At 41.4% G+C, this 144,179-nt stretch overlaps 1 protein-coding gene across 4 annotated transcripts; it reads right to left on the reverse strand.

Annotated features, from left to right (window-relative positions):
- Positions 1-2,130: 2,130 nt before the first annotated feature.
- On the reverse strand, positions 2,131-91,036 carry PIK3C3 (phosphatidylinositol 3-kinase catalytic subunit type 3). 4 transcript variants are annotated; one of them, XM_086628714.1, is made up of 26 exons: positions 90,956-91,036; positions 88,939-89,127; positions 88,286-88,429; positions 85,527-85,656; positions 75,843-75,929; positions 74,301-74,396; positions 66,910-66,981; positions 66,382-66,471; positions 65,696-65,800; positions 65,162-65,254; positions 64,299-64,484; positions 62,827-62,981; positions 61,194-61,281; positions 59,114-59,181; positions 55,996-56,101; positions 55,069-55,185; positions 53,218-53,349; positions 50,734-50,862; positions 50,360-50,429; positions 47,406-47,470; positions 43,197-43,281; positions 42,029-42,103; positions 30,855-31,023; positions 24,121-24,211; positions 9,205-9,330; positions 2,131-2,931 (listed from the first exon to the last, which is right to left on the reverse strand). In XM_086628714.1, the coding sequence occupies exons 1-26, from the start codon at positions 91,021-91,023 to the stop codon at positions 2,917-2,919; spliced, it is 2,751 nt and encodes a 916-aa protein (XP_086484840.1). In that variant the 5' UTR covers positions 91,024-91,036; the 3' UTR covers positions 2,131-2,916. The 4 variants fall into 4 exon arrangements, with proteins under 4 accessions (XP_086484840.1, XP_086484839.1, XP_086484841.1 ...); XM_086628713.1 differs by lacking the exon at positions 2,131-2,931 and adding an exon at positions 8,463-8,597; XM_086628715.1 differs by lacking the exons at positions 2,131-2,931; positions 66,382-66,471 and adding an exon at positions 8,463-8,597.
- Positions 91,037-144,179: the final 53,143 nt, after the last annotated feature.

A 144,179-nucleotide genomic window follows, 5' to 3' on the forward strand; every position in this document is an offset into this window, starting at 1 on the left:
CAGCAGGTCGAGGGAAGTGATTCTCCCCCTCAGCTCTCGTGGGACCCCACCTAGAATACCGTGTTCAGCTCTGGAGTCCCCAACATAAGAAGGACATGGAGCTGCTGGAGCGAGTCCAGAGGAGGGCCACGAAGATGATCTGAGGGCTGGAGCACCTCTGCTATGAAGACAGGCTGAGAGAGTTGGGGCTGTTCAGCCTGGAGAAGAAAAGGCTCCGGCGTGATCTTATAGCAGCTTTCCAGTACCTAAAGGGGGCCTACAGGAAAGCTGGAGAAGGACTTTTTACAAGGGCATGTAGTGACAGGACAAGGGGCAATGGCTTTAAACTGAAAGAGGAGAGATTTAGATTAGATCTAAGGATGAAATTCTTCACTCTCAGGGTGGTGAGGCACTGGAACAGGTTGCCCAGAGAAGTTGTTGTGGCTGCCCCATCCCTGGAAGTGTTCAAGGCCAGGTTGGATGAGGCTTTGGGCAATCTGGTGTAGTGGAGGATTTCTCTGCCCATGGTAGGAGGGTTGGAACTAGATGATCTTTGAGGTCCCTTCCAACCCTAACCATTCTATGATTCCATGATTCTAAATCAAAAGAGAAATCCCTTCATTCCAAACTAAATAGCTTATAACCTCAGGTTATTTTTTTGCTGTTTTTACTTCAAATAGATGATGCTGTACCAAGTGCTAGGAACTATTAGATTTTACAAAATGAAGTCAGAACTTACTCTGTTTTTCAGGATTTAAAAAAAAAATAAATGTGTGGACCTCTAGGAACCATTTTCAACAATATTTAGAAGAGAAGACTTAAAGTAATTAATTTACTTACATCTAGTATGTTGTAGCAGTTCCAGTGCCATCCTGTTCTTCATGCTGAAAGAGCTGATTGGAGATGGGAACAGAAAATGCATATCAGCCTGAAAAAACTCACTGGCTGGATCAGAGACGTATCCAGACAGTTTATCAGCACTCAACTGGTACGTATTCTACAAAATTATTTGGAAAAAAAAATAAAATATGCAAGATTACTGATCAAGCAGAAACACAGATGAACACAGTGGTGCCCTTTGGGTTTGTAACAAGGAGTTATCCTTGGTCTGTCTTGTCAAATGGTGCAGAACAGCTCATGCCTATATTCTTCATAATTAGTCTTAGGCAGGAGGAAGAGGAAGTTTTCTTCAGAAGAAATAAATGAAAAATCCTAGAATGTATACAGTAGAAGGGGCTGGGGATCAGGAGTCAAGAACTCAGTAATTTAGAGTATGGGTATATCATGCAAATCAAGTGTGACTGTATAGGATGCCCCTTTGAAGCAAATTAAAAGACAATATTTTTGCAGAATTGTCTCTGAATGTCTGAAAAGTGCATACTCTCAGAAGCATCCTTAGAAGACACCACAAAGTACTGCATGTAGAATGAGTTCATGGGAAATGGAGGCAGTACAGAAGTATGTATTTCTACCAGATGAAGCAAGACCCCCAAAACCCCACGATAAAATGAAAATTACTGGTTGACACTTCTTTGGAGAAGTAAAGACAAGAGATGCTACTGGGGTTCCTCTGTGGCACTGAGTTTTGCCAGTTACACAAGCACTAAGTAACTAGGGTAATACAGTTCCTCTAAGCTGCACATACAGGGGAAAAGGGGGGCTGAACAAACGTCATGTTTAACTAGCAAATTTGGGTAATATGCTGAAATAACTAAGGGCCCATCACAGTCCTAGTGGATTTTCCTTCATCAAAGCTCTTCCGGTGTTTTCAAGGAAAAACAGCACAAAGCAAAACGGACTCACAAATACCAGTCAGATTCAGATTCAAATCAGTCCCTCTTATAATTGGGAGGGATTTCTTCCCGACTTAAACTGTTATTAAAAAAATACAGGAGTATAACAGCACTCTTTGAAGAGACCCACACATTTATGAAGAGCTAATTACATTGCTGCTTATTCAAAACAGATTCATTATGAACTCAACATGTGGCAGAAGACTCATTTTATGAGTGGCCTTATTCCTGCATCAAGCAAACTGAGGAGTGAAAATCCTCACAAAAAGCCAAGAGCTATGAACATAATCCTCTAGTATGCCATGTCTCAGCAGGTAAGATTAAAAAGACAAAACAGAGCACTCTAAGACTGCAACAACAAAGAGTTTATTAGAGTCAAGAATATATTATCACTGTACAGAAAACATTCAGAGTTAAAGTGTGAAACACTCAGCTGCTCACCGTGCGTTCTGGTCGCTGAGCCCGTTAGCGATGGTTTAATTGGCTGCCTACAGCTGGTTAACTTATCAGCACTTAAAAACATTTCTGTAAGCAGGAAAGAAATGATTGTCCTTTCTGAATGATAACATTGCCCAAGGTGGGAAATCAGGAATCATACAGATTATATTTAAAACTTACTCAAGGAACAAAGTTGGTGAGAAGGAAGGAGAGACTGCCACAGTTTTGTGTTTTTTTTCTGCACCGAGGGACTGTAGCCTCACTGCCACAACTTTGTCCACACTTATGTTCAGTATAGCAATGATTTATATTTTTATATAAGAAAATATATTAACAGGTACAAGACTTTGCCATCAAATCCAGCCTCTTCCAGTTATCTTTGGCTTGGGAGGAGGTTGCTTATTTCAACCTTTGAGGCCCAAATGTTTTCACTAAAAAGAAGCGTCATAGTATTTGAACCCGAAGGACAGTATAAACAATCATTTTTCTTTAAAAAGAAACAAAAAAACCCCCACAACAAAAGACTGGTTTTAAACCTTCGAAGAACAGAGACTCAAAAACCGTCTCTATCTCCTCAGCTCTCATTTCTCCGTGCTACCAAACCTGCAGCTTTTGCCTTTCAAAACAGTTTGGGGAAGTCCACAAGGGCCTGAGAAAGTCTCTTTCTTGAGCATTTGCTTGTTTCCACCACAGGCAGGCAAAAGGCTTATTTCCTCCAATACTAAAAGAAAACAAAACAAAAAAAAAAACACATAGCACAGCATTTATCCAACCTGGTTTACTCTCAAAGAACAAAAGTTATGCATAAATTGAACTCTGGGTTTAAAAACATGGTAAAATGCCTAAAGGCAAGCAATTTTCACAACATTTCAGGAAAACAAACAGCTTGGAAACCAACTTTGTCTGCCCCTTGACAAATGGTTTCATCCAATCTACACAATCCTGCTGGTAGATTTTTCCCTATTTCACTTTGGCATCCAATAGGAGAAAAACACAAGCCCTGTCCTGAGGGAAAGGAACTACAGCTGCATTCTGGGATGCAGCAACATAGGGATCACAGCTTGGAGATATCCTAAAGTCACTTAACACTTACAGCTTAATTTGAGCTTGTTCCTGATTATTTTTAGTCACTGCTTACCATGAGCCCAGAATGCAACTGACTTGACTTGTAAATTTACAAGGGAAATAAAATGTCAAATTAGTCACTTCAACTGGAGATTGTTTCCTTGCTCTGCAGAAATAAATAATGCTGCTAAAATGAAAACGACTCTCCAGGGAGAAATGGCTATCCAGTCTTCATTAGTATCAACTAAAATTAGTATGCACATTTTCTCCTCTTGAGTACTATTGTACACCACCATTAACTTATTCTAAATGTTAAATTTATTTACTTCTGAGCCAACAGTTTTTTGATAACCATTAAGAAGGAGACAAGTACTATATAAAAAGGTCTGTAAAATATCTGGTAATAGATTAGAGACACATTAGATACTAAACTAAAGGCTTCATAACACAGCTTTGAACTGAATTCATTTTACAATATTGTTACAAAAGAACAATACCAAGCTGATGGCAAAATATCTAGATTGCTTTATCCAAGAGTTTTACTTACTACAGTGACATATAGAATGCTGATACACAACAGTTACTATAATAACCAACCTTATTAAAAAGCTCTTAACTGCTGCAGTAGACAGCACAGAGTCCTTGCAGGCTTGTTTTTATTTCTTGATAAACAAAAAAACATGTTGAACAGCACTTCAAATGAAAAATTGTGTGGCATCAGGCCAAAATCTGCTGTTTAAGCATGTGTCATAATACCTGTGTAGTGGTTTTGGTTGTTTTTTTAAGACAACTTACATTACTATTAAAAGCTAAGCCTTTGGCAATCCAATGTAGCATTATAGTTGAACAAAGTGAAAGCTCCAACTGGCCATTATGTAGGATGACCCCTTTACAACAAATTTAATGATGCATTAATTGTTCATTTGTTCAACGATTTACAGACTCTGCTCCAGCAGCAAATTCTTAAGACACCTCAGACAAAAAGGAAAGATAATGATTTTGACTAATGAAGTACTAAATATCACTAAAAAGTGTCCTACTTCACTTGTAATACAAAGAGAATAAATAATAACTACATTTAATTTTGATGGGGTTTTTTGTAAGTTTTATTTTTTTTTTTTTTAAAAAAAGACCTCAGTATCTTAAGACTTGGTGAATAATTTGTGACTATTTTTCTTGTACCCTCCTCGCATTTATAAGCGGCCAGTACTCTTGCAGGGGGAAGCCTGCAAGAGTAATTACTTACAGAACATGAACGGAGGCAAAAATCTGAACTCCAAAACCAGCAGAAGAATCCTGCATCACATGGAACCAAGAGATGCCTTAAGCACTTACAAAGCAATGCAATGTTGTTTTCGTTTTGGACACCAGATTCTCCAAACAGAAAGGAAAGCTAAAAGCACATAGGTAGTGAACTCTGCAGCAGTGCACAAAGACTGTTCAGGGCCTCAGGAAAAAGGGCACAAAAGTCTCCATGCTGGAAACTTGCATCAGCCAGCTGGAGAGGTAAAAAACCCCGAATGAGACAACTGGACCAGGTCTGCATTAGCGGCTGTCACACCTGCTTACTCAAAGTGTAATACACACTGTGGGCTTGATTTCTAAGTCCCCAAACATGAATGGAAGATGCAATCGTTGCCTGCTGCTGTATCAGACTGCTGCTTGGAACACCATTCTTGGGAGCTAGAAGCCTAGGGTTCAAACTCTTGGACACTTTTAAATATTCTGAACAAATCTGTCCTGTGATTTTAAAAGTAGTTGTAAGTGCTAAAGAAAGGTCAAGCAAGAACGAGCCTGAATGGAAAAAGAAAAGGTCACCTAAATCAAAACTGTAAACTCTGACTTACTAATACAGCTTCACAAATGTAATAACAATTATCTGGGAGAGTCTGGCAGTCACCTAAAACCAATGAAGTAAAAAGGCATGGCTTAAAAAAAGTGACTGTCAGTATGTGATTCACAGAAAGGTCTACACACGTATTGGAGACAGTTAAAAAAACAACAAAAAAAGCGATTACAAGGATTCAAAATTAGGTAGATGGTAGACATTTTTCACTTTTTCTTGTTAGATTACTGTCCTCCATCCTATGATCAAACTAATCCATAATGAACAACAACAAATTTGGCAATATTTTTATATAATTACACTCATTTTTTTTTCACATCACGTAAAAGATCACCTTTATTAAATATATATGCAGATGGAAATGACATTTTTGCTTCTAACCCTGCACTATAGTGCAATTCTTCAAAATAAAAATTAAGTTTGCAAGAAAAAACAGATTAGTTGGAAGACCTTTAGCAAAACAGATAGCCATAAAAATCGTTCTCCTCATTTTCTATCAGAATGTGATCAGTCTTCTGAAGAAAGAATCAATAAAAAAAAACTAGGATAATGACTGGCTTTTCAGATCAGTTTCATTTTTCCTCTCAACTCTATTTCTTGTCATGAGTCTAATACTTAAGGCGAACACTGTAATATCTTAAGTCTCTGATAAACACAAACTAAATATGTCAGATGGCTTAAAGGAAAAAAACACTGTAATCTGAAAGAAGAAATGCTTTTGTGAACACAGTTTTATTCAATGTGAGAATGAAACATTTTATTGTCTTACTGTGGCTTGTATTAAGACAGCACACATAGGCGTGGTTAAACACTTTGTTCTCCATACTAAAGCAAGGGTAAATTTTAATAATAAAAATAGTGGAGACAATAATCAATTGCCACCCAGACCAATCGCAAGAATCGGATAAAGCAAGAGGGTGGATGGGACCTCTGGAGATTATTTAGTTCAACCCCCTTTCTTAAGCAGGAACAAACACAACAGGTTGCTCCGGACATTGTGCTGTTGGATTTTAAGTATCTCCACAGATAGAGACTCCATCACCTGTCCAGGAAACCTGTCTCAGTGCTTGACTACCCTCACAGTAAAAAATCTCAACATTCTTTATGTTTAGATGAGTTTCCTTGTCTTCCAGTCTTGTGCCCGTTCTCTTGTCCTGTCACCAGACTCCACTGAAAAGAGCCATCTCCTTTAACTCCTTTCCATTAGGTATGCATACGCATTGATAAGATCCCTCTGAGTCTTCTCCAGGCTGAACAGTCCCAGCTCTCAGTCTCTCCTCATATGACAGATGATCCCAGCACTTACCATCTCCATGGCCCTTTGCTGGACTTGTTCTAGCATGCCCATGACTCTCCTGTACTGAGGAACACAAAAGAGGCATGGCACTCCAGATGCACCTCACGTAGCACTAGGCAGAGGGGAAGGATCATCTCCCTCCACCTGCCAGAAATGCTCTGGCTAATGTCGTCGAAGAAGCTGGTGGCCCTTCTTTGCCACAAGACCATCATGCTGCATAGAATCATAGAATAGTTTGGGTTGGATGGGACTTTCAAAGGTCAACTAGTTTCAACCCCTCTGCAATGAGCAGGGACATCTTCAACTAGATCAGGTTGCTCAGAGCCCCATCCACCCTGACCTTGAACACTTCCAGAGGTGGAGCATCTACCACCTCTGGGCAATCTGTTCCAGCATTTCACCACCCTCATCATAGAACATTCCTTTTAATATCCGGTCTGAACCTACCCTCCTTTAGTTTAAAACCATTACCCCTTGTCCAATCACAACAGGCCCTACTAAAAAGTGTGTCTCCGTCTTTCTCTTAAGCCCCCTTTAAGTATTGAAGGGCCACAACAAGGTCTCCCTGGTGCCTGCTCTTCTCCAGGCTGAACAACTCCAACTCTCACAGCCCTTCCTCACAGAAGAAGGCTGATAATTTTTGTGGCCCTACTGTGGACCCGCTCCAACAGGTCCTCATCTTTCCTGTACTGAGGACTCCAGAGCTGGATGCAGTACTGTAGGTGGGGTCCCACCACAGTGGAGTAGAGGGGCAGAATCTCCTCCCTCCACTTGCTGGTCACACGTCTTCTGATGTAGTCCAGGATATGGTTGGCTTTCTAGGCTGCAAGTGCACATTGGTGGCTCGTGTCCAGCTTTTCATGCACCAGTACCCCCAAATCTTTCTCCTCAGTGCTGCTCTCAATGCGTTCATCCCCCAGCCTGTATTGATACCTCAGGTTGCCACGACCCAGGTGCAGGACCTTGCACTTGGCCTTGTTGAACCTCACGAGGTTCACACGAGCCCACTTCTCGAGCTTGTCCACATCCCTCTGTATGGCATCTCGTTCCTTAAACATGTCAATCACACCACTCAGCTTGGTGTCATCCACGGAATTGCTGAGGGTGCACTCAATCCCACTGTCTATGTCACTGATAAAGGTATTAAACAGTACTGGTCACAATATGGACTTCTGAGGGACACCATTCGTCACTGACCTCCATCCAAACGTTAAGCCATTGACCACCACTAGTGGTCAGCATCAGGTGCAACTTGTCCACCAAAACCTTCAGGGCTTTATCTGAAAATCTGCTTGTCACCTCATCATTCACCTGCCTTGCCCACGCTTGTGCAAGAGGTTACTCTGCACCAGATGCAGTACTTGGCACTTCCCTTTGGTGAACTTCAGGAGATTCCTGTGCGGTTATTTCTACAGCCTGTCAAGGTCCCTGGGACTGGCAGCACACACTTCTGGTGTATCAGCTAGTCCTCCCGGTTTTGCATTGCTGGCAAACTTGCAGAGGATGCACTGCATCTCATTACCAGAGTTATTAATGAGACGTTAAAACAATTCTGGTCTCAGTATCAACCCTTGGAGTATACCACTAGTGACTGCCCTCCAGAGGGAGTCTGTGCTACCGAACAAAACCTTCAAATCCCAGCACACCAGTCAGTTTCCAATCCATGTCAGTGTCCAGTTCTCTAGTCTATTCTAGTCTATATTGTTCTGGTTTGTTTATCAGGATATTACGGAAGGCAGTGTCAAAGCCTTGCAAAAGTCAACATGAATAGCTATAGCTCTCACCCAGTTCACTGAGCTAGCCGTTTTATCTTAAGCAGTCATCAGGCTGGTCAGGCGTGATTTGCCTTTTGTAAATCTGTGCTGACTACTCCCAACCACCTTGAATCTATTCTGATTCAAGAATAAACCTGAAAGTAGAGTAGAAGACATCCCTCCTGACACCAGAAATCTCGAGGTTCCAGCTGTCACCATCCTGGGAGTCTCCATTTTGTAACTCGATGAGCACAACATGTTCTTGCTCCTCATTCAGTACAGCTGGAGGTTCAGGCTCTTCTATCTCCAAGGTCTTGGCAAAGGTCTGGTTAATCTCTTTCTTGTCAGCCCTGATACCATGCAGTTTGCTGACCTCCCACAGCTCCTTTGCTTGGTGATGTAGACAATCCACCACTGCACAACTCCTGCAATCAAGAATCCCAACTCCCACTGCCTTATCAAGAGGTCTCAGTCACCCTCTATAGCCCCAAATCTGAAAAGCTCCATTATCCCTCAGGATCTCCATTTGTGTTGAGGCCTCTGACACAGGATAGCTGCTGGGGACCGTGTTCTGGGTACAGTCTTAATACTGCCAAAGATGCGGATGCTGTTATGAGCAGAGTTCCTGGCCCCTTCTCTGCAAGCTGCTGTGTCTGTTAATTATCATAATAACTTGCTGGAATACACAGTTAAGGAAGTCTAGCAAAGGTAGGAAAGAAAGGAAGTTTATCTTCACTCATTTACTTTGGGAATGAAAGCTAAGAAGTTCTGGATCCTCCAGCTTTCCAATTTGGAGTTCTTACCCTTGGTAATACAATCATCCCACTTAGCATGTTTGCTAAAGTGCTTTAAAGATTCTTCTAGGACCATTAAGAGCTTGCTTTTCAGTCTTGGCAGCAAGAGCACACTTCTAACTTGTTGGAAAATGAACTAAAACAGCATAAGCAATGAAGTAAAGTCTTGAACTTACAAGTCACAACTTCTCACCTTACTCAGCTTTCACTGAGAGCACCAACTGAGAAGATATCTCACCTGAGCAAACTTGTGTATCTGTTCCACTACTGCTGCAAAGAGGGCATGGACACTTTCATCGATCAGGCTCTGCATATAATGGACAGCCTCTTCATCAGATAAGTCCAAACGAAACTTGTCCTGCACCTGGAATCAGGGCGGAGATGACAAAAGCTAATTAAATTCAAGTTATAACACACATTATTTTATCTGAACAACACAGCAGCAGATGTAATGCTTTCTGTTATGGAAGTTTAGTAGAGAATCTCTCTTTTAAGCTACAGCGGGTAATTGGAAATTTATAATTTTATGTAAAATGTCTCCTTTTAACTGTTTCATAAAAATGAGTATTTAAATAAGCTACAAATAGCCCCCCGTCTACACCTCATCACCCCAACCAGTAATTTCAAAACTCGAGGACAGAAAGCCAAGAGAAGTACCTGGACGTAAGAGTTTACACAGAACTATATTGCTATGAGAAAAACAGAATACACTCAAAGTTCACTAAACAAGAATGAAATGCCACTTGAGAAAAAACACACAACTTTGCAGAGGAAATACAAAGTTGGAAGAGTGTGAATGATCCTAACCATTTCTGAAAGTATTTAAACACTTCCTTATTCTAAGCTTACTTTCAGGTAAAATTGTCTTCCAGAAACTGTAGCGCAATTAAGTAAAGAATACAGAACCAAAGAAAGGGACAAACAACTCAACTCTGTCAAAATTGACCTTTATATGGCAGAATTTCATTGGATTATATCCACCATCTACATATAGTTGGTTGGGGACACTGCTACCCCTTACATGGTTTTTTCTTTTGACAGCAACATGCTGTAACTGCTGTACCAACAATGCATTTTGCTCAGTACTTGCAATTTGTCTATGAATTAAAAGGTGAATGCACTGTAATTAAAGAACACAGCAACAACATCTATATTTTCCTATTTCAGCCTTGGCAAAGCCTTGGCCCATGAATATTTACAAAGATGTAGAGGATGTCTTTCTGTGAATTCCAACTAATTCCACAGCAATTGTTCAGGACCGCTCCAGATGGCAACATCTCACACGCACCTTTGGTAATACTCAAAAACCTCTGTACATAGAACTGGCAAGAGCTTAAACAGCACTTTAGAGGGGAAAAAAAAAAAAACACCAACCAAAAAGCACAACAACATTTTGCTTTACAGGAGCCAAGTTTTGCAGACCTGCCTTAAGCCTCACACGTTTATGAGAGGCAGATGCATAAATAAGTATTTTGGATAAGTTCAGATAACCTGATGGATGGACCTGAGGAAGTGCTTCAGATATCAACGCATCATTTGCTAAGTTTTCTGAAGTGCTGGCTGTGCAGCTAGGTCTGTGTGAAGGAATGGTTAAGTGTTCAGATTTTTTCTGGGAAAAAAAAAAATCAAATTTTTTTGATAACGATGCTAACTTTGGGTGCTCAATCTGGAAAACCATTTGTGCTGTTAAGACCTCCTATGGAGTCGATGATCTCTCGAATTAAGAAGTCTGTGATCCCAGCATTCTCTAATCAATCCTACCACCAAAGTTTAAAACTACCAGTCACTGTGCAAAGTAGTGCTGATCACAATATGAAAACTGCCCAGCAAATTCACATTACTTGCAGAAAATTAATTATTGCCATGTAATCATGCGCTTTATTCTCATAAAGATAAACTCCAAATGATGCGAGCGCTTGCTGAGATCTGCGTATCCATCTACTTTAGTCTCTGGCATAATGAGCTAGGTGAAACTGTATCAAATGATTTTTGCATCAAGTATGTAACTTCTGGTTTATCTGCGAGAATCTCTTTTATGGAGTCTTTATACTGAGACAGCATGCTTTACATCCTAGGTAAATTGTTTCAATCATTAATTGCCCTACTTCACAATTGTGACTTACTTCCTATCTGAATTTGTCCAATTTCCATCTCCAACAGTGGAGCTCATTAAAACTGCTTACATTAAAGAACTGCCCATCAGAAATCTCTCTCGTGTAGGCAAATATCAGATTATTTAAGCTGCTGCTTAACCTTCTCCTGGCTATGACTAAGGAGACTGACTGTAAGAAAGAGTCAAGTCTTTCCTGAACTTCTTCCATGCATTTACCTTTTTTAAGCATTGACAAAAATGCGAGCCAAATTATTTCAACAACGTTCTTAACAAGGTCATATGCAAGATGATTCTACTGCCTCTTCCCATTTTGTATTCTTTCTATGCACCAAGGATGCCACATATGCAACCACCCTGTTTATGACAGCAAATTACTCTGAGATTTCAGTTTAGTGCTACTCCACGTTCTTATCAAAGGCCATGTATTCCACAATACCACCCTTCAGCACTACAACAAAAAGCATATGTTATCCTGCCAAGTATGGAAAGATAATGCTGCTTCACTCAAAATACTGTCACATAACTCTGTTGCTGATATGTTCGAAGTAAGCATAAATTGAGTTTTTCCTCAATTTCACCACAAAAAGAAATTTGATCAAAATGAAAGAATAGATTGAGTCTAAAAAGTTAAAACTCTGAAGGAAGCAAGTACCAGGGAGAAATTAGAAGATATGTCAGGTTAATATTATAGAACTTTTATCTTTATAACAAACATGAGAAGGAAGTTTATTATCTTCCACAGACATATTAGAAGTCTGACAGCTAATGAAGCACACAATAGAATCCAACTGAATTTAATGGACTATTCACATACTTGCAATTATGCACAAGCTCAAATACCTCCCCAAATCAGAGCATGGGTTTCTCTTAGATTTATTTTCAGGCTCATAGAATAGGCGATGTAAAGAGAATTTGGCAAAACTGCTAACTGCAGTTTCAAAAAAAAACACCCCACTGTAATGCTCTTTTGCACAACTCTACTAATCAAACACTTCAACGATCTTCTAAATTGTTCACAGAAAAAATCCTCAGAAACTCTTGCAGATAGTGGCGTTAAGATGCACCTTCATTCTACAGTTAATGACTACTTAAACCCACTTTCCACTTGCCCCAGGAACAGACTGGCACACTGATATTTGTGGACAGAAATTTACTCGCAGTTAGACCCCAAAATCAGTTTGCAATTAACAGCAGGATCAAATGCTGCCAAGTACTAGATGTTTGCAGTGACGCTTTTCGGTGCTGCAATTAAAACTGACTGCTGCAACCTGGCCGAGAAGAAACACGGCAAGAGGACAAATTACCTTTTGAGCTGCAACAGTAGCGACAAATTACTATACCTTGATTTATGGTTCTTGTAACAAAACACATGGTAATTCTTAATTCAAAATCTCTGAGTTTCAAACTGCACCATGTATTCTTAAATGGTTTCTCACAGAGGAGGTGCAATAAGAAAAGAGGTGTCTGCATGGTGTGAAAAAAAAAAAAAAATGGGAGGGGCCACATTCTGATGAACACGCTCGAGAAGAATGGCCACCATGAAGGCATCAAAAACGTCCCACTTGAATTATGTACTTAGAGCTCTCACTTTGGCATTTAAATTAGGTGCATCTTGTTAATTTAGTTCTTAGTATTTGGTAAAAGAGAAGTGATTAATCTGGTTAAACTTCTTTGTTTCCAGAAAGAAAAGTTTTAAACCCCACACTGTATACACACATCGATTTTTAAACATCAGGTCTCAACACCAGAATTTGAATGTTCAAGGATGAAGAGGTTAAATGGAGAACTATGGTCCATGAAGATAATGACATTCAGCTTCAAGGTCTCAAGTTGTCCACTTCCTATCCCCCTGCACAGCAGATGTTTTAGTAATAAACCATAAAAGAACAGGCGTGCATAGTTACATGAATCTGCATGACTAGAAATTTTATTTTACTTAGTTAAATTTGAAGTGTCCTGTAAGAAAGCTACTGTCAGAGCTGACAGAGGTAAATTTTCAAAGAAAAATCAAAATCAAAAGCGGAAGAGGCCATAAAAATAAACTACAAGGGACAGTTCAGAAGAAAATATGAGGAGGTGGGGGTGAAGGGAGAAGCATTTAAGTAGAAATTAGTTGGAGCTGAACTAATGATCAGAACAGAAAAAAAAAGCTCATCATCACTTGCTGCACAATCACGTAGAGGAAGGGAACTTAGCAAGGTAACAAGCCAAGAATGGGGAAAAAAAAATACAGTAAAACCATCAAGAAATACTACTTTGCATCATGATTATCCCATATAACATTACAGGTTTATCAACTACAGTCGAAACAAACGCAAGAAAAACGCATACAAGAGGAGGAACTGGATGCTTAGTAGCTCCCTCATCTTCCAGCAGTGTGCAATACCAATACAATAACAGATACAGTGGGGTTTTGGTGTGGGGAGTGTGTGTTTTCTTGTAACTGATTATCCTTGTCCTGGGTTTGGCTGGGACAGAGTTGACTTTTTCAGGGGAAGCTGAGAGCCAACACAGCCCAGGCAGCTGTCCCAGACTGGCCTGGGGCGATTCGATGCTCAGAGCACACACTGGGGGAACCAGCCGGGGAGAAGGTTCACTTTGGGAACCAGGAGCGGGCTGAGCTCCAGTCCCACGTGGTGAGCAGTTGTAGCACTCGTTTTGTGTTGTTCTTGTGCTGGAGTTGTTGTAGTTATTATCCCTTCTCCTTTTCCTGGTACTGTCCTATTAAATTGTGCTTATCCCAACCCACCAGCTTTGCCCTTTTCTCCCGATTTCCTCCTCCCCGCCCCACCAAGGAGGAGCAGTGAGCTGCAGCGCAGTAGCTGAGCTGCCAGCTGGGCTAAGCCACGACACTGCTATCCATCACAGCTCTTCACACGTTCCATTACTGCTGCCCCATGCAATGAATTTCTCACTCTCTGGAGAAATTGCAGGTTCATAGAATCATGGAATGGTTTGGGTTGGAAGGGACCTCAAAGATCATCCAGTTCCAACCCCCTTGCCATGGGCAGAGACACCCTCCACTACACCAGGTTGCCCAAAGCCTCATCCAGCCTGGCCTTGAACACCTCCAGGGATGGGGCAGTCACAACTTCTCTGGGCAACCTGTTCCAGTGCCTCACCACGCTCTGAGTGAAAAATTTCTTCCTTATATCCAATCGAAATCTGCCCTCTTTCAGTTTAAAGCCATTGCCCCTGGTCCTATCACTACACGCCCTTGTAAAAAGTCCCTCTCCAGCTTTCCTGTAGGCCCCCTTTAAGAACTGGAAGGCTGCTGTAAGATCATCCCGGAGCCTTTTCTTCTCCAGGCCGAACAGCCCCAAGATTAAAGCATTAACTAAAAGATCCTCCTTTTTTCATGCAAAGATGCATTTATACAGCACTTATCTTTTTTAACCTGGCCTAAAGCTGCATTTACACATTTTATTTATAATCACATCACAGTTTGCAGATACATTGCTATGCTTTCTAGAATAAACATAAAGATTAATGTGCTAAGATATAGGGAGGCAAAGGGTGAAATAACAAAACCAGTCATCATCTTTTGACTGCACTTCTGCTGAAAAAACAAGCAAACAAAACCACCAAAACAAAGAAAACCCCCACAAACCCAACACACAAATGCCCTGATCAAAATTAGAATTAACCTCCTTTCTTCCTCTACCTTCCAAAACCAAATAAAACACCCTAATGCAAAATCAAGTGGTCACTTCATCCATCTGTTGCAAAAAAATCTCAGGATCCTATGATGACACAGCCTGATCAGAGCAAATACTAACTAGAATACCATACACTAAATTCTGGGGTAGGCAAAGAAAGTCCCACACCACAAATGTTATGGGGAAGTAGAACGTCATGAGACGAATCACTGCAGTAAAAATTAAACTATTTCATGGAAAACACTGACATTTCTCATTAAAAAACCACAAACCACCACCAAAAAAATCTGTTTTAAAGACAGAAAATTTCAAAACCTGTATATTTTATGTATATTTACATTTGATGTGACACTTCACTAGAAAAAAGGGAAGCTGTAAAGTTAGCCAAGAGGGAAGGAGCATAACAGCTACAAGAATAACGAGCAGTGTTAGTTGCTGGCAGACTCACACTTCATTTTTGCTTGAAGTGTCTTCAAGGAGAACTAAAAAGACTATTGTTTTGAAAATGCTACCAAAGAGGTTGTATGAAGCTGATTTCACAGAAAAGTTCCAGTCAGGCCCACAGAGCTGCAAACAGTATAAAAATCAAGATGGCAACAAAGAGAATATGAAATACTTAAGGAAACCCTAATAATCGTATTAAAAATCGCGGTTAAAGGTCTGAGGTAATGGCAGGCCTGTGTCTTCACCAAGTTGAACGAATCTCCAGGTTTACCCATCTCCTTTTTGGTATTTTGTATTTTGGGAAGCGTGACCATTTTAGGATTGAGAGATCATACAGAAACCCAGCAGGGAATTGTGCTAGTGCAGGTAAGTGCATTTCATTGCAAAGTTGCAAGATTTTCACTTGTGCTTCTTGCTCCTTAACCACAAGACTGCCCTTTCCCTCTAACCGAAGAGCAGATTTGTATGGATTTTTTTTTTTTTCCATTTTTTTTGTCCTCGAGTTTGATCTACTGAATAGTATAGCCATTAGCTATCCCTGTATTAAACTCAGGATTTTTTTCTTTTTTTACTAGCAAGCATCTTCTTACTGCAAAAATATTACCTAAAATAGATTAGATACTTGATGCTCAAGGTTAAGACTGACATTTTAGAAATTCTTAAGAAGCTTTTATAAACTTCAAGGAAGTGTCCAAATCCATACTTCATGAATATTTGTTGCCGTGTTTTTCATAGTTACTGAAGAAGGCAGTAATACATTTCGAGGTAACACATCACACGTACACGTGTGCATCCTCTCTTAATTCCATTTACTTTTCAGACTATTTGCAAGTCAGTCATTCTGAAGACTGCTGGTTGCTCTTCAAATACTGGAAGAAGTATTTATTCTTCCAGCAACATCAAGCAGCACTGCTGGTGTTTACTTTGACTGCTAGCTACATAATTTTAACACTCCAACGTAGGATTGCTCATTGAAAAATCAGCTACTTAAAAAGAGAAACAGCAGTGTCCTTTTGCATTGGGTCATAACATGCATTTGATGTAAGCACTCTGACTATTACTAAAACCCTGGATAAAAATCAATCGACAGCCAAAAAAGAAAACAACATTATTTCGTGGTTTTTTTATTATCTTTACTATTTTGCCTTATAATTGTTACCAACAGTCAGCATTCAGTGTTCATGTAGCAGAAACTGGCATCAAATTCTTGGCTTAACCCTTATCATATTACATCTTTTTCAGCAAAAGACTTGCTTTCCCTGTTGCTTGCAGTCCAAACAACTGACTGTACAAACTATACAGATGCTCTATGTGCATGAACAATTTCACTAGAATGTTCCAACAACAGCTTTTGTTTTCAAGGCTTTCATTTGAAAAAACTGCAGTTTCTAAACAAGCCTTCTGTAATTTTTTTTATTTTTTTTTAAATAGGAGTCATTAAAGACATTAATGAACATCTCTAAACTGAACTTCCATGAAAATAAGGGTTTCAGCTGCTGCAGCATGCAAAGATGACACTGTTCCAGCTCAGAATTTCATCGTATCAGCCAAAACCTTACAATCAAACAGGCAACATGATATAAAGCAACAGGAGCTCAGAAGTGTTCTCACACTTGTTTCACGTTGCAATGTTTATTCTATCTTTATCTTTTTTTTTATTTTGAAATGAATTAATATACATGCAAAATAAACAGGCTAGAAACAGAAAAGCTGGGTGTGCAGCTGCAGCATCATTACCCAAATGGACAGAAAGATGAATGTCTGCAAAATAAGCTGCATGCCAATGTGACACTTTTACAAAGAATAAACCTCCCTAGAGCAGCAAGCAAATATAAATACTGAAACAAACAGACTGACCAAGGAAAACTGAGTTTATATCTCTTATAAAAGTAAATTTCCTCCTGGCATTAATAAATCTCAGATATGTTTCCTAGCTCCACCTTCTAAGAAATACTTGCACTTTCAGTCAAGTGAGAAGGGACAGATATGCCCTGCGTAAAAAGGCATGTCAAGCACCAAATTAGAAATCCTTTCCCTTTCACTAACTTGTGAACTTGACTCTCAGTTATACATTGACTGACTCCTGGGGAGGACACAGGAGGGGAAAGAGCATAGGGAGTTTTACTATAAACCAGATGAAGAAAATGTCAAAATTAGCTCAGGCATGGAAACAAGCTACCTCAGAGATTCCTTCTGTACCTTAAGTCACGGTGTACCTCTGCTTCAGCTTTTATGCCTGTAGAACAAGAATCATTTTACTCTGATATGTTTAATGTAAAAGGAACAAAACACGTCTGTTCTCTCTTCTTGCTAGTTTCCAAACATTTATACTATTCTCTTTCTTGTCAAGGGGGATGAAACCTAGTCCATGTTTGCACAGACATGGAAACACAGAGGGTGTTCTCAGTGCTACACTCCACGGGAAGAAAACTTCCCACTCTCCTGAACGGTCTGATTTTAGCCATTTCTGTGTAGAGCCAAAGGCGCTATCGAAACGGAATGGGGCTACTTCCACAAGCAGCAGTTACCCACTGCTCGCTGGACACCAGGTATTCGTGCCACCCACGCTCACAATAACCTCGCCTGCAAACGAAACAGTTGTAGCACCTTTGCAGCACCTTCTTTAATCAACGGGCATCTGAAACACAGCTCAGCCAATTAGGACACTGTCCTTTCATGCCTGCCGAGTTCTTTGTGCACCAGTGAATCACTGGTCCCTGATGTTTTCTAATTTAAAGGTCAAATGTGCTATGAAGGACAGATAGAAGCCATCTGGCTTTCCTGTAGAAAAATCAAAAGCTTTTCTTTAAGAGGTGACAATACCGAATACATTAGCTACATCTGGAGAGTGATGGTCTACCTCTTCCTTACGCAAAAGTGGCTATATAATTGACTCTGGATTTTAGTCATTACTATTTAAATTTATAGCACTGGCTAATTTTGAAAAGCCCAACAATTACTAATTAGTGTTGCAGCTGTACTGGAAAGAAAAAGAAAACCCAACAAGTAGCACTGGCAGAAAAACAGGTATGTATGGAGAAATCTTCATTTTATCATCAGTTATGCATTGATAAATCTTTATAAAGATATTTCAGCCCAGTCCTTTTCCTGAAAATTGACAAGTGGAAAAGAGCAAGTGAAGAATGGAAAATCTAAAGGTAATTACCTGAGAGGCCACAGAACGGGAGAGGCAAACTGGGGAGAATCTTCTGGTACTTTTCAATTTTATTTCATTTTGTGACATTTCTGAGCGAAACTGGCTTTTCAGAAAAGCCAAAATCAGAGGGTGGCAGTGGAGATGGTGGCATGACCACGAGGTGAAGCACATTAGACTGACAGTTTTCTTCAGAAATAGTATGGAGAGGACAAGAGATGAAAAGATCGAAAAGACAACTAATTTCAAGCTCTGCAGCTACTTTTTCTTGGTCAAAAATTGACAAAAGTTTTACTGTTAAACAGAACACCGAGAATTTGAAGAGGGTTCCTACGGTTTTGAGGATGGGGACAATTTTGTGTAGTTGGTAATCACCATTTTCTGGGTCTTTCTATGGAGAAAAGTAACAACTGAAACTGGAGTGAGGGAAGTGAGTCACTAAAACAAACTTCTCTTGTAATCGAAAGGTACTAGCTAATCTATGTAGTGATATTGGATATATACACCGAAAGTGGATAGCTGGTAGAAAAATGTTTTTTCCATACATTCTCAAAGAATAATTGTGAAACTTGAAAAAGAGCTTTTTTTTCTTCCTCCAGGCAAATGCTGACTAACTCATTTTCAGTCCAATTTTAAGTGTGAGAATGCATCATTAAGGCCAGCACTAATTTACGTTCTGAACACAAATGTTATGCAAAGCAAGTAAGAAGGTACTGTCAAATCTTGGTATGATCTAAATCTGCATCTCCAGTTGAAGTAACTGAGAATTTCTGGTTCTTTCAAGGCTAACAGGAAGAAAATATCCACATTGTCATCTTTCCTTGATAAGTAAGATCAGTAAAATTGTGTAGAGCTTGTTCCTTTTTGAACAAGAACAATGTGGAAGTACTTTCAGAGATGACAGAAACAGAGTGCCCGGCTCCGGTTACACCATCCTGTGCCATAAACCATGTCAAACAGGTGTCATCTATACTTATTTTACAGAAAGTTGTACACGAGACAAGCTGCAGTTTCAATTTTGCTTTCACTCGATACATATTTGTCCTGAGATGTTTCACAACTATTGGACAGAAATGACACCTTGACAATATGCTTTCAGTTAGATTTTAAGCTTGATTATACAATTACACTCTGTTAGCAACTTGGGATGTAACACTGTTACTGGAAGGTAGATGATATTCAGGCAAAAACAGTCTCCAACTATAAAGATCCTGCCTTCCCTTTTGTTTCTCAGGTTAGCAAGAATATTCCTTAAGAGTGCTTTCTGCACTCAGATTTTTCTAAGAAGTCTCATTTAACACATCAGTCTGAAAATCACATTCTTAAAAAAACCAACCAAACAAAAAACCCTAAACACAATTCAAATCATCCAGTGCCTCACTGAAGAAGACATGTTCCACATAATACTTTCTTTCATGAGAAAGTCCAAGAATTGCTGACTTCCAACCGCCTTTTCAGTCTAACTAGTGAGCATCCTGCTACAACACACATATGTATCATGGGAAGAGACAAAAGAGCACAAGAAATCAAGTCATACAAAGTGACAGTAATGTTCCTTAATCTAGTTCAATATTACTCTAGTCATCACTATATATAATACGTGCAAAATTTATTTTTATTTGAGTATGTGTACGATTACAAAAATTAAAGCCTCATTGTGGCTCTAGAAACTCAGTAGACCACTTTTTGAATGTTTAGAAAAAGGGAACACCAAAAATGTTTCCAAAGACGGCTTTACTGGGTAGCATGTTTCCACATCTTACCGTGTTCTTCACCAGTAGGCAGACATTTCCTGTAACACAAAGCACCTCCTTCACTATCAGAAGTGAGGAGAACGCATTCTTTGTGAAGCTATACAGATTCGACTGGAACCTGAGCTACCATCTAACGTCACAATGCTTTCACTTTGAGGAATCAAAACTGTGACCATTCAGGAAAAATCTTTCTTTAGAAGTAATCTTTAGAATAACTCACACCTCCATGTTACCTCCATGGTAACACCAGTATAGCTGCACCTACTGAAAAATTCCAGTATCAAGGATCAATAAGCCAACAATTGTTCACCAAAATAATTGAGGCCTAATACTCCCTTCAGTAAGCATCCCTTTCTTTAATAACATGAAAAAAAACTTTCACTATACAAATTTCCTTGCAGTCTAATCACAAACTAGTATTCTGATTTATCACCAAATATAGATAAGGTTACCTTTATCTTGTTACCTCAGTGACTCGACTTCAGTTGCCTGTGACATGAGTCTCACTGGCTCACCAGCCCCCTAAAGCAAAAGCAAAGGCTCTACAAAACAGAACATGTATTACTACAGCAATGATAAGCGAAATGCTGAACTTCCACCTACACTATTAAGCAGGATACCTTCTTAGATACAGAAACATTTGTAAATCTCCACTTTTGTCTTCCATGAAAGCGATATCACGGTTGAAATGGCTATTGACTTGACTCACACATCAAAGGTAATTTAATTTTACAGGTCAGTCCAAAATGGATCTTTAGCTAATTTGAGTCTGTTGAAATATATATAGATTCTTCTGTTTAAAGCTTGAAGAAAAAAAATAATAAAAAAATAAACTGAGATGCTGAAAGCATTTATTCAATTTTCCTACAACAAGGTACAGTATTATCTTGTTAAATGTCTGAACAAACTTGCCACTTAGCCCAAAAGATGCAAGACACCTTGTTCCTTTCTTTATTAGTATTAACAAAGCTCGTAACTGATCCGAGACAGGCTAATGGGCATTTAATATCTAAATGAGTTTTCTAAAACATTATTTAAAAAATAAGCAATGACCTATTCGTAATTCTATAATGAGTTAAGATGATTCTGATCCTAGTCCATGTACAGCTGATTTGCTGACTGTTTTTCTAAAGCAAAAAAAAAAAAAAGAGAACTACAGAAAACAATGACTGTCATACAAGCTTTGAACATAGTTGCCTGCATCCAGTAGATCACAATGTCAACAACTGCTTTACGGAAGTGTCTTCTGTTCACCTACTCTAAATTCAGAGATCCCATTAGGATGTATTATTTTTGCACAAATTCCAGGAGAATTCAAATATTCAAAGGGCAACTTTTGAACCAAAAGGACTAAACCTGAACAGTTAACAGGAATTAAAAAACAGCTGAGCTGTCAGAAAAAATAAGAGTTGTTATAAAATAACAATACTTGAGAGAGGGCTGAAAAGTCGATGAATTACGAAGAGAACATTTATCAACAAGCTGCAAAATTTGGTTATCTTTCTGGTAACACCTTATTGTGTGGGTTTGTTTTGTTAAAGGAACAAGCACACTGCAAAGGAACTGACAGAGCCTGGGAAAGTAAAATCTTTTCCTCTCGATTTGCATTACTTATCTGAAATACTTGTCTTACTGGTTCAGTTCTATCTCTTTTCACATTTTAAAGCCTCTGTGAGTAGACACGATTTGAACCAACCATGAAGGTAAAAGTCACAGCTCACCAACCTGTAGTATTGTCAGAACTCAGTATCTCCATAACTAACTGCTGCATTTGATCTAATAGTGATCTGCCATGTAACCAATAAACCTATGTTCTTTTTACGCAAAGAAAGCACTACTATATACACTTTGCAAGGGAATTTAGAAGTAACCACATTAATCTAATTCACAGCTCTTAGAACTTCCTTTCAGATTTTGCTTCCTTCCATGATCTCCAATCAGATACAATACAATCATGCTTTATATAATCCCGATATTTAACTACTGTAACACACTCAGCTGCTGTAGAAAAGACTTGTTGGCTTTCAGTTCTGTATCTTGATTTGTTATTTCAAGACAATTATATGGGAAATCTATACAGAGTAAGAGAGTTTTAGAAGTATCTGAAATATTCAAATGGTGCTACATTAAAATAATCCTTTACAAATATTTTACAAAACCGGACATCCTATTATCATCAATTACAGAAAGCAATATACCCTTGGAAAGCACTTCTAGAGTTTACTAACATAAAATACAATGCCAAGATACTAATAAGAAACAAGGATATTGTATGTTAATTGGCAGTGAACACAGAGATGCAGTTTGATAAAAACGTCAGAGCTCACAAGAGAGCATTCAAGGCAAGAATGTACACTGTCACGTCAAGCGACAGTGAACTTTGTCCAGAGATGAGTAAGAATAAAATACGTAGCAAGTCTCAAACTTATTGCTGTAAACACAAAAGAATCAGCACTTCTGGAATTCAATGAAACCGTCAGTTTGATATCTTGATGACTATTTCTGTCAAGGACAAACCTTCCAAAATTAGCCCCTGCACTAGCTGTACGTAATTACTTCAATTTCTCCCAGGATTTCCTGTGCACCCATTTGTAGACTTTGCAGTCTAAAAGATTTTCCCCTCTTTACTGGATCACTGAAGTAAAAAAAGTACTTCTCATTTTTCCAAGAGGTAGACAGAACCAAAAATGTCATCTTTATAAAGACGGAATTCATAGGCATGTGTTGCAATCATACTGTTAGGAAAGCCTCTTCCTTCAAAACAAAGTGTCTCTACAAACATGTATTTACTCCCATCATCTACAACTTGGTAGGCATATGGAATCATTTCAGTTTTCTATTTTAAGCCTCTATGTCCCATGCTCTACGTGAGCAACCTATTCAATCTTTGCAGGGCATTTAGGGACAGAGGTGAGTTTCAGACATTGATATGGAAAAAGAATGAACCGTCAGTTTCTCAGGAAAACAACTAAGTGGAGGGAGGGCTGTCATCTTTACCACAAAAACAGTACTTCGGGCTAGCGCAGACTTCCTGGAAATGAAACTGAACAGCTACACGAACAATTTGTATCAATATGAAACCAAGAAACTGAACAGAAATGCTGGAAATTGCAGGCAAAAGGAAGGATTTAGTTGTAGTTAAATTTTAATTTTCTTTAAGGGAATTGTACTAACGCATGAGATATTAACTTAAAGATTCTGAATCTCTGCTTTCATACCTCATTGAAAACACCGAAGAATAGTCTATTTTAGAGAAAATTCACCGCGCAAATAAAAATTACACTGAACTCATTTCCATTGGATACACAGGCTCCACAAAGTCTTTTGTGGAATTAAAACAGATAGCCCTTCACTATAGATCTGGTTATAAAGAAGCAAACATTTGCCTAAAAACTAAGTGTAATGAAATCTAGATGAACATTTAGCCAGTATTTTAAACATCAACTGTTGTTGAAACATCAAATGGAGAAGAACGATTCGGAGCGGTGCAAAGGGACAAAGTTGGAATTATGAGACATGAGTTTATTTTCACAACAAACAAAAATGTCCTGGTGATGAAGATACACCAGTCTACTGGTTTTCAATCTTCAGTGGAGTGGTTTTCTATCTACCAGTACACTGGTTTTACAGAACCATACACGACTCACAGGATTCTAGACTAGATGGAACAATCTTTCACGATATAGTCAGTGTTGACTGCTTAACTTATCAGAAGTTCCGTAAGGTGGGATCACTGTCATTAGCAGAACGCTAAAATACCACCTGGAACAGAGTGCTAGAGCAGACTGTGCCCTACCAAATTGATGCTAATGATCAATTCTGTATTTATAGGCATATGTGCTTACGTGCTATATGACCTCAAAAGTACATTCTCCTATCTTTAACTTCAGAGTTTCTAGAAATTCATCAAAACTCCAACAGGAGCAAGTATTTTCAGGCCACCAGTTACAAATAAGTCACCACAAGTAACTGAAAACTTCTGGACATGACGACTTCGGTCACTGAAAGACAAGGAAAGCTTTCTAGTTACCTTTTTTACAGTCTTGTCGGGTTCAAGAGCAATATCTGGAATGTTGGCATCCACCATGAGGGAAAATAAGTTCAAGATCAAGTTGGAATACCTAAGCAGAAGAGCAGAGCAGGTAAAACACTAACTTTACGAAATATCTTTTGCACAGTCTACAAACAACTGCACTGAAGAACACATCATCATCTTAGTGTGAACTGGTGATGCTTTGGTTGAGATGCATTCATAACACTTCAGGTGAACATATTTATGTTAAAAACATAAGACATCTGACATTAGCACCCGAAGTTTAACCCCTAAACTAATTCAAACTGACAAAACTGAAAACTGATCTGCTTTTGTTATAATCTTCTAAAAATTGTCACAACATTTATCTAGAGACACATCAAATACACATTGTAATTTCAAATATTGTATGATTTAAAGACATTTTGTAGCTCTAGTAGGACAAATATGCTAGAATATTGATTCAAAGGTTATTTTTTATTAAGAAGGATACCAGTGATGTAGCAGTATCAAATCTATTAGCATTCAAACAGCTGAAGTCCTCACAGTTACAAGAAATGATTTTCCAAGTTGCTGCAAGGGCTTTTGCTGAAACAGGCTGAATGTGAGTGATTTAACCAGATCCAAGTCTGCAGTTGCTCAGTGAAGATGCAGTAACATTGGTAGGCATGCTGCACTTACGAAGTACAAATGTCATTTATAACCATTAAAAAAAACAAGACAGAGCAGAGTTTTCAGTTTTAACGTCATGTTGGAAGTACTCGCAAATATTTTAAGGAACACTATTTTGCCCTTGAAAGAAATTAGCTGTAAGTTGCTTTTTGAAAGGATAATTTTCAAGCTGTTCAACATAAAACTGAAACTTCCTATCTAAAGGGATCTAGGTCCCCTTTCAGAGACAAAGTATGTAACTGACTTCAAAATCTGAAATACTGCTTTCCTAAGAGCACTAGGAGCTTTACAGATGATAGAAAATGAATCCTTAGCAGCAGAACATGTTTATTAGCCAGCCGCTGAATATATAAAAGCTGACAACTGCAAGGAGTACAAAGTATTCTAACTACACAAAAGGACTGCTCCATAGCGTTATTTTACAAAGTAAACACTGCTCAACAACAAAAAAAACTCTCTAGAAAAGCACAATTCCATCAAAAACTTGTGACACTTCATTACTAACTGTATCTAGCACTACCTAACCCAGGCCAATGTAAATTTTAACTGCCTGTAACACAAACATTTGAAATAAACTATTTGGGTAGAAATCTCCTGCCTGATTTGTTTCAGCTGTTTTGCATCACTTTCCAAGGGGTGAGAGGTTGGGATCAAGAAAACCACTTTTATCACAGAGTAAAAGAAAGATCGAAAGAATCATAGAACGGTTTGGGTTGGAAGGGACCCCAAAGATCATCCAGTTCCAACCCCCCTGCAGGGAAACCCTCCACTACACCAGGTTGCTCAAAGCCTCATTAAGCAAGCAAGTAAAGTTATGCTACCATTTTTTTCAGCTCTGGCTAAGAAAGCTGGCAGTCAAGCTGCTTTGGTGCCAAGAAGAATCGCAACAGGTTATGTTCATGTTAATGAACATTTTTTCTACTTGCCTGACAAAGCAAATCTCACTTTAAACATGCTTCAAGCTTACAGCTATATTCTCTCAAGTCTCTTCCTAGGTCACAGGTAGCTTCCATTGGTAGTTCTCCCTTTGAAGGACCCAGAAGTCCACAGTCTCAAGGGTCCCTTTTGCTCTTAAACCACATAGGCTGGTGAAGTTCCCACCAACAGGTAAAAGGGAAGCAGAACACCCATGTTTAAAAAGGGAATAAAGGAAGACCCAGAGGACTATAAGGCAGTCAGTTTCACCTCTGCGCCTGGGAAGGTCAGGGAGCAGATTCTCCTGGAAACTATGCTAAAGCACATGGAAAAAAAAAGAGGTGATTTGTGACAGCCAACACACCTTTACTATGGGCCAATTGTGCCCGAGAAATCTGGTGGCCTTCTACAATGGAGTTACAGTGTTGATGGATGAGGGAAGAGCAACTGACATCACATACCCGGACTAGTGCAAAGCACGTGACACAGTCCCACATGACATCCTTGCCTCTAAATTGGAGAGACATGGATTTGACAGATGGACCAATGTGAAGACAAGGAATTGGCTTGATGGTTGCACTCAAAGAGTTGTGGTCAACAGTTCAATGTCCAAGTGGAAGCCAGTGACGAGTGATGTTCCTCAGGGGTCAGTACTGGAACCAGTGCTGTTTAACGTCTTTGTTGGCGACATGGACAGTGGGATCGAGTGCACCCTCAGCAAGTTTGCTGACGACACCAAGCTGTGTGGTGTGGTGGACACACTGGAGAGAAGTGATGCCATCCAGAGGGACCTTGACAGGCTGGAGAGCTAGGCCCATGCAAGCTTCATGAAGTTCAATGAGACCAAGTGCAGCCTGTACAGGCTGGGCAGAGAATGGATTGAGAGCAGCCCTAAGGAGAAGGACTTGGGAGTGCTGGTGGATGAGAAGCTCAACATGAGCCGGCAATGTGCACTGGCAGCCCAGAAAGCCAACCATGTCCTGGGCTGCATCAAAAGGAGCATGGCCAGCAGGTCGAGGGAGGTGATTCTGCTCCTCTGCTCTCGAGAGACCTCACTTGAAGTACCGCATCCAGCTCTGGAGTTCCCAACATAAGAACAACAGCAACCTGTTGGCGTGGATCCAGAGGAGGGTCACAAAGATGATCAGAGGGCTGGAGCACCTCTCCTCTGAAGACAGGCTGAGAGACTTGAGGCTGTTCACCCTGGAGAAGAGAAGGCTCTGGGAAGACCTTCTAGTAGCCTTCCAGTACCTATAGGGGAGCTAGAAGAAAGCTGGAGAGGGACTTTTTACAAGGGCATGTAGTGATAGGACAAGGGGCAACGGCTTTAAACTGGAAAAGAGTAGATTTAGATCAGATTTAAGGAAGAATTTATTCCCTCTTGAGAGTGGTGAGGCACTGGAACAGGTTGCTCAGAGAAGTTGTGGATGCCCCATCCCTGGAAGTGTTCAAGGCCAGGTTGGATGAGGCTTTGAGCAACCTGGTGTAGTGGAGGGTGTCCCTGCCCATGGCAGGGGGGTGGGAACTAGATGATCTTTAAGGTCTCTTTCAAAACAAATCGCTCTATGATTCTATGATAGAAGATTACAGTTTAAGAGCTCTACAGGTTTCTGGAGTAATTTAAGTGATGGAGGTTTGTACAAGAGATTTCACAGGTGTAGGTGTCATTGCTAGATGCCAGCTAAGAACTGGTTCTGTTCCACACAATGAAATCTTTTGGTTCTTGAAGCCTCAAGTAAAAGCACTGGAATTACAAGACCATCTGAAGAACCTCATTAAAAAAAAAAAAAAATCACAAACAGGTAATTTTGGGAGGAGTATGGAGTGGGAGGAGACAAAAATTAGGAAAGAGCTGCTCCCTATACTATCTGCAGGTCTCTCCTTGGCCCTCACCTCAACATCTCTTTAATGCAGTAATCAACTAGATGGCTGTCTAAGCATGAGAAAGACCTTATAAGTAAATTTTTTAGCTGCTTCTATGGTCCTTGTCACCTTTAATAGATTTTCAGAAAATTTATTTAATAAACCTGGGACTTGAGAGATTAGAGCTTCCTACTTTAGACAGTTGGTTGTCATCCTTGCTATAGGCAACATCCTTAGCAATTCTGCCAAGATGTTCACAACTGATCAACTGACAGCCCAAATCCATCCTAAGACTAGACATTTTGCTGAAACACCTGAGTTAGGAATCTGGCCTGTAAGAAATGAACGCCCTCCTCAGGCAAGTAATATCAGTTGAATGGCTGACCTCCATCCCCAGGCAGAACAGACTAGGAGCTCAGTTCTTCTGAGTTTAAGGAGCTTCATTTAAGCACCTAAACCTGACCTTATATCCTTCTAAGTGAATGGATTCTTTGTTTTCCTCAAAGCTCAGTACAAATTAATTTATAAAATAAATGAGCACTCAGCTGCACTGGAGGTTGATTAAACTCACAGTTTGAACGTGAGCAAGAAGTGTGACAAACAAGCATATAAACAATTATGCTTCTACATAGAAGAGCCTCATGTAGATCAAGAAACCCCCATCAGACAAAAGTTCAAGTTGTCACTGCTATCTTTTCTGAGAACAGTAACTTCTAAAGTGTTTTTTTTTTAAACAACTTTTTAAAGTTTTGGTAACTTTTTTTGGTAACTTTTTAAAAGTTTTTTTAACTTTTAGGCACTGGAACAGGTTGCCCAGAGAAGTTGTAGATGCCCCATCCCTGGAAGTGTTCAAGGCCAGCTTGGATGGGGCTTCGGGCAACCTGGTGTAGTGGAGGGTGTCCCTGCCCATGGCAGGAGGGTTGGAACTGGATGATCTTTGAGGTCCCTTCCAACCCAAACCGTTCCATGATTCTAAGTGCTTAGTAACTTATGAAATACATGCTTGATCTTAACTATATATGCCTACTAACTCAAACTGAACATCAAACTTCTTGCATGACTAACACATGGGAAACCCTTACAATCCAGAACATCATTCTGAGAAACACTTTCAAACATTGATGCCGGATTCTTGTCTGCTGGATCCTGCTGAAGACATGTAAACTGGGACTTCTTGGAGGAGGAGAAGCACTGACACGTAAAAGGACTTGAACATCTTTAAGTAGGCTCGATGTGTACAATGAGCATGTAAAAAGGCTGCTACAGCCCAAGTGAGGATGCAAGTTCTGATGCCAGCCACAATTTCCCCAGCAGCACATTCAGAATGCAGAAGCTGCTCCTTCATTACAGCATTGCTGCGACAAACGCACACGACTGATTATTGTTGTTCCAAAAAGTGGAAAGCATATCCCCCACCCCTCCCCCCAAAAATCCCCAACAAAAAACCGCACATCAATGATCATATGGCGAACTGCTTCTAACCTAAAACAACGAACAGAACTATTTTTATACTTACAAGTTTTAAATTGTTTATATTTGTTTTCACTATACAACATCCATTCCACCAGGAATCCTGAAACACTGATAAACAGCACTAGAAACATGTAAAGAACTGTCTATACCCCAGGGAAATAAAGAAGAAAGAATAAAACACAAACTGAAAGAGATGACAAAGAGTTTGCATTTTGTCTTAGCAATCAGACCTTGTGATTTCACACTACGGAGCCAGAAGAATGGGTTTGTGAATCTGTGAATGGGTTTGTATAAACATGCAGAACTGTTAGAACCAAACCATTCCACCTCTAATTATTATTTTTTCAATAAGCAAGTAATCTTAATCATTTTTAGTTCTAGCTTAAAGTAATAGTTATAGTAATACTAACATTACCCTATGTGATCTTTGCTGAAAGCCTTAAAGATATTTATCTAGAACCATTTAAAAATACTCTCCTATTAAAGTGAACAAATATTGGAGAGACTATAATTACAACTACAATCCCAGACATTAAAAATGAAACCATCCTGATTTACAGTTTAGCTTTATACCCAAATTACTGCTATACTCCACACTTAATGACAATCTTTGTAGCAAATTGTTATATAAATTAATGCAATGAGTAATCGTTCACTGACACAACAGACCTTTCCATTGAAATAGCAATGTTTAAACAATAAAAACAACTTAAGCATTTCACAAATAAGAAATAACAGTATCATGAAATAGTTTTAAGCAAAATTTAAAATGTGGGACATACATTAGCCTTCCTGATTGTTCTCTGAAGTAATGAATATTGTTTGTTAATAACATGCCACTCTTCATGCTGCTGAACTGCTTTACACCAATAACATCAGTTTATAAACCAACTTCTCACTCCCCTTTAAATGAAGGACTAAGTACATTTTATTTCGTATCATTGGCTGCCTACTTTTCACACTTCGTGTACTTTTTACATATGCTTTTCATGTTACTAATTTTTCTCCACATATTTGGAGCTTTATATTATGTGATTTTGATATCAAAGTGAAATTCTTTCATCTCCATGAAAGATGTCCCAAATCAATCACTGGATAGACCAAGAGTACTTACCTGTGTTTTGTTCAAACAGAACAAAGCTGATGTACTTTTCTCAGAAAAATGATGATAAGTAATATAGTCACTGCAAAAGAATGAAGCTGATTCCAAGTCTAAAGGAGATATTTGTTGGTCCATTAATAAATATAGTTTAAATAGGTTTTAGCTGTCACAGTTCTGGGTATCTACAGAAACTGCCAACGTACTTGATTGTCAATACAAGTAGCTAATTTTCCTCCTGTAGGACCTAAAGCTAACTAAGCTTATGTATGCCATTTTCAAGCCAAAGAAATTTGATCATTACTAATCTAAACTGCAGGAGGACAAAGCAGCAAATGAATAATGACTTCGAGTTGAAAGGACAGTTACTTGATCATCAATATCTAGAGAAAAAGTTGCTTAAAGGCAAACACATATCCAAAAATCAAGATACAATTTCACACTGCATAGGAGTTACAAAAAAAAAAAAGCTATTAGGTTATTAAACAAGCAAAACTAAGGACCTTTAACTTGAAGGGCAATTACACACAAGCCTCTCATTACACCAATGCTGTGATGTTTTTCATTCGTTTCATACAAATTCTTGTGCCTACATTCAGACTTCCAACAAGTCTTAAATCTTCAACAGAAATATTCTCTTCAATTCATTTACTCCTCTCCTACTTTATAGTGGTTCTAACAAATTTTTGCATCAAAACAGTATTGTTACCTGCGGAGATGAAGAAAGGCTGTGTAGCACTGCTTACGGAACTCCTGGTACTGCTCGCTCTGTGTGCCTCCCATACCTTCCACCATCTCCTTATTCAGCTTCATTGGGGGAGGCAGAGGCTTAGGGTCCCGACCCAAAATATAACCAAAGTCAATGTGAAATAGTTTACCTGTAGAAGGAAAGACAAACATATTGCAACACTTCACGTATCAAATCTCCATGCAAAACTTGGAAAAAAAGTAAATCTATCAGTGCACCTTTAGAAGATGCTAAGCAGCTCTCAAAAAAATACAATCTACTGTTTTCTATAAGGCTTATAACCATATATTTCACATCTTCAGCTGGTGATTTGAAATTCTGGGTTTAAAAAAGCAAAGCTGATTTCACATCGATTAAAAGTACTAACAAACTCGATGAGGTTTTTTGCTTTTTTTTTTTTAAACATATGGAGTATATTCACAAAGACTGAACCAATGTTGAAACTGGTCAAGATATTAAATGCACAGTTACATAACAGACTACTAATTTTTTGCTCTTTCTTTACAATTTGTTAGCAAATTAAAATATAATATACACACTGCATTGCTTTTAGTACCCCATTTGGTCGCTGTGGCATGAAATATGTTAACAGAGTTGTATTTTAAATTTACCAAAGGCAAAATAGGACTCCTGATCCTAAGAATGACCTTTCGAAGCCACTAAATACCAAAGATTTCAAAGCTACTTCAAAATTCTTTGAGTTGTTCAAGTAATGTCAAAATTTATCAAGTTTTCAGATACACTGAAGAAACACCATAATTCCAAATCTGAAATTGTATTTCGAATGTGTCGAAGTCTGTCTTACACTTTTTCAGTACTAAAATGCAAGAGTTGCCTCATTCAATCACTACCTTTCCCTCCTCAGATCAACTGACTGCATTTAAAATGTTTCTGCAGCATTAACTTGACAAAAAAACATATACACTTCTTGCTTCAAATGCACAAGGCAACTTTGCTTCCTACCAAGATCTGGTGTGCAGCCATGCTGTTTATAATACTGCTCAGACCTCTACTGGGGAGTATACACTGTATTCCCTTTCGGACTGAACCATATATGAGATGCAACAGGGGGCAAAACGAACAGCTGAAACACCAACAACTTCAAAAACTCCTACTGAAACATTTAGATAATCTGAAGATTAAATATTGCATAAATATGCAAACAAAAATGTTGACAACAGAAATCTAAACAGTATGACTCCTACTTCTTATGATTCACTTAAGTGGAAAATATTGACCATATAAAGCAAAAAAAAGTTTCTGAAAGCGTTCTGCGAACAAGTTTTCAGTTTGAAATGTGTAACTTAAACAATGACTTGGGCCATACCAGAGCTGCATTACAAAATGATGGTAAGAATTCAGGTATGTCAAGAAACATATTTATATATATATATATATAAAAACAAACAAACCAAAAAATAACACAAAACAAAACCAAAATCTGTTAAGTGATTTCCTCAGGAAAGAGCAAAACCATCTTCCTGAAGTCTGAAGTAATGAGGCATTAGGGAGTAAACTAAGTAGTACAAAAAAGTGATGTGTGCTTGAACTGTTTGGTAAGTTATTTGGCATCCAAAGCAAAGCTACCCAGCAATAAATTTCAGTCTTACAGGAGTAATTTATAGAAGAGAATGAAACGTAGATACAAGATGGAAGAGCCTTTAAACAAGAAGGCAGAAAATTATTAGCATGATTGTTATCTAGACAGCACAGAACATAGACAGTCTTGCTTCAGATTTATGGAATCGAACAGCACTACGGACACAGATCTGTTTGCCAAGGGGTATTTTAACCGGTGGTGTCAGTATTCATTTTAATATTTTCATAAGCTATGTGCTCAGCACTCTTGGAAAAAATGGAACAGCCAGTATTTTTCAATTAGTCACTCCTCTTTGACCATTTCGTTGAATAATGTTCTATCATCAGAGAAGGCTGCTTGAGATCTGTCACAAGCACTCTTCTCCAACCCCAGAAACAAATTCCATCACAGTCAATTTTCTAAGGCAAAACACAAGGATGCTTAATAAGCAGACAAAGTATTTGCTCTAGTTGATAAATGCCGCAACTATCACAATTTGCATACCTAATTCTACTAAAAAAAAAGCCTCCTGCCTTCAATAGCTTTTTCAAGCTGTTACAGGAGTTGCTTTAGAGCTCATTTTTGTATGCTAGGTTTTTGAAGTAGGCACTTTGATATATACACCCCACCATCATCAAGTTGCAAAAAATGTTTAATTAAAAAGTTTAGGGGTGTGTGTTTTCTGTTCACTTATTCAAACCTGTCACCTTGAAGACTCAAGAGACAGCATTTTGAATAACACAATAACTCTTGTGACAGTAATTAAATTTTTTTTAGTTTGCTCTGGAGATAGGGAATAAGAGGTGATAATTAATAATATAAATTGGTAACAAAGATGCATATAAAACATTTAAAAACATTTTAATAGCTGACTGATATGTTCATCTAAATTAATTAGATATCAAATAGTTTACTTATTCTTTTTCAGGAATGAAGTATAAAATACAACATGAGGCCATCCTGCATTGACATTATAGCTTCCCTAGTACACTTCAAAATTCAGCAGATTTTTAGGCTGACTCAAATTGTATGTTAAAAGCTTTTACTTAATACATTAATTATATTTAATATTTTTCAAATTCGTGTACTAAACACAGCCTTAACTCATTTTCATTTATGTAGCTCCTCCAAGATCAGTTAAACCAACACACTGTACTGCCTAAAACAGACAGGAGGCTCCCCATGGTGCTTGCCTGAAGCTGCTACACCAGTAAAGACTGACCAGCCAGCTTGAGAAATCAGCGCAGTTTTAGAGCTTTCTACAGAGAAGTCCATCTTATGTTTTCGTTAAGGACTTAACTACAAACGGAAGAAGCCCCTCTACTCTGCTCTTGTAAGACCCCACCTGGAACACTGCGTTCAGCTCTGGAGTCCCCAACACAAAAAGGACACAAAAAGCACATGGAGCTGCTAGAGCAGGTCCAGAGGAGGCCACGAAGATGATCCAAGAGCTGGAGCACCTCTGCTATGAAGCCAGGATGAGAGAGTTGGAGCTGTTCAGCCTGGAGAAGAGAAGGCTCCGGGGCGATCTTATTGCAGCCTTCCAGTACCTAAAGGGGGCCTACAGGAAAGCTGGAGAGGGACTTTTTACAAGGGCGCGTAGTGATAGGACAAGGAGCAATAGATTTAACTGAAAGAAGACAGATTTAGATTAGATATAAGGAAGAAATTTTTCACTCAGAGGGTGGTGAGGCAGTGGAACAGGTTGCCCAGAGAAGTTGTAGATGCCCCATCCCTGGAAGTGTTCAAGGCCAGGTTGGATGAGGCTTTGGGCAACCTGGTGTAGTGGAGGGTGTCCCTGCCCACGTCAGAGGGGTTGGAACGAGATGATCTTTGAGGTCCCTTCAAACCCAAACCATTCTATGATTCTGTGATTCTATAAGCTAGCCTACTTTGGACAAATGAAATTGCTTGTGTATTTCATACTGAAAATTAGGTGAAGTTTATACTATTATTTATGTTAATAAATAATAAATTTATCAAGTTAATAAACTTGATGATTTTAAATGCTTTAACACTAAGATTAAAAGTTTCTCAAGTCTCTCAAGTGATCATACTAAGTAAAATTCTGTCATGGTTTAGCCCAGCTGGCAACTAAGTTACCTTCCCCCACCCCTCCCTTCTTCCCGGCTCTGCCTCCTCCACCACTGTGGTGCAGGAGGACAGAGAATGGGCGTTGCAGGTCGTAGACAATGGTCTCCATAAGCTGCTGGAGGCTGACGATGAGGCATCTGAAATCTGTGGAAAGCCCCACGCCAGAGTAGGTGACAGCTCCCCAAGAATCCACAACTTTGTGGGGAAGAAGCCCGCGCTGGAGCAATCTGATGGGTCAAGATTGCATCCTGCAGGAAAGACTCACGTTGGAGAAGTCTGTGGACTGTCCCATGAGCAGGGGATCCGTTTGGAGCCGGGTATAGCACTGAACATCCCACTTTCATACTAATGAATGTGACCATTAGACCATCCCTTAGCACAAGCTCCATTACAAGATGTCGTGGTTTAGCCCAGCTGGCAGCTAAGCTATCACACAGCCGCTCGCTCACTCCTCGCTCCACACTGGGGTGGAGAGGAGGAAAAAAACATAACAAAAGGGCTGAGGGTTGAGATAGGAACAGGGAGGGATCACCCACCAACCATGGTCCTGGGCAAAACAGACTCGGCTTCGGGACAAACCAATTTATTTTGTTACCTGTTATGTCAGAGAGGATAATGAGAAACAAAACCAGATTTAAAAAACTCCTTCTCTCCACCCTTCCCTTCTTCTTAGCTCTACTTCCTCTCCCACAGCAGCGCAGGGGGAAGGCTGCAGGTCAGTTTGTCACACGCTGTTTCTGCTGCTCCTTTTTCCTCAGTGGGAGGACTCCTCACACTCCTACCCTGCTCAGTATGGGGCCCCTCCTCACAGGAAACACTCCACAGACTTCTCCAATGTGAGTCCTTCCCGCAGGATGCAATCCTTACCCACCAGACTGCTCCAGCGCGGGCTTTTCCCACGAAGTCATGAGTTCTTAGGGTTCAGCCACCCACTCCGGTGTGGAGTCCCTTCTCACAGATGGCAGATGCATCTCTACTTCACCATCAGTCTCCAGCAGCGTGGGGTCCTTCCCACAGAGACAGTCCTCTAAGAATTCCTTCAGGCACAGGCATTTCTGCTCTGGCATGGGGTCCTCCATGGGTTGCAGGTCGGTCTCTGCTCCACTGTGTTTCTCATGGGTGGCAGAGGGGCCGCTGCTGTCTCCCCAGGGGCTGAGGGGAATCCCAGCTCTGGCACCTTCTCCCACTCCATCTGCACTGACCTGGTGTCTGCACAGCCATTTCTCTCAGGTCTCAGCCCTCTCTCCCTGCAGCCACACCAAGCCCAGCCGGCCCGAGGAACCTCGGCAGTCCCACAGGATGGACTCTGCCCAGCGGGCGCCCTGGGAGTGGGGCACCTCTGCGCTCTCCATGCCGTGTCACTGCTGTCGACTCCAGTCGAATGGCAGCAGCCGAGCACGGGCAGTTTTCTGCTGGGGAGGCCAGGAGGGGCGCAGCCCCCCACCTCCTACCTTTCTCCACTGCAGGTCCCACCTGGCTCTGGCTCCTTTGTTTCATTCTTAAAAGATATCATTCACAGAGGCGCTGATTGTCTCAGCCCTGGCGAGAGCCCGGTCTGACCGGTTTTGGAGCCAGGGAAGCTTCTCCCATCTCCTTACAGGGGCTGTCTCTGCAGCCTCTCCCCTGCTACCAAACCCCACCACATAAACCCAGCACACAAGAATAATGCTGGAGAAAGTTTCTAGTACCTATTTGACAAGGTGTAGTGCAAAAAATATTAAATAGTCGTAGAAAAAACAGGTTAAAATTAGGAACCTGAACATTCTGGCTCATATAATCTACAACAGTTGTTTTATATAGAATTTCCAATAAAAAATTACCACTTTGATCTGGAAGTTCATCAAGACATAATTTTAAGAAAACAGAAAATGGATTTAATCAGAATATTTATTCTGCAAGAATTGACTTTCACTGTGAATAGGACATCTCCTCCTAACATAGCCATCACTCCTGATATGCGTCTTTAAGGACTGAGGCAAAAGCTGCCAGTAATAATTTAGGATTTTTTTTTTTTGTCAACTTAAACATGTTTTTCTTAAAAGAGCACAGCTCCACAAAACACTACTCATTTTAAGTTTGCTAGCTTCAGCTATGATTATACTTAAAAAGTAACCTTGTCTAGTAATCACTACTGAAAAACAGTCTACAGGAGAAACAGTATGTCATTTGCACAGGTGTTGAGTCTTTAAGTTCTGGAGTGTCACACAACTTGTGCAGTTTTGTACTTGGAAGTTCCTGAAAGTTATGTAATTTCGTTGACAAGAAGGATACCTTCTCAACTGAATTTGGAAGATGACTCTTAAATCTTTATTTCACAGAATCGCAGAATGGCTGAAGTTGGACAGGATGTGTGAAGGACATCTGGTTCAACTTCCCGTCGAGTAGGGCCCCCTAGAGCCAGCTGCCTTGCCCAGGACCATGTCCAGACAGTTTCAAGCATCTCCAAGCACCGACACTCTATGACCTCTCTGGGCCACCTGTGCTAGTGCTCCACCACCCTCATTATGAGTGATATTTCATAGTCATAGTGTGATATTTAAATACAATTATCATCTATCTTCCCAGTAAATTAGACTGCATGTGAACTTCATTAAGTAATACAACTTTTTCCAAGGGCTTTGAACTTCCACATTTTATAAAACAATCACATTTCCTTCCTTCAACATACAGTGTCAGTGCCACAACACAGACACTTCCATCTCTTAGACCATCATGTTTTTCATCTCAGCTTCTAATTCATCTTCTTCTGATTTATTACATATTAATTTAAAGGGCTCTTAATTATTAGACATGCTTATAAATTAAAAAACAAAATTGGATATTTCATTTTGGTTTATTATGGTTCAGGAATGACTGCTAAATCATATGAATGAGGGTTTTTAAGAGAGGAGTTACTTAAGACAACAAGTGAAACATATTTCATCCTCCAAGGCTCTTACCTTCTTGCATGGTTAGATACAAAGGCCTTGGATTTCTAATATTTAGACACTGAAACCTTTAGACGTCTGACCAAACATAACGATTCAGGAAACATCTCAAGATCACATAGAAGTACGTATGAACTTCCTTGCCCTGTTTCAAGGCTAGAGCAGGACTATGCGCAGGCACCTACACATAGTTCAAGATACACAAAGATACGCTGGTCAAACATCTCTGATGTTGAAAGTGTCTCACTCAGAGATGACATTAGCACTCTTTCAGGAAGGAGTAAAAATCTCTGCTGGGAAGACTTCAAATAAAGTCTCTCACCTTAAAAACCAGTGCCCTAACAATCACTCTCCACTCCCTATTTAAGCTATTTCACTGCAGAAAAAGCAAGACACAAGGCATTTACTGAGTGGAAGAGGATGAGGTGTTTCCAGGAGTAAGCAATAATGCAGCATGCACACACAAACTTATTTTGTTTAAAACATGAAAGCTGATCCTGTTGAGTACTTTTAAGCCTCTTTTTTTTTTTTAATTTTGTGAGGTTGATTACATTTTTCTACTGAGTATCAGGTTTTCTAACACGTGGAATAAAGAGGACAGGCCCTTGGAGAGCTCAAAGAAATGGCATCAAACATAGAAAGTTTCCCGGACTAGCAGTCAGGGCATGATGGATTTGAAAGTCCATCTGAGTTCCTTTAACCCTTGAGAGTGAAATGATCTTTGATTAAGGGAAGCTTGGACTTGTGGAGACTAAAAATTGGTATCTGGTGCTTGCAATAGCCCGTAACATCTGACTGCAGCCAGAGAGGTTGATTTGTCCATCACTTTTACTGCTAATGCCCAGATTTTAGTACAGGAGAAAGTTCCCACACAGCAGGACAGACATTGTTTTATTTCACTGGAGGACCGTGAGGAAAAGCTACAGGAAACCTGTACAGAACTCTGAAATTCTTAACAAAAATGTGGAAGGCAAAGCAAATTAGATGCAACTACTAAAATAAAATAAATAAATAAATCGTGGCAATTGTCTTTTAACAGGTAAGAAAGTCTTACAAATTATTCTGAACTTATCTTTTCCTCCTTTTGGGAAAAGGGGAAAAAAAAACCCCAACCAATACACAAAAATCCCGAAGTTCTGAATTTCAATACGTTTTCTGTAAACTGCAACTGCCACTATTATTATAACCTGGCTCATATAGAAAAAGTACAATTTAACAACTATTTTAACTGAATTCCTACTTTAAATTTGAAGCAATAGGCTAAAAATTCCTCTGATGAAAATGAGTGGATGGACAGATGGGGTGGCTTCCTGGCTTTCCCAGGAAATTCTGATGCTACTGTCAAAATTTCTACTTTGACAACAGAGCACTGCCACGGTGAAAAAAATCAGAATGCCTAATTTACTGTCGTCATTTTCATCAGCTACATGTTGTAACTTTTCTCAGTCGACACAAAAATGGAAGAGTAGTATGAATTTGTAGTACGGCCTACAAGTACTTGAGAAGGGATGGTGGGGAGGTAGGGGAAGGGCTCTTTACATTAGTGATGGGTGACAGAACAAGAGGAAATGGGTATAAGCTTAGTCAGGGGAGATTCAGGTTGGATGTTAGGAAGTATTTCTTCTCTGAAAGGGTTGTCAGCCACTGGAATAGGCTGCCCAGGGAGGTGGCTGAGTCCCCATCCCTGGATGTGTTTAAGAATAGGGTGGATGAACTGCTTAGGGACATGGTTTAATGGGGGATTAGGGACGGTTGGACTGGATGATCTCTAAGGTCTTTTCCAACCTAGAAATTCTATGAAATTCTATGAATTGTTAAAGACTTACTCAGGGTACAGATTTTAATCTCAGTGTGCAGCAACAGCTGGAGGCAAAGTTTATCATCATCATTTATATAATGGATAAAGGCCCAGCTTGTGCAAAGCATTGCAGTTTTCCCCTCCTCACACCTCAAGCTGTTCATTCTCAAAATACACTCCAGACAGGCATTTTATATGAAAATAAAAAAGTTAGACATGTATTGTTACACGAGCAATTCTGTCCAAGATACCTGTAAAAGAAAATGTCTTAGCAGACAAGTTTATATTCTTTGGTAGCCATCATGGAAATTGGAGTTGCAGAGAGAAATCTAAAGGATAACAGTATGTTAGTGTTAGTTTTGTGGGTTTTTTTGGTGTGGGTGGGGTTTTTTTTTTTGTTTCTTTCCCCTCCCCCGCCTCTTCAGAAAAAGGATGTTCCTCCATCAAGACCAGTAACATTTAAGAACATATTTAAAAATTCCATTGCATTTTACATACTACAGAGGTTTGCAACATTAATAAAAGTATTTATCAATGTACTTATCTAAGCACTGATATAGAAGGAGGGTTTGAATTCTATAGTTTTTCCATTTGGAAAAGTTAGCTTTTGCCAACTTAGGTCTAAGAGAGTCTCAGTAGCAAGAAACCAGCCTTTGTAGGAAGCCCTTGTATTTGGAACCTAAGAATTTCTTTTGATAGCTCAAAAAACCTCTCTCTGTATGTGACAGAGCCTAGGTAGCAGACGAAAACAATTTCAGACTCGGAACATACCATGGATGTGTGCTGCCCTCTGCTGTACCGCTTAAATTCTTCCACTAATCCAGTCATTCTGCTACTGCTTTTTAACACAGACAGGTAAAGTGTACCCCAAATCAAAACACTAAAATATTACTACTCTGAGCAAGCAAGCAGTGCCTGCTATGGAAAGATTTATATCTGTCACTGTAGAAAAATGACAGAGAGCTCAAGACACATTTTTAAACGTCCATTTGTACATTCCCATGCAGATAAGGAAGATGATGTTTGCTTTTGCTGTTCCCTCATGTGCTCAGAGCGAGACCTTTTACTCTAATTAAGGCCCAATGGTTAATTTTCTATTTTTTTTCATACAGAGTATGCAGATTCAAATTAATACATGCTTCAGCTTTATCTGTCAACTCGCAAACCTTCCAAATGGATATGTCTCTTTTCCCCAAATCACATTTTTATTATTAGATATTTCTCATTCAATAAACATTTCACTTTACTACAAACACTTAACCACAACTCCTAACTCTTCATCACTGTGTAATGAAGGTATTTAAAGCATGAGAACTCCTATAGAAAGCTGTAGTTCAAAAGTAAGCAAGGAAAAAAAAAACACAAACAAAAATAAGAAAGGATAATTTTTTTCCCCTACAAGAAATGTTTTTGTTAAAACTTTGTGCAGTTTATGCAGCTACACGTGAACTCCTGTTCAACTAAAACACTTGAATTTCCTTCCACCCCAAGTCATTGATTGCAATAGCTGCAGTAGCTTAATTTTCAAATCTTCCATTTCCTCTAGTAGAGAAATCTTCTATTTATTTAGAATCACTAGAATTATTCACTCTACTTGGTCTGTTATCAGTCCATACAGATGGCAACAAAAAATAACATTAAAGAAGTTAAAACAAGTCAGGGAGAATCAAAATGCATATCTGCTGTTTTGAACTTTTAAGATATATGGGTTTTGCTGCAAACTAAAGGATGTACTTGATTAAACAGTAACCTCTACTACTTTCTCTCAGCTATGAATTTGTAATGAGCAGGACACTAATGAGTCTATTTTGTCCTTGGTTTTTAGAGAAGGCTTAGAAAATAAGTATATCATCTCAACTGGAGCTGAATGGTCCAGTCAGCTCAGTTAGGCTGACAAAGAAACACTTCAATATTAAAATACAACTGGCATCTAATTAATAGATCTTGAATTCGCTTTCTGATAGAATGTTAAAAAAGCTACTAAACGGGAATGCAATGATTTAATGAAAAATTGAATGGTTTGATAAAAAACAGTTAGAATACTTGGGGTTGGAGTTACTTTATAAATATTTTTAATGCATTTTTTTTTCCAGCTTTAGATCAAGACTACTAGTAAAAAAGGTATCTATAATTTTAACTAAGTTTAAGATAACAGTGAAATGTTTCTTGGTCTTAGATAAAGGCAGTCAAATTTCACTATATGCTATGTCCATACTACTTCCAAAAAATGTAGCATCACTGAAGAAAATTCTTTTGTTATAAAAAAAACCCACAGGTCCAGTTTTCAGTGTAAAAAAAAGTGACAGCAGAACACAGGACTGTAAAATAAGCCAACTGGAAACTATGCAAAAATCTCAGTGTTTATAAACATGTCTGTGTTTAGGTGAAGTTAGACTTCCATTACCTTTAGATGTATAAATGGCTCTTAAACTGATATCAAAACCACATACCAGATGCACATAATATCTTGCCTACCAATGTGTTTAGAGAGCAATTAATCTACTTGCTTTCTTATTCTTCAAGTGTCACTTCACACTACTAGTAGTTTAAACGTAAACTTTGATTCACTGGATAAAATATTATCTTAGACGAGATGATGTAACTTTACATCTAAAAATACATTGTAATCTACAATACTCAGCAGGTTACGCTCAAAAGGAAAACAGAGCAAAGAAGTAACAACACGTTAGAAATTAAACAACTGCTGTTATAAAATTGTACTGCTAATAAGAATTACCTGTTTTTGTGAGCAAAAGATTATCCAGATGTCTGTCTCCCACTCCAAGGATGTAAGTAATTACACAATAACCAGCTGTAAGAAGTAAATTGTAGATACCGATATGAGTTCCATTCCTCAAGAGCAACAAGTTCCACACAATTCACAACAGTATGAAACATGACCCTAGCTCTTGTTCACAACTAATAAATACACCACAGAGACTGGGGACAGGGGTGGTGCTGGGGAAGAATCAAGATTATCAGCACTATGAAGAACGTTTGAAGTAATAGCTTAAAGCTCTGAAGTTCATTCAAGCACTGCCCAGATTTTTATTCCTTACTATACAATTGTATACCAAACACTAAAAGCCTAAATTCATTCAATACTGGGATTAAGCTACCTCAAAGGAAGAGGAAGTGTTTTGAGCAAAATGAATGTACACATTTTGAACTTAAGACAACAACTAATAGACATTGATATGAATCCAAATGTGTATGTCAGCAGTATTGGCAAAGTAAGCAGTAAGCCAAGCAGTGATAAATATATTAGAACCAGTGCAAACTCATTTATTCTTACTTTCACTCACTAATCAGAACAGTTTGAAGCAGTACTTAACACTGCACCATCGGAAATACAAGGGGAGAGGCAAAGATACTGTAGAACAACAACAGAATTACTTTTTTTTTTTTGGTAGAATTAAGTTGGTTTTATTTTAATGGAAAGCAAATCTGACATTATAACATTGTCATCGGTCTGCTGAACAAGAACTACACTACCACATTTTCTTATCATCCAAATGGAACAAGAAATTGAAGGTAACCTCACCTCCAAAAAACTCAATGTTCTAAAAACAAATTAAAATTTTCTACCTCAAATACAGATGATTCATTATTGTATAAATAAAGACCACAACTCAAGATGCACAGAGGGCAGAGGTAAGATTATTGCTAGAAAGTAAGGAGCATGTAACTTCTGGTTTCCTTTAAGGAGAACAAAGACAGGGCTGAGGAGGGGAATTGTGTATGACATGTCAGGCTGAAAACTGTTCTTTTCACAGGGATTCTGACAGCAACTGAATGCATACTTCTCCATCTGCAGTCATTTAAACTGATATGCCTTGATATCTCACCTACCCTGTCTTCTACACCTCAGATATGAAGTTATCAATTGTAGGAGTGTAACTTACCGCAGCTCTTAACATACGTGTCCATTACCTCTGCACTTATTCCATGAGGGCCAGTCTCACTAGGAGCATGTTTTCTGAAGAAGTTCTGGAAGGCAAGTTATCAACATATTCAGTTATTCCACATGATCTGAAATAGGATCTTTAGAACTGGTAGAAAAAAAGATTTAAATCAAGACCACAAATGGTTGTTATTACCACCTGTTAAACTAAAAAACATTCCCAAAAACCCTTACAAGATCTAATTTAATTTTATATTGCTTTATTTTCTGTCTTAATCATCACATTCTTATACTCAAATAGATCTGAAGTTCAAACTGAAATGCAGTTTTCTTTATTAACAGCTTCAGAAAATTAACAATGCATTGAAAAGTTACTAATTAATAACTGTGAGTGCAAAATACTCTCACAGGAAACTGTTCAGGCCAGATAAAAAAAAAAAAACAGGACTAGCAATCCAGATTAGTTGACTATATTTGGGACACACACACTCTTACAAAGTTTATCATCATTATATGTCTCCGTATTCCTCTGGATGACATAAGTGACTAACACAAGTTACTAAAATCATAACAAAAATGAAGGGAGTCTTACAAAAAAAAGAGAAAGTGGTACTGAACAAAGGTACCCTCAGGCTGTTTAAGAAAGTTTTCCTTGAAAAGCAGTCCTGTTTTAACATATATCAGAGTTCTAAGGTCTGAAGAGAGCTTCGATTATCTTTGCTTACAGAGGAACAAGCCCTTCTGAGATATGTTAGATAAGTTGACAGAGTAGAAAGTTTCTATTAAATTAAATCCCCAAGTGAAGCGTGGAAGGAAATTTTTAATTGGTTAACAGGACACTAGAGAGATCTGCCTTCGGTGCTGCAAAATTTTACATGCTGTATGTAAAAAAGAAAGGCAACAACACAACCAAAAAACAGAACTCAAAACAATTAAAAAACACACGGACTTCAGACCATCCAAATGCTAAACTGTAGAGTGTGAAACAGAAATAGACGAGCTGCAATTTCAAGGTAGTGATGTGTGATTCGAGTGTAAGAAACACTCAAGCATCAAAATATCTTTTATCCTTGTGCCTTACCAGCCAGTATTAGATTAATTGGTTTATATCTTTTCAGAAGTGAAACATTTTTTAATATTTATTTAGAGTGCTCATGTTTATTAGGACAGCTGTGACACAAAAAATGAACAATTACAAAAAGAATAAACCAAACTTTCACAGCACCTAAAAACATTCATTCAGTTTTTAGTTCCTTGGCCTACAATGCCCAGCTATTTTATCATGCTTTGGCACAGGAAATCTAGGCTCTATAAGGTATTTTGCCATTGATCTGTGAAGTAATCTTAGATCACATTCTTTCGGCGTCTTGTCTATCTAGATTATCCATTCTTCACAGGAAGGATTGCTCCTGACATCTGCACAGCAAATAAAGCAGTGGAGCACCTATTTTAGATTGGAATATGATGTTACAAGTAATTGCAAAATGACAATTTCACAAGCATTCCTAAATACATTACTTTATAAAAACACATAATGGACTAGAATATGAATAGTACATTTCCAAGACTACAAAGGCTTGCCAAGAAAAGCACTTGATAAACTGTATGAGTATTCAACGTGCATATGTACTGTCGGGGGAGTTCCTGGCTGCTACATGGGAAGCACCTGTGCCTTGTCGAGACAGGTGCTGCGAGTCACGGTGGTCAGCCGGAGACCACGTGACCTATGGGAGGCTTAAAGATGGGGCACTCCCAAGAGGGAGTGGGGCAGTTCCCTCCTGGAGGTTGGAGTGATAGGAGCTCCTGGAGAGCAGTGAGTCGGAGCTCTCTGTTGGAGATTAGAAGAGCCTTCTGATTGTGAGACACATCGTGGTCGCAACAGCCGTTTGGTTGCGACCCACTGTGGGAAGGTACAGGCGGTCCGCGACATCTGGTGACCCCGACGTGATTCGGTGAAACGTGAACCGTCTGGACTGCAGGGTGAACTGTGGTGGAGATAAAACCCAGCGAAGCTTGAGAGCGGCAGGAGCTGTGGATTGACCAGTTTTGACCTAGACACCTGGAACAAGGTGAGCCGCTGGGAATGGACATGAGACAGAACTTTGTAAAGGAAGGCCAGACTTTTGCATTTCTTGAATCTGCGATAATAGCTGCAGGGGCCAATATAAGAAGCAAGGATCTATATAATTTACTCAACTGGGCGGCGGAGCGTGAAGACCTAGTGAGTCTCAGTGCCTCCTTTAACCTAGAGCTTTGGAAAAAAATGGGGGATAAGTTGCTTTGTGAAGTAGTCTTTGAGAATGAGGACTTAACCAAAACCGACCTATTGCGTACATGGGGGGCCTTGGATAATATAATTCAAGCAACAGATTATGTATCAATGGGCAAAGGTTTTGAAGAAGATGACGATCTGTCTGAGGGAGGATTGGCCTCAGACAGCATGGACAGTGAATCAGGTCTATCTTCACTGTTCAAGGATATCAAGAAAGTTGTGGGGACTGTGCAGGTTCTCTGCCCCACCCTGCAGGAGGTGTTAAAACGTCCCCCACCCTTTGCCCCAACAGCCCCCCCTTCCCCCGTTATTATGCCTACGGCTCCGCCATTTGAGCAATTGGCCCCACCCTTGGCAACTTCATATCCCGCAGTACCTGGTTATCCGGCCCAGGTACGTTTGGAGCAGCCAATAATACTACAGCAAGTCATGACACTATTACAAGGAGTATCCCGGCAGTTAGCAGCTGTAGTGGAGATGCTGCAGCAGGCCATGACCCACCCTGCAGCAAGAGAGACTATAAGAAAGACCTCTGAAGCAAGTGATAGTTCTGCTGGGAAGTTACCAACCGCACCTAGACCGAGGAGAAAGTCGCCAGAATCCGCCTGTTTAGTGCAACCAGACCCCCTGGGAGCGACTACAGGAACAGTTCAACCTCATGACCCAGTTCGCTTCTGGGACGAGGTTAGAACAAAAGCAATAGAGGCCAGGGACTGGGACCTGGCTGAAGCTCTGGGGGTACCAGTTAACAATAAAGAATCATCTATAACAGAAATGGGGAGAGGGCCTAGTGCGTTCCCTGTGGCACTAGCCCTCCCGGGTTCCTTGCGTGTTAGGAAGCAGAAGTGTTATAGATGTGGAAACCTGGGACATATAAAATCGGAATGCCCAGGACGGAAGGGTCAAAGGCGGATAATAAATGCCGGAAAAGTTAATGGCCCAGTTACTCGTCATAAATGTGGGAAACAGAGATGTTACAGGTGCGGAAAGATGGGCCATTTTGCTAAGCAATGCGAATCAGAGGTTTACACTAACGGCTGGCCGAGAAATAAAAGAATGAGAAAGTGTACGCAGATGCATGATGGCCCGGACAAAGCTTTTGCAGGAGCATTACGGCAGCCACAGGTTGACCAACAGAAAAAGCAGCCAGAGCAGCCAGGGTGGATGTATCCGTTGTTGCCGGATCAATGGATATATCCGCCGTCATAGTATGACAAAAAATGAGAACGATTCCCCCATGATTTCGTTCCAAGGCATCTGACAAACGGTGACGAAAAATGGAATCGGAACATTAGAAACCCCTAAAGGCTATTAGGCCTTTTTTTCAAAAAAGAAAGGGGGAATTGTTGGGGGAGTTCCTGGCTGCTACATGGGAAGCACCTGTGCCTTGTCGAGACAGGTGCTGCGAGTCACGGTGGTCAGCCGGAGACCACGTGACCTATGGGAGGCTTAAAGATGGGGCACTCCCAAGAGGGAGTGGGGCAGTTCCCTCCTGGAGGTTGGAGTGATAGGAGCTCCTGGAGAGCAGTGAGTCGGAGCTCTCTGTTGGAGATTAGAAGAGCCTTCTGATTGTGAGACACATCGTGGTCACAACAGCCGTTTGGTTGCGACCCACTGTGGGAAGGTACAGGCGGTCCGCAACAATGTACCTTATCACAATCTTCATGGAATAGAAAGTGCAAAAACTTACACAACTTGATGTTGGTCATTGTCTGATTAACGATAAGCATTTTTCATAAGTGATAAGCATTTGATATGCTTATTTGTTAGGCAAATTATTACGACAATAATGATAAGCACTTTTATGTCTCTGTGTTTTTAATACATGCAGTTTATAGTAGCTGGGCGTCATTTGCTTTGGCTCCCAGTTACTGGGCTATGAAGCTACAATTTCTCTTGTTTAATCAGAAGATGACTCAAAAATCTCCCATCACATACCTGTATACTTTCCTCAGTAGCAAGAACTTCTGCAACTGGTACTGACTGGATAAACTGCATGAAGCCTGTAACAGAAAACAAAAAAAAAGTCTTTAATGCATAGAGCTTTCAAACTGCTTTATAAAGCATGTTAATTAAAGGGCAACACTAACATACGCTTTCATTCAACTGCTTCTCATTGGCAAAAAAATATGTTTGGTCCCAATTTTCTGCCTTTGGTAGTTTGTCTAACACCAGATTAGTTTGCAAAAGGTCTGTTGTTCTAACTTTTGGTAAGAAGAGAAAGATAAATCAATGGCTTTCTAAATATTTATCCAGAATGTATCTAAGAACATAACCAAGTTTGCTTTTGTCTGGGGGTTTCTTCCTCCATTTCAGTCCAAGATCAACAAGTAGAAGCATAAACAAAGTTCTTCGTTCAAGATCACACAGCAAGCTAGCAGCAAAGATTACACTACTGACTGCCAGGTACTTCAAAATCTAGACTAGCTTCTTTTATGAAGATATCTGTGTTACCTGTGGAATACTGCGGACACTCACTTTGTTTAATTCTATGACTTACATTGCAAAAAGATTTTCTTAAACATTTGAGCTCCTTTCTAGAATGCTGTGCTAAAAAAAACATAGAATCATAGAAGGAACGGTTTGTGTTGAAAAGGACCTCAAGGATCATCTAGTTCCAAGCTCCCTGCCATGGGCAGAGACGTCTTCCACTGGATAAGGCTGCTCAAAGCCTCATCCAACCTGGCCTTGAACACTTCCAAGGATGGAGCATCCACAACTCCTCTGGGCAACCTGTTCCAGTGCCTCACCATCCTCAGAGTGAAGTTCTTCTTTTTATCTAATCTAAATCTCCCGTTTCAGTTTAAATCCATTGCCCCTTGTCCTATCACTACACGCCCTTGTAAAAAGTCCCTCTCCAGCTTTCCTGTAGGCCCCCTTTAGGTACTGGAAGGCTGCAATAAGATCACCCCGGAGCCTTCTCTTCTCCAGGCTGAACAGCCCCAACTCTCTCAGCCTGTCTTCATAGCAGAGGTGCTCCAGCCCTCGGGTCATCTTTGTGGCCCTCCTCTGGACCCGCTCCAGCAGCTCCATGTCCTTCTTGTGCTGGGGACTCCAGAGCTGAACACAGTATTCCAGGTGGGGTCTCAAGAGCAGAGAGAGGGGCAGAACCACCTCCCTCGACCTGCTGGCCACGCTTCTTTTGATACAGCCCAGGATACGGTTGGCTTTCTGGGCTGCAAGCACACATTGCCAGCTCATGTTGAGCTTCTCATCCACCAGCAACTCCAAGATATTCTCCTCCGTGCTGCTCTCAATCTATTCTCAGCCCAGCCTGTACTTGTGCTTGGGATTGCCCCGACCCACGTGCAGGACTTTGCACTTGGCCTCACTGAACTTCACGGAAGTTTGCACTGGCCCAAATCTCCAGCCTGTCAAGATCCCTCTGGATGGCATCCCTTCCCTCTAGCGTGTCCACAACACCACAGAGATTGGTGTCATCTCCAAACTTGCTGAGGGCGCACTCGATCCCACTGTCCCTGTCGCCGACAAAGACCTTAAACAACACCAGCCCCAATGGTGACCCCTGAGGAACACCACTCATCACTGGCCTCCACTTGGACATTGAGCCATTGACCACAACTCTGAGTGCAACCATTCAGCCAATTCATAGATTTCTAGGTTGGAAAAGACCTTAGAGATCATCCAGTCCAACCGTCTCTAATCCCCATTAAACCATATCCCTAAGTAGTTTATCCACCCTATTCTTAAACACATCCAGGGATGGGGACTCAACCACCTCCCTGGGCAGCCTATTCCAGTGGCTGACAACCCTTTCAGAGAAGAAATACTTCCTAACATCCAACCTGAATCTCCCCTGTCTAAGCTTATGCCCATTTCCTCTTGTTCTATCACCCATCACTAATGTAAAGAGTCCTTCCCCCACCTCCCCACCATCTTTTCCCAAGTATTTATAGGCCGTAATCAGGTCTCCCCTCAGCCTCCTCTTCTCCAGGCTAAACAGCCCCAACTCCCTTAGCCACTCCCCATAAGTTTTATTTTCCAGACCCTTGACCAGTTTTGTCGCCCTTCTTTGGACTCGCTCCAGGAGCTCAATATCTCTCTTAAAGCGAGGGGCCCAAAACTGGACACAATATTCCAGGTGCGGCCTCACCAGTGCCGAGTACAGGGGCAGGATCACTTCCCTGCTCCTGCTCGTCACACTATTCTTGATACACGCCAGTATCCCATTGGCCTTTTTGGCCACCTGGGCACACTGCTGGCTCATATCAAGCCGGTAGTCAACCAACACCCCCAGGTCCTTCTCCGCCAAGGCAGCTCTCCAGCCACTCTTCCCCGAGCCTATAGTGATGCTTGGGGTTTTTGTACCCCAAGTGAAGGACTCTGCACTTGGCCTTACTAAAGCTCATGCCATTGGCCTCAGCCCAACGATCCAGTCTGTTCAAATCCCTCTGAAGGGCCTCCCTACCCTCGAGCAGATCGACACAGCCTCCCAGCTTGGTGTCGTCCGCAAATTTACTGAGGGTACATTCAATCCCCTCATCCAGGTCATTGATAAAGATGTTAAACAGAACTGGACCCAGCACTGAGCCCTGGGGAACCCCACTGGTGACCGGCCTCCAGCCGGATTTAGCCCCATTTACCACCACTCTTTGGGCCCGGCCATCCAGCCAGTTTTTAACCCAAAGGAGGGTGTGCCTATCCAGGGCAGCAGTTATGAGTTTCTCAATTATTCCTTATCCATCGAGTGGTTCACCCGTCAAATCCTTGTCTCTCCAATTTAGAGGCAAGGATCTCATGTGGATAATGTGTCAAATGCTCTGAACAAGTCCAGGTCATGTCTCATGAAAATAGTGTGTCACAACAGTCTATGAACAGAAGGAGAAGATTCCTCTCAATACGGTATTTTTAGGAAATATAAGTATCCATACCATGCTTTGTACTCGTTGCCAGCACTTTATAGGGTGTCAGCTTCAAATCCAGATTCTCTTTTCTTAACAGCTAGAAAAAAAACACCACACAAAAAAGCAAAGATGAACACAATACAAAGGCAGCTGCTATTGGTAAAAGGAATGTGCATTGGACACTTATCTCCACTGTTCTTCACTGAAATCAGTAATGAGTGATTTTTAAGTATGCACAGGATCATTGCCTGTCTATGAAGAAAAGAAAAAAGTCACCTATGACCCGAGAACCGTGCAATGCATTAGCAACATAAGCTGTATTAACAGTTTTCAAAACAGTCTTGCTCCTGACAAGGAAAATAAAGAACACAAAGACGAAGATGCAGATTAATAGTTCTCACCTTATCCATGAGTGAAATAATCTGAAGAATAAGTTGATCTTGACGTAAATCATCACCATGCTTAAAAATTACAGGGTATTTCCCTCCATCTTCCGTCTTGAAGAATAACTGAGCAGGCATTAAGGCACTCTGGAAAGGAAACATATTCTACTAAACTGGCTCACAGCAGTGTTTGTGTTCACATGTTGCTACAGTGGAGTTTAAAACATAAATCCTTGTCCATTGCATTGTAAACCATAAGTGAATTAAGCAAGTATCTGGTCATAGGATTCAAGTATCAAATTCGGTTATGAAAAGGTTTAGAATAGTCCTATTTGAACACCAACAGTGTGGTAGCGAGCTCCGGAACTCTTTTATGTTCCTCAAGTTTGGTAGAAAAGAAGCAGCTCTAAAGCTTCAAAAAGCAGTTTTACTCCCTGTCTAGGACTCAATAGTTAGAATACACCATTTCTAGTTATCAAAAGTGTGATCTACACATGTTTCTTAAAAAAAAAAATACGTTAAGGTTTTCCTTCTTTTATAGCAAGGAGCATGAAGGGTACATTTCCCTCCACCCGAGTCCACCAGCAGCTGAAGAAGAAAGGACAGAAGCATTCAAATTTTGTTTGTATGCATGTAGTTCCAATCAACACAGAAGCACTATGCAAAAGGTCAGAAAAAAACAAATTTAAACTGACCACATCAAAAAGACACAATTATAGAATAAACATCAAAGAAATGCTAGAGGCAAGACATCTTAAACCACCAATTGCTTCCTTAATCTATTTAGCGAAAGCAAAAACGCCTTTTTATATTGTTGTTTGAGAAAGTAAATTTAATTGTTTGCAATTTCAGTGTATAAAAAGGGCTGAATGGCATCAATTACCCACATGAACGATTTCATCTATTACAACTGACCAAGTCATTTCCCTCAAAACCAAAACAACAACAAAAAAATATCAAGGACAGGGAGTTCAATGTTTGAGTAGTTACGTTAGATTTTCACAAGCAATTAATGTTTTAGAATTATTACATTCCATAAATAAAAGAAAAATGATTCTTTCAATAGTCCTACAAAAGCTGCCATGTGATGTCAAAGAGCATCAAAAATTAGTCATTCTTCCCTCTTTAGGTTTGTTTTATTAGCCCATAGTACAGAATGAGAGATTAAATAGAAATCTGTGACCTTTCAGAATCAGAAGAATCTAAACCATCTCTGATTTTGAAGCAAGTTACATCTCACATTATTGGGCCTAAATATTCTACACTGCTACAACAGATCGACGTGTAGAAGACGACTATCTAACTTGAGTTTGTCCTGATCAAATTAAACTATTATTCTTGATAGGAAATGTTTAATTGCTGTTCCAGTAGTCTTTTCATCAACATACTTCTCTCAAACATTAAATCATATTAATGCTAGAAGCTGACTCAGATCTGCAAAATCTTGTTTTCATGATAAGATCTTCCCAACATTGCCTCCAACTTGAGGTGTAAAAGCGTGGAATTGAAGTGTACTCTTCAAAAAGACTAACAGGTAGATAAAAAAGTGAGCCAAAGCTAGAGAACCAAGGCATGATATGGTAAAGAACTACAGAAAAAACATTCCTCTCTGATTTTAAATAAACACAAATTATATCTCAGCCAACAAGTCACCCATCAAAGTTTGAAACTACTGGGCATAGTAAACCTATGACCTAGTAGAGACAATGGATTAACACTGGCTGCCAGAACAGCTTGAATGTCTTAACTGGCAGAGAATGCCTCCTGGACACAGGCCTGACTAGTAAAGCACATTTCGGTCATTTTAAAATTAGATCACAGTCACCTATATGAGTTTAAAGTAAATTTACAAAGAGTTAAAGTCCACCTCACTGGACAGAGGCAATAACTTCTCAAGTGGTACAGGCAAATAACCCCAGCCCTTTCAACATCATATTGACTGTTTAGTAATTAGATTTAAACTAGATTTAACTAGATTAAATGATGGCCACATGACCACAAGCAACTGCTGCAGATTGGCTTAAGGAGTAACTGACCTCTCAAGGATACAGCCTCTCCAGGTCAGTCCACTGTTACGGAACGAAGTGGACCACCTTCTTTCTTTCCTGTCTCCAGCAATTTAACTATTTTATTTTGCAATGGAATAGACACACGTATCTCGCTGAGATTCCATGCTCCGGACTCTATTTGTGTGATTTTGATCATAAGTGACATTCCCATGAAACATACTCTAAGGTTCAGGGAAATGCTGAACTAGGAAGCAGGCCTTCAGACTGGGGACTTCAGAAACTTAATAAACTATATCGGTCTTACAAAAGCTGCTTTGAAGATTGTGTCTTAATTTGAAAACAGTTTCAACAAAGAAAATAAACAGTTGTTTAACAACTTTGAGCACATTACAGTTAGGTTTTGACAGCCCCTTTAAATCTTTGCACTGATACGTTTAAGCTGAGTGCTCAGAAGAGTTGTTTCTATCTCAGCTATTCAGAAGATCTCATTTACCTTGAAGAGTGTGGCTTTTTCAGGGATTATCCCTTTAATTTTCACCTGAGGTTCCAGAGGAAGTGGAATAAGTTCCATATCTGCTAAATTCATCTTTTCATTATCTGCTAACAAAGCCTGAAGCCTCTCATTCTAAAAGAATAAAAGAATACAAAAACTTGTTTAAAAAGAAAAATTAAACCATAAATCACATGCTAGGTACATATGAGAACAGTTAAAAAGTTCCTCTTAAACAAAGGATATATTAATAAATATCCGATTTATTAAATTCTTTACTCTTCCAAAGAATCAGGGTTTCGCTCTTAAAATCCAGTGAAACAAAAATTCTCTATTTGCAGTAATCTGAATAAGGAAGCAGATATTCCATCTAGTCTGAGTATTATCAAGTGATTTTTTAAGTGCCAGATATAACAGTCTTACAGAAACCTATTTTCTTACAAAAATCTATTTCTAAATTGCCTGCACAAGTAGCAGGATGATTTGTTTTCTGTATCAGTCTCAAATGCTAGTTGTGTTTCAGAAACTTGATTCAAGTCCTTAGCGTTGATCCTTCAAATCCCTGAACTCAAGGAGATCCGCTACCACCAAGAACCAAACTGCCAACAGCCTCCATAAACTCCATACATACAACTTTAGGGCTTGCTCTACATTCCTACATCTGTAGTTACTAGAAATACACCACCAGCCAATTTCCGACTGCCTTCCACTTGGTGTCCTACATAACAAAGGTCAAATACACACAAGTCTCTAGTCTTTTCCCCTACTGAAGGTAACGGGCACAAACACAGACACAGCAAAGCAGCCCACTGCTGTCAGGAATACTTCCAGTGGTTAATTGCTGCTAGCTAGATTTTAACCCAAAAATCAGAGTGATGTTTCTTAGTTTTAGAGACATACTCTGACAATTATAAAAGAACATTTAACAGAATGGTATCAACGTATTGCACAACCAGGAAACACATTCTTACAAATTGAAAAATCCTCCTCCTCTTTCAGTAATTACAGCTTTATTCCTGATACACAGAACACTCACAACATTTCATAAAACTGATGCAATGCTTAAACGTTTCACTTTCCTGCACAAATACACCCCACAGATTTAAAGAAAGAAGGTGACAGAAATTATTACACTGAATTCATGTTTTAAAATACTGATGTGTGTCAAGAAGAAAAGAACACACATTAATTTAGTGGCAGGTGTCCCTGCCCACGGCAGGCGGGTTGGAACTAGATGACCTTTAAAGTCCCTTCCAACCCCAACCATTCTATGATTCTAAGAATAGAAATCCCTTTGGCATTCCTGCTTCCTCCCCATACTCATCTGTCAAGTGCACTAAAAATATTTTAACTAGGAAGGACAAAGCTTCTTAAAATGCACCTATGATTGAAATTCTTCTTCTCCAGATGCAACGGAAGGCAAAGTTCTGCTAAACGCACATGTTATAAAACAATAGTTTTGTTGCTCTTGCAACAGATCAGACCTTGCTGTTAGTCAAATTCCATTGTCTATCCTGGCATTACTCTCACACCTCTGTAACCTCTGCTCTCTTCCCATGTCCCCCACGACTTGTTCACTGTTATATCATCAACTATCCAATTATTCTCTTCCGTTAGCTGAAATATCCCATGATTTTTCTCAAGAGCTTCTTCTGTTTTTCATCTACAAACTTTCATAAGGCTTTGGAACTTTGACCCATCTAAACATCTTCAAAGTTTTTTTTAATTTAGTTGAAGTTATTACAGGACAATGAACATCTGTTCTAAATCTCAGTGCTAAGAAGTTTTAGTGAAAAGCTAACATTCCTATTGTCAAATCCTAGCCAGAGACAAGTTTTCCAATCTCTTAGTTACCTTTTTCTTACGATTCCCACTTTCACGCTGCACTGCTTTCATTACATGAACCAGGCGATCTACGAACGTCTGCTGGGCTGCCAACAAGGAACGCATAACTCTGACAGACTTATCACCCTAGGTGAATTAAGAGAGAAAATTAGTTCTTCCTTCTGTAATTATTTTATCTAGAAATTACTCTTTTATTCTTGGACTTTTTGGCTTTTAAGAGGTAAGTGAATAATGATAATTTTTCTGTAATTTCAAAAAGGTGTTTTCTGTAAAACACGATCAGAATCACTGTCTGACCTAACCGCGCACTTCAATTTGCATCAACAGCTTCAGCCGTGCATGACAAACCTATTCACACAGACAAAACACGTTAGTAAGGATAAGCACACGGACTATTCTTACAAAGTGCAAGAGTCAGATTTGAATAACATTCTTAAAATAGGAATTAATGTGACACGTGAGACACACTAAAATCAGGAAAGACTGCGCATTTGCTCCAAATTATAGATTGCAATTCACAGAAGTTTTTTTGCTGGTTTTGCTTTTTTTGCCCTGCTCCTTCAGCACCCTCTGCTGCTGATACACAGAACACCGTCTGTGAATTGAGAAGATAGGTCTCTTGTCTCAATTTGCACTGCAAGGACAAGTGCTTCCAATAAAGAAACAGTAAACAAAGTAGACTGATTACACAAGGCATAGGATTTTATAACCTGCGTGTTACTAACAGGAGCAAGCAATAAAATAGAGGAAAAAGGTCTCAAAAATTTTCTTTTGTGTTTCAGCAGTTTCTTTGGTTTGCCACAAACTCATAATTCAAGCAAACGTGGAACCTTTTTTAAGATTTCGCTATATATGGCATGAAAAACTCAACACCTGTGCTTATTTCAAGGATGACTATACCAAACCACTACGTATTTCCTTACACAGAGGCATTACCTTCAGCAAAGCCTGGCTAAATCTTCTCATCACATTTAAGTACATTTCGTGAGTCTTTGGGTCCCTCTGCTGAGTGTCTTGGTCTTCACACTCTACTATTACATACCTGCAGGATAAAAACAACCCAAGTTATGCTGCACTCTGGTGTTACACAATTTGCGTGAAACAAACCAGCCCTGTATCATAGACCTGGAACTAAAAATAAAGTCAATCTCTGAATGAGGTATCAACCAAACTCTTCAAAATTGCACAGTCAAATTCCCACCTGGATCAGGAAAGTCCATCAAAGTTTCTGAGGCCTTTCACTTACAGTGAAGCAGTGTTACTCGAACAGGACAAGTCAGAAGTCCAAACCATATGAACACTCCAACCAATTGCCAAGCGTGGGAGGAGTGGGAGTTCCACTGTGCTACTACCCTCCACATGACACAGCGGCTGCAAAATTGCTATTGAGAAATACTTGCAAAAACAAGAAGAATCCCACCCTACCTGTTCCCCATTTTACCATTACCAGTGGTGGAAGAGACAGTACTGGTCCGAACCAGCTCTTCCAAGTCGACATTCTAAAATAAGTTTTAATTTCTAAAATTATGATTCGAGTACAAGATTTAAACAGTACAATTTGGAACAGTTACACTGAAAATTTATTTTGTTATGTTAAGCAGTTCTTTCGAAAGCTTTTGTGCTTATTTCTATTCACAGAACTGACAAGCAAAAAGTAGCTAAGCACAGAAGGTCTTCCTTCTGTTGACCAATATATCTTCTAGTATCATCCGGTAAAAACATATAACTCCACTACTAAAAAAAGGAAGAAATTAAGAAGTCAGTCAATTTTCAAACTGTATTTGAATTCAAAAGTGACTCCACGTATCCAACACACACACTCAGGCTTTACATTGACAGCTAGAATTACACCTTCCTAGGCACTTCTGCAGAATCTCTTTGCACCTGAATGACTATGGGACAAGGTCAGAGGTCTGTCATTTGCAGCTGATCAGATCTGACAAGTCTTACACATAAATACACAATATATTATATAGACTAAAATAAGGCATATGTAACTTATTCCACGAGTTCCATATTCTCAATGAAATCCGTAATTAGACATTACTTCCAGAACTTTGCCAATGTATTGTTCTACACCACTCCCCCACTAAAATAAGAAAATTAGATTGCAGTACTATGTATATAAAAATAAGCCCATATTAATAAACTCTGTGCACCAAAACTTCAAGAAAAACAGGAAATAATGAACTGAAACATGCCATTTTCATTTTCATTTGTTAAAAAGCCTTAGACAGTTTCTCAAAGCTATCTTGAAACAAGGAGTAAGAGTGATGCTTCATACTTGGCTAAGTGTCTCATACGTCTGCAGAAGAGACAGAAAAACAGCAGCACCACTGACTTCCGTAGCTGCTGTTGAAGTATAAGGATAGGATAGCTTTACAACAAGTGACTAAGCAGGGAGGTTTGATTTTCAAGGGTTATTGTACTTTTTCCATTGATTATTTCAGGTGCACGCTGTGTCTGGATAGTTGAAATGAGCAATTGATCAGCAGCCAGGAGGATTTATGGCTATGTCAGCTCAAACAGTGGCTGCAACATTTGTATTTTGTCACTGAGAAATTGAGATGTCTGGAAAGAAAACAAAGAATAAATTGACTGAGTTTTTTGTTTGAGGTTTTTCTTTTTTTTTAAATTGTAAGACAAAAACTTTAGAGCTTCAGATGCTTTGAACTTCCTGTAGACTGAATGTCTGAGATGTTGCCAAAACATAAGTACATAAGTATTTCTATCAATATGATAAAAATAAGCTAACCTACTAGCACTTATCTTAAATGAAGAATATTTGATTAGGTCAAGCATTTGTCTTCTACCCACATCGATTAGGCTCGCACTTATTTTAATAATTTAAATTTGATAGCATTTTTTTCTGATGGCAAACAGCGTATTTGGCCACTGCAACAGAAGTATGTACACTAAGGAACTGCAGCTAAGTCATGCTCTTATTTTAAATTTTAGTATTTCAAACTTACAGAAAAAGCAATGAAATAAGAAAACTTGAAAACATTTACAGATGGAGTCGCTCTCAGGGTAGGTTAAGATTCTCGTAAAAATTTTATTAGAACAGTTTGGTAGGTTTACATCACACTGTGTTTATCTGTGTGTTAAAGCAAATTAACAAATGACAATCTGTATTAGTATTTTTAGTTATCAGAATCATCTACAAAGGATACAAATGAGAATCATTTGACTTAAGTGTAGCCACATAAAAGGCACCTAAGCTCTCTATTTTAAAATAGGTCTGTATATACAAGCAAATAGTTGTACGTGTTGTGTAATTAATTAATAAATACACATACACTTGCAGAGCACAGTTCTATTCATCTCAGCTTTCGTCAAATGAGATACTCCTATCTGCAAATGACTACTCGGAAGGCATGCAGTAGTTTAGGCATTCCATTAATTCTTAAACCACTGAAGTGAGAAAAGATCTTCAGCAGAGCAAACTTAGCTCTCCATCACCTAGGTGAACTATTCACAACTGAAGCTCCCTGTGAAGAAAGCACATATCTGCAATGACATTTTGTTTGTGCTCATAACATAACCACAAATGGAATCTAAAGAATAATTAAGTTAGCACAAAAAAGTTACTGCTTAATGAACCTTCATAAAGTACACTCTGGATTAATATGCAAGCACATAACCTTAAATTCTAGCCAACACTGTCAAAAACTATAAACACAAACCAAAGACAAAAGCAGAAAAGATGAACTTCGTCTCCTTCCGACCACCATAAACAAAATGAATGACAACTTGTAAATGACAGTGATGCTTTTTTTTTTTTTCTTTTTTAACACTGTACTTAATGCCTTACAAATCACCTTCCTTTGTCTAACAGTAAAGCACATTTCTGCATTTTCAAAAACAGTACCCTCCTTCTACTAATTATTCTGCTCAAATGCATACTGGTTTAAGTCTACTACTTCATCCGGACAGAAACTGAGACTCTCAAGTTCTCAAGACAGGTCATCTTTTGCCGTGCATCCTTCTGGGCATTATAGCTTTGATTTCAATTAGACATCGATACAGTAGGAATAAATAGTTTGTAACATACCAGTATAAGTAGTTTGCCAACGTGGAATTTTTGCATGCCCGTGAAATCAAGAAAGTGCAAAGATCTTGCTGGAAGGGATTTAAGAAAAGTAAAGTTAAGTTATAAAGAAGTCTAAGCTCTTGAGAGAGAGATGAAGTTAAAGAAAAAGCCCAAATAATTGCAGGGAGTTTTGAGAGATACATTTCCTTCTAAAAGTGAAATCCAATCCAACTTAGTATTTAAATCATATTACTTTTAATATTACTCCAAACAAATCCAGCAGCAACACTACAAATAAAAACAACTCTGCTACTATAGGAATTTATTTACCAACGTGTCAGAAGTACACGATGTTCTCCAACTATAAATCTTTGAAGCAAAGTATCTGTTTATGACATATTGCACTCTCCTATGCAATTATCCCTGCCATAAGATCCAACCTCAAAAGGGATTTGCTGCCCTCTTTTCATCTGGAAGATCTGAAACTCATTATGTACTATGTTTTAACATAAAGAACAAATCTGTGAAGGATACACAGTATTTAGTCGCTTTTTCAAGGTTTAATATTCCAACTAACAAGAAATCTGTGTATCTTTACCGATATCCTCAATTAGGCTTGTGAGAACCTCATGAAGTTCAATAACGCCAAGTGCAAGGTCCTGCATGTGGGTCGCGGCAATCCCAAGCACAAGTACAGGCTGGGTGGAAAACGGATTGAGCAGCCCTGAGCAAAAGGACTTGCGAGTGCTGGTGAATGAGAAGCTCAACATGAGCCGGCAATGTGCGCTGGCAGCCCAGAAAGCCAACTGTGTCCTGGGCTGTATCAAAAGCAGTGTGGGCAGCAGGTCGAGGGAAGTGATTCTGCCCCTCTACTCTGCTCTTGTGAGACCCCACCTAGAATACTGTGTTCAGCTCTGGAGTCCCCAGCACAAGAAGGACATGGAGCTGCTGGAGCGGGTCCAGAGGAGGGCCACGAAGATGATCTGAGGGCTGGAGCACCTCTGCTATGGAGACAGACTGAGAGAGTTGGGGCTGTTCAGCCTGGAGAAGAGAAGGCTCCGGCGTGATCTTATAGCAGCTTTCCAGTACCTAAAGGGGGCTACAGGAAAGCTGGAGAGGGGCTTTTGACAAGGGCGTGTAGTGATAGGACAAGGGGCAATGGATTTAAACTGAAAGAGGGGCAGATTTAGATTAGATATAAGGACGAAATTTTTCACTCTGAGGGTGGCGAGGTACTGGAACAGGTTGCCCAGAGAAGCTGTGGCTGCCCCATCCCTGGAAGTGTTCAAGGTCAAGTTGGATGAGGCTTTGAGCAACCTGGTGTAGTGGAGGGTGTCCCTGCCCATGGCAGGGGGGTTGGAACTGGATGATCTTTAAGGTCCCTTCCAACCCAAACCATTCTATGATTCTATGAATTTGAAGCTCACATCCTACGGAGTACTAAGACCCAAAAAGGAAGATTTGCAACAGGGAATAGATCTTTAGTTCAAAGACCAATTTGCTGCACATCAGATTAAAATCAGATTCCCTCAAACTCTCTTTTCTTTGTATCTTTCCCTCACTTCAGTCCCATTTATATTATTTTTCTACTTGTGGTACAAATTAAGTATAATCTTTGGCAGATGCAAATCAACGTGGTGTCTCACTTGGGTCCAAAAAGTTGACACTAATGACAAAGAACACTGCTACTGCAAGAACAGACTGTGGAGATGAAACATTTGGAAAACTGCTTTCCATTAAAAAATCTGCTTTAAAACACCTCAAATGCACACAATCATCAGTGTCTAAGCAGCATGTGATAGCCTTCGGAGGAATTTTCTCCTCTAAAAGAGAATAACTGTATGAAGAATTCAATTCCCAGTCTCCCAGTTTTGGGTAGTATGACTATGTACATGAAGAGACGGCCCGCAAAAAAAAAAAAAAAAATCAGTTAAGCTATTGTTAATTTCTTAGCATTTAGTTTACATTTATAGCCTTTGAGCACTTAAAGTATTCAGCAAGATACAACAGAATCAAATATTCACAAACAAAAACTAAACCCAGCACCAAGTCACTAAAAACACTCAAGTATCAAAAACGCAAGGTAAAGCATTTGACTTACATCAAGGTTTTCATTGTCTGCAAGCTCCTTTGTCTTAGAAGTCAGAGGTGGTGAGGAAACGGGTGGAATAGGACTCATGATCTGGGAACTACAGAAAGCAAAGTACGTAAGTGGCATGATTCAAAGTTCTTACTTGGGGGGGGGGGCAGGGGGCACGCATGGAAATAGCAACATGTTTCACTTCCACAGCAGAATAAACTCAGGTAACTGGATGAGAAGTATCATTAAAATCGTATCTCACCCATGTTTCAGAACAAACTGCATGAACAGCACCTTCGACGGCTGCGGTTCCTGAAAACAGTGAAAATCTGCGCCTGGATACCTACACAGCTTATGGCTATGAAGGACACCCACTTACATCAAACTTAGCATTTTGTTTCATCTTCCACAAAAAAGTAAACAGACATAGGTACGAATTTAGCAAATCTGCATTTTCAGGATAAGTGGTTTTTAAGTGTCTTAAGAAGAAATTGCTAATACAAAACACCTGCAGGCACTCACCTCTGGAATGCATTTGCACGGAACAGAGTAGACAAACTCAATGTTTGCAAGGCAAAATTATCAGACAGCACATTTAGCTGAAAGGCAGCAATCAACAGCTCTACTAATGCCTGAGTGGCATTGCAGCCTCAAAATACACCACATATTCCAGGACACTCACCCTACAGCTGAGCAGCAAGATCAATAAGAAACACTACGCTTGTAATATGAAAAGCATAAGCTAGAGATACAACTGCTTAGACACTGAAGCTTAAGACTGAAAATCCTGGAAATTTGTATTAAATATTCACAGGAGACTTTGATTAACCCAATTTGTTTGCATCTTGCTCAATACCATATTAATTACATATTTCAGCCTGTCTTTTGCATTCCTGCAGGAATAAGAAACATGCTCCCCCTGCTCCTTTACATTCACAAGACTCTCCCTACACCTTCTTTTGCAGGAGCAGGAAGAAATTTCTTTCCATTTCAGACTGATCGGACTTTTAGATTCATATTCTTTGACGAAAGTGGAAAGTGGAGCCTCATACAACTTAACTAAGGACATCCTAACTTTTGCAGGGACAGAAGGAAGCAATGCCAGTGTTTTTCCTGCTCTCCAGAAGTTGTCTTCCTTTCAGACAGTAAAGTCAAAGGTCACAACTTCAAGACTAAGAATGTTTGCTCTGTAAACTATCTATAGTCAGGAAAAACATCCCGTGAAAGCTCAGGGGTGAATATTCTTTTACTTCACCACTTGATATTATAAAATAGGATGCTGAAAATGCAATAGTCCCTAAAAAGGAGAAAGAATTTAAGGGCTTATAATGTTACATTGTGGAAGGATACCTGAGAATCAACGGATATGTGAACAATCCAGCCTTTCCTGGGAGCACGTGCCTGGATGCAGAAAGGGAATTTGACACCATGATGATGTTGCTTCCAGGATGCAACCAATCATACTGAGGGGTGGGCTATTGTTTGTATTGTAACCAATCATAGATTGCCAAGTCTTGTTTAGAAAGCTATAAAGCACGCTGAGTGTATGCAAATAAAGGTTCACTTGTTTGATCACATTGATCGTGTCAGGTGTCCTCACTCATCTCCCGCATTACATGTTTCTCGTTTTGTGCTGGAAACCTGAGCTACTTACCTCTCTATTTCTGCACCATTAGTTCCAGATGTTGTCATGGTTTCTGACATTGAGCCTTGACTGTCCCTCTTACTAGGTTCCAGTCCATTCTTTATGTCATCAAAGTTTTCATATTTCAATGCCTGGACTAACTGTAGCAGGTACATCAGCAAATCCTCATGGAGGAAAAAACAAAAATTAATTGACAAGGTCAGTCAAAGCTGACTAGGACTCCATATGGTTTCAAAACTATAATTTATATAAAAACTTAGTCAGGATTTAGTGACCTATAAAGAAATGGGAATTGGAGTCTCCCCAGCAAGCAATGTGCAAAACAAAAACTAGTGTAGGATGGAGTTTGACTCCAAAAAGATACTGAGTCATCACACAATCTTTTTGTTACTCAAAGGCAGTAAGTGCTAATTAAGTAAATATGAAGTGCAATTAACACTGTAAAGTTCTCTTTAGTTAAGCTCCCCTAATTGCTTCCAGCATCTGCAACATAAACCTTTTAGTTTGTGGCTCTCAAGAAGAAAATTCAAGCATAAAATTTGGACCTTGGTACCAGGAATTCAGATTCTCTCCTCTCTTTCGCACTTTCTTTGTTTTCATCCCTTGCATAGCTGGGGATCAAAAAAAAAAAAAAAACAACCAACCATGCATCTGATTTATTTTAATTGAAGAATAGAATTTTAATGACTTGTTTATTATGAATTTGTTCCCTCTACAATGCAACTTGCTCTGTTTAGTTGACTTCAAATGTTTTGTAGAAAGTACATTTTTAAAGTCATAGCAGTATGACCTTGGCTATTCAGGTGGGCTTGCTCCCTGTTTTAAACTCTATCGATTGTCAAGGATTCAAGAGTTATGGTAATACATTCAAGTTTGTTGGACTTTTTTGATGTTTTTTACTGTCAAAAGAAAATAAAGTATCTAAGTAACTAAAATGTAATAGATTAGCAGCCATTCCGTAGGCTCTACTTACAAATCACAGCTCATCATATTCTACTCAGTATACAATTAGAAACACCTTATTTCCACAGATGTTTTTCTACTCACCTTCTTTAGCAAAAGAGTATGACAATATACCGCTTCAATTTACTAGGTGGATTTGCTTGAAATCCTTTAGTAGACTATTTAAGTTCAGAGCACTTCTACGCAGGTTAACACTGAAAATTTATCACTGGTTTCAAGAGAGAACATCTAGTTATTTCACCTTGTTTGACAAAACCAGCTATTACAGGCTGTTCACACTCTGACAATTATCAATGAGTGCCACATAATAATGTGAATACTTTGCTCCGCAAAGATCTTACAGAAAATAGCATCACAGTGAATTTATTCTCTTTTTTTTTTTTTTTTTTTTTTTTAAGTTTTCCATCACCATTATTCACTTAAATGCTTTAAAAAGTAGCAAACATTTCAAGTACTAAACGATACTAAAAATTCTCAGATCAGCTGGCTTTACCATGTACCCACAAACTAATGAATACCTCATCATCAGCCTGCTGAAGCCTGGCAACAGCATAGCGCCGAACCGTTGGGTTGGTGAAGTGAGATGACAGAAGTTCTAGAGAGTCTTCCACGTCCATGGGCTTCCACTTGCCTAGTAGCTCCAGTGCTTGCTTTGCCTCTTGTGGTAGGTCCCAGTTGACACATTTTAAGAATTTTGTCAAGGCCTAAATAGAAAGAGATCGGACAATTCATCAGTGAAAAGCAAGGCTAAACAAATTATTTCAGAAATTAACACTTCACATTAAGGTAGAACTAGATTCATACTATATTTGCACAAGCACAGACCTGATAAACCTTACTGATTTAAACGACAATACAATATTGGATTGTTTTAATATGTCCCAAAAAACTGCAGCTGGATTATCTTCTAAGTAAAACATAAAGTCAATGGTTACTGCTCTACCACAATCATAACTAGACAAAAAATGCCCACTGCTGAGGGATTATTTAGTTATTTAATTTACTTTGGGCTTTTGGTGTGCTACTACTTATTCTGATAGTGCTAACCTTGTCTGAAAGTGATGAAGAAGCTCCTCTTTAATAACTTTTCTACGCTGAAGAGAAAACTGGCTGAAGACAAAACTGGCAACACTGGTATTTTAAGCTGACTGAGCGTTTGTAGAAAGACTGCTGTAGTAAATAGCCAGTTCATATGACTTAAGAGGGAAAATCACAGTCACGAATTTTTACATCAGTAACACTGTAGAAAAAGTGAAAATAACGTTGACTACCTTCTAAGACACTGAAGCTCTGTATCTCTGCAAGGACAGAACATTGTAGAATGACTGTCAGACGAAGCACCTCTTGCACTAATAAGTCCTCTCAAAATCATTCAACTTACCTTCTCCTGATTAGTAAGGTAATATCTGAACTTCCAAACCAGATCCTGTTCCTCATACGTTAGCTGCTTTGTCGGTGGATAACTCACTATGATCTGTTAGACACATAGCCAGAAAGTGAGGTTAAAAACATGAACAGGCAGAATCAACAAGTTAACAGACTACACTCTGACAAAGCACAACACCGACAGTTCACCAAAATAGCTAGGAAAGAAAAAACATTTCCAACAACACAGAGTTCTCACGCTATCATGGTGATGATCCTCAGTTATGTAGTTGATAAAACTGGCAGTGTAGGCAAACATACACAGTTACTTTAAGAATAATATTAACACCTATATGGTATGGGCACTATATGGATTCTTATGCCTCCAAAACTGTTTTATAAAAAAAAAAAAGTACCTTCTGCTCCTGTCTGAGTTGGACCCATATTATGAAGCACTTGAAGAAACACTGTATTTTCCTTAAATTGTCACCATATGATAACACCAATCTACCTAATAAAACTGAATTTAACCATCATATGACTGACTTACATTAAGCTGATCTCGTGTAGCTGCATTAGGCTTCAGATCATGATCAGAAGGTCCACTTCTTAAACTTCGAGCAAGCTTGTGATGTTTGCTTTCTACTAAGTTCTCCTAAATGCAGAGAGTAAGTCAGTGTTTATAAATATTTAAACTCCAAGGAAAATTACTACTGAAAGGAAACCATCTAGCAAAGACTCACCAGTATCTTGAATAATGCATGACAATTAAAACGCGCATCTAAAACTACCGCATCTTCCGGACCTTTTTTTGTTTGTTTTAGAAGAAACTCCTTCAATAATACGTGGAGGGTTGCTGGAGATTTTGAGTTTTTGTTTCGTTTTTTTTTTTTTGTTACTTCACACAATGTACAAACCTATCTTGCCTTGTGGTGAACTGCTGCACAACGCAAGCGTTTCAGTCAAGACATCTGTGATTCAGACAGCACCCAAACGTGCTAGCCACTTCACAAACACTTTTAGGATGTTTGCAGAATAAAGCTTTGTATGCAAGAAAAACTTCTCGGAAAGTTTTCCCACTGTTAATACCATGTTAGCAACAGTAGGAGCCACAACAGGAGCCACGGTGTCAACGAGATTTCAGCAGCCAAGGCAGTTCTCAGCATTGTCAGACTTGCTCTTGCAGTGTTAGATTACACAGTGCTCAAACAGTGTTGCCAGTAGAAGCCCACTTACATTAAGGTTCCCAAAGCTGCCAATACCAGTCCCACTGAATTGGCATCCACAATAATGGAAATCTTTTCTAGAACTGTACTTAGGCACTGTCTACATGAAAGACAACATACAAGAGAGTGTAGGGAGAAAATATTTTAACAGACGAAGTGACCAAGAGTTACTGCACCTTCTACTAAATTTCTATTCTTCAGCTCCCTCTTATCTCATATTCCCACCCTCTGACCTCTCTTGCCAACAGTCCCCCTTCTCTGCTTTTCTACATCTCGGAAGCAAGCACATTAGCTATGGAAAGGAGGAGAGGAACATAAGCATTAAATAAATTCTTGTATTTTTATCTAGCAGCATCAGCCAAAAAAAAAAATTACAAAGAGTTAAATCCACTGATATTTACCGACTGGTCAAACACATCTTTCCACTGGAATTTTAAACTATTGAAGACAGCAATATAGGCAAGCTTTCATCGCCATTTATAAAAACTTCAACAAAAAATACTGTAATACAGATTGCATTACATGGAACATTGCTTACCATAGACATCTGGGGATCTGGAATCTTAACAATCTCAGAACTTGCTAAAAATGGAGATGACTCATCACCATCCTGAATAACAAAAAGTTAAAAGCATATTAAGCATCTCAAGTTTTAGGAAAAAAACATCACATTAATGTACTGTGAATTATACTACAGGGAAAGAATGATGCAACTGCACCTTGCTGGCTTTCAATTGTTATAAAGTAAACAGAAATGCATTCTTTTTCTTGTTAGTTTTTGCCAGATGATAACCGAGGTGGCAAGACAGATTAAAGTTCATCCAAGGAGACACAGCAGGGTAACTCACAACCATGCTGGCTTACAGCTGATTGGAGAAATTTGCCTTTATTGTTACATGTTTCCTCTGGAAGCACAAAAAGAAGCCAAATCAGGGTGTGTATTTCCACCAAAACCAAATACTTTCCTAGAAATAACAACTATGCTTCAGAAAATCTCTCCTAATAGTTCAACATATAGGCTCTCTGAAACACTGATGAATTCAGGAAAACGTAAGTGTGCCTATCTATCAAGGTTCCCCATGGAGCTCAATAGTTTCTTCTAGAAGTTCATGCTGTGCTGCTCTGGAGTAGTACAACAGGAGCCTGCTGCTTTTCCTTAGAGGAGTCTAACCTGCTGCCGCATAAATAAGGGACAGGAAAAGCTAAAAGTTTCCTGTCTGAACCAGGCAGAGGAAAAAATACAAAGCCTGTCACCACATGACATAAACAGCAACTGTTTCCCTCCCCTAGTCACACCCAGCAGTTTGGTTTTGTTGTTTTTCGCCTTAGAAGTGTAACTAGGCACTAATTAACACCATCTACAGAAGAACATTTCATTTAAAAGACAGTATGAAACAGTAAAACAGAAAAAACAACAGGACAACACAAGCATACGTGCTACGCTGTATTCATACTAGGTTGTTCTCATTCATTTTGGAGTAAATGTGAGCTCTGAATAAAGTGGGGTTTTGACATATCAACAATTCCCTCAAAAATGCAAGTTTTGAGGTAACTTGCTCAGGTTTGCTTCTGCCCCCCACCCCTTTTCCTTTTTTCTCCTGCCTTTCCAATCACATATGCCTCTTGGGATGGCTTTGCTTTCATACTTTTCATAGGTAACCTTCAAAGAAGCGAGGGATTTGTATCAAGGGGAAGAACAAGTTACTAAAACGACGTTTCAGGACAAATATTTTTTTTCAGCTACATAAATTTTGTGCTGCTGACTACAGTAAAAGATCTGGTGGTAAATGGGGCTAAATCCGGCTGGAGGCCGGTCACCAGTGGGGTTCCCCAGGGCTCAGTGCTGGGTCCAGTTCTGTTTAACATCTTTATCAATGACCTGGATGAGGGAATTGAACGTACCCTCAGTAAATTTGCGGACGACACCAAGCTGGGAGGCTGTGTCGATCTGCTCGAGGGTAGGGAGGCCCTTCAGAGGGATTTGAACAGACTGGATCGTTGGGCTGAGGCCAATGGCATGAGCTTTAGTAAGGCCAAGTGCAGAGTCCTTCACTTGGGGTACAAAAACCCCAAGCATCACTATAGGCTCGGGGAAGAGTGGCTGGAGAGCTGCCTTGGCGGAGAAGGACCTGGGGGTGTTGGTTGACTACCGGCTTGATATGAGCCAGCAGTGTGCCCAGGTGGCCAAAAAGGCCAATGGGATACTGGCGTGTATCAAGAATAGTGTGACGAGCAGGAGCAGGGAAGTGATCCTGCCCCTGTACTCGGCACTGGTGAGGCCGCACCTGGAATATTGTGTCCAGTTTTGGGCCCCTCGCTTTAAGAGAGATATTGAGTTCCTGGAGCGGGTCCAGAGAAGGGCGACTAAACTGGTCAAGGGGCTGGAAAACAAAACTTATGAAGAGAGGCTGAGGGAGTTGGGGCCGTTTAGCCTGGAGAAGAGGAGGCTGAGGGGAGACCTGATTACGGCCTATAAATACTTGGGAAAAGATGGTGGGGAGGTGGGGGAAGGACTCTTTACATTAGTGATGGGTGATAGAACAAGAGGAAATGGGCATAAGCTTAGACAGGGGAGATTCAGGTTGGATGTTAGGAAGTATTTCTTCTCTGAAAGGGTTGTCAGCCACTGGAATAGGCTGCCCAGGGAGGTGGTTGAGTCCCCATCCCTGGATGTGTTTAAGAATAGGGTGGATGAGCTACTTGAGGATATGGTTTAATGGGGATTAGGGATGGTTGGACTCGATGATCTCTAAGGTCTTTTCCAACCTAGAAATCTATGAATCTATGAATCTATGAAATCTATGAATCTCTTATTATTAAAATGCACATTCAGGAAGACACTTTTATTACATTTATTAGTGTCCTACGCCTTTCTGAAGCAACAATTTTACATACAATGGTTAGAGTTGAAAGGGACCTCAAAGATCATCTAGTTCCAATCCCCCTGACATTTTACAGTCAAAATAATGACCGTACCTACACACACATCCTTCCCAGTTAAGGGAAATAACGCATACAATCTGGCTGTGGCTAACGGTGGCCCCAGAACACAAGCAGGATTGCTTTTCCCATTAGTCTTTAGAAATGTATGAATACGGACACTGAGGAAGACAAAAAGGACATGTGCTTACAGATTCTCTGTTTTAAACCATACTGCCTAAATAACGAACTTAGCTTCAACTAGTTGAATAGAATTAACAGTATTTCCGAAGTATTACTATTATAACAAAATACTTCCCTATCAGTAGACCAAAGTGAGTCGGAGCAACACTGACAGATCCGCACTCACGTTGTACCAAAACCTTAGCCGTCTCATCAGGCAGAACTTTCAGATCACATTATACTAGTTTTACAACGTCCAATTACACAAAAAAAAAAACAGTAAAATTGTTTTGAGCAGAAAATCCTTCTGAAAATAAACAATTCCGACAGCAAGAGATGACAGATCAACTTCTGCCTACTAACTGGTTATCTTCCTAGTCGATACTGTAATAAGGCTGCAATCTGACGTGACCTTTGCACAACAACACAGGATTACCAATGCCCCAGCGACAAGCTTCCACTCTGTTTAGACCCTTCACGTAAAAGCGGTGTATGAAAATCTTCACACTGGACTGGATTCACTAGCAACTACTAAATGTTCGAAATCCTACTGAAGCATTTATACCATCCATATCCCATGCGGATTCTCTAGGGATAAGCAGTAATAACACTCATACCGCTATATCCTTCTCTCAGTGAAAACATGCAGGTAAAATAGCTGCAGAAGGAAAGAGTCTGACAAAGATTTTAGGCTGGTAAATACAGAGCATCTACCCCACAATCAAAAGCCTATCACAGCAATGACCAAGTCAGAACTTACTAGGATGAGAATGACAAAAGCACAATTGCCTAAAATTTGCTTACTTACAAAAAAAAACAAACTAAAAAAACGCAAAGCCTTCCAGTGACTAATGTTGAAACGTTTATGACACCCTCTAAAACCAAGACTGGGGGCTTTTTCCAAAACTAGTATTAAAAGAATGATTTCTGAACTCATTGCTGACGTGGCTTTTTTTAACCTTTCAAAAGAAGTGTTATAAACTCCTCAAACACAGCTAGATTATGCCGAAGAGCCGAGCTGAAAAGCTCTCGTTGTTCAGCTCGAGCACTAGGAAAGCTCTGTTCTCTTTGCAGTTTAGCACAAAGACTGAAGCTCAAGCAAAACTTGTTATGAAACCAAGTTTTGCTAAAGCATTCATGGGGAAAGTCAGACGTTAACATTTTCATAACAAACTACTTTGTGAAACCCTGGAGAAGGCACAGTTCCATTAGTTGCCCATGAAGGATGCCAGTTGTTTAACTTCGCCTTCCAATTAGATTAACATGCAGCTCTAGTTCTCTGCCATAACTGGAGGGCATCACACGGTTGATGTGTGATCAGGTATGATCACATATCACTGGCCCTGACCACAAAACTTATTGAACTGTGCCAATGGCTGTGGCTCAACTCTGAGCTTGGTCAGGTGCGTGCTTAAAGCGTCTTTCTGATGATCCCCACGTAGCGAGCTTTGGTTCGGATCACGGAGGTTTTAAAACACCTAATATCCTCGAACAACCAACAGTCGTTCAGCCCACAGGATGGGATTGAAGTCAGCCTCAAGCATAAGCACACAGTGCAGACACTGGACCTCCATCGACCTCTTCAACCCGTAAATCTGCTCCTCTTGGCTGCGTTACTCACTGGCACAGCCAGAACCTGACATGACCTGCTAGTTTGACCAGGAAACAAAAGTAGCATCAATAATAAACAGCATTAACCAGCTTTAAACTATCACGTTCCAGAGTGTGAGAAGTATTTTACTACATTAAGGTCAGTGCATATGACTTTTATATAAATATTAGAGTCTCTTTATGAAAGTCAACAAAATTTGCAGAATATTCTGAACCAGCAAGGTTCTTCTGCAACCAGTTTCACAACTTCAATAAATAAGGAAATTCTGTTTGTCTGATTTAGTCAAAACATCATTTCAAGCAACACCAATGGGATCCAATTTCTCCCATACAAAAAGTAAATGGACATCCAGTGCTGCAGACAACAGTCTTTCTTTCACACCGTGAAAAAGGCTCTGATAATCAAACTACTTTTTTTTTAAATAAACTGGATACAGTAGTATGATCAATCTACTTATTCAAACAAAGGTTTCACTTCAAACCGGCACAAAAAACCCATTAATGAAAAATGCTGGTGTTATTTGCACTTGAAAGTCGCACTGAATCTTTGCCTAAATGGAGAATCAGAAGCGATGCTCTCATTACCAGCAGGCTGCTATCCTTCACGCCTTGACTGCTGCATTAAAATTAAGTTAGCAGAGAACATGGAAAGAGCCACTGCCACTTCACTTCATTGTAATTGAATGTTGAGTCAAAGGATCTCAAATTCTATCAGCCAACTGCTTAACAGGCTAGCTCTTCGTAAACACTTGAAAACAAATTTATCAACAGAACTGTGACAAGTAATCTCCACTTGGACTATCGGTCACAGGCAGGTGACAACGGAACCTACTTTCATTAGACTCACTATACTGGACTGGTGATGCTGGATACGTATACACTGCACACTGTAATTGGAACCATGACAAAACCAAGGAGACAGGCGCAAATTTATGTGCTGTTTCCTCCTGCTGCCAGAAGAGGGTCAGGAACTTATAACAGTACACATTGAATCACTTCATTTCCACAAGAGCAGCCAATTCATAGTTACTTTGTTCCATACACTTTCAATATGCTTCAGAAACATCTGCTAGAAGAAAGATGCATGTTTGAAGTCTGAGTCTTCTTTCCCGCACCTTCCTCATCTGCTAGTGGTTAGTAATAATGGTTTCAATATTTTGATCATATTCTGTTATGCTCTCCGGAAAAATACTTCCTTGATTTCCACAGAAGTAAACAACTTGATTTGATTTCATAGAGCAAATGTATAGGAGGAAACTTATACTGTAGGTTTCATTCTGATTTGTAACACAAAGGAGTTTTGTAATAGTAAGGTCCTTTACTCTAGCTGGTTCTAGGATAAGCGTATTAAAGCACTATGAAACAAGCAAGGCAAAAAGACTTGGAAAGGTCCCATTGTTAACTACAGTCCACAAAAAGAAATGCTAAAGAGCTAATCTAGACATCTGCCTAAGGTACAGTTTCACCAAAATTACCAAATTTCACCAAAAAGCTGAAAAAGAAACCAAATAAAAATAAACAAACAAAAAATAAACACACACACACTGAAAAAAAAAACACAAAACTGAAAACCTAAAAAAAACTGCAATGAAACCCACAATGAAAAAAAATGCCCACAAAAAAAACCCACAAATCAAACACCGCCCCCCTCAAAAAAAAAAAAAAATCCAACAAAAAAATCCCCCAAAAAGCCACAAAACACCCCGTCCCCCAAAACACAACCCACATCTTTGCCTCAGACTGTGGGAGGAGACACCAGGTGCAAAGGGGACCTGCTGTGTCCCCCAGAAGCATCACAAAGGCAGCTACCACCCTAGGGGACGTGTGGATAGAGCACGGACACCCACACACGTTATTTTTTTATCCTGTCTGCACGGCACAGCTCTTACAAGGGCTTTGAAAATTTCTTAAACGGCCGCCCGTTTTTGCTGTGACTACAGTCATTTGGAAAACAACCCTTGCAGTTTCTTCTAGAGTGGTATCTCTGTTAAAATCAGTTCTAAGACTACTGTTGTTAATAGTTTCGGATCTTCAACACCACCTTGATTCAAAAGGACAGATTAATAACATTTAAACGGCTCTTTTCTTCAAACATTCACAAGCTTCAGCTTGCGTCAGATCATACGGTTAAAGAAGATTCTTATTATCTGTGCCTTCTCAGAATTTTTTTGGTGGAATGTTACTTTTTGCTGTTTATTACTGTATTTTTCCACACCCTTCTTCAAGAGTCTTAAGTTAGATCACAGTTCTGTTCAGATCAATTGGCAATGTTGTCACATACCTAGGAACACTTGTAATCTATCTTCTGTTGTATTAACATTTTGTGTACTGAATTGCAGTTTTTTTCAAACCCTCAGAATAGATGCCACTTAAAGTTGGTGCCTCTGATCTCAACAGGACTCCAGTCTCCTCTTCTACCTTCTCCTTCTCTTTCCTATAAAGCTGCATCATTCAGTAACTTTCTGACTTACAAATCTAAACATGCTAAAAATTTTAAGAGGCAATTACTGACAAAATTTTTTTGAAACCAGATTATAAAGATACTGCTTTTTCTATGTCAGTGAGTCTTTCAACAATACACAGATCCATAAAAGCACTGATAATGCCTTCCAACACCACACTGATGTCTGTTAAGCTCACTGTTAGTACTTCGTTCCATTAAATTTGAACGCAAACGCTGAAGGCACTGCTCTGGAGATCTGTTTGGTAAACAGGAAGAAAAGTAAGACATTCCAATCCAAATGTCTCTTACTTAATTGACTTCCAAAGTTATTTTCAGAGTAAAAGAGTAAACTTTTGAATTTGTTCATTCTAGAGAAAACATACACCAGCAGAGCTCTTGTGCAAAGTTTTAATAACTGATCTTTTATGAAGTTATCAATCGATACAGGTACATTTCTTCCTGATGTAAGACATAATTTTACATACAGCTACTCTGAAAGTACTGCAGGATGACTGAAGGAACCATAAATCAAAAAGTTTTTAATCACTCATACTTATTAAATTCTGTAATCTTCAGCTGTATTACACAAATGATTGACTTCTGCAATCTTGTTGCATCTAAGCTATTCGATTTGTATGTACATAAACAGTCGCCACAGACAGCTGTCGGCTGCTATCCTGCAGCAGAATATTTCACCTCAGCAGAAAAACCCATCCATTTTCGGTGCACGTGTTCTTTTTTAAAGACAACCATAAAGCCTGCGAGGCACATACCTTTTCGTAGTAAACTATTCCGTATTCTTTATCATCGCACTTGACGCAACGGAATTCAATCATCAGGTACATAAAATTAGAACTTCGTTTTTCCCTCTGAGAAGAGAGCCACCAGAGATGCGTATCATGTATTACATCAGTGCATCAATCTTCACTGTTCTCAGCACAGCAATTACCCTCCTTCCTTTGTGCTGTAACTGATTAATTAGATTACCAGTTGCTGTAGCAATTATTCAGTTAAATCATTTCACAGCACTACTTGAGACCCATACCACCTTCCTCCTGACATTCTTACTTCCTCACATTCCCACTTCATCATAAACATCCACATGGAACAGACAAATTCATACTGGTTTCATCAGTGGCTTGTAACTCTAGGCTAAAGGTCTGTAAAAAGGTAACAAAGAATAACCAGCTAACAGCTGGGGGTTTTGTGTTTGCAGGGTTTTTGTTTGTTTGTTTGTTGTTTTTTTTAAATTATTACACACAATTATGCATGTCAGAATCAAAAAACAGAAGACATGAAAAAAATTTTAAAAATCACTATTTTAGACAAAACCACGAAAGAGACATTAAACTTGTACTACAAGATTAGATTTGCAGCTAATTCACTTTTGGAGGAAGATTTGCTCATGTATGCATTTTTAAAATGCTCTACCTATAAAAAGTGCTTAGAATTTCAAAATCTATGTGGAAAACAAGAAAGAAGTTAAACATAATCACTACCAGGAATACATGTTTACTACAAAAATAAGCATCCCCTTCAACAATGAGCAATTCAAGTTCGTTGTATTCATTAATAATGGACTGACTTCCCAGCACAGGCAAAGTGGTTCTGCATTTAAGGTACAGTTCCAAGAATAAGGAATTTTTAGTTTTCTGTGTTTTTACAGAAAGGGAAGGATGGACAGGTGGTGGAAGAGATAGGCTGAGTTGACAAAAAAAAAAATTCATAAGGTTTTATAAACCCACAAATTTAAGTTCAAAAAGAATCTGATTCCTAGAGGTGTAACTGTCAATAAGACACCAAAAATCTCCGAGTACAAAGCAGAAAACAAGAGAGTTTTGTTGTGCACTATGAATATAACCAGTTAATAGTATGGGGGCAATTTTAGACAACAAGGGTTAAAACGTCATTCAGGTATTTAACTACTAGGGTTTTTTTTAAAAAATATTTATTCAAATCTTACAAGTGTTTTGTTTTTTTCCTTTATATCCAAAAACCTTCCCATCACAATCTAAACCCTTGAGTTACGTTTGTCATGCCTAAACAGCATTTGTTCCAACCTATTCCAAATTAATAAATTCTCTTCCGTGATCAAATTCACTTGATGCTGACAACTGATAACACAGTTTAATCTATTCTCATTATTGCCAAAGTAAAAGCAACTTCGGAAACGTAAAGAACTATTTTTCCTTTTATCATACACACAGGTGGTTGAAGAAAAACAGGACAAGTGCTTTGAGTTACACGCCTAAGCAAGCAAAGGTTCCATTTTTTAGATCCAAAAACCATTACAAATATGATGCACCATGGCCTACCTCATTGATCATCTCTATCTCTCTGAAGGTCAGCCTGTCCAGCCAGTCCACTTTCACCATATGACCTTGCCGATGAGACTTAGTGAGCTGCACAAAAAAACACAACGATAATATTTAAATTGTTGGGAGCAAGAAAAAGACAATCAAAGTCATCGTTTCACAGAGACATCAAAATGGGGACGGGGGAGACATAAAGGAACTGGGAAAAAACACTTGTAAAGTGAACGCACAGAAAATCCTTGTGAACAGCCAAGCCATGCCGTAACAATGGCTGCCATCACCACCACAGTTTGGGGTTTTCTGGCAATGGGATGGCCCACACGGCTCCAGGATAGACAGCACCAGATGGGATTTACCTTTCTCAAAGAGGGAAGAGGGTCTTTGCACATCGGTCAGCGGGGCTCACTGACAGAGCTGTAAACTAAATTCGAAGCAGGAGGGGGATAATATCAGGCTCGATCAAGACAAGCTGAGAGCATCTGAAGAACAGCAGAAAGGAATTCTAGACACTCCAGCCAGGAACTCAGATCCATCCGGGCCCAATTTAAATGCCTCTATGCAAATGCACACAGAATGGGGAATAAGCAAGAGGAGTCAGAGGTGTGTGCGTGCCTGTTGGGGTATGATCTTATTGGCATCACGGAGATGTGGTGGGATGAATCCTGGGACTGGAGTGTCAGAATAGAAGGATACAGGCCCTTTAGGAAGGACAGGCAGGGGAGAAGAGGAGGAGGTGTCACCTTCCATCTCAAGGACCAGCTGGAGCGCATTGAGCTCTGCCTAGGGATAGAGGAGCTGACCGAGAGCTTATGGGTCAGGATTAAAGGGAGAGCAGGGACAGGGGACATAGTAGTAGGGGTCTGCTACAGACCACCTGACCAGGAGGACCAGGTGGATGAGGCCCTCTACAGACAGATAGGAGCAGCCTCACATTCACGAGTCCTGGTCCTCATAGGGGACTTCAACCACCCTGATACCTGTTGGAGGGACAACACAGTAGGGCAGAAGCAATCCAGGAGGTTCCTGGAATGTGTTGATGATAATTCCTTCTCCAAGTGACAGATGAACCAACAAGGAGAGGTGCTTTGCTGGACTTTGTTCTCACAAACAAAGAGGGGCTGGTGAGGAATGTGAAACTCAAAGGCAGCCTTGGATGCAGTGATCATGAAATGGTGGAGTTCAAGATCCTTAGGACAGCAATGACCCTTGCCACACAACAAGCTTACTACCATGTATTTCAGCAGAGCAAACTTCAGCCTCCTCAGGGATCTGCTTGGTAGAGCATCATGGAATAAAGCCCTAGAGCAAAGAGGGGCCGGAGAAAGTTGATTAATAGTCAAGGATCACCTTGACAGTCTGGTGAAGTTCCCAATGACTGGAAAAGGGGAAACATAGCCCCCATCTTTAAAAAGAGAAAAGACAACAACCCAGGGAACTACAGGACAGTCAGTCTCACCTCTGTGCCCAGCAAGATCATGGAGCAGATCCTCCTGGCGACTATTCTAAGGCACATAGAAAACAAGGAGGTGATTGGTGACAGCCAACATGGCTTCATCAAGGGCAAATCCTGCCTGACTAATTTGGTGGCCCTCTATGATGAGGTTACAGCCTTGGCAGATAAGGAAAGAGGAACTGACATCATTTACGTAGACTTGTCCAAAGCATTTGATACTGTCCCACACAACATCCTGTCTCTAAACTGGAGAGGCACGGACTTGACATATGGACCACTCGGTGAATAAGGAATTGGCTGGATGGTCGCACTCAAGGACTTGAGGTCAACGGCTCAATGTGCAAGTGGAGACCAGTGACAAGTGGTGTTCCTCAGGTGTTGGTACTAGGGCTGCTTCTGTTTAACATCTTTGCTGGCAACATGGACATTGGGATCGAGTGCACCCTCAGCAAGTTTGCTGATGACACCAAGCTGTGTGGTGTTGCGGACACGCTGGAGGGAAGGGATGCCATCCAGAGGGACCTAGACACGCTTGAAAGGTGCGCCTGTTAGAGCCTCAGGAAGTTCAACAAGACCAAGTGCAAGATCCTGCTCATGGGTTGGGGCAATCCCAAGCACAAGTACAGGATGAGCAGAGAATGGATTGAGAGCAGCCCTGAGGAAAAGGACTTGGGAGTGCTGGTGGATGAGAAGCTCAACATGAGCCGGCAATGTGCGCTGGCAGCCCAGAAAGCCAACCGTATCCTGGGCTGCATCCAAAGCAGCGTGGCCAGCAGGTCGAGGGAGGGGATTCTGCCCCTCTACTCTGCTCTCCTGAGACATCACTTGAAGTACTGCATTCAGCTCTGGGGTTCCCAACACAAGAAGGACATGGACCTACTGGAGCCAGGCCAGAGGATAGCTACAAAGATGATCTGAAGCCTGGAGCACCTCTGCTATGAGGACAGACTGAAAGAGTTGGGGCTGTTCAGCCTGGAGAAGAGAAGGCTCCGTGTGATAGTTTGATGTGTGTGGGGGTGTTCTGGTGGCAGGGGAGGGGATTTGCTCCCTGTGCCACCAGATCTGAGTCCCATTCCCCCCCCCCGGGGGAGGCTGAGCCAAATTGGCGCCTCTGCGAATTGCCCTATTTAAGTTGGGACAAAGGGGCGGGAAAGGGCTTTTTGCTCAGGAGCGAGGAGAGAGCAGGAGGGCGCTGCCCTCGCTCCCGGCTCCCGGCCGAGCGGCCGCTCGGGCCCGGGCCGGCGCCATGTGCTCAAGATGGCGCCGGGGGAGCCACATGGGGGACTCGGTAAGCGCCCCACTCCCGGGGTGCCTGCCGGGCCGAGCTCCCCCAGAGAGGATTAATATCTAAGAGAAGACAACCACAACGACCGGGTCAGCCAAGATGGAGCAGGAGGAGGTGTACTGGAGCTGAGGTTTCCCTTGCAAATCGGTGTGAGATGGCAGGCGGCCCCCCTGCACCCAGGGTGTACTCGGCGGAGCAGCGACCCACTCGTGGCCCGTGGAGAAACCCATGTCGGGAAGGAGATGCCTGAGCCCAGGAGAGGTCGTGGAGCAGGGGATGCGCGACCAGGTACTGTTGATAATGGGGCATGGAATGCACGACGAGGTCGTGGAGGCATCTGGAGACGGTGGGACGACCCACGCCGACGCGAGTGGCAGCAGCTCCCTAAGAGGCCGAGACTGGTAAAGCCCGAACTGGTGCGATCCATGGGGAGGATTTGCAATCCTGCGGGCAGGACTTACTTTGGAAAAGTTTGGGGACTTTTTCTTTGTGAGTAGGGGATCCACCGAAGCAAGGGAAAAATGGTGTAAAGACTCCTCCTCCTTTAAGAAAGGAGCGGCAGTGAACAACATGGATGAACTGACCTGTACTCCCCCATTCCCTGTCTCCCTGCGCCGCTGGGGGGAAGACAGAGCCAGGAACGAAAGGAAAATAGGGGGTGGGGAGGTGTTGTTTTAAGATCGGGCCTTGTTTTCTCTTTCTCCTCTCAAGTAACCGGTTTTGTTCCCTTTTGTCTTTTGTTTAGTAACTGTTAATAAATTGTTTTGTTTTATGAAGAAAGCCTGAGTCATGTTTTGCCCGAGACCATGTTTGGTGGGTGCTCCCTTTCGGTTCTTGTCTCGACCCTCAGTCCAAAAAAAAAAAAAAACCACGACACTCCGGGGTGATCTTATAGCAGCCTTCCAGTACTTAAAGGGGGCCTACAGGAAAGCTGGAGAGGGACTTTTTCCAAGGGCATGTAGTGACAGGACAAGGCGCAATGGATTTAAACTGAAAGAGGGCAGATTTAGATTAGATCTAAGGAAGAAATTTTTCAGTTTGAGCATGGTGAGGCACTGGAACAGGTTTCCCAGAGAAGTTGTAGATGCCCCATCCCTGGAAGTGTTCAAGGCCAGGTTGGATGAGGCTTTGGGCAACCTGGTGCAGTGGAGGGTGTCCCTGCCCATGGCAGGGGGCTTGGAACTAGACGATATTTCAGGTCCCTTCCAACCCAAACCATGCTATAATTCTACGAAAAATATTTCTAATATCTAAAACATCGATCATGGAAAAAAACAAAACCATGTTCCAAGCACACCCTCATCGGATTTTTAACACAATTAAATCAGGAACCTATTTTTTAAGTGAAGTTACTTAACAAAAATATCTCTTTTTTCATGTCACTAAGTTTCATATATTTAACCTTGCCAAGTTACACAAAGAGAAGATATTTCAAAAAATATCCAAATTGAATAATTCTGCCCTTGTTAGCCTTATCAAAACAAGTTCTCAGATTGGGACTTATACAGCCAAAGACACAGTCACTGGAAGTCACAGACAGCTCGCTCTCCCTTTCTTTTTTAGTGATCTGAAAAGTAGTTTCAAGTTTTATTCCTGTATCTACATATTGCTGTAGCAATAGCAAGGCAGCCGAGCTGTTTAAAGGACTATTTCGCAGCAGGGAAGTGGTAGAGAAGCTAAGTAAGATAGGAGCCATACTACCTGTAGTTTCAGATGCACTGACACAGAATAGTTCAGAACAAATTCAGCAGAAGACCAGATAGACATGAACAAGAACCATCTTCTTGGCTCCTACAAAATCACTAGTGTTCCCCCAAAAAAATCAGTAATTCTTGTAGAATATAGGATGCAAAGGGACTAGAAGACACGAAGTTCTTTCATGTTTCAAATAAATTTTTACCTGTCTAGGAAATGCCTAGTGAAGAGACCCTCAGAATGATTCTTCTTAAGGGAAGGGTTACAACTAAGCTTTGTTTTGAGGTCCACCTGCCCACCCAGGAGCCTGTTCTGACCCAGAACAGGCCATGCAGTCACACTGACTGCCATTTCTTGCTAAGCTGACAGCTGGGGAACAGGCAATCTGCAAGGTATCCTAAGAGAGCGTATGAATGGGACGTATTGTATACAGGACAATACAGGATATGCAACAACAACTTGCTGCTTTCATACAGAACTGGAGATGAGGTTACTATAAAAGAAACAACACAGAAGACTTCAGACTTGCTATACACTGGGAGTTGCCTAGGTCGCAGAGTTTGTCAGACACCTCCACTAAATTTCCAGGAGCTCACCACAACAGAAAAAAAATAATAGAAATATCACTGAGAAGGAAAAAAGGGTTAAGAGTTTGCACCAGTAGTACTGTTTCATTGTTCTCACTCAAATCCCGGGTAAACTGATGTCTTAGCAGTACAGCCACGAGTATTATTGCACATCAAGGATGACCTGGGCTAAATACAAACCCTGCCAGGACATACTCTGAAAACAGAGCATCAACTCCATATCCAGGTACAGATCCTGGCTGATCTGGAGAGTACATACATGACGAACTCACAAGAAGCCAAGCTTCAGAAAGTATGCAGAATCAAATAGCTTTTTATGTCTCTTAGAAGCAATGCTGACGCAACAGGCAAATAACTGCCTGGTCACCAAAAGATTGTAAATAGCCATTAAAACCATTAAGAAAATGAAAATTCAGTGTTCCGCTGTCTCCCTGCAGGTGTTCTTGTATCAGAGGAACTGATCTGCCAAAGATCAGGTAGTGAGCATTTATCCTGGTCTTTTAATGCCTTGATCAACTGCTCCTTCACATCGAACAACAACAGACCATGTGGCTTGTTCACTTTCCACAAACTGACTTCTTGCTGTTTAAGACAAGTTCATCAGGCTCTTCTTCCTCTTATTCACCTCCTCAAAGTTTCATTTGGTGTTACGGTCCTACAACACTTTGGATACTGGTTCCTACCTCTAAGCAGGAAACAAAACTCCCAATTCATTTAGTTTTCTTGGAAACCGTTTATGTCAGAAAGAGCTGGAATACACTATAGCCCACACCATAGCCTCTGTGCCATCTCAAGATCTGAATTAAATTTTAAGGTAGATTACTTATGAAAGTAAGCATGACATTTAGCTCTGAATGCCAAGACTTTTTCATTTCACAAATATGCTACCTAACTCATTTTTTTCTGATTCTTGGTGCCTACTAAGTCTACTAGAGATGAAGTTTAAAATTTTCCACTGAATAATAATCCTCAACTTAGTCACTGGCTCTACCAAAGAAAAGGACTAATCAAAAATCAGTCACAATTTAAAAAGCAGTGAAAAAACTATTCAGTTGGAAGGAAAATACTGCCATTTTTTTAAACAAAAATTTCAGATTTGCTAGGAACTAGCCATTTCAAGAAGCACTAAATAGTAAATTAGCCATGAGCATCTGATGCTCTTTGTTCTGAATGCATTCCATGAAACACAAAACCATAATCACATAACGACTATGAGATTTTTTGCTTAAAGCAGCTGATTCACCTAACATTTCTTTAAACTTCAGACCACAGGACAGCTTTACAGAAGTAGTAAGATTTCGATGCAAACTTTGGAAGACCACTGTGACTTCTAAGAATTAATTAACCCCATTTAGTACATAGTAGAGGCTTTTTTTCATTTGTTTTGTCTCCAGAAAACTCTGGCACAGCTTATCTTCAGATCACCTTCAACAAACTTCAGAAACTTCACGGTACAAAAGGAAAAAGAAAGGCAGAGGAAGGCAAAGTATATTCCTTAATAACATTTCAGGATGCTGGATGTAACCAAAGCACAGAAACCCAGTCTTTTAGGTTCTTTCAACTTACTGGCAGCACTGTAAACAGGAGCATAATACAGCAATAATTATTTGCTAGGTTATGTAATGTTATATTCCGCAGCCAGTTTGCCAAATTCTATTTCAGCAGTAAGACAGAAACACAATGTGTCAGGACTGTACTAAAAGGATAATACAGGACTTGGCCTCTGTCTCGTATGTGACGTTATAAGGTACTTCAAAGGTAGAGAACTAACACCATGCAGACCAGCTACAAACCAAAATGCTGTTTCAGCCAGGCTGGACGTCATCACTCGATGCATTCACAAATGTCCTGACTAGTTCACAGAAAAGGTCTTCTCATTCTCAGCAACGAAGACATTCCTTACCCTTACCTGTCCACCGTTTTAGCCAAACGGTGATTTAGCTAAATCACTCCCTACTTTTTTCTTATCTAACAAAATTATTCTTTTTGTATGCAAAGTAGCCCTCTCATTTACAATACCTTAAACTAGCGCATCTAAATTTTCAGAATACCACATATTCACATCCAGCATTGATACACAGATTTAGGAGAGTTTAAATCCACTGCCCATTGTCCTATCACTGCATGCCCTTGGAAAAAGTCCCTCTCCAGACTTCTTGTAAGGCCTCCTTTAGGTACTGGAAGGCTGCTAAAAGGTATCAGAGCCTTCTCTTCTCCAGGCTGAACAGTCCCAACTCTCTCAGCCTGTCTTCATAGGGGAGGTGTCCCAGCCCTCAGATCATCTTCGTGGCCCTCCTCTGGCCTGGCTCCAGTAGGTCTATGTCCTTCTTATGTTGTCCCAGAGCTGAGCACAGTACCGCATGTGGGGTCTCATGAGAGCAGAGTAGAGGGGTAAAAACATCCCTCCACCTGCTGCCCACGCTGCTTTGGATGCAGCCCAGGATATGGTTGGCTTTCTGGGCTGCCAGCGCACAGTGCCGGCTCATGTTGAGATTCTTCTCAACCAGCACCCCCGCATCCTTCTCCTCTCAATGCATCCTCTGCCCAGCCTGCACTTGTGCTTGGGATTGCCCCGACCCATGAGCAGGACCTTGCACTTGGCCTTGCTGAACTTCATGAGATTCTCACAAGGTTTTGTAAACGCACAACCAAATGGCACCTCAACACGAAATGAGAGACTTCTCACAGTATCGATGACTTAAGGTAAAAAGAGACAACTCCGCCAGCAGCCAGTCACGAATTTTACACAAATTCCCTACAACAAATACCAGACATGCACAAACTCAGAAGCACATCAAGAAAATAACAAGTTCTCTTTTAGATGGAGAAAAGGTCCTTCAGCAAGCTCTTCTCAAAAGTTCCTTACTACCTGGAGGACTCTAATCTGGCCTCCGGTATCAAACATCTATCAATAACATGACACTTATAAATGATAAGTCTGTCCAATAAACAGAAAAAAAGCAAAATAAACCAAGAATAACCAAGTCCACAGAAACTCATCTTGTATTTACTTAGTCCTACTCCTCTTGCCCATATTTAAATATAACTCCACATACAGCAGCATGGGGAGGAGCTCAGCAACTGATTAAGTCATAGCAAAACTGAAGCTGACTGTGCTCAAACAACAGCTATTTAGGAATGGTACATCACAAGAACCTCATCTGCTGTGTAAACAGCTGTGCAAATGAATGCTCTCACAGACAGACTACCCAGAAACCCTATTCGCTTCGCTGGCATCTGATGGTGCAATGTTTTTATAAATGAACAGAACAAAACATGAGTGAAAACATTCTCATCTTTCAGAAATTAATGCCTCCCAAAACAGCCTTCAGAAGAGAAGAACGGTGACACTGATGTTATTACCATTTATTAGCCATTAACTAGAACTCTCAATGGGGATCTGAAAGGAGATTTCCCTCTTCTTCCATAGACAAAAAGAACAGGCTAGAACAGACCCAGGTATTTTAAGACTCAAACAGTGTACATTATTTGAATTTTATTTGAATATATACTACATTATTTGAATTTCTTGAGCTAGGGAGCACAGGGAGAGAATGGAAGAGAAGAAAAAATCACTAGTATGTTTCATAATAGAACTAACCGGAAAGGGAAGGCCTACACTCTAAAGCCCTTTCTCAGAGACCCACAGCCCACATCATGTAACCACTTGATGAATCATGAATAAGCCTTGATATCTAGTGTCTGCCTACAAAGCTTCCTCGGGCTCGAGGGGATTTATTCTACGATGATACAAGAAGAAATGGGGTACCACCCCTGGCAGAAAGCTTTAATGAGTTTTCCATTATAAATTCAAGGTGAACTAGACTAATAAAGACTCTAAATGAAAGCTACGTTATCGCTGTGATAAATCTTGAGATGAGAAAATGGACATATTTATGACACTGGACTTATCTTTCACTGGGAGTTGCACAAAGGTAAGTGACAAAAACTAGGAGACCAAGATGAAGAAGAAAGTACACTGAGTAAATGAGTTGAGTGATTTGGCAAGCTTGGGGTAAGCTTACCCGAAGAATGGGAGAGATCAGGTATCAAAACAGTTCAAGAACTAGTAGTAGTTCTATCCAGAAGTAGTTTTGATGGCAAAAATACAGCCTGCCATCACGGTGGGAGAAGAAAATACTAATACACACACATATTCATGATCTTAAATGAATGAACTTTGTTAATTTTTGCAGTCCTACTCACATTCTTTCTAGTGTAGAGGTATGTCATACACAGCTGAACACTACACCAGACAGCCGTAAACCTAAAAGATGGCTACTGAAAGAAACTAGACTGTCGTCACAAATTACTCTTAAGAGCTGCTCTTACTGAACCTGATGGAGTTTTGGCTTCAAGCATCTTCATGGCATGTTCACATTTTCATTCTTTACAAAGAATTAGGCTGCTAAGTTGTTACAGCAGAATGCTACGTATTTTAAAACGTATTCAAATGTCCCCTTTAAAAAAGCATTTCAGAAGCAACTGAGCATGATGTAGTCTACTCGATTGTAGATATGCTGTGAAATACCTAAACAATCAAAGGAAGATAGCTTTCACGTGAGAAAACAACATGAGAAGCCTGTCTTCACTAAAAACTCTCTTAATTTCACTCCAATGAAGCTTTTCACATACTTTTTAAAGGTTACTCGCTATTCCATTACCTTTGCCAAGCGGCTCATTTGATCTTCAGAGACTGTGCTGCTGGTTCTCCCAGGAGTTCTGGTGGGCTCCGAGCCATCAGCTTCTACATTGGGCCAGACTTTCAAATCATGCATTCCTTGACGGAACATACTGCAGGGAAAAACACAGAATCACTTCAGTAAATTCAAAATAATACAGCTGTCAGTAATCAAAGTACAGCAGCAGCTGCAAGAGAACAAAGTGGCTTCCTTTGCCAAACCTACAAACACGCACCACCATGCATAATTCAACTGAACTTCAAGAGTGACTTGCACTTCGTGCCCTCTACGGCCTTAATTCTTATAGGCACATGGAGTTTAGAAGAAAATGATAAGTCTGACACAATTTATTTGGCAAGTGGAAGAAAAACGGGTAATTCCCAAAGTCAGTGGGGTGGTACAAACGAAAACTGAGGACAGAGCTTGACCTTCATAGCTTCCTCACTTGTAATGAAGCAGAAAGTATTCCTTTTGACTTGCGAATTATAATGTGACTTTAAGTCTGCCAGTCTGAAAAAATTCAACTACAAGACTACCTAAGCTTCATTGGAAGGTCAACAGATAAAAAGCAGCCTTCTGAGCTGCTAAATAAAAAACCCACACAACTCCACACAACTCTCAATGCACCATTTTTTCCATCTACACTTAAAATTGAATCGGCAATTGTGCCGTGAACAAACCTTTGCATGGTAACTGACCACACTTTTTCTCAGCAAAACTCTGCTTCCCTTGCGTATTTGTGCTGACCTGCCTACAAAAGGTGCCCCAGAAATCAAGTGCATTACTTCTGCCAACGAGAGGCGACCGCTTAACTCTAACAACTTCAGGTAAACGCAACTGGAATGAACACTTCAAAAAGTCATAGAATGGTTAGGGTTGGAAGGGACCTCAAAGATCATCCAGTTCCAAGCCCCCTGCCATGGGCAGGGACACCCTCCACTGCACTAGGTCGCCCAAAGCCTCATCCAACCTGGCCTTGAACACTTCCAGGGATGGGGCATCTACAACTTCTCTGGGCAACCTGTTCCAGTGCCTCACCACGCTCAAACTGAAAAATTTCTTCCTTAGATCTAATCTAAATCTCTCCTTTTTCAGTTTAAAGCCATTGCCCCTTGTCCTATCACTACATGCTCTTGGAAAAAGTCCCTCTCCAGCTTTCCTGTAGGCCCCCTTTAAGTACTGGAAGGCTGCTATAAGACCACCCCGGAGCCTTCTCTTCTCCAGGCTAAACAGTCCCAACTCTCTCAGCCTGTAAAAGAGACCTCAGCCTGTGAAGTCAACCATTAAAAATGAGAAATACCAACTAGAAGGACCACCTGACCTTCAATTTACACATCACTTTGTGGAATACTCCTACAAGGGTTTCCATTTACAAGTAAACACAAAATTTTGAAATTATTTGTTACTTTCTGTCCATCTACTTCCTTCAGGCCCCACATGCTTGAAAAAAGAGTAAATTTCATTTATAAATTTCATCTTTTTCCAGGGACTATGCTCTAATGCTTTAAAAACTACCAGCAGTCTTCGCAGCCGACTCCAATTCATCCAGTTCAATTTTCAGACCTAAGAAAACGTCAATCTTTTTGTCAAAGCAGTATCTTCCATGGCAGAGATACAATCCTCTCCACAGTTATTTTCTGCATTCCAGTATCACTAGAACTGCTTTCCTAATGCTAAACTAAACTTTTCCTCCACTTCAGTTTAGACTTCTTTCTTCCTCTTCACTGACAAGACAAAAAAAAGGCTATTTCTCCCCATTTTCCAGGGCTACCTATATACCAGGAAAGAGTCTCTGTGGTCTTTTCTTCAGACTTACTGGTCTTTACTCCTCCTCCATCACACGTATGTGCTAGATGTTCAATGATATGGACTCCCTTAGACTTCCAGTAGTCAGCAACTTGCTTAGGGTCAGTTGTATAGAGCTGGACATATCCTAGCTGAGCAGATGAGCACGGAGCAGGAGCATACAACACTGCCCGAGGCACACACTTGCAGACTGGTCACATGTTCAATGTTGTTTGCTCGTTTCACAAGAGCATCACAACGCTGAATCATGAAAAACTTAAGATTCACTTTAAACCACAAAACTTCTCCTCTGTTTTCCTGGGCAGCTGCTCCCGATTCTGTAATTGACTACAATCAACTGCAAGAAGTACCAGGGCCTCATACTTTTCATTAAACTGCATCCTATTTTTTTTCCAGGCCCCTTTTCAGTCAAGATCCTTTAGGTGTACTGTCACCTCCCACAGCACACTTCTAATCCATTCCAGCTTAGTGTTATCATTCACAAATTCACTAAACCCACTCTCTATTGGATCACAGATTATTAATTTTGGAAACTCTTGATTTACTGAGTTACACTTTATTCCTTATAAATAACATTGCATTAACAGCCCAACTACAAGCCAATTAAATAAATTATGTTAAGTAATCAGTTCTAGCACCCATGCATTACAAAACTATAAAGTGATTTGCTACCTCAAAATCCAAGCCTACAGATCTTAAAAAAAAAAAAAGTCAAAACGTTGGTGTTACACCAGAGAAGACTTTTACAACACTATCACGTATAAAGTTACACTCAGTAATAAACAGAGTAAATCATATCTGTATCTGATTTTTCAAACATGGAACTGTTAACCTGGGTTGGTTTTGTTTTTTTTTCCAAATCTCTTGTAATCACCACTACCCTACTATTCACAACTGAGCTTCAAATCTGTATTACAGAAGAAAAAGCAGTATACCCATATTTCCCGAAGAGCGAGACCGTTGTTCCTCCCACAGGAACTGCTTTACCCGGTCCATACACATCCCAGATGGTCAGAGCCACCTGTGCGTTGCGAGGCAAGTCTGGGTACTTCACAGGCAGTTTCAGCCATTCGTTCCAGCTGCAGAGAAACACTTTATATTAAACACAAAGCTTTAGAATTCAAGTTACTCTGTATCAGTTTATACAACCCAGATTCTCTTAGAACATGAATTTCTAAGGGCAGATGGGCTATTTTTCTTGCAGGCTTTAACCATTCAAATACTTGCCTGAAGCACGATTAAAAGGCTAGAGACAAAAGGAAAAATGCTTCACAACCAAGTACCAGAGATCAGTCTGTCCAGTAAACAGTATGAAAGTGTGCCAGCCCAGGCCCCAGAAGTTCAGTAGCAAGCCATGCCCAAACACACAAGTAACAATTTTATTACTTACCTATTACACAAAAAGGTTGGTTTTATTCTGACAGGGCGACACTTAATAACCATACAGACACATGAAGAAAGGTAAGTTATTTGAAGAACACAACAGAAAACAAATCTTTCTGACACGAATAAAAGGTATATAGATTTATTTATGTAACTTGATGCTCTGGTAACCAAGAGGAATATGAAATGAAAGGCAGTCACTTACTTCCATCTAGTGCTAAAAGCTTTGTAGGAAGTTCTAACTGGAAGAGCAAGAGGCTTCCCTTCTGCAAACACCTGACAAGTTACATACAAGTCAGAGCAAGTTTCTTGATACAGTCCCGAGAACTTCAGCATTGGATCTTCTAGGAGAGCTTTGTAACTCTTCTGTTCTCTTTTCCCTTCCAGACTTCCTCTGAGGGCAGGGCAGGGCAGAGCAGGAAGGAGGCAGGGAAAGAGGAAAATAAATAAACAAAAATTTATTTTTATCCACAGTAAAAACCCTATTCTATTTTTATGTCTTACATCTAGATTACCAAGTATTGAGACTATCCTCACTTTGCATTACTAGCCAATAGTGAAATCCAAACATCAGAGAGGAACTCAGGATGTGAAGTGATGAACAAATACAGAATTTATTGTTATACTGATTTGGGAGAGGGAGGAGAGCAGGGAAGGAAAGGGAAGCATTACTTTTTTTTTCTTTTCAATGGAGACAACTTTTTCTAGTACAACCTGTAGATTCTCAGGCAGCATCAAATTAAGTACCCTAAGCAGGGCAACAATGAGACGACATGTGCTTGCTATTATTAAAAAAAAAAAAAAAAACAAAAACACAAAAACAACAACAAAAAAAGAACACCAGCATACATGTGCTGCAAATAGTATTTGGGAAAAAAATGATAAGAAAAGCCTTATTTTTAAGTTGTATGAAATGTGAAATGTATGACTGGCTTTAGATGCCAGTCATCTCTCACATCACCAACAAATCAAAACTCAACTACGTGGGCTATTCAGATCAAACCTGATTAAAGCCCTGTAGCGATCTGCAGCTGCTAGTGTTAGACTAAATCGAAGGAATTTCTCAGGCCTCAGCTACACCACGATGAAAACAATCACACATGTTAAACATCTGACTGTGACACGTGAAAAGAAAAAAAAAAAAAGGAACTGTGGTGCTGCTGGGAAAACATGGAAGACCAACGTCCCAGTAAATAAAAACCTATCAGCACCACAAAAGCGCTTCAGAGCAGACGAACAGTTTTCTTGCAGGAAAATTTGCAAGCAAACGTGCAGCACAGCACGTTCCAGGGCAACATACGCTCTGATGCACACACACACACACAAAAAAATCCTAGTTCTGTTTTTGTTAGGTAGAACGAATTAGCCAAGAGGACACGTGCATCAGACGTCGGGTATCACTCCCCCCTTCGCAAGCTGAACAACCCCCGAGCCGGCTTTTCCAAGTTCGTTTTCCAAAAAAGCACACGACACCCTGAGGTACTAACGTTCAGTATGGTGTGTTTTAGAGCCAGCTACGTCCCTCCTACGCGAAGGTAAGCATCCCCCTGCTGCGACGCAGAAAAATCTCAAGAATTAAAAAAAAAAAAAAAAAAAAAAGAACCAGCAAATACGTCAGGATGGGACAACACCGGCTTCAACAGGAGAGCTCGCGAACACCCGGTTGGGAACACACTGACACGCCGCAGCATCTTGCCCACGGCAGAGAACCCGACCAGGGGCCACCTGCTTTCACCGGAGCACAGAAAGAAGCGGGGAAAAGGGCGTCTCCTTCCCCGAACGCTGAGGGGCGGGCTGTGACACCCGCGCCGACAGGTTATCGGCGACATCAGCGCCGAACTGACCGCCCGGCACTGCGGGGGAGCTCGATGCCGTGAGCGCCTGTCACGCGTTCAGAGCGGAGCTCACCGCCCGGCCCTGGCGCCAGGAAGGAAGGGAGGGAGGAAGGAAGGAGGGAGGCAGCCGAAAGGAAGCGGCCGCGCGGCCTCCGCCCGCCGCCCCGAGGGACAGCGGCGGCGGCGGCCGTGAGCTCCCGGTGTGGGTGCGGGGACACGGGGCCGGCAGCGCCCCGCACCCGGGCTCCCGCGGGGAAGCTCCCGCCCGCACCCCGGCCCCCCCCCCAGCCCCCCGAGCCGGCGGGGACGGGGACGCCGCCGCCTCCCCCGCGGCCCCGGCCGCCGCGCAGCCGGCGGACGCCGCGAGCCGCGGCCCCCCTCACTCACATCTTGAGCTGCACGTTGATGTCCAGGTCGCAGCTGTAAACGTAATACAGCTTCTCGGTCTCGCCCATGGCTGCCGCTGGCCCCCGCCCGCCGCCTCAGCGGCGCCCGAGCCCTCCGCCACAACCGCCCGCGGGCAGCCGCATCCGCGCCGGCAGTCCCGCCGCCGGGGTCCGCGCTCGGCGCCTACGCTCTGCGCAGGCGCCGCGGCTGCCATCTTGCTTAAGGGAGGAAGGAGGGAGCGACGCTGCTGCCTCCATTTTGTGTAAGGGAGGAAGGAGGGGCGACGCCGCCACCGCTCGCTGTAACAAGCCCTTTACTAAGATGGCCGCCAGCCTTAGTCAAGCCGGGTGGGCAGCCTCAAGATGGCTGCGCCCGCTCCTCTCTCACCGCTGTGGCTGCCGCCGCCGCCGCCTGTACGGCACCGCAAGATGGGCGCTTCCATTGAGAGGTATGGCAAGATGGCCGCTGCCCTAGCGGGATGCGAGATGGCCGATTGTCCCGCCCGAGGGCAGGGAGGGGAGGGGAGGGTCAGGCTGCGCGGGAGCCGCCCCCAGAGCGGTGTGTCTGAGGGTGTCCAGGCTCCGGCTAACGGCCGTTTCGCAGCGCCTGTCGCCTCAGCCTGTGGCCGCGCTGCAGCCGCATCCCTTGTCTCTGAAACCCTTCCGTGAGGCGTACGGAGCGTACGTCTCGTGTCTCTTGCAGGGGCAGGCACACGCTGGATCGTTTTGAAGTAAACGATCCCTCCTGTGTGTTACTGATGCCTCTGAAGGAGGCCGAGCAGGAGCGGCAGGTGCCTTCTCCCACCGTGCAGCAAACGCTGTGCGGAACGTGGACATTACAGGTCGACAGCTGAATTCATCGTGATAATTGCATTACGAGTCTCTCGTGCTTGATTTGGGAGCATTCCTTGCTCGTTTGTTATGTTTTTCCCAAAGCCTCAGCCGTCAGCAGGGGTAGGGGATCAGCAATCATCACCTAACACAAAGCAAAGTTCTAAAATGTGTGCTGAATGGCTCCAAATCCGACACAGGCAACCAAGAATCACCCACAACTTACATTCCGTAAATAATCCATGATTTCAAGCAATCCTTAGTGTTTTCAGGGTTCATGAGGACTGCAGGCACTTCCAAGTAACAGCAATGCATGTGTCAGTACCATCCTAACACTTGTTCTGTCCATGTAGGCAAAGCAGCTGGGGCTGACTACAGAGGAGGTTCATGCTTTATGATCCACCACAGCCACTGAACTTCTCAGAATTGCTGAATGAAAGTATAAAAAGTGCTGTCGTGGTGGAGGTTGCTGGGTGTACAGCAGCACTAGTTATGAGGGAGCATGGAAACAGAGGTAGTCTCTCCCAACATGTGCTGCTCATATTATAAAAAGGTAGTTGTCGTTCAGAACCAGTAAATTCTCATCTGTTTTCACAGCAAAAACTGTTAATGAGCAGATGTGGAAGGACGTGTCATCACCTAGTCCTCTTCTCCTGTAAGTCAGCAGCAATGGGGGAAGAGGCCGAAGCAGGGGACAAAGACTTCTTGAAGCAAAGAAGGACTGTTTCAAATCAACACTTCCCCAGCACACCCCCCCCGGGTGCTAAGTTCAGGAGCTCTTTTTTGCCTACTTCCCCCAAAAAACTAGGAAATTAGAGAATACCCTGACCCAGAAACATGTATCACTAAAATGAAGCCTTTGCTTTCCAGCGCTGCCAAGCTGGAATGTGTCATGAGTGCAAAACATAGAATCATGGCATCATATAATGGTTTGGTTTGGAAGGAACCTCAAAGATCATCTAGTTCCAACCCCCCTGCCATGGACATGGACACCCTCCACTATACCAGGTTTCCCAAAGTCTCATCCAACCTGGCCTTGAGCACTTCCAGGGATGGGGCAGCCACAACTTCTCTGGGAAACCTGTGCCAATACCTCACCACACTCTGAGTGAAAAATTTCTTCCTTATATCCAATCCAAATCTCCCCTCTTTCAGTTTAAATCCATTGCCCCTTGTCCTTTCACTACATGCCCTTGTAAAAAGTCCCTCTCCAGCTTTCCTGTTGGCCCCCTTTAAGTACTGGAAGACTGCTATGAGATCACCCCAGAGGCTTCTGTTCTCCAGGCTGAACAGCCCCAACTCTCTCAGTCTGTCCTCATAGAAGAGGTGCACCAGCCCTCGGATCATCTTCATGGCCCTCCTCTGGACCCCCTCCAGCACCTTCATGACCTTCTTGTGTTGGGGACTCCAGAGCTGAACACAGTATTCCAAGTGGGGTCTCACAAGAGCAGAGCAGCAGAATCTCTTCCCTCAACCTGCTGCCCACCTGCTTTGGATGCAGCCCAGGATATGGTTGGCTTTCTGGGCTGCCAGTGCACATTGCCGACTCATGTTGAGCTTCTCATCCACCAGCACTTCCAAGTCCTTTTGCTCAGGGCTGCTCAATCCATTCTCTGCCCAGCCTGTACTTGTGTGTGGGATTGCCCCAACCCACGTGCAGGACTTTGCACTTGGCCTTGTTGAACTTCATGAGGTTCTTACAGGCCCACCTTTCAAGCGTGTCAAGGTCCCTCTGGATGGCATCCCTTCCCTCCAGTGTGTCCACAGCACCACACAAGTTGGTGTCATGTGCAAACTTGCTGAGGGTGCACTCGATCCCACTGTCCATGTCACCAACAAAGATATTAAATAGCACTGGCCCCAGTACTGACCCATGAGGAACACCACCCGTCACTGGTCTCCACCTACACATTGAGCCATTGACCACAACTCTTCGAGTGCGACCATACAGCCAATTCTTTATCCACCAAGTGGTCCATTCGTCAAATCCATGTCTCTTGCTCTTCCCCTATCCATCAATGCTGTAACCTCATCGTAGAAGGCCACCAAATTAGTCAGGCAGGATTTGCCCTTAGTGAAGCCATGTTGGCTGTCACCAGTCACCCCCTTATTTTCTATGTGCCTTAGCATAGTCACCAGGAGGATCTGCTCCATGATCTTGCCGGGCACAGAGGTGAGACCGACTGGCCTGTAGTTCCCTGGGTCTTCTTTTTTTCTCTTTTTAAAGATGGGGGCTATGTTTCCCCTTTTCCAGTCATTGGGAACTTCAGCAGATTGCCACAACTTCTGAAATATGATGGATAGTGGCTTAGCAACTTCATCTGCCAGTTCCCTCAGGACCCGCGGATGCACCTCATCAGGTCCCATGGACTTGTCCACCTTCACGTTCTTTAGGTGGTCTCGAACCTGGTCTCTTACAGCGGGTGGTGCTTCATTCTCACAGTCCCTGCCTTTGCCTTCTGTTACTTGGGCTGTGCAGCTGGAGCTCTTGCCAGTGAAGACTGAGGCAAAGAAGTCATTGAGAACCTCAGCCTTCTCCATATCCTGGGTAGGCAGGTCCCCCGTTTCCTTCCAGAGAGGGCCTACATTTTCCCTAGATCTCTTTTTCTCACTGACATATCTATAGAAGTTTTTCTTTTCTTGTTGCCCTTGATGTCCATGGCCAGATTTAACTCTATCAGGGCTTTAACTTTCCTAACCTGATTTCTGGTTGCTCAGACAATTTCTCTGTATTCTTCCCAGGCTACCTATCCTTGCTTCCACCCTCTGTAGACCTTCTTTTTGTGTCTGAGTTGGTTCAGGAGCTCCTTGTTCATCCATGCAGGCTTCCTGGCGTTCCTACCTGACTTTCTCTTTGTTGGGATGCACCACTCCTGAGCTTGGAGGAGGTGATCCTTGAATATTAACCAGCTTTCTTGGGCCCCTCTTCCCTCCAGGGCTTCATCCCATTGTACTCTACGGAGGAGATTCCTGAAGATGCTGAAGTCTGCTCTCCTGAAATCCAGAGTAGTGAGCTTGCTGAGCACCCTCCTTGCTTCCCTAAGAATCTTGTACTCCACCATTTCATGATCACTGCAGCCAAGGCTCTCCTTGAGTGTTACGTTCCCCACCAGCCCTCCTGTGTTGGTGAGAACAAGGTCCAGCAAAGCACCTCTCCTCATTGGTTCCTCTACCACTTGGAGAAGAAAGTTATCATCCATGCATTCCAGGAACCTCCTGGATTGCCTGTGCCTTGCTGTGTTGTCCCTCCAACAGGTATCAGGGTGGTTGAAGTCCCCCATGAGGACCAGGGCTCGTGAACATGAGGCAGCTCCTATCTGTCTGTAGAGGGCCTCATCCACCCAGTCCTCCGGGTCAGGTGGCCTGTAGCAGACCTCTACTACTATGTCCCCTGTCCCTGTTCTCCCTTTAATCCTGACCCATAAGCTCTCAGCTTGGCACCTCATCCGTCCCCAGGTGTAGCTCCATGCACTCCAGCTGGTCTTTGAGAGAGGGCAACCTCTCCTCCTCTTCTCCCCTGCCTGTCCTTCCTAAAGAGCCTGTATCCTTCCATTCTGACACTCCAGTCCTAGGATTCATCCCACCACGTCTCCATGATGCCAATAAGATCATACCCCAACAGGCGCACACACTTCTAACTCCTCTTGCTTATTCCCCATTCTGTGTGCGCGCCTTGACATAAAGGCATTTAAGTTGAGCCCCAGAGGAATCTGACTTCCTGGCTGGAGCAGCTGGAATTCCCTTCTTCTGTTCTACAGGTACTTCCAGCATATCTTTATCATTCTTGATATTACCCCCCTCCCCCTTCAAATCTAGTTTAAAGCCCTGTCAATGAGCCCTGCTAGCTGTTGCGCTAAGACCCTCGTTCCCCTCTGAGAAAGACAAGTCCTATCTGGTGCCAGTAGACCTGGTGCCATGTGTCCCATCCCATTATCAAAAAAGCCAAAAATGTGGCAATGACACCAGCCATGGAGCCACATATTAATTGACTGAATGCACTTGCTTCTTCCAGTCATTGCTCGCAACTGGAAGGATGGAAGAGAATATTACCTGTGCCCCAGATCCTCTTACCAGCTGTCCCAGGGTCCTGAAGTCTCTCTTGATCGACCGTGCACCTCCAGTGCAGATGGTCCCTCAGCTACACCGTGCATCAATGGGCCTTCCACCTCCAGAGCTTCATACCTGTTTTGCAGGGGCACCTGGGGAGCTGAGGTAGGCAAGGAGCAGGGGGGTCGGTCGCCTGTTGCCCTGAGCACGGACTTTTTTCCATTCGTAGCTCACCTTTAAATTACGGTCCTCTGCCTTGTGGGGTGAGGAAGAACCCCCTTCATCTTGAGTTTCCTTTTGAGTTTCCTTTTTCAGTGCCCGGCACCACTGATCTCTCTCTTTCTCAGGCTCCTTGATGCTTCTCAACCTGTCTACTTCCTCCCGCAGCTCTGTGACCATGATGAGCAGATCATCCACCTGGTCACACCTCACACAGCTGTTCTCACCACTTACCGTGGAGAGGCTCAGGCACTCCCTGCAGCCGGAGACCTGGAGAGCTGCGTCCTTCTGTGGGAGCTCTGTCTGCGCTTCCACATCCCTCTTGCTGGGTGCAGAGGTCTTTGCCATCCACCGGGTGGTCACCATGACTGAGTTTTTTCTGAGAGGGTGACGGCCACCAACGAAACTCACCTCTCGAGCAGCAGCCCGACTGACTGACTGCGCCCTCCTCCCACAAACAGCTGCACAAACTGCGCGCGAACTGCCGCGCAAACATAATTTGAACATGATTTAACCAACAAATTCCTTTGCACAGGTGATGTTAAAATAACTTTTAAAAAAAAAATGAACTTTTATCCAGGGTTTTTTCTCTTAATTTGTCACTTTTTCATCACATTTACAGTTTCTACAGCTCTGGCAGCTGCCATTCATTTATTGCCTGCCTCGTAATTTTTGATGGCTTCTGTTTGTTTGTTAGTTTGGTTCCAGCCCAGTTTTTTACATAAAAATCTCTGTTTTCCATAAAAAAGATAAACAAACGTATTGCTCTTCTTGGCTGTGGAGAAAAAGTAAAACATAAAACTGTAAAAATTTAAAAGGCAAATAAATCTCACAATTTTAAAACTGAGTGATGTATATCTCTGTGTACACAAACAGCAAGTGTGTTTATATGTGTGAACCCGTTTCAGTGTTATTTTGTCTCAGGAAAAATTGGATCCTTTTTCAATTAACGAAATTAGTAAGATCAGTTAAATAATCTCACCATTCATTTCACCTTTATAGAGACATTTTAGATCATTATTTAAGTTTCGTTTATTTATCAGAAAAAGAGCTAAGGGAAAAAAATAATAGAAGACGTCTGAAGTTGGCATTAAAAGCAGTTTTTGAAGTAGTGTATTTCCCAACTTTCTCAGATTCCAATGCGTCTAACTGAACAAGTAAAGTAGGTCTGTGGGAAGTGAAAGTGGAGAAAAATGTTTAGGAAGGACATTTTTGACAGTAAAATTGTAGAAAGATAAGTTTTCAATCAAAAGTGTCACTTTATACTGCTTTCTCATATTAACAAACTTACATTTATGTGTTCTCAAATGCCACCATAGAGGCAGATAGAAAGAGTATTTTTCACCTCGAAGGATCCTGAAGTGCTCTGAAAACGTGGTGATGAACATACCGTGTGTGCCAGGAGATCATTGCCTGCACTACTGGCACAGATCTTGCTGGAGGTGACAGATGTCTAAGCGCGTGCAATGTCTGTACGGCACGCCACGCTGCTGCGGCCGAGGTAGCACACTAAAGCTGAACGGGACCGTTTGGTACGGAGCAGATGCAGAGCTAGATAAGGACATTATCCCATTTACTCTCTGCTGCCGCTTCTGTGGATCCTGCAGGGCACTCGGCATTCATGGCAGCATCCATACTGCTAAAAACGGCCAGGGTCGGCTGTAGCCCCTGAATCAAGAAGTACTTGTGACTCACATCTACCCTGTCTTGACTTGGCCCCTGCAGCCTGGTCCATCTGTATCCCGACTGCAATAATATTTGGTCCATCTCCTCTCTAGGCTTCAGTGACCTCTCTCGTGGCCAAAAGACACAATTGTTTCTGTGAGTGTTTTCCAGCTCCAAGTTCCTGATGCAATCCAAGGGTTGTTTTGCAGCCTGCAGGAAGATTTTTATAGCATGGTATCTAGGGCATGGCATGAAGGCACGTTGTGGTGGTTCAGTGTTTCTGGCCTACTGACATAGAGCAGGATTGTTTGAAGCGCTGGGTGTCAAACAAGGCACATCTGTTCCCCTATTGCCTATCTGCAGCACACTCATAAGCAATCTCTCCTGGCAACTCTACTTGGGTTTCTTCCTTAAGGAGAATAAAATATTCCAGAAGAGAGTCTGGGAGTGAGCTAGCACACACACTGTACAGGCAACTACATATATGTGATAGCAGGAACAAGTTCTAGAAGTGAACAAGAGTGTCAAGGTTGCCGATGCTCTAAGTACATTGTGAAGAAAACTCCGACCTTCATCGTGCCAACAGAAGAAGGACACCTGTCCTTTCAACACTTGGGTGAAACTCAGAGTGACTTGAGGGACTAATAGGCCTTAATGGTCACCAGTCTCCCCTGCTTATGGGCCAGAACCCCATTTCAGGAAGTTCCATGTCCTAGCAACACCATAGATACCAGACTTCTGCTCCACCACAGCCCTGCCTGGCCCAGCCATGGGCACCACTGAGCCAACTCCCAGTCTTGGCCTAATGTCCCATCCCTATAGAGGTGCCTGATGCCCAGGGATGGAGCTGCCCTGGCCACCCCCACAATGTGCCCTGCTCTCTGGCTGGAGCAGTGGGACAGGCCCTGGCTTTCTGCTGCAGCACAGCCCAGCCACATGTTCCTGTAGTGCCCTGGTGTTTACCTGAGTGGTAGATCTTGAAACACCAATTCAACTCAACACATGTAAGCATTTTTGAAGAAAGGTGCACAAAGAGAAATCCATTTATTCTCACAAAAACTATAAGTAACTAGCTAGCTACACCTAGATTTAGTTACTTACTGATATTGTACCATTCTTGTCATTGGAAAACCTATAGCAAGCATGAGATTGACACTCTTTGTTACTTTGCTCATGCATTAAAATCTCCTCTATCCTTTTCTGTTTTCAGTCTGATAGTTTGTCAGGTCCCAGAAGCCTGATGAGCTGAAGCGTCGAGAAAACAGTGGGAGCAATAGGGAGCTCTGCTGCTGACACAATTCCCTTTGGAGGAAATGGAGCTATTTTTCTTGTTTTGAAGCAAAAGTATCGCTCGCAGTTCATATTCGATTGATAGCCACAGAGAAATATATAACCTCTCAATCCAACTAAGAAATATATACCATCTTCCAGAGGACAGCATTGCTTCCTTGTACACCATATATTTTAGGTTAGTGGGAATACCGTGAGAAGCAAGAGGACTGATCAGTTCAGGTGTTCAGCTAGGCCCCACGTTCTTGGTAAAGACTTCCAGCAAAGTTACTGAAAGTAGCTGTGTTGTCGGACTTGCTTTGTTTCACCCTTTCTGAATGTGGGCATCTGCCCACTAGACACCAGACTGAGACAACTAAAAACCGTACATAACCTATAGTGCATCTGTCAGATGGTAATAAGTGTCAGTCTCACTAGTGAACTGGAAGAAAACTGAATTGCAACCTCCTCTTTTTCCTCTAGTAATGTCCTGAGAAAGATTTACTTGCTGGGTGTACAGCAGAGAGAGTTTCTGCTGTTCAGATACCACAATGACGGGCAGGTTTTCAGAACCACAATGGAGAGGTGCTTAACACAGTAGCATCATATTTCCTTTAAAATGGCTAAGTGACACACCTTTCCTTACCTCAAATGTATGTTTTACATGTATTTATAGGTGGATTAAAAGGTCGTTGATTCATATACTGTAGATACAGAATCATTTTAGGTATCCATGCAGAACAATAGTTAGCTGTAAAAATACCCCGTTAATTTGGAGATAAATTCAAACCTAGTGGTATCATTTGGGTCCAAAACCTGATCCTTCCTACAATTCTAGCCTTGGAACTAAGCTGTCTTTGTAATGTGCTCAGAGAATATGCAGATCTAGACCATATGGAGCAGGGAGCAAGTGTCCAAAGTACAACAGAGGGTGTTCAGCCAGCAGCACATACCCCTGTTTGAGGGCTGAGGCTCTTGCAAAGGTGGCCCTGTGGAGCCTCATCCAGATAACACAAAGCCATGCATAAAGCTCTATTTGAAAACTCAGAGCAGCAGCAACTTAAGTTTATGGAATGATGTTTTACCCAACAAAGTTCGCTTTCCAGCTGATTTTGCATTTTTCCGTAACTAACGACTGTTAGATTTAGAGTACTTTGAGGAAGAAGTCGTCTACCTTTCTGCATTTCTGCTGTACTTTGCTGTTATAGGACTTAGCTCCTAAACACTGCAGTAAGAAGTACAGTGTTTTCTAACTGTCTGGTGTGTGCCAGGCCTTTGCTCATTAAGTGACACTACTGCTGAACAAACTTTCCAAGTTCTTGTTTCCCCAGACTTCTGTCCAAGAGCAGCAACACCATTCCTTGTGCTCAGAGAAAGCCAGGACTCACAGGCACCTCTTCACACATTCAATCCCGTCTTTTACTGTTACCACCACCAACTGTTTCACTCTGTCTTGGTGAGTTCCACTTTACAAGCAAAAAGGGTTTTGACTCTGCTAAGAGCGTGTGAAGGTTGTCCTAAAACACTCCTGGTTAGGGGCCACCTTCTTTTTTTTTGTGCCATGCATAAAAGTCTGCTTTCTCTGATCCTGATTGAGATTGGTGCTGCATTTCTGCTATTTCAAGGAGCCAGATCCTCACAGTCTCACCTTGGTCCTAGAACAGAGGTCATACCATTCAGTAAGCCCCTCCCTCAGTTGCCATTAGTAGAGATATGGTGGAGAAGATGGCCATTCTGGTTGACCGTAGAACTCAGAGTGCTCCAGGGAGTACACAGATATGAACAGGAGTATTATTAAATGCATTTTTGATAACATTAAAGGGTGTGTTCTAATTCATTAAAACGAGGTATGATTTTACCTTTTTGTGCTGAGTAACCTCAGGTTTCATCACATCAGCTGAAGATGAAAGCACTGGGCTTCTTGCAACATTTAATTTCTGTTGAAATGACAACAGAGCTATAGACTACCCTTTTGTTATAGAAATAGCCTCTGCGATAACCCTCTTTGGAGGAGTCCCTGAACTCATTCATCCCTATATAACTTAAACTCAATAAAGTTGCACTAGGGAAGAGTTTGGCCCATTAACTTTAGTTTTCTAATGCTGTTTAGTCAATAAGCCATATAATTCCCAAAACAAAGAAGGAGAAATAATAATAATAATAGGAAACATGAAGTGTCAACACAGCCTGTTCAGAGCGGGGGAAAAAAAAAACAACAACAAACAAAAAAGTAAAGCAAAACAAAAGTACTGAGTCAGGTCATCAGCTAGAGAAAATCAGTGTAACTTCAGTGAAATCAATTAAATGATATTGAATTACACCAGATGAAGATCTGATATGTAATTTTCATTTTTTTCAAGTTCCTCCTCCCCCTCCCCCCATCATAAAATTTGTTTAAAAAAAACCCAGTCTGCCAGATTTTGCAAGTCCAGTAGTCTGTTAACTGAGTAAGTAAAGATATAATGAAAGCAATAAGTGCTGAAACATCACACATGCAGTACATATCTCCAGCCAGTCCAATTTTATGCCTAAGGAGACTGGCAGAGTTCCTGCTGCGATTCAAATCTTATGTCAAATTTATAAACTTGTTTTCTCCATTCTCCTCTCGTATCCCCGTGCCCCATCAATCAGAGCTTATACCTGCAGAAAAGGCTGATCCATCATTAAGGAGGCAGGTTGCAGCCAAATGTAAATTTGCACTTTTAAAAAAAAAAGGAATAATACTCATGCTGCAGGGCAGGGTCACCCTCTGACCCTAGGCAATCTGCCTCTCAATCTGCAGAACACAGGCTAAAATAATGTGTCCGCCAAACAAGCAGTAAACTTTTCTGCTTTTGCCTTTTTGAAGATTCTTGGAGTTGCTGCGTCTGCCGGCTGACACTCTGTCTGTCTTTTAAAATATGAAAATCTCCTCCGTATGCATTGAGCTCAGTTTTCTACTTAGCATTTCAAGAGCCCTAAGGACCTTCAGGGGAAAAAAAAATCATATTCTGAATTTTCAATTTTGATGACAATTTGCTTTCCCTACAGGATGTGCAGAAACACCTTGAAAAACTTGTCAGCTGCACTAAAGGAAATGTTCCTTGCCATGGGAATGAGGGCACATAACTTTCAACTAACTTAGGGAAAACAAGTTTGACTCTTTTAAGAGTGGGTCATATTTTCACCTGCACCCCATGCATCCCCAAAGTAGCTGAACAACTCTTTTAGGTTGTTTCAAATAAGAAGCAATAATAATAGCAACTTTTTTAAAAACAAAAACAAAATCAAAATAAACATACACAAAAAAAACCCAACCAACCAAACAAAAAAGCACAAAAGCATGAGTTTTGACCATGCATCTAAAGACAAAATTTAGCCCACCCATCCATCCATCCATCCATCCACCCACCCTCCCACTTACAGAGGAGTCCATTTTCAGAGCATCCCAATACAAATAAGGCTTCAGGCCATGACCAAAAGATTGATACTGTCTTTAAAACTAGATTGTTATAGTAGGATCCATCATTTTACCTTGTCTACGTTAAGCTCACCTTGCTTTAGAGTCAAGGGAAGAAGGCACTAACATTTAAGAGGAGTATAATCACACTTACCTTCAATAATTGCACGAGACTGGGATGTATCCCTGCAAACCTCTTTTTCTGAAAAAATTTTAAAAGGAACCTAGATGAGCTACTTCTATTAAACACTGCTTTTGTAAGCTAATATTAAATGAGGTGGATCCCACCCTTAATTTGAGATTTATGTGTTTTCTCTGTAACCACTACATCATTAAACGGTGTTAGATTAGAATCTGATTAGAATCACAGAATCATAGAATAGTTTGGGTTGGGAAAGAAATTAGACATAGAGTCATAGAATCATAGAATGCTTTGGGTTGGAAGGGACCTCAAAGATCATCTAGTTCCAACCCCGCTGCCATGGGCAGGGACACTTTCCCCTACACCAGGTTGCTCAAAGCCTCATCCAACCTGGCCTTGAACACTTCCAGGGATAGGGCATCTACAACTTCTCTGGGACACCTGTTCCAGTGCCTCACCATGCTCAAACTGAAAAATTTCTTCCTTAGATCTACTCTAAATCTGCCCTCTTTCAGTTTAAAGCCATTACCCCTTGTCCTATCACTACATGCCCTTATAAAAAGTCCCTCCCCAGCTTTCCTGTAGGCCCTTGAAGTGCTGGAAGGCTGCAATAAGATCACCCCGGAGCCTTCTCTTCTCCAGGCTGAACAGCCCCAACTCTTTCAGCCTGTCTTCATAGCAGAGGTGCTCCAGTCCTTGGATCATCTTCGTGGCCCTCCTCTGGACCCTTCCAGCAGCTCCATGTCCTTCTTATGTTGGGGACTCCAGAGCTGAACACAGTATTCCAGGTGGGGTCTCACGAGAGCAGAGTAGAGGGGCAGAATCACCTCCCTCAACCTGCTGGCCATGTGTCTTTGGATGCAGCCCAGGACACAGGCTTTCTGGGCTGCAAGCACACCTTGCAAGTGTTAGTTCTGTAAACATCAGATAGGTTGAACATTTTTGGGGTGCACTTGGTTTTGTTGCTTCCTTGCCACAGATAAGAGGTGCCGAGGTACAGGGAATTTAAAGTCTGATGTTTTGTTCTCCAACTGAAGTAATGATAAAAGCGTAATTGACCTTAAAGGGCTCAGTAACAAGTGGTACGGGCTGACTGCTCAAAAAACTCAAGGTTACAGAATTCCAGATTAAATCACTGGATTTCAGTATTCTGGATGCTCAGTATTCAGCCTTCATTAGCTTCTGACAGATGAACCACGAGCGGAGTTAGGAACAGGGAAGATAAGCCTTGATTTCTGGGCTTGTTTTCCAGCCATTAGACAGCACTTATCTTTAATGTGAAGCTCCTAGTTTTAGAGATTGGACTGATGACAATTATTTGGTTTGTGTTGGGGTTTGTTTTGATATTACCAGTGTCTCCGTGTTCTACATGGGCTAGGCAGTACTGTGTGAATTCTAATATCATTTAGTATTTCTGCTGCTCATCCTGGTTTAGCCTTGACAGAGACAAATCTGGTATTAAGCACAGGAAGATGTCACATAAACTCAGTAAATGCTGCCTCTCTTCCTTTCAGCGTACTCAGGAATTCACACGAGGGCAGGCAGTGAGAATATGCAATTTATACAGTACAGGCTATTTAAATGTTTTTAAATGGGATGGTTGGTTACAGGTGCCTTCACTAGCCTTTTGTCCGAGGTGAGATGCAGATACAGCAATGGCTGATACAGACAGACGTGCAAATGAATATGGACGTTTGCATAAACTGCATTTCTTTGCTGTTGTGGAACAGATTCTGCTTTTAGTTACATTGAAGCATCTGCTGTTGATTTCAGTGTAGTGAGGAGTATGCAGCTGAGGACAGGATAAACCCATCCATCCCCCTATGGACTGATCAAACCACGTTTTTTACTATGGATTCCATTTCCGTGTAGAAGTGAAGCAGGCCTTGGTCTCAAGGGCAGGCTGTGCGGTGCCATCGCCGCAGCCCCGTGACACGATATGGGTATATGCTGCGCTCCGGTGGGTGCTGATGTTGGGTACAGAGGGGCTCAAGTCCTCCACGCCTCCCTGCAAAATACTGAGGGCCAGATAGGCACTAGCAATTAGAATTTTGTTATTTTCTTTAAAAAGGTATTTAATAAGTAGCCTAAGCTCAAGAAGCAAGTTGAAAACTCATAATCAATTTTGTCATTCTTGCTTTTCTTTCTTATTTGTAGGAAAAAATTAATCACTTTTCTCCCACCCTCTGATAAGGCGAGACTTTTGCACTCTATTAACCCCAGGGGCTAAAAGATAGACTGTTTTCTAACAGGTGAATTAGTGCTAGATAGCATTACCACAAATGCCAAGTCATTAAACATGTAATTGGAATTATTTTTTTTTTGTTATCTTAACTTTTCTACATTATAAAGGATCTTTACAAATTAATGACAGAATACGAAGCTGCCCTGAGAGCTATTTGCCCATTAAAAATAGGCATGAAAAACTCCCGTCCCCATCACATGAAGAACTATCCCACCAATTTCCAATTACTTCTGCCACTGACAGTTCACTGGACTGTTAAGTTATATTCTGCACCATGCTGCTTAATGTGGTTAAGTCAGGCAGGTATTTGCTGCTCTTTTTTTTTTTTTTCTTCTTATTTCTATTTTTTTTTTTGCCCTGATTGTGAAGCAATTAAGCTATGTCACTAATGAAAAAGCAGAATTTTAGTACTATAAAGGCACAGTTAATTTAAAGATGAATCCCTGGCAATAACTAAGTAAATCCTCATAGCACCCTGATCCAAAAATATTTCTGAAGTTTGTTCAGGACCTCCAATAAAAGCCTTTCCTATGGCCCTCACAGATATTCTGAGGCAAGAAGCCTTAGGAAAAAGAGCTGAGGAACTTACATCTGTGTCAGGTAATGACAGTGATAATATTAGTGATAACAGTAATACGAAGGAGAAGGATTTACTGTAGAATTTTTTTCTTCCGTTTGATGAAGACTTTCGATTGCAAATTCAAGAAAAGGTTAAAAAATATGATCACTTATGCCAAGAGCTGAAAACAAAACCCTCTTTAGAAGTGTGAGCAAAATTCCACTGATTCAGAGTGCTTTGAAGCTCTGTGGTAGGGAAATCTAAATGACAGTATGTCCTAAGCTTTATTATTAGATGACGGAGCCTTTAAACGGAGATGTTAATGGTCTCACTGGGAAATGAATAAGTCAGCGAAGCATCCTAAATTCATGGATGCTCCTGTCTGAGTTAGAGTTACTGGAGTGTTGTGTTCTGTGTGTTGTGTGCGGTTTTACTTCTCACATACAACCTCCCTGAGGTGCTTGCGACAAATCTGATAAAGCGTTGTCCCTCTGTAGGTGGGTGGTTCAGTAACACCCAATTCAGCCAATTGTTACGTTCAGTCTCTGTGGTTTAAGTGGGAATGTTTATTAAATAAAAGGAATCCATCTCAACATGGACAAGGGTTAAGATAACCAAAATGTAAATGGTCTCTATGGTTTAAATGGGAATATTTATTAAGTAAAAAGGAATCCATCTCAGCATGGACAGGGGTTGAGATAACCAAACTGTAAATGGACTCTATCAAAACATTGTGTCAGATGTGGATCTTCCCTCCAGCTTGCTATAGGATCCCTTTTCAGCCAGTTCTGCGGTACCATTCATAAGCCTCGGAGGAATTTTAACCTAGCCATTTATGGAAGTAGAGACATCAGTTACTGCTGAGAAAGGCGACAGTCCTGGGCTTCACAGAAGTTGTGTGATGTCTGTGAATTGTTAAAGGGATGCAACTAAAAGAAAAGTGAGTACAAGAAAATTCTAACGAAAACTTGGAGGCTCTGATGGCCACAAAAAGACAAATCCAAACCAGAGTGGGTACAGAGAAGGACTATTAATGGGAATATGGAACCTGTTTTACGTGGGGAGATTGAAAGAGACCAGGCTTTTAAAACAGAGCGGGTGGGGGCAAAGCAGGGAAGTAATATTATTACCCTATAATTGTCTTTCCTCGTAAGGACAAATCCCTGGATGGAAGAAAAGATATTGAAGTTAAAGAAAAACAATGGAAGATGCAAATAAGTGCAGATAAATTGCATAGGTCTAGATGAAGAGTGGGGGATGCATCCACATGCCACTTTAAAGCATCCACTTTGTGCATCCCTGTATATTCTGGAGTATCTCCTTATCGCATACACTGCACATATGTACTTCAGTGTGTCCTGGTAAGCATCTTCTTTAGAAATCCAAGCTCCAGTCAGTCCCTCAAGCAGATTAATGCTGGGATATTGCTGGATGAGATGATGTTTGTACTGGAAACAGCAACTCATTTCACGCTGGCCAAAAAGCAGATTTACAGGCCTGATGCTTTTCACTGGAACTGCTACTTCTGCAGCCTGTTTTGTTTGCCAGACTTTTTCCTTCTCCATCTTAAAATCCCTTATTGAAGTCCACTTTGATATTTTCAAAATTTACCTTGGCTTTCCGATTCTGAGGCTTTAGCTTGGCTTACCCAACTAAACAGGAAAAATAACCGGCACATTAATATGGTAAAATGCATTTTCTCCTCTTGTTGCGTCTGCTTTCCTTACATGTTTTTCCGACTCCTTTGGCTTCCAAGATCTAAAGGCAGGGGATTGAGTTCAGATATTCCTTCATTTTTTAAGCTTGTGCTTATTTACACTGGTGTGATTACAAGATGGAATATATTGCTAAACCAAGGGGACATGATTTAACACTCCTTTTCAGTGTTGCGAATGATTTACCAAGGCTAATCATTTCAGAGATGAAATGAAGAATTACTGTTTTAAATGACCGTGTTTGGTTCAAGCGCCCCGTTGCTGCTCTGCAGAGCTGTATACAAATAGTATAATTTAATAATGAACGGAAAACCTCCTGCTTCAGCCTGTAAATTAATAGTTGAAATTTACTCTTGTGCAGACAGCCAGTGTCTGGGCCAGTTCACACCTGGCATCGCATCAGGGCTTATGTGAAGTTCAGGCAGGCCGTAGGCTTTGTGCTGGGTTTTTGAGCAGGACTGTTTTCACTCTGCAGTGAGCAAGTGCAGTCATATGTTTCAATAAGGGACTTACCCGTTAGCGTGCGAAAATGTTACTGCTAATTTTACACCTTGAAAACAAATCAGGGTTTCACAGTTCAAAAGCAGAAACCAACCAGCTATAAACTGTCAGATTGACTGTGATCTCAGAATTGAATAGGTCTATTTGTTCTAACAAACAGTTAGGCCATTAAATTGCAAAGCCTTCCAGTGTTTGTCCAGGTAAATAAGGACACATCCAAATTGATTATCTGTTGTTCGGAGGTAATGATACGTAATAAACTATTCGCTCTGGGTAACATAACAGAAATGTGCTTTAGCATGCAGATGTGCAATATCTTCCACCATAAGAGCAGGATCTCCCCACTAGTTTAGTTTCAGTCCAGGACTCCATCGCAGCCTCCTGCCCCCCGCCCCTGTGGGCAAAATGCATTTGGTTGATGAAACAGACATGTATGTTTTTCTTGCTCGGTAACCCTGTGTGATGCTGCTGCTTCTGCTGATGGGAATTCCTCAGAAATCTGCATGTGGGTACACCTGCGAGTCACAGAAAAAAGACTTCAGGGATGCTAAGGTTGATCATGTTCCTTTCAGTGTCATTACACTAATTTGAAAAAAGAGTATCTGTCATCGCAAACGTCAGATCCACTAGCTGCCCAGCAATAAATCTTGTGCTCGTGTCAAAATGTCTCCAGCAGAATTTCTAGGATGAAGCTTCACAGCTCAACATTAGGCAGCAATTTATGATATATGATGTAAGCAGCATGAGCAATACTCTAACAGGAAAAGGGGTCGTCTCTAAATTTTGTCAAATGGGAAGTAGTTAAATGATCCTTGCTTTTCCCAGTTAGGAATTTATCTGACTTTTTAAAACTGTCATGTAAGAATGCCTCCCATGCACACTTTCTTGGTGTCTCCAGAGTTAGATTATGGCTACATGCAAATCTGGCTGGAAATCTCCAGTGCGAGGGAGAGGGAATGAGCAGCTGGAATCGAGATACCAGGAACAGAAACATTTTCCAGCAGCAGCAGGACCTTCTTTATGGGATTCTGCTCCATCACTTGTGACAAACACCAAATTGAATGTTTGTGGGGACAAACTCTGAGAGGGTAATAACCCGTGCTGAGGCAGTGTGAGAATGATAAATGTTTTATTGTCTTTATTTTTCTCACATCACTTGCCAGTTCGACTTACAAGGTGAAATTAGCAACCTTCCGAGGTGAAATCTGTCTTGCCAAATTTTAGCTGACTACAGCATGGGATAGTGTGCATAAGTGAAACACTTGAATTTAGACACCTAGGGATGTTTATTCCCAGGCCAGCGTTTAAGCTGCCCTCGTAGCCAATAAGGAGCTGATCAGCACTGGCAGTGGCTCCTAGGGAGCTATCGGAGCAGGCTTACTCCCTGTTGTTGGGTGAGCAGCATCTTCCCCTGGCTTCTCGGGCTGCACTGGCAGGTCTCCCCTGCACCTCAGGAGAGGCTGAGCATGCAGAAGCTCAACTCAGACTATCTGATTTGAGGCTCTTTGAGCTGCTATTAGTACTCTTCAGCCCTGGGATGCTGGTCAGGGAGAGTATAGGTCTCCTGAAGGTTCTTTCATGCCTAGAGGAGCTTGACCAACGCTGGAGGTCAACAATGGAGAACTGAACTGTGGTCCAGGGGCCTCACCTGACCTGCATCAATGAGGTCCCTCTGTAATCAGAGGAGAAGACAGGTGCCTCAAGCAATATTTTCATTTAATCTATTGTAAATGCCTATTTTAGGATGAAACAAAATCTAATTTCTCCCAAATGATTATTTAAAGGTGACTGGCTGCGCCTTTCATAACTAACATTTGGAGCGTTATGCTGGAAAAGAGTCACGCAGATTTGGTGGGAAAGAGGAGGTCACCTCGACCTGTTTATCCTGTAACTTTGCTGATACCAGGAAAGCAACACCGTGGGTACATTTAACCAATGTCCACTGAAACAGAAAGCAAGATAACTAATCAAACAAGCGAAGCGGGCATTATCTCTCAGTGATCATATAACAGATGGCAGACAATATGGAAAAGGGAGCACACAAAGAGAGATATTAATTTAAGACAGACAGATAAATGGAGCAATACTTTCAAAAGTAATAAATGGCACAAATTGAAAGCCAAATCTCAAATGCATATTCAGAGGCTTATGAGTTCATCTCTTAATGAAAAAAATTTTTTTTTTTTCAAAAAATATAACGGAAAGAAGTATGCATTGACATTTATTTTCTATCTATAAAAGAAAAAAAAGGCACAGATAGATATTTATTGAGCCCTTTATTCTCTGAAGTTGCTAAACATTGCAGTGCTCCTGAGAGAACGGGGACAAGATACATAAAAAGACATGAAGATTTTAGTTTCTTTTTAAAAAAGGGAAGACTAACAAATGGAAGAGTGTTTCTTTTTATTTCATTTCAGAAAATGATCGGATGATTTAATCTCTAAAAAATACAGAAATCTGAATCCGAAGATCCTCCAACAGAAATGCAATTATATTTCTAACCACTAGATGGTACTTAAAGCACAGGGTTGACATGAACTGCTCTACTGTGAGATGTACGGTCAGAGTACCCGTGTCAGAGGCTTAGCGAAGTCGAGGTTGGTTTTATTTTCCCCATATCCAGGAAGAAAAAAAGAAAAGAAAAAAGAAAAGAAGAAAAGACTAAATCTCTTCTGTGCCTTTTTTGACTTAAAAAGAAAAATGGACATGACAAAAGTGTTCCTGATTAGATTGGTACAAAAAGATGATGCATTCTTTCTGGATGAATCAGGAGATATGAGGTTCTGTCATTCTTTAGATATAGACCTGAAATACTAAGCTTAAATTTATAGCCTCTTGTATGAGCCACAGGACTCTGTTTACTCATAGAGTAGAATTGGGTGCAGTTCCAGCAGTTCTTCTGTGTGATCAGTTACTTTATCACCTTGATCAGTTCAGAAGATACAATAACTCTCTTTTTTTAATACATACTACTACAGTTGATCCTTTATCAACCTTTTTTGGATTTAATCGCCCTTCTGGGGCAGGAATCCTCTCCCCCTCTCTCTCTTTCACATGCATGCGAACACATGCCTGCCTGCCCATAAATGCCTGTGTGTTCCTTTTCACAATTTTTATGTTTTCTGGGGGAAAGGCTGGAAGAGAGAGGGAGCAGGATCTAGAGAAAAGGTAGCTCGAATGCAGCAGCTCTTTTTTCCCAGCTCTAGTTTCCAGAAAGGACAATCTATTTCCAAAAGTGTCTAGGGGAGAAATTTCCGTCTATAGGAATGATATGACAGTGCATACCTGGAAATTTGAAAATGTGCCTTGGATGCACATTTTGGACTCTCAATCCAACGTTGAAGCATTAGGTGTGAGAGAGAGGTCTCAGTGTCACAGTGTCACTAGTTTAATCTGATGCTTTGGTTTGGGTCCATTTCCCACATAAACTTCTACAGCAAGGAGGAGCACGAGAGAGGTCAGTGGGATTTTACAGGAAATCATGAATAACAGATATCTCCCTGTAGTTCCTCCCATTGAACACCATCTTGTGCAACTGGGAGCATTTCTTCCTGACGTCCTCTGCCGATAAACTGTCTCTGGAGGTGTGCATATCAATACTGTTTCTTAATGTACATGAAAAGGTTAGTCTGATTCTTATCCTTTTAAAAAAATGCCACTAGATCTTTTCTAAAAGTATCTGAAATGATTTGTCTCTCAGGTATTCTATGTCATTGAGCTTTAAAACCTGCAAATATTTGTTTGGTATCTCTGATTATCCAACAAAAGAAAAAAGAACAAACAATCTTGCTGTATCTTTATACAAACAACCACGAATGACATTAAGGTTGGAAAGGTGCATCTAAAAATGTTATAAAGTGTTAGATCACCCAAAGAGTTAGCAGGGAATGGCTTTGTTATCAAGGCCTAACTGTTCTTTAGGAAAAGGTGAGTCTCTGTTCTGCTTCTTCATATTTCTTTGCTTGTCTGTGACAAAACCAACAGTTTTGATCCTGATCCAAAGCTCCTTGAGCACAAGGCACGTTCTCCCTGAGGGTAAAATCCATTTATTAGCTTCATGGCAGCCCCTGTGAGCAGGAAAGTGAAGTTTCAGGAATAGCTGTAGCATTGATCTCATTAGCGAGATTTCCTCTCACATAATGGCTTTGCACCAAAGGACTTGGCTCTGGTCACAGGTCCATGTGCGAAACCTTTGCATGTGAGTTTTACCCTGCAGTTCGTGAGTTTGACCAGCTGCAGGCTGAGAGTTGCTTATTTTCTAGAATCAAGGTTCTTCACGAGTAAACTTCTGGGCAGTTTTTATTTTGCTCTGTGATATTTTATAAAGATGTATTATAGCATCTTCAGAAATCACACACTGGTTGTATTTATTGGCCAGATGTGTCCTATAACATTGAGAGGGTTAAGGCGCAGGACCTGATGTAAGCACGCTTGAAAACACTTAGCGCTTTCTTTCATTTGGTAACTTCTGTTTCATTAGTTCCAACTTGCCTCCAAATCTCTGAAATCCCTTTCCAAAATTTTTCCTGAACTGTATTGCTCCTAGCTCAGCAATGAAAGTATTCACCATTTCTTCTTCTCAGAGCAAATCCTCTCTGTTCCTTTCTGTCTGATGCTCCATCTGTCTGTCTGATGTGCTGCTTCATAGTCTGGAAGGGAATACCTTCTAGGTTGTTTCATATATGTCTTTGCCTGAAGGGGCCAAACCCATTCATGATGGTGAAACTTCACTGACTTCAAGGTAGTTAGGTAAAGGATGAATTAGATCTTCTTCCCTTGGGACCTCTCTGGATACAAAATGTGTATCTGTGCATATGAACAGTCGGAGGTAGGGAGGAGAATCAAAGGTAAGGTTTTGCAGAGATTGTTCCAGGACAATAGTAAATCATACACTCATTGCTGCACTGCACAGAATGTGCTAAAGGAGAGCAAGAAAAATGAAGGAACATGCAATTCTGCCCACTTCAGCAGTTAGGCTTTTGTTAGAATACTGTTAAGCAATTACAAAGCTGCCAGGATGGTATTTAATTAAATATATAAATATCTGTACAAAAATAAAACCCAAGCAACACTTACATCATGCCCACAAGGTGTTATTGTTCTGTTTATTTTTTACAGATGGACATTTTGTCGGGGAGAAACTTGCCAAGTGCTGAGAGAGAGAGAGGAGGAAAGAGAGAGAGAAGGAGGTGGAGGCATATAGTGAAAAGAAATGTTGATGCTAGAGGAAAAATGGCAGCTCTTATATTTCAGAGAAGCAAACACATTACAGTGCACATGTAGGGAGGAAGTGTGACTTGAGTTACCTACTCCAGGCTTCACTGAAATTGCCCAGTACTTACAGGAAAACAGATGACAGGGTCATTAGAAATGGTGCATATAATTTATCATCCATGGTCTTGAACTTCCTGTAACTGATTTGAATGACCAGATGATTTTTACTAGTAGACTAAATATTTTTTTTTGAGGGGGGTGGGGAGGGCAACAAAGCTGAGTACAAAAAATAACTCTTATTTGCTAGAATCCTGAATCTCTAACCCCCAAAAGGCAAAAAGCATGCCTGCAGATGTTCAGGTGAGGGAAAACACAGCTGGCCAGCGCCTGTGGCTCTGCTGCTCTGTCTGAGATAGGTTTTGCACACCAAGAAGCACTTAGCTGCACAGGCACACCCAGGAAAGCGTGGGGCTGCTTTTGCTCCAAATGGATGGAGAGTTCACTTTTCTAGGATTACATAAGCACGCTGAGGCTTTGCCTATAGGCCAGGGATGTTCCTGAAAGGCTGTGTCCTCATGGAGTCCTGCTGGCTGCTCCATCCTGCCTAGGGGAAAAGCTGGCACAAGGTTTAATCCTGAGCTTCTTTGGCTTTAGTGTAAGGAGTTAAAAATTTGGATATAGTCAATATTGTAAACTGCAACTAGCGTTGGGCAGGATAACTCAGGGGCAAAGTGATACAGTATACAGTTTACATCGTCTTGGTTGAATTATCTCAGAAATATAGATGCATTCCCACTGACTGATATTTTCTGCAATGTTAGTGTGCTATATGGGGACAGCCAAGGCATGTTTCCTTCTCAGCTACCAGTAATGCGAATTAACACACCTGTCCACTCAGCAAAACGATTTTTGATGGCACCCAGATCCACCAGATACTGTCTGCAAATCACATATCCTGCCTCAGCATCTGCTCAACTGTGCCAGCGTTGTGGTGGTTTTCTTCTGTCCTAGGAGAGGGACCAAGTCTGTTACTGCAACTCACCATTCATGGCCTCGAGAGATGCAGCTGCAGGTGCCACCAGTCTGTGATGACTCCCAGGCACAGCACTTAGTCCTTAGCTTCAGCGAGAGAGGTGTTTTGGTCTAAATGCTGGAGTCCTGGCCTGAGTGCTATTACAAAGGAATGCAATCACCTCAAATTGATACAGCCTGTATGTAAGGCTTTCCCACCATTTCACATATGCTTCATGTCCCCTCAGGAGCTGCAAGACTGTGAACCTACAAAGAAAGGGTGATTTTTTAAAGCAGGGGAAAAAGTCCACATTTTTACCCGAGGATGTGACCTTCTTAGTCCCCAGAAGGGGGAAAAAAGAATGGTTAAGGTGAAATAACATCTGGGTTTTTCTTTCAATCCCTAAAAGCTGTGACTAGTTTTAAGAAAGGCTAAAAGAATTAAGCGTCCATTTCTTTTTCAAGTGAAAAGTCCAAGCCTCTGACCTAAGCCTAGAAGGTAAATGTTTTGCTTGCTGTATTTTAGCCTCAGGACTGACCATGTGTTGAGTTTATCGGTGCTGCTTTAGTACCTGAACCATCCTGTAGCACTCATTATCCTGGTAACAGACTCTTATGTTAATTTACAAAGAGAAAAACTCAGAAACATCCGTAAGCTCCCACACAGAAGCACTGATGAGGAAACAGCTTGGCATTGGTTTCAGTTTCTGTATTTTTCTCAGACTATCTCAGGTGATGGCTGCAAAATGAAAAGACTCTACTGACAAACACTTGTAAATGGTTAGGTGAAAGAACCTCTCATTTCAGGTGCAAATCCGATAGCTTCCCCTTCGGTTCAGGAGAGAGGGAGAGGATTAGTTCCCTTCACCACGCGCTTCTCGTACCTCCACCCACCCCTCCACCTTCAGGATCTATATCCGAACACTCCATCTGAACCGAAAAGCTGTATCTGTCCCTTAGTAAAACATCTTTTATTTGCCAACTTGTTTTTCCCACAGACTCCCGCTCCCTTTTGTGTTTACGCTAATGTTCTGAATGTCTACACCGCGTAGCCGATGATTATTTGTGAGACAGAGTGAGTTAATGCAGATTTGCAAGCTGTTCCCATTTGTTAAATGTCAGAAAAACACATGCAAGTCACTGGCTTTAGCACTTAGCTGCCAGCTGGCTCTTCTGAAAGGAGGGGACAAATGACAGTCTATCAAACAGCATGCTTTCAAAGAAAGAGGAGACCTGTTCCAGAACTGCAGCTTCAGAGGCTCTTTTAACAACATAAGCAAAACTGGGAGCCAACCTCATTTTTTCCCCCTGGCTGTAATGAACACATAGCTTAGCTACAGCATTCCCCCACCCCCAGTAAAAACGAGCTGGAATTACAAAGCTTGTGAAGAAAACAAGTGTCAATTATTTTTTTTTTTCCCCTTTCTCTCTCTTTTTTCCCAATCTCTTTTTATTTAATTTTTTAGGGTTGGTGTTTTTTTAAATTTCTTTTTGGCTCCAAAGTAGGACCAAAAAATGTCAAAAGGGAAAGGAGTGGGGTTCTGAGATCAATCTCAAATCTCGAAAGAAGATTGCGGAAAATTGTGCCAAATGGATGTGTTTATCCATGGGTAAGTGCCCAGTGTAGATTAACATATTTTAATTATGGTCTCCGGGTTTGCTGCGCTCCCTGAAGAATGCACGGCTGAGGCCTCACTGGTGAGCCAAAGCTGGGAGGGGGGGTGGATTTTTCTTTTTTTTGGTCAAGCGTGCTGATGGGGAGCTCTGTCCTCGGTGTGCCCGGCGAGCCGAGGCGTGCCTTTTCCCTCGAGCAGATGCTGCCGGAGTTGCGGCGGTGCTGGTTTCTCTGTGCCACCCGACATGCTCTGACCCTGACCCGGAGGCCACCGCTCCTCTGCCGTGGCTGCCAGCGCGGAGGCCCGGGCGTAGCGCTCCTTTCCCGGGTGGTGTCCACCAGGACCTCCAACATCACCCGCTCATTAGGATGTCTCTGAACAGCTGTCATGTGGTGCTGACTTTTTGTCACGGCTGACAGCGATGAGATTAAAGCAGGTAGCCGGAGGCTGAGAAACTCTGCGTTTTGTTACAAAGCCCTGAGTCATCCAGTCCCCCTGTTATAAACATTAGGTGTCAGGTTTGGGCTCACACTGAGTCACTGGTAGCCTTGGGTAGATCCCATTGCACAAATGGTCCGATTTATTGCAGCAGGGCTATTTGTATACAAGATTGCCATCATTGTCAAGATGTCAAAATCCAGCCTCGCATGTTTAATGCTTCATAATTAACAATCTGTATTGCTCAAGTGAATGTCTTCGAATTATACGGGAAGACTTTGAAATGAGTGGTCAGTTCCCAAAGTTTTCTGTGGTTTAAACTCAGATCCAGTTAGTACCAGGCTATGGGAAGAAAGAGCGTTGTGTTGAGCAAGATTCATCTTTTCTGCCTTCCCTTATCTTACTATAAGCTTGACAGCCAGGTTCTTTTTTATGGATGAGAAAGCACCAGCACTATGAAGAAGGTAATTCATGCACAGCTTACAGAAGAAGGGGTTCCTGCTTAGCTCTGTCACTGGAGGGAGCCCAGGTGACTCCAGGTGGCAACAGGTTCAGTGCTACCCAGTGAAATGGGAAAAACTAAGTGAGATGAAACCTTTACTCATTGCAAACACTGCCTGCAAAGCTCAGTGCTCTGTTGCTCGCAAAGGCATCTCAAGAGCGTCCCAAAGAAGGACTGTTGCCAAACATAGTCTCAAATTTTCATCCAGCTCACACCTCCTTCCAACTGGTTAATCCATGGGTATCAAAATCTCTGGGTGTCCGTGCCTTTACCCTGAAAACATACCCTAGACACCCTTAAATTTGAACAGTGGGACGGGTGCCTAACTCCTACCTATATCCTGATGAGATCCAGGAATTAGATAAAGTTCAGCCTCTGAATCTCAATCAACTTGAACCATCCCTGCCGTCTTCAAGTTCAGCACGAGGCTGAACTTCAGACTTAACTTCAGTCGAGGCCCTTTTCATAGATAAAACAGGTCTAGCTATTTAACCAAAAAGTGAGATATGCCAGGTTCCAGGCTGTCCTCATTCAGGTGAATACGAAATAAGAGACTTCAATGGCTCTAAACTTCTCATTATAGTCTCAAACTCCAGACTTTGAGATTGTCTGGGGAAAAGGGCTATAAAAGTTACTGTTCTGCAGCTGGAGGAATCTAACCTAATTTTGAATTTTGAGTGCTCAGGGTCTTCAGAGCTATGTCCGCAGAGATATTCAGAGATATTAGGCACTCAACTGCTATTTGTCTCAGTGCCTTCATCAAGAGAGATCACAGCCAGCTCGGATGTAAAGGGTATCAGAAAATGAAAGTACCAAACAGTATCAGCTTGTAGAGAGAGAGAGAATACGGTTGTTATCTGAAAATTTCTTCCACATTAGATTCTTATTATCTTTCCCTTTGCACCATAAACTTTTCCATGCAATTGTGCTTGGGATCATTCAACTGAAAAGAAAGGCTCCCCTGTCCATCTGCCTGGCAGGCCTGTCCAAAGGTACCTCCTTTTCTCGTTTCCTTCCTCGGATCTGGCTGGTGAAGCTTATCAAACAGAGCGTTACGATACAGTAGCCTCTCCAAACCTCCAAAGTCTCACTCTGAATACTGAGATCACTGAATTTGTTGCAGGTTAACATATGGCACTCCTGCATTTTTCAGTGACTTTAGAGTATTTTCAGGGAAAGACTGAACAGACCTGAGGCTGCCGCAGATCCACGTCCCAGGTCCAACCAGTAGAAAGACTGAGCATACATTCCCAGCAGGCAGACACCCACCCACAAACACCCGTGTACAGCATACATATGTATGTATGGACGTATTCAGATTCACACAGATCACAGACACACAGAGCACTCGTGCAAGCACAGCCTCATCAAGTCCCCTCTCTGGCTGATCAGGATGAAAGTAGGCAAAATATAGATCTATGTATAAAACACTGATCCCCCAGTAGCTGGGCTCAGAATCTCAGTCTGCCCAGTATCTGCCCCATGGATCCTTGTCTCTCCCATGTCTCATGTCTCACACACAGCCTGGATCCAGACAAGAGCACTGACTGGCCCTGCTTACACACAGCCGACCATTTCACTGCTTTCTCCTCAATTTTCCCATGTTTGGTTCTTCCAAACCACCTTGATCTCTCCCTTCCCCACCTTTGTTTTCCTCCCCTAGACATCCCATAGTGGGTTCCATTCAATCCCAAAACGCTGCACCCCATAATGTGTCCCTGGGTGGTGACCCCTCTCTGTCCCTGAGATGCTCCAGACAGCACTGTGGTGGGGTGATGCTCTCCCAGGGCAGCCCTGGGAGAGGCCAGGGCAGGGACTCGTTTCTGCCCTCAAGTTATTTTGGTCCCCCCCTCCCCGTTGTTATGCTCTGTGCTCCTCTGTCTGTGTAGAGATGTGAGCCTTTTATCTCACAACCTGACAAATGCCTGCTTTCCATGATATTTTTTGTTGCCTGGGTAGAGCCTCTTGTGTCGCTGAGGCATGTAAGCTCTGTCATATTTGTTACACGAAGAACGTTGGGGTGAATAAGCCCTTTCCCTTCATTTTCTTGAAGAACATCAGGCTCAGACTTAAGCAGTAAATGCTGGTTAACAGCAAGGATGTGGTGCATGTGGGAAGATGGTGAGACAAGACCAGTCTAGTAAATAGAGAGGGTGCCCCTGGAGAGGCTCTGGGAGTCTGGTGACCAGGTCATGGACCATTTGAAAGTCAACGTTCCCACTTGACAAAAGGGGATATTAGTACTTGCTTTCTCTTGGAGCATCATAGGCTGTAAGTAATGCTAGCAAAATAATTAATGTCAAACACGCACAATGGGATCTCATTTTACGTGCACACAAGACTCAGATTTTCAAGGATGCTTAGATAAAAGATCAGCAGATATGAAGGAAGATTTTCAAAAGTTTTTATGTATTTCATTCCTATACCTTCAGCAGGAGACAAATATCTTTCCCTAACTTCAGTTACCACTTGTTAGTATCTTTAAGTATCTAGATGTCTTTAAAAACTTCTCTAAGAACGTCTAGATAGAAAGTTCTTAATTTTAAAAATGAGCACTAAAAAACATTTCTGCCACAGAGTTTAGGCATTATAGTGCTGGTATCATAAAGCAATGCTTATGCTTTTTCTAGGGAATGATTAGTCACACAATTACTGGATGAACTGGATTTTAGATATTAGCGAGGACACAATATACATGGCAGAAGACTTGAGAAGAGACAAAAGCGAAAGCTATACTTGTTTTTTCAGCCTTGCAGATGTACTTTAAAACTGGACGGTGATAGAGTTTATGAATGGAAGCATTATTTTCTCATTTTACTAATTCCTAGGTGAATTGAGGAAGGTTATCCTGGGCATTTGTGGTTGTATTTGGTCAATGCACCCTGGAGCGCTGCACATTGAGCCAGCTCTGAATGGGGAGGCTGCAGGACCTCAGCTTACCAGCACCAAGCTGGGATGGCCAGTCTGCTCCTGCAGCCAGAACTAGCATCTCTTCAGGCGGCGATGCTGCAGTGCAGACACTCAGCTATTTTGGAGCCAATTAAAATCTCTATCTCACAGTGATGTTTTATGCAGAGCAGGCTTATGCTTAGAGCCTGATCCGGAGCCCACAGAATTGGATAGGATGCTTTCGACTGTGCTTCAGTGAACTCCATCTAAATCAAGAAATTCTCCCCATCTCGTCTCCCTCCCTTGAAACAGGGATAACAACCTTTTCTCAACACTCTACCCATCTTGCTCAACACAATACATCCCTAATCATGCAGGGAAGAAGAGAGGAGAGGGAAGGGAAGGGCAGATGGTATCATCCTAATGCAAATAATAAATAATCAGATTAATCCCTGCATCATGACAAGAGTTTCATTAGGTGCAGAACTAGGGAAAAACACTGCTGCATTCCCCAGGAGCAAGTCAGAGAGGGACGTGATGTAAAGTGCTTCCAAGCTTTTTTTTTCCCCTCCTTTTTTTTTTTTTCTTTTTTTCTCATTTGTATTTGTGTTATACTGAGGGTAGAGCAATGTGGGGAGGGTGAAGGCAGAAAATTATAGTGCTGGAAACCAGCTTCTGTGTTTAAAAGATTTTTGTCAGCATCTCAGGAGCAGGGTGACCAAATGCTCACATTGTAGGGGTCTTGTTTTCGTGATCTGCATCCATATGTCACACACTTAATCAGAGAGGCATAATCGTGGACTAAAGCAGGCAGATCTGAAATGTCAGTGCTCAGATAGGACGAAAGCCCTCTTTCCCCTGACTTCCTTAGCTGAAATGTTGAGCACTTTGCACTGCTATTGCTACTTCTTGGTTGGACTGTTTCTATTTCCGCAGTGTCCTCATGCCTGTCATTGCCTGGACCTGGTTCAATAAACACATTAGCCACATCTGAGAGTACAAATATTTCTTCAGAGGCTTAAATGTCTATTTGAACATGTGATTGCAGTAACTGCACGTGCAGTCAGAGTCAGCCCTGTGTACAGCATCAGAACTGACACGTCCAAATTTAGGAAGATCTCACATAAGACGAGGAACTACACTGGTGTCAAATGATGGGGAACACTGGCTGCCTGCGTCGGCAGGTCTGCCAGAGGTGGTCTTGTAAATAGCATCAGAGGTTGGGTGGGATTGCCGGTCTCTTGAAAACCCTCTGTGCAGAGGATGCGCATCACTGTCCAGCATCTGGCTGTGCTTCTCCTGCGCGTGGCTTTCCTCCTGCCTGCTGTTGACCGCAGGCTGGGGCTGTCGCCTCCTTACCCTGTTGCGGTAGCAGTGGCTCCAGGATGCTGTACAGCGAAAGTGGTGGCATTTGTTGGCGTATTGCAACCCCAAAAGCCAGTATGGAAAACCTCCATAGTGCCATTCTGCTGAACTCTGCCCAGTGAGGAGGCATCAGGTTATTCCAAATAAGAGGGCGTTTTTCAAAGGATTCCCCGTTAGCAAACACCAGCACGAGTGGAAATTCAGCTGCGCTCCTGAAAAAGGGGGTTTCTTCTAGTGCAACTGCTGCTAGCCCATACACGCTTCCACAAACAATGCAAATTGAGCAAAGTGAGTATGTAATATGTGAAGGATGATTTATAATGTGCTTTGCAGAAAAGTTTTCAGCAAGTCTGAATTCTCTATTAAAAGCTGCTTGCTTCATTACAGAGTTACCAAAATAGGCAAAGAAAATATTCCTTGCTTATCCCAAGACTCCTTAACTCCTGACAATTTTAATAAATCAAGGAACATTTGTAAGTACTAAATGTTAAATGTGTATTCACAGTTAATTTTTAATCAACTAACAACGGTGATGTGTTAATTGAATGCCATTAAGAAACCATAACTTGATGCATTAGCTATTTTGCTATGCAGGGGAACTTTTCCCAAGGCTTTCAGTTGCTGCCCAGGCTCCTTTTGAAAAAAAAAAAAAAAAAAGTATTTTAAATGTGTTTAGACCTGGACTGTTCAAACCCTAAAATTGAGCCAAGTTCACAGGGTTCACTGAGGTTTGTAGTTTTATGAACCTGAGCTGAATTTTAAACAAGCCTGGGCTAAGTTTCAAGTTACTTTGTGCCTTAAGGTACGACTTACAACCTACAAAGTGATCGTGTAGGCTCAACGTGTAGACTCCTGGCTTCAGTATGAATTGCTTAATTTTTGGGATGTCAACCAAAAGATCAAAGAGAAACTCAGAAGGGTGACATTCACCTGTCTCTGAGACTTGTGAAACTTGCTATTTTTGCATCCACCTTATCAACTGACTCGTTGTCAGTGTGAAGTCAATAGAGCTGTGCCACTTTTATTCCAAATGAGGACTTGCCCTAAGGCCTTGATCACACATCCCCATGGCTGTAGTCTTCAGCTTCTACTAGCTGAAGAAGTTGCTGCTCCCTGTCCTACCCCATCTAGTCACTTCTGCTCTTACTGGCCTGCTGGATGCACTATTTGTGTTGTCTGCTTCACCCTCTTTTTAGTGAAAATGAACTGGGTTAGCTTAACCAGTCTAACTAGGAACTCTTTGCTAACCTGTCTGAATCTGAGTGGCGATAGACAGCGTTCACATGAGCAGCTCAGAGTGCAAGTCTGATGGAAGGACAGTCCCTGGCAGAGCAACTGGGAATGGACTGAGGCTATTCCTTTGACCAGTTACAGTACAGATAGAAAAGAAGGTGGTGAAGCCCCCAGATCCCCCCTCTTACATGGTCCTTACATGGGTGCTTTACATATTTCACCAGGGTCTGAAATAAGTCTGATCAGAAATGCAAGAAGGAAAGTGGGAGGAGAGATGTGAGACAAAAACAGCCAAGTTATAAATATCTCTATTTTTAGATACTCAGATGAAATTTGCTATGGGGGTTTTTAGTGATGGTAATCAGCAGAAGAATGAAGGGGATCAGTAAAGATGATTGAAACCTATCCAACAAAAATAATCTACTGCAGTTGGCTCATTTTCTTTCTGATGTTGTGCTCAATGAAATGAATTTAAACTGTTTATTTTACAATTAACATGCAATGTGCATTTCCGAAGTAATTTATGAGAAACAATTTTCTTTTTATGTGGGGCTGCAGCAGACAGAGAGCAGAGCTTCAGTTCACAACGGCAAGGTGAAGTTCCAGGGAGGGGGAAGGTGCTTTCTCATACACAAAATTTGCCACTTTCCATAAAAGTTGCACGTCCTTTCATGGGTCTTTGCCACAATAACCTCAGGGTGCAGGGAGTGCAAGCTGGGGGAGGAGGAGGGATGCTGGGTTCGTAGGCACCTGGTGCTTGCCATGTGGAAAATAGCATCATCTGGTCCATGAGAGTCAGAGGACGATCAAGGCAGACATTTGTTGTTATGTTAGTGCGATGTGTTGATGTAAAGGGGCTCTGGTGGCAGGAGAGGGGATTTGCTCCCTGTGACTTCCCTGGTTTCGGAACTGGGTCAGACCCGGTTCTGGCCACCAGATCAAACTCCCATCCCCCTCGGGCTAGGGTTGAACCTTGGGGAATTTAGGAAAGGGTGCTTTTGCCCAGAAGGGAGAAGAGAAGGAGGAGTGCACTGCCCCCGCTCCCTGGCTCCTGGCTGGGGGCTGCCCGTGCCACGCCGGCGCCACCCGCTGAGGATGGCCGTGGCGGAGCTGCCTGGGGAGAACTCGGAGAGCGCCCCGCTCCGGGGGTGCCCACCGGGCCGAGTTCACCTGGAGAGGACTGAGATCTGAGACAAATGGCCACACAGAGACCAGGTCAGTGAAGATGGAACGGGAGGAGGTGTGCCAGAGCTGAGTTTCCCCTGCAGCTGGTGGCGAGACGGCAGCGGCCCCCCTGCAGCCATGACGGTCTCAGTGGAGCAGAGACCCACTCGCAGCCTGTGGAGAAGCCCATTTGGAGAAGAGATGCCTGGGCCTGAGGACGGTCATGAAGCTTGGGATTCACAACAAGGTAGAGAGGCATCTAGAGTCCGTGTGACGACCCACTCTGGAGCGAGGAGTAACAGCTCCCTAAGAATCCGAGACTGTGGTAAAGCCCGCACCTGAAGCAATCTGATGGGGAAGGATTGCATCCTGCAGGTAGGACTCCCGCTGGAGAAGTCTGTGGATTTTCCCTTGTGAGTAGGGGATCCACTGGAGCAAGGGAAAATGGTGTAAGGACTCCTCCTCCTTTAAGAAAGGAGCATCGGTAACAACATGGAATGAACTGACCTGCACTCCCCCATTCCCTGTACCCCTGTGTTGCTGGGGGAGGAGGTAGAGACAGGAAGAAAAGGAAAGGGGGAAGGAGAAGGTGTTGTTTTTAAGATCTGGCTTTGTTTCTTTTTATCTTCTCAAGTAACTGGTTTTGTTTCTCTTTATCATTTCAAGTAACTGTTAATAAATTACTTTGCTTTATTCCCAAGCCAAGGCTGTTTTGCCCGGGACCATGGTTGGTGGGTGCTCCTTCTCTGTTCTTGTCTCGACCCTCAGTCCTCTTATTATATTTTTCTTCTCTCCACTTCACTGGGGAAGGAGCGAGGGAGCGGCTGTGTGGAGTTTAGTTGCCGGATCGGCCTAAACCACAACAGTTAGCAACAGGTTGAAGCAGATTTGTGGGAAACAGTCTGCCTCATGAGCAGCCAGAGCCGTACACTGCTGAGTTCCTGAGCAATTTGTGTCCTGTGTAACCAGGTATCTTCTGTTGTGCCCCAGCTGCCACATACTGGTCTGTGCATGACTCTAAGGGGCAGAGGTAACACTGTCCTTTCTCACAGTCTCACCTGTAAAACCCTTTCTGCATGCTGCATTAATAACCATTATCCATCCCCATTCTCCAAAGTCCTGTCAACAGCATGGATGAGCTGATGATCAGGGCATTATCCTGAGATTTCAGAGTGTAAGGTTTGGTTCCTTGCTCTGTTGTATATGTCCTTTGTGACCATGTGCAAGTTACCTCTTAAGGGAAATATGCTGAGTTGTAAAAGGATCTTGAATCTTGAAGATAAAGTCTTAACAACAGTCAGTGGCTGGAAGCCAGGCAAATTCAAATGGGAGAAAAGGTGCTCATTTATAGTGGAGATGGGAATTAACTCTCAGAACAAAACACAGAGATGAGGGGAATTCTCTTGCTTTTGATATCTTCAGTTCAAGGCTGCAAAGTCAATGTAGCCAAATACAGATGTTGTTCAAGCAAAACCAAGCGAATGTGTTTAGTACAGTTATAATTGTGCAGCAGGAAATAGCTGATGATATCCAAGTGGTTAGACTAGGTGAGCTAATACTCTTTCCAGGTTTTACATTCCCTGAGCTTAAAACATGGAGGAATTTTTCAAGGACTGTGACCAGTGCCCAATTCAACAGTTATGTTAAGCAAATATGCCTCTATAGGAAATCATAGAATCATCGAATGGCATAGGCTGGAAGGGACCTCAGAGATCATCTAATCCAACCTCACTGTCATGGGCAGGGACACCTCTCAACTAGATCAGGCTGCTCAAGGCTCTGTCCAACTTGGCCTTGAACACCTCCAGTGAGGGGTCATCCGCAACTTCCCTGGACAATTTATTCCAAAGTCTTACCACCCTCATACTGAAGAATTTCTTCCTAAGATCTGATCTAAATCTGTTCTCCTTCAACTTAAACCCATTTCCCCTTGTCCTATCAGTAGACACTCTTGTAAAAAGTCCCTCCCCAGCCTTCCTATAGGTTCCCTTCAGGTATTGGAAGGCAGCTATTAGGTCCCTCCGAAGTCTTCTCTTTTCAAGGCTGAACAATCCCAGCTCCCACAACCTGAAATATCTGGTATGGAATTCATCTCACCTCATTTAAGTTGACGAAAAGTAAGGCATCTCGTAATTAGTTATCAAGTTTTTTTTCTAAAGTTGATGGCAGATGCTGGTATGTGCCAGGGGTGTTTCGGCCTGCCAACAGTGGATACCAGATAGATAGACCTTCTGGTCATGCTGTCTCTCTCTGTCAAATAGAAAGGAGCCTAGATGATTAACTTGGACCTGATGATGGTCTTTTAAGCGGATGAGATGAATTCCAGTCTGTACACTCCTAGCTCAGATGTTTAGCAGCTGTACTGTTATCTTCACTCTTCTTGTCTCGTAACACTTCTCCTTATATTTATCACTGTTGCAAGACAGTCCTACATTTCATATCCACCCCAAAATGGCTTTTGCTTTACCAAAAGCAAGACTGAGTCTGTGGATTAATTGCCCTCTGAAGATGTTTACCTCTTTCTGTTATCTATGATGGAGCCTAGGTGTCTAGCTCAGACTTAAATCATTTTCTGTCCTGAACTGTACGTTTTTGTTAGTGATTGATAAAAACCTGTTGTGTCTCATGCTAGCTGTGCTTGAATTTTAAGAGATAATTTTGCAAGGAAATCTGAGATTCACCCACATGCATGGAAACATGCATAAAATGAAAAAAAAAAAAAAGGAGGGAGAAGAGCATCCCATGTAACTTCAGGTATCAAAAAGTTACAACATTAAAGTCTGAGATAGTCGTGTTAGGCTGACACCTCTAGACTGATGTCACTAGTCTCAGGTGCCTGTCCCGAGATGAGGTCAACCACTTTGCAGATCAGGCTAGATTCATTGACTTCAGACACCTTTCTACTGTTCTGCACCAGATAAGGAAATGTATTGTTTTATTATGTTGATCAAGAAATTTGTAACTAGGGATCAAATTCAACTTCTCACTTTTTAGCCAATACTTTAAACGAGAAGTAATCCTACATTGCATGCCTAGGTTAGGGGATAAAATAGGCACCTCCAGAGGGTAATTCAACCCAAAAAAGACCAGAGCCACCTTCTCAAAGAGTATCTTTCTCTCTTAAGTATAGAGAGATTAAAGAGTCACCAAGTCCTAATTTACAGCTGTTAACTAAATATATAAAATTAGAGAGGACGAATCTGTGCCGACAAATCTCAAAAACCAAACCAACTGATATTTTGTTCTGCATCCTAGTTATAATTTTGTTGACATTGCTGGAACCAAGATGCTTATTCAAATCTCTCTATGTAAAGATATTTATATATTCATCTGTAGATATTTATATCTTTATTTATATGAATATTTATATATTCATATAGACAGTCATATAGATCTCTCCACCAAGCAATTCTCTAATTAGGTGCTGTCAAAGAAGAGCTGTATTTCAAAAAGAATAATTTAAAATTTGGGGAAAGTTTGCATGACGTAGCAGTTTAGGCCTCAATCTTGCAAACACTTTCTGTATATTAATGCATTACAGTGTAGTTCACGGTAGCAAATATGTGATTAACTTTATCTATATAACACTAGACTCTATCATGCTAGCTAAGGTATACATATATCGTATTTGACTGTAAGGCAACTATAAGTCATATTGATGGAAATCATAAAAATATACCAGAGATGGACTCCTCTCTTGGTGTGGAAATTTCTAGCAGCATTTTGTTGTGGTTGGGCGTGATATTTTTGTTGCATTTATTGGCTGGTCATCCTTTCGCTATCTGAGGTAGCAAATGATAATCCAGCGTATCTGCTGACAGAGACATTTAAACGTTGTCTGTTTATGAGCCTCCGTGATGTTTTCTATTTCAGAATTTTAATTGATGTTCTCTCCTCCAGGCAATTATCTCTGCAAAACTCTCCACAGCTTCAGCCTTAAGTTGACAGACTGCCCCTAGGAGCGTACATGTTTCTCCACCTGGGTGACCTCTGCGAGAAGCGGCGAAGCAGATTTCCAAACCAATTCTCTCATCTCATCTGCCACCTTGCTTCAGCTCCTCTGTGGTCTGCAAAAGAAGGGCAAAACTCCTTCCTCCAACCCCTGAGTTGCAGTTTCTTTTCCTCCAGCATTTCTCTGCTCCTCAGCATCAGATCTGTTCTCATTGTAGAGCATGCTTTCATGGCAGCCACATGTGGCTAGAGCTCATGCAGCTCCCTGAACAGAGTGGTCTGCTTTGATTTCCTCACTCAACAGGAAGAGACATCTGGCCTTATAATGAGGGAAAAAAAGTCAAGCCACTGCTTGTTGGAACATCAAGAAAGGATTTGATTTCAGCAGTTTGCATTTCATCTCCAAACTATCTGTTTTGGCCCCAGGTATAATCTTCGCCGACACCATCATGGTTTGAAGTAAACCCAATCAACAATGCATTTGGAGAAGAGATAGTTTTCCACCCCCAAAAGGAACAGTGGAAGTGCAGCTTGCTGGATGTCAAAAGGGAGGTAGGAGCACTTGAGCCCAAGAGAATGTCTGGCTCTATGTAGCAGGTGGGATATAATTTGATCTGTACCATCACCTCACTGTAACACAGCATTCATTGCAATTTTTTGACCTACAAAAGCAAGATTTAATACTGCCAGGTCCCAGTATGCCTGAGCATTTCAAAATACGTGTTAATGGTCCATAAGAGTTAAGCAAATGCTCACCTATCACTATGGGTATTTTCCACAAAGCTCAAGGTCTTTCATTTGCGGAGTAGTACAGGTATGCTGATGGCAAACTTTGATTATACCTAATCCTCTTTTGTCTGCAGGGGAATAAATCAGAGGAACATGAAGCAAACAGCAAAGGAATATCTTTCTTTCTGAAGAACATTGTGCTGCATATTCCTTACCCCAGCAAAGTCAGGGATAGGCAGATTTTACTTTGGTTTGCATCTTCACCTGGAAAGCTGCGGGTGAACTGCCAGGTCTCTCTGCCCCTGATGGGAAGAAGGAAAAATTTCTCCTCCTTGTATTAGATTTTCTAATATCACTTGTCTGACAAAAGTTATTTTGTCCTGGCTTCATTCCAGTGAGATGAAGCTTGGGTTCATTGTGAGCTCTTTTCCTGTGTCCCTTATTCTTTGGCGGTGATATTAACAGATACAAAATACTGTGGTTTGGATTTAAAAATAACCTTCTGTTTTCATCCACCTTTCATGCTTGAAAGGAAATTTGTAAATTGTCAAGTTGACTTAATTTTTCCTCTGGACTTCCACCTATTTGCTGTAATAAGAATTTCCCCCTTGGGTTTCACTCATCTCCAGTGTGTGGCAGGAAAAAGGGATTAGGATTGTATTTGTCTTCTTTCTGAAGCCAATACCCTTTCAGCAAGTCTGCTATCAGTTCTGGCTGCCAAAACAGCATCTTAATGCCTTACCTGAGGGTCAAGTATTTTATATTAAGTTAACTTTTGCCTCTGCTGACTTTCAGTATTCTATTTACTTTGGAATCCTCACTCTTTATGGAGCTTACTATTGTTTTATGTGCACTCAAACCTGTATAATGCTTTTTGGTTCCTCCTGCTAACCCAGCAAAGAAATGGGGAAGGAGTCTTGGGGCTTCTTCTTCCTCCAGTAATGGCCCATTTTAATGAGTTTATCCTCTGATTTGGAGAGACTCTTAACCCTTTGGCAGCAAGAGATGGGATTTCTTGACACTAAGTGCTCTGCAAATGCATTTTTGTCAGAGCTACGGACCACTGGTACCTGGGGGGATTTACACAGTACTTAGCAGACCCATTTATTTGCAATACAAAATAATGTTTTGTTTACAGCATGCTCCTCACAGGGCATTAATCATAAGGCACCTCATTCCAACTGCAAATTGTCAATAATCCAGAGGGTTTTTTTCTCATTTTTGTCACGGTATAGGAGATCTCTTATGTCTTGTGTTAAGAAGAAGGATGTGCCTGTGTGAAGTTCTATGTGGAGTTTTTTCTGAGGTGACTTGCAGTAATTTAGAACTTGACCATCAAAAGAGCAAAAATTTGTATCAGCAAACTACTGACGTCTATTATTTTACCTGCAAAATCAACTGTAAACTATTACTTGCAATAGCAATTATCTATTGTGCTAAAGGACATAAGATATAATTGAGCAATCATGATTTCTTCCAGGAGAAGGCTGTTTTACTTTCCTTCTGGGTAGTTTAGTTGGGATATTTTCCTAGTATATAGCATCACTTCACCTACTGATCTAAAATATATCAATACGTTAGATAGATAGGTCAATGTATTTTCATATTTTGTGTCTATAATTTTGTCAATGCATTAAATAGAATTTTTCAAGTGATGCACAGGAGATATTAGTATTCTTTTTTGGAAGGTGAATGAACTGATACAAGGAAAATCAATGTAACTGTACCTAAGGGGATACAGTCCAAAGGGGCCATTCAGGCACCTAGTTGTAGGTATCATGTTATTCTGTCTTTGGGACTGAAACATCCACATATATGACACTATCAGACTCAGTCGGGCACCTGAACCACTCACTGGGAGACCTCACCTATTGTATTTTCACCTCAGTAATGTATGTACTTAGATCCTGTCATGGTTTAGCCCAGATGGCAGCTAAGCTACTACGCTGCTGCTCGCGCACTGCTCCCCGTCAGTAGGATGGGGAGGAGAAAATTGAGAGAAAAGGGCAAAACTGGTGGGGAGGATAAGGACAATTTAATAGAACAATTATTTATCTTTTTCTCCTTACACATAATCAAGTTGATAGGTGGGCATATAGGAAAACAAGCTTTAAAAATCAGACAACATCCAACCAAAGCCATCCATCTTTCTTTTCTTTTAAGACAAGGAAATAAATGAACTTGTTACTGGATACAGGAGTTTTCCAGTAAATCTAATAAGGAAAGAAAAAATTTTATTTTCAATAAAATTTCTGACTTTCTAAATCATTATTTTTTTGTTTATTTAAGATTTTTGTTGTGTTTTTTTTTCAAAAGTTTTATTAAAAGTGTTCAGCTGGAATTTCATTTTCCTAATTTTATTTATCCTTTTCCTTATGGAAAAAATGGAGCAGTGGTAGGATAAAAGATAGAAAGAAAGGGATATTAAAAAATGGTGGAAGGAGGAAACATCCACTTAAAAAAGGGAAAATTTTAAGGAGAAGCAAATCATTATGGGGGAAAACAGTTTTCTCCAAAGCCGTTCCCTAGTTTTGAAAAGGAAGCTGTTTCAGTAAAAGCATCTCTTTTTTGAAAAGTTTTGTCTTATTTTACTTACCTTTCACTACGACTACATCTCTTTCATTTCAGCTACATCTCAAAACCTTCCCCTTGTGTTACTTGTTGATGCAGTCCTGCTGAAGCAAGCTGGGCTTGGATAGAGACTGACTGCTCTTGCTCATCGTATCTTGTCTGCTGTGTTTTTACGGAGTAGGTCCTTATACGGCCCCAAGTCCTGCAGATTGCTCTACAGGAGGATCAGTGAATTAGGCTGATGGGGTACCAAAGTGTCTAAATTATAGCATGCTGTACCGAAAAATAAAAAAAGTAGTGATTATTACTGGCAAAATGAGCAGTGTTTTTAAGTGACAGGCTGAGATATCTAACTTCGGAGAACTTGTTTGCCTGGGATTAGTAGCTACTCTTTGTGGGTTTGCAAAGACCGATAGCTCCCAGTTGTGGGGCTTGCTGCTTTGTGCAGCATCCCTAAGCAGGATCAATCCCTATGTGTCAGCGTTTCCACAGCCTGACAGTAATCAATGTACATTTTAATTGGATCAGATAGTCTTCTCTTTTTCAATTTATGAGTGACAATTCTCTTTCTACGAGATCAAGTTTTACATTCACCTGTTCAGGAAGCACGATATCTCCTACCTGGCATGTCATACAGCATCAGGATTGTCTACTGTCTTGCGTGAGGTTATTATGACAGGTTCCTGTGTTTTTGTGGCCTGGCTCCATGAAGCATGTCACATTTGATGAATGTCTGACAAACGTGAGTTGCTATTTGTAGGCTTGATTTAGATGGGAAGGAAGTTTTGCTGGGAGAGCTGTTCCCCCTGGATGTGATCTGATTCCAACCCTTTCAGTTCAGGACAGTCAGCTTGCAACCCTGACTGAATGACGGGTCGATATCCAATAACTCATGATCAAAAGCTGAAGTCTTCTTAGTCAGCAGAGCTTGGGTTTCCTTCAGGGGATGAGAACACTGTGCAACCACTCTGACAGAGATGCTATTTCCATTTGCCTTTAATCTGAGGACACTACAGGCAAAGCTAACTTAGCATGAAACGTTTCTTACATTAATTACCACAGCAAGATAAGAAATAATAGAATATATATTTTGGTGCCCAGTCAGTTAAGATCAAACCTGATTTATTTTAGGTCAAAGCCATGCAGTTAGGGCTGGGTTTTCTTTAGGATGTGTGTTTTCCACTTAATTGAGCTATACTATTTGCAAGTTAACTTTTTTCTTCCAACTATGTGCAGGAATATTAATAAGACATCACAGAGTTTTTATTTTTTCATGACTAGGTTGCTAAGTGTCACGTCTCTTTAACGCAGTGACTCAGAGAGGAATGACAAATGGATCTAATCTATAGCCATTCACCATGGTGTCCAGGTACAGAGCGTGAAAATTTATGATGGTCAAAAGATTTTGCCATAAAAAACCCTGCTGTCTGCTGCCTAGTTGAGCCAGCGTTGGAGATTTCTTTGTTTTCCCTGTTGGTATGAGTCAGGTGTCAGACCTGACTTCAACTTTGCTTTGGGGATGGGATCTTTCAAAGGTATCTTCACATTTGGCCAACATCTTCCTGAACTGTTCAGACCATATTAATCTTGAATTGCAGATTTTCCTTCTCCTTTCACGGTTTATTTATTTTACAGAAGGCATCTTTTTGTGTGTGTAATGATCAAGTGATTTTTCAGGCATATCGTTTGCAGTATTCAGCGTTATTTACAGAAATTTGTCATTTCTCTGATAGCGCTTTCTTAAGCTTGTCTCAGAAAACTAGTACTGGTTTCCGCCAATTGACGACAGGAGAAGAGGGTTTTGCAGAACTTTTGTCCTTCTGAGTCTCAGGCCCTAGAAGGGAAAACAGAACGGTGCAGAACTTATGTGTGGTAACATGGTGAGGAGGCAGAAAGCCTTGAGGGTCTAATTCCTCTGAAATCAAAAGGAAGACAGCACCAGCCAGAGCTAAACAAAGTGTGGAGAAATATTTAAAGAAAGACCAATATTCTTGCTAACTCGTAGGAAAGTGCCAAATCACATCCTTAGTTAGCCAAACATTGAACCTACAACTGAAACGTCCCCATTGGCCAAAGCCATTCCTTCTTTTTAACAGATGGAAAGGGACTCCAATAACAGTAAAATTTTTCATCACCAAGTTTCCAGGGTACGTTTGGGATCAAGGCAGCTCTCCCATGAGAAGGAGAGCTCATTTTGTTTGTACCTGTAAACAGACCGTGGTCGGACATTGTTGAACAGCTAATGCCAAAAGCCATCTAGCTTTGCCCCTCGTCCTTTACATTTCTTCCTCTTTTTAACTGTTATTCATTTTTACAGCACCTCAGGTGTGTAAGGTTTTCTGAGCTGTCATAAAAGCCAAGCGGTCCCAGTCCATTAGTGACGCGTAAAAGCTGTTTGCAATTTTATGTCTGCTAGTTTAATCGACTTTTCTGCAGACTACCACATGGCGTTCCTTCCATTATATCACACTGAGGTATAGCAAGAGAGCATTCAGCATCAATTGGATCAAAGCACGATGAGCAAGAGCTATACGAAAACTGAAGAGCTGCTATATGAAAAGCATTTCCCTTTTAAGCTGGCTAAAGACCCTCTGCTGCCTCTTGTTGCTAAAGGCGGATCTGTGTGGGACACTGCAGTCTTGCATAAAAGTCAGAAAATCTTTCAAAGAACAACAGGTATTGTATTAATAGAAAGAAGCTTACAGTTTGCTCCATAGCCATTTTGGCAGCAAAAAAATAGTACTCAATAACTGAAACTGATGTGTTACACCTAAAACTGATGATAAAAAATTAGGCCACTGACAGTATCTTCTCAAATCAGACCTAACACTCCATCTCCCTGGCTGAGAAGAGTGGAGTCAGGAGGCCATGCTCGAATGGGAGAGGAGGACAACATGCAGCTTAATGACTGTAGGAGAAGTCTATAGGGCCCCCAGTTGTCTTTTGCTTAGAGAAAACTGATGTCAATCCTGTCAATAACAAGCATTAAATTGTCAGTTTTGCTGACTCTAATGTGTTTGAGAGGTCTCAGAAATCACATCTGGGTCCATGGTGGTACATGGTCCCCCTATCATTAGAGGGGGCCAAGCTACCTACTAAGTAAGAAAAAAAAAAAAAAACCACCTTCTTATAGTACTTATAAAGATCTTTAAGGAAATACTTAATAATCAGGAAGGCAGTCTTTGAATCATTGTAGATAGTTCTCTGAAAACCTCAGCTGAACACTCAGCAGTGGTCGAAATGGTTAATAGCATGTTAGTAATGAATAGGAAAGGAAATGGCAACTGAATGGAAAAATCCTGTGCTTGCAGGATGTTAATAGATCTCCCTGATAAGTTCTGGGCAGGAGGGGAAATTGTAGGCTACAAGTCTAAAATGCTGCATGCTGTTATGCTGTTTTACTTAATGCACTTAGCTGAGAGCACAATCTACCATTCTAATTCGGCAGCACAGCCTTGGGAGTGAAAATTTGCCTGATCAAACTCAGTTCACTGACAGCCTCGAACGTAAAGACTACCTACAAATATCAGCAAAGTAGGGGAAAAAAAAAATCAGAAGAGAGGAATCATTTGGGCCCAGTGTTGTATAACTGAATTAGCAGAATGGGAGTCAGCTGTGGAAAATGTAATACGAATATTTTGTATTTCAGCACCGCTAAAACAGGCAGAGTAGGAATTTGAAAGAGAAATATCAAGAAATATGCCTTGATAGGGAGATGATGAAGATTTTTCCTATCATGTAGGTAGATGGTAGGAGCTCTGAGTCTGGTTCTCAATCTGTTATGACAGTTTGCATCACTGTTGCTCCATTTACTCCAGATTTACGCTTCAGTTAGCCTAGACAAGCATGAGGATTCCCAAAGTCCTATCTGTGTTGCTAAACGTTCTCAGCGTTTCTGTATTCACCCATGTGTGTCTGGTGCATATCCTGTAGTTCTGTGGGCTGAGATGCTTCGGTGTTATTTCCCATCGAGTTGTTTCATTATTTATCTGTCCCTAGATGAGGATTTGTGGAAACGGCATTGGAGAACTGTCAGCACTTGTACGTTCTTGTTTGCATCCTCTTGGCAAAGTGAGTTCCAGATCAAGCAAAGCACACATCAGACTTGAATTCATATCCCAGGTACGCATATTTACAAAGAGCAAAAACTACACACTTTGGGGTTTTACATGCATTTGAGGAGTGGGGGAGAGAAAAGCAGCGTGTGTGTGCTCATTTTCATTTAAGAGCACAGTGCAATACTGTGATGTAGCCTTCCCTGGGGAAAATCAGCAGGTGACACATATGTGTTCTGTAAATATCTCTGCAGTAAGGGTGAAGAAAATGGATTTTCCTTCTCCTGGTTCATTTTGTTTTGCCTCTCATTCTGACTTGTGAAAGTCCAGGAGGAACTTTAAAACTGTACAACTAGTCTGGACAAAGGGTAGGCGAGGCTCATCTGGTGATAGATACTGAAGTAGGATGGCTAGATGAACAAGTCCTTTTCATATTTCACCTTGTGGCAAGAACACTTAGCAGAAGCTGAGAGATTTGTGATCTATGTTTTGTTCTCCCCTTGACCTATCCTATAACTTTGGCCAGGTGCCTCTGTGGACATTTTGTCTCTCTCGCCTGTTTAGTACTTCAGGTATGCTCTGACACATGGCATGTGCATCTCTTACCGCAACGGCTGTGCTGCAGTTTGGGGAACCGGTCTCTCACATCCCTCAATACCAAACTCCCTTAATGTCCTCACCATGTGGGATATACCATTCAAACTGCAAACTGATGAAACTGGGAAAGCAACAGACATTTTGCATGTGCTGCAAGTTTGACATTTATTAGGAAGTTTACTTTGTAATGATGAAGAACAAAGACTGACCTTCATAATGGTTGTGAAGCAAAACATAAAATTGGAAGTTTCCTCCTGAGTACTGCTTGAACCTGAATATTACTTAAACTGCAGGTATCTGGGAAATGGCTTATTGGTTTATGTATTTCTAGGGGAATATAGCATATCTGTGATCTCCTAAGGATTTCTAACAATCTACATGTAGTGTTAAAAAGAGAGAAAGCAGAGAAGGTGAAAGATAAGCATACCCTGGTATGGCATGTCCTCCCTAAACCAGTGGCAGTGTCAGAGTTGAGCTGAGTGATTTTCAAATGGAGACGACCAGTCTCTGGAGGCAGCCAGAGAGACATTTCAGCGGAGACTTTCTCTGGAAAATGAGCTAACTCTGATGGAAAACAGGTCTTCCACAGGAGAAGGAATTTGCCTAGTAACTTGGGGGCAGAAGGTGCCGGAGATTCAGACTCTGTTTCTATACTGGTGACCCCGAGTAAGCAGCTGAGCCTCTCTAGGCCCATTTGTCCAGGAAACTTTGTAAAAAATGCTGGTTTTGTAAAAAATGTAACAAAGCAAAGGCAGGAGACAAAATGTCACACAGATTATGAGCACACAGGGAAGGACTGAGATAGCTAACTTTGGCATCTCAGCATCTGAAAAAATAGATGCCTGATGGCAGTAGTGCAATCCTGAGTAGGATTCAGCTCCAGGTTCAGACCTCAGATGTAACTCTTCCCATGCGCATGGTGGGTCTGTATGTCTGTTGCAGTCCGTACAGTACAGTCAACGGAGTCTTAAGAGCTGTTCTTTGGAATAGTTGATACTATTGGTGGTGAGCTACACCTAGGCAAATGCCAGTATCCACTGTAGGGTGGGTTGAATAGTGCTCCATCTGCTACCGACTGAATCACTGCGGAATATAAGGAAAGCTCAGTCTGCTAAGCTCAGTTGTAGACATTTCCAGCTAGACACCAGGCATGGAAGCCTACATCTGGCCTGACGTGTGTCCCGGGTCATATAGCTGGTCAGAGGGATAGTTAGCTCTGGTCTATGATCCAAAAGTCTTCTAAGTGGAACCACCAAGAGCTAGCCAAAAAGGAAAACTGAGATGCAGGTCGTGTCTCTGAGGTTTCATCCTGCCACCCGGGGTTTGTGAGTTGCCCTCTCCACTCAGGATGTCCCCCTTGGCAGGGAGCTGAGGGTGACTTCTTACTTCCATTTTGTGACAAGCTCTCCCAAGAGACAAACATACTTCTTTCTAGGCAGTGGAAGACCCCGAGCTCCATCAGTGAATTCCTGACTTGAGACAAGCTGTGATAAACACCTCTGATTTCTCTGGGACAACCTCTCCACTCTAGGAATTAACTTAACAGCAATAGTAACAACAGCCAGTCGGTTGGTGTTAGGAGGCTGATCTATCCAGTATTGCTGTCAGCATGTTATATATTATGTAATCTATCTTGGCTCAGAACAATCAATACATTGCTCCCGAATTTGCTGAAAACTGTTGGAGTTGAACCAGTCATAACAAGAGTGGAAAACATTTGCAAAACTTTCCCTTAAGGTATACAAACTTAAGATACTCTCCCCTATACCCCCTTCATGGAAAGCAATGAAGATAATGGCTAGATTCCTGTCTCACAGATGTTTAATGAGGTTAATGACCCCTTTATAACCAGTTTGAGATCTTTGAATGGAAAATGTTACTGCAGACCTAGGCATTGCAATATTATTCTTCCCTTTCCTTTTTGAAAGGGGAATGTACCCTTCAGAGTGTTCTGTTTTGCAACTGCATTGTTATGGTTGTTGGTGTATAAAATTGGTGCTTGGTGTGTATAATTTATAGCCTCTAAAAATGATAAATAGCCTGAGAAAGAGGAGTGATTTGTGTGTTCAAGTCCTAGGAGTTTCAAGAGGAAAAAATTTATTTGGGAAATTGTCTATAACTTCCCACAAACTATTATTTAACCTGCTTTTTAACAGTGACGTTTCAACTTACACTGATGGAATTTAATTCTGAAGGCATCCTAGCTCTGATCTGATTGGTGGAGTCTGTCCAGGCCTGCTGCAGTCATAGGAATGAAGAATCTTGACCATCTTGCAGAAGAAGCCTAAAACTCTATGGGTTCAGGTGTCATAGGCATTCTGATATCATCAAGGTCTTTTTGATAGCGAAAAACTAGAAATTGTTGTATTTAGCTGGAAAAGATGATAAGGACTGTGTCTATTAGAGGAATATGGCTCTAGAACTTGTATCCTGTTGGAGTCAGCTAGACTCAGCAAGGCTTTAAACAGTGCTCAGTACATTTATATGTAGGACTAAACTATAAGCTTTCCTGAGAAACAGGGAAGTGGACTGGATTCTTTCCAGGCTAGATTTCTGATCTGATTCATCTACATTGGGTACTGGCCCTTACATTCATGTTTAATGGGCTGGCTGTGTTACGTTCAATGTAATAAAAACTAGAGCTGCCTGAGTAATTATTAGTACATAATATATTAGATGATTGTTGAGGAACAGTGTCAAAAATGTAGTAAGTCATGAATCAGATTGACTTTACTAGGTTCTCTTAGAGGCATTCCAGACTAAAGAGGAGGAAGGAAGGCAAGTCAAGGAAAGGCAAGGCGAGACAAGACAAGGCAAAGGTTTAACTAGAAACTGTAATCAGTAACAAGGAAATGTGCCATGGGTTTTGTTTCTTCTGTTTGGAAATGTCTTGAAATTTCTGTGCACTTTCATTGTTATTACTGTAGATAAAACATTATCTTAAGATTTTAGATTTCATTGATATTGATCTCATAAAATGCTAAGCATGTCTATAACATTAATGAGAGTTGAGACTATTCAGCAGCTCACAAGTTCAGGTCCAAAATGGTTGCATTTGGTTGTATAAAATGCATCAACCTCCTAACCTCATTTTACAAAAGTTTCACATTGTTACGGAATCAGCTTAAATGATTCTGTCTTAATGGAGCTCTTGAGTAGTGGTTACCAGAAGCTCTTTCACAGGTCAGCAAAACACTATTATGTTGATGGCTCCTGCTGACAGAGACTAGCTAGAAACAAGTCTTCATAGAAGATAAAATGCATATTTCATTGGAGGAAGTAGAAATGTTATTCTGTATTTCAACTTGCTCAGACCTACACTGCAACATTTAACCTCAAGGTAACTCTGTTCTTCCCTCTATAAAAGCATGAAGCATTCACATAAAAAGCACTTGTTTTGTCATGAAAATGGGATGAATATATGAATCCAAAAGAAATTTTCCAAACTTGCCAGCATCTTTTTTTTTTTTTTTTTCAGAACTCAGACTTCCGATTATAAGAAAAAGGATATAAGGGCAGCTGCATCAGCTTGTCAGCTGCAATTGGTATAAAAAGAGTTTCTTACATTATCCTGTTAGACCTTGTACATCCAAATCAGGTATAAAAACAGCTACTGATGTCAAAGACTGTTAGGAATTTTTTAATAAAAAGTTCTGCTTCATCTAACATAAAACTTTTCCAGGAACTTACCAGGTTTATGTGGCTGGTGGATCAAGGGAGAAGAATGGGCAGATGTTCCTAGTCTGTGAGATCTGTGGGTAGAAGGGGATTACATGATGTACCTCATTGCAGAGCCATACAAGTGCTGATGGTGTCTGGGCATATTCCTCCATAAGACTATACAGGTCCACAGAGCAACTACTTTCCATCTCACAGACACCTCAGGGTATAAACAGCTTCCCACACCCTTTCAAAATGACCACCTGCATCTCATCATCCAAAGGTCATGAAAACTATTCTGTTCCTTCAGCATTCGATAGTGTCCGAAGAAGACTGAGGCTCCGTTAACAGTGGCAAAGAGCAATTCAGCCTTGCAGGTGGCAGTTAGGTAAACCAAACTCATACAATGCCAAATGAAAGCAAAGGTGGGTAATGTATCATCAAGATTTAATCAGCTGGTTGGGAGCAAATCCCATTCTCCAGCTTGCAGACCAATGTTATCAACTCCAGACAGAGGTAACACAGGGAAAGGATCGTGAAGTCAGCTCTATAGAAGCATTAATGTGCCAAATATCATTTGAAGCCCACCAAAGTCAACAGCCAGTGAGATCCCTGGCCCAGAGGCAGGTGTCTGTCTTGGAATGTTTAGCTTTCCAATTTCATTTTAGTTTCTTTCCCCTGTGTGCTTCGAGTCATCTGAGACAATCTTGGGTGTTAAAGAGATTCTCATCACAGTGTAAGAAATGGTCCAGGATTTACAATTCCCAGGGGTTGGTACTGAGTCTAGTTCTGTTTAACATCCTGTCGGCGATATGGACAGTGGGACTGGGAGCACCCTCAGAAATTTTGCTGATGGCAAGCTGTGCGGTGTGGTTGACATGCTGGAGGGAAGGAATGCCATCCAGAGGGACCTTGACAGGCTGGAGAGGTTGGCCTGTGAGAACCTCATGAAGTTCAGTAAGGCCAAGTGCAAGGTCCTGAACGCAGGTCGGGGTAATCTCAAGCACAAGTACAGCCTTGGCGGAGAATGGATTGACAGCAGCCCTTAGGAAGAGGTCTTGGGAGTGCTGATGGATGAGAAGCTCAACATGAGCCGCCAATGTGCGCTGGCAGCCCAGAAAGCCAATCGTATCCTGGGCTGTATCAAAAGGAGTGTGGCCAGCAGGTCGAGGGAGGTGATTCTGCCCCTCTACTCTGCTCTCGTGAGACCCCACCTGGAATACTGCATTCAGCTCTGGAGTCCCCAACACAAGAAGGACATGGAGCTGCTGGAGCAAGCCCAGAGGAGGGCCACAAGATGATGTGGGTGCTGGAGCGCCTCTCCTATGAAGAGAGGCTGAGAGAGTTTGGTTGTTCAGCCTGGAGAAGAGAAGGCTCTGAGGACACCTTCTAGCAGCCTTCCAGTCCTAACGGACACCTACAAGAAAGCTGGAGAGGGACTTTTTACAAGGGTGTGTAGTGATAGGACAAGGGGCAATGGATTTAAACTGAAAGAGGGGAGATTTAGATCAGATCTAAGGAAGAACTTCTTCACTCTGAGGATGGTGAAACATTGGCACAGGCTGCCCAGAGAAGTTGTGCTGCCCATCCCTGGAAGTGTTCAAGGCCAGGTTGGATGAGGCTTTGAGCAACCTCTCTCATCCTGTCTTCAGAGAAGAGGTGCTCCAGCCCTCAGATCATCTTCGTGGCCCTCCTCTGGACTTGCTCCAGCAGCTCCATGTCCTTCTTCTGTTGGGGATCCCAGAGCTGAACACAGTATTCCAGGTGGGGTCTCACGAGAGCAGAGTAGAGGGGCAGAATCACCTCCCTCGACCTGCTGGCCACACTTCTTTGGATGCAGCCCAGGATACGATTGGCTTTCTGGGCTGCAAGCACACATTAGCGGCTCATGTTGAGCTTCTCATCCACCAGCGCTCCCAAGTCCTTTTCCTCAGGGCTGCTCTCAATCCATTCTCTGCCCAGCCTGTACTTGTGCATGGGATTGCCCCGACTCATGTGCAGGACCTTGCACTTGGCCTTGTTGAACTTGTGTCCTTGCTCTCCTCTCTTCTCCATCATTAATAAAGTGCAACCAGTGTGTTTTGTCATTTTAACATGGACTGTATTTCAAATATCACTTTCTTTCTCTCTTTTCCTATCTTATTTTTTTCTTTTCCTCCCCTGGAGATGTAAAAGGTAAAATGGAGCTTCCCTATTCAATTGCTTGCGTTCAATAATTGCTTGCAAACAGAGAATGTGATTCTTTTCTCTCTGGCCACAGGCTCACTCATGCCAGTGTACAAGCTCTAACCTAACTGTTCAGATTGTTGTCTATATATATATAAAAGAAAAGAAATGCTGGCCTCCTGTTTCTGGGTCTTGTTTCCATTCATTACTTGGCCTCTTCTCCCTTAGTAGGAATCACTAAACAGCAGTAACTCAATTGTTCTTAAACTTTAGGTAACCGTGAGCAGAGTAATAAAAGGGAACTTTTATAAAATGACTGTATTCAGGAACCTGCAGGGGAGAGGGAATTAACACTCATGCCACTGACCCATTTATATTAATGGTTGTACATAGGTAACATCAAAAAGTCAACAAAGGCTCAGGAAACAAAAAGGGGTAAAAAACCAATTTGTTCCTCATTAAGGTGGTAGAAAAGTCCAAGATAAACCTATTTAAAATTGATCTGATAAACTAGGGAGCTCTGATTCACTGATGTGTTTTTCTCTGCTAATGGTCCTTTGCTAATATTTATCCATTGCTTTGAGTAACTATTAATCTCCTAAGTTGAGAAACTCTACAAATGCAATTTCTAGAGCATTTAACCTTTCATGTTTGCTGCCTCCAGAGTTTGGGTTGACTTGGATACGAAGCACTACATTTTACTTAGTTTCTATGAGCTCTAAATTAATGGCATAAAGACTGTTTAAAACCAGCTTTTCTTTTTTTGTCCTCCACGGAAATATGATATTTTTCCAAAGTGTAATGAAGTTGAATTCACTTTTGCTTTTCCACTTGCTCGCGTCTGTCCGTTGCTGAAGCTCCTTCAATTGCCATGTGCTTGCAAGTGTCATTTTTTTCCTCCATAATTTGACATCAGAAATGGCCACAGAGGTAACAGCTCAGCAGCACGAATGTCTTTCTAATGATCTCTTGGAGAAAAAAGGGGAAAAAAGTATCTCACTACAAGCTTAATAATTCTATTATCTGGCAATAAATCTAGATTTTTAAAAAATGAATAATTTCCATAAACTTCCTAATATATGCAACCACTCAAGTTCATCTTTTCACATCAGAGCTTTTGATCCTTCTCTTTTTCTTTCTTTCTCTTGCTTTTTCTTTCTTTTTTTATTTTTTTCTCCTATCCTATTCTGGCCATGACAACTAAAGGCTTTTAAAAAAATGGCCAGGGCTCTGAACAAAGCCTGTTGTTGCAGGTAATTGTTGAAATATCAAGGGTATTCCGTCCTCCATTACTTAAGCTTTCATTTGTGGCTTTCATGGTTTTGAGGAATGTTTATGGCTGACAATCCTTTCTTTACGGCTCTATCCTTCAAGCTCTGGCTGATACCGCTGAGAATGACCGCATGAGTGACTGATAAAATGTCAAGATGCCATTATTTCCAGGAGAGTGTTTGGGAGCAATAAGATCCGTTTCAATTTATCTCATCCACCTGACTTTAAGGCTCTAGGTTTTACTTCTTGGGCTGCTACAAGGGAAAACAAAACGAATGTTCCCCCCTCCGTTGCAACAAACAAAAAACTTATCGCTTTTAAGCGCTCCAATCTAATATTATGCAGATGGGTTGTAATGGCAGCAGTGCTGTGACGTTTGAGCCATATTTCACAGAGCACATCGGTACAATATTTTGGACTTAATTAATAATCTCTGTGAAAGCTGGTTTATGGTTCGTAATAACCATATTTTAAAACTTGTGAAATACCACAACAAAAATGCGATTCGCGAGGCAGATGGTGAAGCGGGGTCTGTAGAGCAACAGAACAGAGAGATTTACAGTGAGTTTCAGAGAGTCTTCTGCTAGAATTTAGCCCTTGCCAATACTGTACCACTTCTCAAATGGTCTTTTAGGGTCACTAGACTACTGATAAATCCGGGTGAAGAGAAAGCAGCAAAACAAACTGCTAAATGAAATAAATGAAAATATGAGTTAATATTTTGCATAGATTATTTTCCAATGCAGTTACTCTAAAGCTATTGCACTCATTTTAAATTAAATAGCAATCGCTTGGTGTAATTCAACTGTAAACTTTCTGAAGTTGCAGTTGGCTAGGAAGTGGACTGGAGTTTACATAGGGACTAGGACAATTTGGGTTTTCTTCCTGTCTGGTACTTGTGGGAAGTACTAGCACAATCACAGTACTGTTATTAATAGTAAGAAAAAAAACAAACAAACACCTGTTTAATGTGATAATGTTGCTTTAACAACTTTTGGGCTCCATTTCTGTGTGTCGTGAGGCAGTTCTTGATCCTTCCCTTGGGAAGGTGATGACCAGCCCAGCTGAGCCACGTCCTACGGCTGTGGATGGTGCTGGGGAGCTGATGGGTGCTCAGATTTGCCCTTTGTAGGACAGAAAGCTGGTTTCACATTGAAGAGAAAACCTACTGCTCTGACTCAGCTTTTCCAGAGACGTTTCAGATACATCCTGTCCAATGTGTAAGGTAGTCATATGCTACAGCGATTAATCTGAGCTACAAGAATGTAATTAACTGTCATTTAACTAACAACCGCAGTTAAACTAGCATTTAAATTTGCTGAGGCATAGATTTGATAAAAGGTCCTGAGGTGTGGCAGAACTGCTGAGGCTGACAAAAAGCTGGTCCCAGCCTGGTTTAAATCAACCAACCTGGTTTTAAAACCTCAATCTGGTTTACAAAAACCTTATTCTAGCCAGACTCCCTCTGAGGCTGTGCTTTGCACCAGCTTCTAACTCAGACCGTTTTATTAAGAAGTTTAAAAACTGGAATGAAATCTGAGTGCTGGGCATGTTTACCAGGAAATTTTAAAGAGGCATATTTTCCTGCAGCGTCCAAGCAAAGATACTCTGGGCTGCTTTTTTTGAAAACAGAAGGAAAATCAGAAATGGAACCGGGAACAACACAAGTTCTCACAATTCCTTTTGGTTTTCAGGAGGCTGTTAAGCTTTTGTTATGAAAGAGATGCTTTATAACAGGAGGATCGCTGGCCACCAAGCCCGAGATTAACAAGCGTCAGCTTTTCTTGGGTGTATGCTTTTAGCCATATAAATCAGCCAGGCTGGTTCTATATTGCCCTACACAATGAAAAGGAGGTACAAAAGACATCTAATCAAATTATTTATATCCACTGTGAATTTCCTACACCAGGTAGATGTCAGCAGCAACGGAATAGCAGGGCAACAGAAAGTCAGCACTAACTAACCTATCCCATCACTTTGCTTTTACCTATACAAAGTTAAGGCAAGTAGAACCGTATTTAATATTTTGAGTGATGGTACAGGATTGCCTTAAACATTAAAACAATTCTGCTTTTTTCTATCTTGTTATTTATGCATGCTCACACGTCGTAAGTACAACCATGCAGGTAGCCACATCTTCTTCCTGAGGTTGTGGTGGGA

Source organism: Tauraco erythrolophus, chromosome Z (assembly GCF_009769465.1).
Source record: "Tauraco erythrolophus isolate bTauEry1 chromosome Z, bTauEry1.pri, whole genome shotgun sequence".
Taxonomy (NCBI): Eukaryota; Metazoa; Chordata; class Aves; order Musophagiformes; family Musophagidae; genus Tauraco; species Tauraco erythrolophus.

Coding starts and splice junctions, on each gene's coding strand:
- PIK3C3 (XM_086628713.1), bottom strand. CDS start 91,023: ATGGGCGAGACCGAGAAGCTGTATTACGTTTACAGCTGCGACCTGGAC. Junction 66,982..74,300: donor GAATAGTTTACTACGAAAAG/GTATGTGCCTCG, acceptor TTTGTTATTCAG/GATGGTGATGAGTCATCTCC. Junction 66,472..66,909: donor CAGATCCCCAGATGTCTATG/GTAAGCAATGTT, acceptor TCTTTCATGTAG/ACAGTGCCTAAGTACAGTTC.